Source organism: Epinephelus moara, chromosome 21 (assembly GCF_006386435.1).
Source record: "Epinephelus moara isolate mb chromosome 21, YSFRI_EMoa_1.0, whole genome shotgun sequence".
NCBI lineage: Eukaryota > Metazoa > Chordata > Actinopteri > Perciformes > Serranidae > Epinephelus > Epinephelus moara.
In genome coordinates this window covers 7548004-7692182 of record NC_065526.1, presented here as the reverse complement: position 1 = coordinate 7692182, position 144179 = coordinate 7548004, and the positions used below count along the sequence as shown (strand labels likewise).

The window sequence follows — 144179 nt, the reverse complement described above, 5'->3', positions numbered from 1 at the left end:
AGTAGTGCTGTAAAGTTTTGTCGATTCAAAACACACCTAAAACACACTTTAAACATGGCTTTATAGCGACAATTTCAAATACAAGCACACAAACAACATGCTAATGTTTTTAGCACAAACCTATGGCATTTTACACTGTATAAATTGGGAGCCAGGGACAACAGCAACATTTAACAAAGGTAATTTACAAGTTCCGGCTCCATTACAACTCACAAGGTTCACCAACAAAACAACTGTCTTATACTAAACACGTTTTCCAAACAAATTATTTATTTATTTATTTATTTATTCATAACATGCTAACATTATTAACACAAGCCTATGGCATTTTACATTGTATAAATTAGCGTAGCAATGAGCAGAGATTTCCTCTGCTCATATGAAGCCAGGATAAATCACACACAAGACTTAAAATGCTATTTTTGTGGAGGCTTTATTGTCTTCACAATTTATTGTTTCTTATCTGTGAAATTAAAGTAAATAAAAGCTTCGTTTCCACTGAGGGAAATGGTTTCAGCTTACAAAATCAGACAGGAGATCTGCGTTGCTGTGACATGCAGTTACATTTCTGGGGAGGTGCACGTCAGGCTATGGTGTAGGGTACAGGCTCTACGTCGATGCAGAGCGTACACCGTAGGTACGGGGTTAATTCAGCGGAGAAGCATAAATCCCCCTTTAGGCTGCCCAGCTCTGTGTGCTCTTCGGGGCCCTCTGCTGGCCACATGGCCCTAAGCAGCTGCATAGTTCGCTTACAAGTCAGGTGGCTGTGATCCCATGCACAAACAATGCAGCAGAGGTAAGTCATGCGAGTTTGGATAGTGAAAGCAGCATTTGTCAGCTGTAAACGAAGCCTGAAAATTGGCCCTATGTTATATGACTCTTCAAAGCGACAACCAACAGAGCTCCAAAGAGGCCAACTCAGCGGTGCCGAAATTGCAGATGCATCCAGCAGAACACACAGGAAATTAAGAGTAACAAATCTAGGAAATCACGACGATTATGCCAAACAAAGACAAACTCGTCTGACAAAGAGGAAAAGCAAATGAGATCTGCCAGACAAATGTTTTCTGTGTAGTGGTTTGTCATCATTCATCATGCAACCTAACATTGCAGCAAATATATGCTTGCAAATATGATTTAGTTTGTCAATGTTCAAGTCCTTATTCGAATGGTGTTTTCGCAGTTTTGTGAGCCAGAGCCCACATTCAATAATAAAAACATAGATGGTTTTGCAAAGTGCATTATTTACAAAAACGGCAATGTTTGGCCTTGTACCATCTAAGCGGCTCTATCTTTTTATAATACTATGACCGCTGAGCCAAAATGATGCTGCAGATTATTTGGGAGAAAATGTGCTCAATCTTAGCTCTCTCACCTGTTTACACAGACAAGGTCATGTGGACTGCACCAGCTGAGGCAAGAAAAAGCCATGGCACAGCTTCCTTTTAATTTTAAGTGTACATATCTGGTCGTTGGTTCTAATTAGTGCCACGCTCCACACACTGTACGGCTCTAATGCTGTTGATAGAAAGGATGAACTGCTTCCATCACTGGAGAAATGCATCATGGGTTAAAGGTGGCCCTTTCTAGTCATTATGTTCGAGCTGATCATACTGTAATTCCCTTCACACTCCAGGGATGTTTGTATTGATCTCATTGCAATTACGGCACCCTACACTGGTTCAACACCTATATAAAACCTTCTCAGTGCCTGGACTGAATGCACACTCACTCTCTGCTCTTAAAAAACAATAGCCTCCACATTTTATTGATGTTAGTCAGTCCTTATTATTATATATTTAAGCATAAGGGTTAGGAAGTTATGGAAATACTGCTGCAGACGTTAATCAAAGCATATTCATCAAATCAGGTCTGGTGAGGGAAAGAAGCGCACTGGGCTAGTTCTTGCTAATTAGCATGGCAATTATTGTAAGCTGTCACAGTTCTTAAGCAACGGGGTGGACTGTGTGTGCTCCAGAGCGTAATCCCTCACAAATTACAAGATAATGGAGGCAAAGAGAGGCCACTGCTTCAAAAGGAACCAGGAGATAGAATCCCCAGCAGGGACATTTTAGGGACAGGCAGGGAGAGAGACAGCGAGCGCGGGAAAGGTAGGGGAGAGAAGTTCAGCATGTATTCCCTTCACATAGAGCTGTCTGAATAGGAGAGGTTTATTTGACTGCTTACTAAAGTGATTGGCTTCAAAGGAATCAGGTTTGATAAGTTGGTCTTTTGACACATTATGCTTTTTTTTCTTTACTGGATAGTGGAGCTTTAAAACCTATTTTGAAGATAATAGCCACCAATAAATTACTTTTGATTCTACTATACTTCGCGTTGTACAGCATGAGCTCAGTGAATGTTTCGACTAATAACCACAGATCAATAGTCCTCCTTTCTCCTTGAGTCCAACATGCGCTGTGCTTACCTATGGTGCGAAACACACTATTAAAAGCTCACTCTAACTGGGATTCACCAGTCGTTATGCTTTTTCTAAAGTGTCGAGGAGTTTTTGTGAGCTGAATTCTTTTCAAGAAATAAGAATATTGTAGAGAAGGCAGGGAGCACTTTGCAGGATTACAGTCTGCTGCAGCATGTCTATACAGTAGTAATTGTGCTGCCATTATACATTCAGAATTATGGAATATACAGTTACATATTTTTAAACACTCTGTGCACCTACACAGGTGGGACAGATGGGTGTCAATTAAGCGCAGCCACTACATACCCACACCCACACAGTAGTCAAAAGTCTTGTAACCATAGGGAAACCTGTTTTGGTGCTATATGACCCATCTTTTAAAGGTGCTTTATGGCACCTTTGTCCAAATAGGGCACACAGAACCACTTCAACACATTCTCACTCTGACTTCGTTACTTATTGACATTTGGTCATGGACCTTCCACGTCCTGATACGACGTGAAAGGTACCCTGAGTGCGTTGGCTGCCTGTTACATGCATTGTCTTCTGTTTGCACAGGAAATTTACAGTTTGCATAATGTCTCTCTCAAAATAAACGCACTACGTCAGTACAACAATGCAAATTGACGTTTTGTCCTCCAACAACTCACACACGTGGTTAAGTTTAGGCAACAAAAGCACAAGGTTAGGTTAAGGAGAAAATAATTACGGAACACTGCTCTCACAAGAGAAATTCAGTGTTTGTTGGACCCATCCACCACCCCTCGTATCTGCCCTACTTAAACCACGCCTTAATTTTCATCAAGTAGCACTTTGCAGGATTACAGTCTGCTGCAGCATGTCTATACAGTAGTAATTGTGCTGCCATATGACCGGCCGCATATCATGCCGACGTTAAAGGACAGCTGTTTTTGTCAGTGTCTGATGCTGCAAGTCACTGCCCAAGTGCTGGATTTCGATGACTTCGGAGCGAGACCAGGCTCACCATTAGCTCTGGGTATCAAATATCTCTACTGTTATTAGATTTTTAAGCCGGTGGGGGGGGGGCATGAATAATGCCAGATAATACCATGGATGAGTCAATGTGCTTCTAAATGACAACTGTGCTTCAAATATGAATGATTATTAATCATTTATTAGGAAATTTTGGCTTAAAAAAATCAGAATCCTGAAAAAAGAAACACAATACATTAGCTCTTTAAACCTGTGATATTTCAGTGCACATTGGGGCGAAAAGGTCGAGAGCTGCTGCTTTAATGTGTTTTCCTCTGGAAAGGAAAGGAATGTAGGCAATTTTAATCTGGTGCTTTTATTCTTTACCAAGTGGTAGGTAAATTAAACTAAACTAAATTGAAGAAGCAGTAGAGAATCTCTAAAGAACCATACAGAGGCTTAAAATGCTCTCTACCAGTCCTTCAGTTGAGTTTTGTTCAGTTTACTGAGGGAGGAACTAGAACCTCTAAAGAACCATACAGTGGCTTAAAAAGTTCTTTGTGGATGACTTTCAAAATGAGGCATTGAAAATATTGCACCTTATAACAGAGTTATAGTCAAAACCCCCTCAATCAAGGTCAAGAGTCTCATTTGGAAGAGGTGTGCACCACTTCAAAATGCAAAAGTTGTGGTCTATTAAAACAGACTTGATAGGAGAAACTTTGACTCATGCTTACGGACATTTCGGAGACGGGAAACTGGTGACACAGATTGTGAGGTGGAAGCCATTTTAGTTTTTTTGTTCATACGTACAGTTTTAGTATGGATCCCGCACACTGCTTTATAAATGAGACCTCAAGTCATGACCAAGACTTTGAGAGGGTAAGACCTAATCAAGACCAAGATCTGACCAGCGCAAGTCCCACACTGCATGACACACTTAAATGTGGAACACACAAAGCAAAGGCGCTCCTCATATTAATCAGAGATCCACATTTCCTTACAAATACCCACAAAAAAAGGAAAAAGATTTGCATTCATTCTCCTCTTTTATTGTCACATATAGACAGTAGATATGTAAGTGTAATAAATGTCTTGATAAAATAATCAAAAGGCGTTGCAGAGATGAATTTTATGTGTTTCTGTTTATGTGTTTCCTTTGTTTTCTATGTGTAAGCAAGTACAAACAAACAACAGGAAGCTAAAATCAGCTTAATCATCTTTATTCAACTCTAACGAGATCCCTGCAGCTGTGGTATTTGGTCTTGAAGTAAAATCCTGAGTCATTTTTATCTGAGACTGACATAAGACAAAAAAAAAAGAGTCCAAATGAGACAGAGACCTTCAACAAATGATCTTGACACTGACTACTACAACACTGCCTTATACTAAAACAATGGATTCAGTCACACAAATTTGAATTCCACAAATCCACATCCCAAAACATTTTCTATGCAGACACAAAGCAATTTGCATATTCAGCATTTATAGTTGCTCAGATCAAATTACCCTTACAGAGACAGCGCTGGCACAAACCACAGGTGTACCCACTGCATTTATTCCAGATGTTTCTTTTGTGTGTAACTTTTTGCTGCAGCTGTTTTTTTAATCATAGACCACATGAAGGACTTTGCTCCTGTAACACAAGAGGGGCACTTGAACCTTCATCTTGACACAACACCATTTTTTTTTCTCCCCCCTGGTCCACCACAAAGTGGAGCACCTATCTAAAAAAAACCCCATAAGGCAGACACACTTTTCATCAGTTAGTGTGCAGAATTTAGTGGCATCTAGCGGCGAGGTTGCAGAACTGAGAACTTTGAATTGTCCGTACTGAGCTGTTGCAGAAGAAGATACACACACTCTGTTGTCATATACGCACAAGCCCGAAATACACACACACGCACAAACAGGACCTATACATATATTAAATGGAGAGACGCCAGAGTAAGCGGGCTGCCTTGGATGGGTGCTCCGAGCAGTTGGCAGTCGGTGCCTTGCCCAGGGCCACCTCCGCGGTGCCCAGAAGGCGAGCTGACACCTCTCCAGCCACCACTCCATGCTCCATACTTGGTTCACAACGGGACTTGAATCTGCGACCCTCCAGTTCCCAAGACAATCCCTATGGACTGAGCTACTGCCGCCCCCGTATAACAACATGGCGGACTCCATGAAGGAGGGCCCGCTATTTATGTCGAAATAAACGTCTCATTCAAATGTAATGAAATCCCAATCGTTATTTTCAGGCGATTACTCACTAATGAAACCAAAGTCATGAATATCATACCATATTTAAATCATTATAAATCATTGGTGATCATGAAAAACAGTTTAATAATTTTCAGATTGCCATGGGCTATTTCAAAGATGTAATCAAATATGTGATTAAGTAATCCTTATTAATGGAACTATGATACAATTACACATTCTTTCTTTAGCTCAGTCAGCAGGTAGAGCGTTTGGATCTGTACTGAGCAAAGTTAAACAATGTACCAATCTAGGATTTCATTCTTATACACAACTCTGTCATCCATGTGTGTGTCCTGTGTGTGATTAAACTTCTGGTGTTTGGGGTGCAAGAACATATAAGTTGTAACACGATGCATTATAGAGCGATTCGATCTTTCCTGGGTGTCCATAAATTTACTTCAGTTTTGGTCATTAGTGGAGATTTGGGATGCGTACCTCCAAACATCAGGCGTAAATGTCAAATGCATTTTGGCTTTGGAGCAGACTTGAGAGGATCAAAGACTCACTAAAAATATTTTTAATTGGGACACCTCCCACTGTCATCCCCAGGCTAACGAGTTGAAATCATTATTTCATTTGGACAACTTGTCATTTATTTTTCAGAACAGTTTACTTTGTGGTATTCAGGAGATCAGTAGTGAGGTGCTTCAGTCTGTTGACATATGGCACAAACCAAAACTATGAACTTATTGTCTCATAAAGAATAGCTACAGTGTGGAAATATAATCTAAACAAAAGACAAAGATCCCTGTGTGCACAGTTGCCCTCAGTAACGTTAAGCGAGATTTATACTTGTGCGTCAGCGCTATGCCGTAGCCTACGCATGTCACCTAAGACGTTGTGAGCATTTATACTTGTGCAGTGGTGTGTTTGTGTCACTCTGCAGTTACACCTCCAAAACACTAGTAGGCGGTGGAGTTTCTGTGAAGTGCTGTAAAGTTTAGTTGATTCAACACACATTAAACACACATTAAACATGGCTGAATAGCAACAATTTCAAACACAAGTACACAAATCAGCTTCACTATAACTCGCAGTATTGACAGACAAACATTTGTCTTTATCTGGACATGTTTTCCAAACAAATATAACATGCTAACGTTATTAGCACAAGTCTATGGCATTTTACATTGTAAAAAATTAGCCTTAGCGATCTTTTCCTCTTCTCATATAAAACCAGGGACAACAACAACATTTAACAAAGGTAACGGCACATAATTTGGCTCCATTACAACTCACATGGTTCACTGACCAAACAGTTGTCTTATACTTAACATGTTTTCCAAACAAATACAACATGCTAACGTTATTAGCACAAGCCTATGGCATTTTACATTGAATAAATTAGCCTAGCGACATGCAGAGATTTCCTCTACTCATATGAAGCCAGGAACAACAGGAGCATTTAACAAAGGTAATGGTACAAGTTTCGGCTCCATTACAACTCACAAGGTTCACCCACAAAACAACTGTCTTATATTAAACACGTTTTCCAAACAAATACAACATGCTAACGTTATTAGCACAAGCCTATGGCATTTTACATTGTATATATTAGCTCAGATTTCCTCTGCTCATATGAAGCCAGGATAAATCGCATGCAAGACTTAAAATGCTATTGTGTATTGCTATATGCTGTGGAGGCTTTATTGTCTTCAAAATTTATTGTTTCTAATCTGTGAAATTAAAGTAAATAAAAGCTTTGTTTCCACTGAGGGAAATGGTTTCAGCTCACAAACATATACATATAAAAAATCACGTACTTCTCGGTAAGATGACCTTTATCTGTGTTGATTTATTTTGGTTGGATGATCATGAAAAATTTGAGTTTTGTTTCAGAGGGGAAACCCTTTTTCGTGGGTGAATTTCTTTGCCAGGCCTGGGATGGAAGGCAGAGTATCCTGTTTCTGGACTGAGTAGTTGGATAACATGTACTTCTGATTGGATTGTTACTGCAATGTCATTGTAATGGTGTCTTCTAAACCCATGAGGTTTGGGCACATGTAAGTGAGCATGATGACAATCAAAAAAATCTTTCAAATGCAATCTGTGCTAATTAGAGTAACTTATTTTTTTGAAATCTGATTATATAATTATGAATACTACCCAACCCTAACACCCTTTAAGATCTACTGTATGGCACTGTAATTTGCACTTCTGAGTTCTAGGAAATAAATGATATAGTTATCCTATCTGTTCTCTTTAATATCTTATAGCTTCTTATATGAAAATTAAAGTTAACAATGCTTTAAAAAGTAACTTACACTAACTCATCACCAGACACATGCATTGTTTCTCTAAAAAGCTCTCCAGTACATTGTCTCCTTTTTGAATGAACCCCAGCGGATCATCAGGTTTAGCCATTATTCTCACAGGGGTACTGTCAATCACACTGATCGATGTTAGGATACTAAAGCATTTATATTCATGAGGAACATTATTCTAAAATAATTGCTTTATTACTGCAGGATAAATGTGACAATGCTTTGGGATAGATTACCTCGAGTTATTTGTCTGTTCACCTTTAGTGAGGAAATTGAAGTAAACAACCATTTTCAGGCAATCTTGATGCATTTTTTAACTTTTACATCACAATGACTTAAATGTATTCAAAAGCAGGTGGAAGCAGTAAATCATGCCAACAGTAAAACAACCAGTGCTTCATGCATCATGGTGAGAGCAGAAGAGATATAAAATCTATATTCTATTTGCCATTCTGTCCCTTCGCAACCACATTGCCCTCATTTTTACATTTTCATTATACACACAGCTTAACACACAGCTCTTTGCCTGAACATGGTGCATTCTAGTTAATACCTAAGTTTTCTATTTATACTTACATAATTCCGACATTAATAATTACTGCACGGTGATGTTTACAATGACAGCCGGCTAAAGCTCAAAATTCTGAAATGAGGGTCGGGTACAGCAACGCACGGATTACCCAGCTTGGAGCTTTTGAAAATGAAATGAAAAATTTAACAAGTCAAAATACTGTCACGATGAGGCACACCCCCAGCATTTCAATGAGCTTCTGTGGATCTGGAGCATAAGGTAAATGCCAGCACCCTTCATCTCGCAAGCATCTCTGCCAAACAGACTGTGAGGCTGTGAAGCCGTCCAACTATGAGTTCAGCTCTCTCATTAATGATTAGCATTTATTATGTAAACTGTGACAGCTCTGATGTGATGTGGAGACAGAGACTACCAGGGGATGTTTCTGTTATGTTCAAATGGCAATTAGCCCATGCGCAGCGTATTGATGCAGCCCTGCCAGTTCAATAGTTTGAGTATACTTTTAAAATGTTAGTGTTCCTCTCACATCATAAGTGCACTGCTCCTGTTCCTGATGGAGGCTTGGTGGCCGAAATACCAAAAGCAAAATGATCAAAATTCAAATTTAAAGGGCAGCCGTCACTCACACATCTTACAATGAAAGACAAAATTATTCAAATCAAGTACAGGAAGCTAGTTAAGCAAATATACAGTCAGTGGATCAAAGCTGTAAACCCTAACCTGCTCACTGTCATTGCTAAAGGTTGTTTTTTGCACATTTTCTGTATCTTGTTTTCCCGTCAGCCATCAGCCAAGTTAGCTCTCACTCTGAAAATTGTGAAGACTGCAATTCCTGGCTACTTTAAGGACCCCATCCCTCTGAAACACTCTCCCTCTGTCTGTCAGCAGAGTCCATAAACTGCTTCAAGAAACGTTCTTAAAATCTCTATCGACTTGCCTTCCCTGCAGGAGCTGTAATTTACTTCAGTCCTCTGTATTCATATATCCTTTTAGCTTATAGCTGCATATTTATGTTTCTTATTTTTCCGTATGTATCCTGTGAGGCACTTTGTAACTTTAAAATTGACATACACTTATTTGGTCAACCATTTCAGTTTTAAGAGAGATCGCTATAAGCATGCATTGGCTAATAACCGATCAATCTTAAAGGATAACAACCACTCAGATGAATTCCAATATGTAATTTCTATTGCCTATAGGAAAGTTCATCAAGTTCAATCAATATTTATGAACAAGAGCTACTCTCTCTAAAAGCCAGAAACCAGACAAGTAACTCTCAAACTTGTGATGTCATCAAATAGAAAGCCTGGAGCTGCTCCATAGACCAGTGGTTTTCAACCTTTTTGTGCCCAAGCACACCAAAGGGTAAGTTAAAATCTCAAGGCACACCGGTGTTTATATCTGAGCACAATAGTCTCTGTAAGGTGTGTTATCACTCTTATCACGACATAAATGTTTGTTTTTATTTACTAATATCAAATGACAATTGACAACCATTACTCATGAAACATTTAACAAAATCATTCAAGAATTCATTTTAAACTTTTTAAAATGACACCAAAGCACCAATAACACATCCATTTAAATGGGAAATAATGTAAAGTTATAACGTGTAACGTGTTGTGTCACACACTTATAATGCCTGCACGTGAACGGTGACTGATACAGTCAATTCAAAATTCATTCATAACTTTTTGAATAATGGCCCCGTTGAATATTGCAATAATAATATGTGGTTATCACAAAATCCCACACACACCTGCATCGCGCTGCACCATTTGAGAACCACTGCCAAAGACAATGAATGGGAGACTAATTTGTGGACCCACTGGCTGTTTTCATTCCCTTCCCATACACATTGACTGATGGAGGCAGCTCAGGTGTTCTGTGAAGTACAATTACTGTCTTTGTTAATGGAGTCTGGTGGCTTTCAGATAAGGGCTTCAGTTCCCGGTCAGAAATCGTTGCCTGATGGCAAGGTAAAGTAATGAAAATATCCTAAATATACACTTTAAGTGATTTTTTTTAAGGTGGCTAAAAACTAACCAGCTCAAGCAGCAGTTAGTTCAATGGTGTTCATTATGTCTTTAGTTTCTGATAATGACTTTAGTTGTTCTTTTATCTCAGCCATGTGTTAGGATGTTACATACCTTGACATGTTTTGGCGGAAACTAAACTAAAAAAATAAGACAAACAAGATCAATAAAAGAAAAGGCACAACAAGAAACCTACAAATCAGCCATAACAGATCACTGCAAAAGAGAAAACCATCTTATGGACTGGGACAAGGCCAGAGTCATACTCACCGACGACAACAAATACCGGCGCTGGATCAGGGAGGCTATTGAAATAAGGAAGCGGGGCCAAGGGACGATGAACAGGGACGAGGGGGCATACATGCTCTCCCACACCTGGAGCAGCGTCCTGGAGAGGCGGCAAACGGACAGCAGGTGGCGTGACTGTCCTGTCAGTTTTGACAGGACGGTCACGCCACCCTAATATCAGCTGATAAAGACACGTCACAACCACCACCAAGTGACACTTCTGAGGAAGGCGGAAGTTTCCACCGAAACATGTCAAGGTATGTAACATCCTAACACATGTCTGAGATAAAAGAACAACTAAAGTCATGAAGCAGCATTTGCTTAGTGCTGTTTTTTATTTTATGTACATGACGCAGTAGTTTTCTACCCTGAAATTATTGTTAACAAACATTGTGATTTTGTCTATATTCAGATTATTCTCCTGGGTGTTCTTGGTGTCATTTATCTGATCTTGACTCTATAAGTGACCCACACATTGGGTTTTACGCTGATGATGACTTCATGATCTGGATTTGTTATCTTATTTATTGACTTTTGTAGGCTACATTACTGCTTTGCTTGATTTTATGATGTCTGGATACATGGCTCCTTGTTTTTTATACCTCCACAACGGCAATAGCCATGGCTGGAGGAGGCTGTCCATCCGTCCGTCCCGTACATCCTTCCGTCCATCCGTCAGTGCCATTCTTGTGAACACGGTATCTCAAGAATGCCCACTTGGACTCATTAATGAACTGACTAATGTTTGGTGATCATAGGTCATAGGTCAAGGTCACTGTGATCTTGCATCCATCTCATTCTCAGAAATGCAACATCTAAAGAATATCAATATCCACTTTGAGTCAAGGATGAAGTGATTAGAATTTGGTGGTCATAGGTTAAAAATCAAGGTCACTCTGCCCTTGTGTGTCTCGGTGTGACCTTGCATCCATCTCATTCTTGTGAACACGGTATCTCAGGAACACCATGAAGAAATGTCTTCGAATTCGACACAAACGTCCACTTGGACGGAAGAATAAACTGATTAGAATTTGATTGTCAAAGGTTAGGGTCACTGTGTTGTGTCTGTTCTCGTGGATACGATATCTCAAGAACACCTTGATGGAATTTCTCAAAATTTGGCACAAACGTTTACTTAGACTCGATGAACTGATTAGATTTTGGTGGTCATAGGTTAAAAATCAAGGTCACTCTGACCTTGTGTGTCTCAGTGTGACCTTGCATCCATCTCATTCTCGTGAACACGGTATCCCAGGAACACCATGAAGAAATGTCTTCAAATTCGACACAAACGTCCACTTGGACGGAAGAATAAACTGATTAGAATTTGATTGTCAAAGGTCAAGGTCACTGTTACCTCATAAAACATGTTTTCAGCTATAACTCAATAATTCTTATGCTAATTATGACAAAACTTCACAGATATGTCCAACAGGATAAAATGATTAGGTGATGGTGTTTAATGTCAAAAAGATCAAAGGTCAGCTTCACTGTGACATCATAATGTTCTGCAGGAGACACTTTTCTCGCCATTACTCAACGTCATATCTCAGGAACAGAAGGGAGACAGTTGGTCAGATACTGAATTGATGACACTAATCTTGGGTGTCCACCTTGAAACTGTGGTGATTGTATTGATCTTCTGTACTGCCGGAGGGAGGATGTGTGTCAGGCATCCATGTTTTTACAGACATGGATATAAACTGTGAGAGAAACTTGACTGGTTGACCAGAGGTGTACAACCGTGGGGCAGTAATGCTAGTTTTTAACTTTGTCTTGTAAGGTGTCAGAAGTGCTTTGGAAGGCACCTCAATAAAATTCATTATCTATAACATCTTTCCCAATTCATATGGAGCAGTTCCAGACTTCATACTTGGTCACAGATTTGAGTTTTAGCACTCCAGTTTTTAGATTTGGAAGAGAGTTGTCCATGTTTGCTAACACTTTTGGACTGTCATAGACCACAGGAATGACATGTATGAATTTTGAAGTGAGCATTGTTCCCCTTTAAGCCTTTTTTGTAGGTTTGTTTTCTTGTTTTGTATGTATTTAACTTGTCATGCCTGACTTGACGATCTGTCATTTTACCCTCTTTCTCTGACAAGGACCAAAATTGTAAAAGGCTTCTAGTTTTTGTGTTTTTATTCTTGACAGTTTTATTCATATGTCAGGACTGTGTGTTTGCAGTCCTGTGGCTAGTTTTCGTATTGTCAGGTAAATCTATTTCTAAACCTCAAAACCTAATCAATAGTATATCACTGAAAGGTTAATATGTCAACCATTGATGTTTAAGCTCCAATATACTCTGCTATGAATGATGAATACGGATTTAGGTGGACTCCTATAAAGCCTCCACTGCGGTTTAAAGAGAGAATCGGGATGTGCACTGTATACTTTAACGTTTAATTTAAGCTGTGATTACTGTGAATAGGCACACCGTTACAGTGTGATAGCATCAGCACTCCAGCCCAGCATCCAAACACAAACACTTGAGTACTGGAGTAATGGAGAGCCACAGCAGGGCACAGTATAATCAGCGATACTAGAGCCTCTGTGTACCCTCTGTGGCACTGCTTTGTTTCTGAGTGCCCTCCATTTTCAGATGAGTCGCCGCACTTGTATTTCCAAATCCAGCGGCAATGCACCTGCCCCATTCATTGCTTCCCTGACACACTTTCCTTGCATTCTGTTCAATGTGTTTGCAGCAGTTTAACATATTTTACACAGGCAAAGAATTATTATATTAAAATTAATACACCTTGGCTCTGGAGATGCTGTTCCTAATATCTAGCTTCTCCATTTAAGAGCACCATGGGCACGTTTGGAGTAATGATCTGATAATAATGTTAGGCAGAGACTCCTGTATGATCTTTATATTATGACATTTATTACTGGGAACAGATTATTTCCAATCTGATAGAAGCAGATAAAAAATAAGAGCGGAATTAATGACTCTGCAGCACAACAATAGTACAGCACTGGTGTAAATCTGTATGTGCATTAGTTTCCATGACGGCACGGCGCCAGTTTCCATGACGTCTCTGTGCCTTTGTTGCACTCTTGAATAACATTTTGAATGACATTTGTCACTAATGGGTGTTCACTACCACTAGCCTTTTTATAGGTAGCCAGACGTGGCCTGAATAGTGAATTTACAGTTTGGCCTTGGTGAAATTTACAGATACAAGCAGTTACAATTCAACAGGGTTTAAGACCATTCAAATATGAAGCCATCTGTGGGTCATCTTTTTCCAGTAGTGGGAAAATAATTTGTACTGTATATGACTTGAGTACACTTTCCTCATATACAATACTTAAATGTTCACTGTGTAGGATGTAGAGGATCTATATTGGCTGAAATGGAATATGATAAGGTTTTCTTTAGTGTATAATCACCTGAAAATAAAAGTTACTATGTTTTTGTTATGATAGAATGAGCTTTATATCTACATAGGGGGTGAGTCCTTGTCCACGGAGATTGTCAAGTTGCACTGGCCCGTTAGCTCCTGTGACGAGCGTGTCGGGAAACACTGAGTGTCCGAGAAAAACACATATGTTTCGTGCCGAACAGTGTATAAGAAACACTGATTTGTAAAGTAAAACTGCTTTACTAAGTGTTTTAAGCAATTTTAATCACGTGGTCCGTTTGTTTAGGAGAGGAAGAGACCTCTACAGATAATTTGGCTCCCAATAACAACCTCCTGAACAGTGAACACTGATGAAAATCTAAGTGGGAGTGGCGTTAGTTGGTTGTAATCTGCAATTCTCACCACTAGATGTCACTAAATCCCCCTAAATCTTACATGCTGTTCCTTTAAAACAGAACATCAGTCCCCAACCTCCATTACTAAATGTGGAAATATTCGGATGTTTGCCTTTGAGAATAAAAGAAACACACATTTTCTGTATGCTGCTTTTCAATCAGCCATCATGAGGTATGAATCACAACTACAAATTCCTGCACTGTTCATTATAACACGTCTCCCACACGATGAAGCTCCCAATCATTTCTCTTTTGTCAAAACTGTCAATGCAGACTGCCAGTCACCTGATGAAGAGAATCCACAAAAGCAGTTATGGACAAATCTCTAAAGAGCTGAGCTTTTACTTTAATTGAGCTTATTGTGAGCTGGCACAGCTAAGGAGTCTGAATGGAGCTGCACTGAAACTCCTACGCTCGTCGTGCGCCTTTACCTGCACTGCTGTGGCATCTGTGACGTGACTAACTCTGAGAGATGGTGGTGGTTCCATTTGTGAGAATATAACAGTAATTCAAGCTGGGCTCCTTCAGTCACTTCTACTGTTCTGTAGTGTTTCTCATCTCTCTTGGACCACAGCTGGGGGATTGACAGGATAGTATCAGAATGCAAATAAGGCCTTCAGCTTCTTCCACTGTGCGCCACTGGGAGGTTATACATCCACAAGTATCTAAACAGGGACATGGAATATACAAATCCTTACATACTGGACTGTGAGGTGCCATGATACTAAATATTTTATTGTGGCTGGTAAAACTATAGAAATAGAATTCAGTTTATATGCACAAAAACTGTTTATCTCACAAGGTGTGTGGATGAGAGCTTCAGAAAGAGACCTCTGGTACATGTGCCTCCCACTCACTCCTGTTTGGTTTATCATGCTGTTGCTGGCTTGCACAGCTTTTCATGTCAGTCAGATTAAAGGTACTGGCTGGTGGCAGGGTTGGAGAAAAAGCAGAAAATGTGAGTTTGTTTTGGGGGAAAAAATCCTCTAACTCAATATAAAAATCATAAAACCTTCAACGTCCAAAGTGTCAGCGTTGATGAAAGAAAAGCCATCACCAGTTTGCAAAGAAAATGGAGGATGCAGAGACACATAGGTGTAAGGTCACGTGTTCTTTTTAATATTTAGGACATGCATTTGTCCCCCACAACATCAAAGAAACAGAAAAGAAAATTATGTGTTTGATGCCCCGCATTTCACATTAGTCTACCTCAATGCTGAAAAGAAAGACATGCCCTTGCACAGATATTCCAATAAGCCAAAATAAAACACACACAGAGTGATCTGCGTTTCTGGTAGTTTCATCAGTTGTTTGTAGCTGGAAGGTAATGCTCCTAATACCCTGTGCTGTGCAGTGGTCATCACTGTTTGATTGTGCCATGCTTTCCGCACACCTTGTTCATATTCATGTCTTGTGTCATATCGCCTGCACACACGTGAGGCAACAGCCAAAATTGGGAGGCTGTTTTTGTGGTGGTGTGCACAAGCAAGCCCATTCAATTGTGTGCGCTCCTGAGGGGCTGTGTGCCTGTGAATCACATATGAGGGGATGGATTTCAGCAGGGAAAATAGTCTCTGCTGATTCACGGCACGAATATCTTAAAAAAAAGCATAAATAAAAGAATAGAATAGAAATGGACTCAATGACGTCCGCCAACATATTCCAAAGTGCCAATCTTAGTTTGGGAAGTTATCTCCATTGAGCAAAGTGCACCATGTGGCTGGAGTAGCATCACATGTTTCCTCAGACATGGTCACAAACTCTTGGTAATTACGCACTAGTAAAGAGAACCAAACTTCATGGTGTTTCCACTTCGTTATATCGACGACGCGGATTGTGGGAATGTTTTAAAATCATAATCTGGCTCCTAACACAATGTGGGATGGCAATAATTGCTTGCAGAAGTAATCTCACCACAGCAAAGCTCTACCTTAACTCAAACTGACCAATGCGTAATTCACCGAGTGTCCAGGCTGCGTTTTGTGAAGGTGGTCGTGCGCTCTCTCGTGGATTTTCTTGGACACTGTGCTCAGCAGGAAAGCGACGCTTTTCAGTGGATACATACATGGGGCTGTTGGATGCAGTGTCCATCCGCCTGGCACCTGTTGCTGGCTTTTTATTTCCAACGCTGGTCTGTTGAGGATTTAACATCGTTCAGCATCACATCGGGACCATGTCGGTGGAACAAACTGACTCCAACTCCAGCCGCTACTATTTTGAGAACAGCTCAACTCGAGTCCAGAGCAGCTTCGTGTTTTCGGGACCCATGTTTGTCATTTTGATGGGGATGATGGTGACTTTGGTCGTTGTGATAGTTTTGGGTAACGCACTGGTCATTTTGGCCTTTAAAGTGGACAAGAGTTTGAGGAGACAGTGTAATTACTACTTCCTGAATTTGGCAATATCAGATTTTCTTGTAGGTAAGTCCAACTTGTCTTTTTAAAGGAACCTGGAATAGCAAATATAAGTTACAGATAAGGCTAATTTCTGTGTGCTATAATGTGCAATGATTTATGCATCCATGCTGATATATGACTGATGATATCCTTAAAATATCTTTGATGCTCCAGTTTATGACTGTCAGTCTCTCTGCACTCTAGATGTGTGCTGCTAAGTAGAGTAGTTACATTCATAAATTAAGCAGCTGCAAACTAGTTCAATGAATTGGACCACCAATATATATTTAGAGTGCATTTTCTTTATTTGGCAAGATCACTGATAAGTTCTTGTACATGTGCAATCTCTTTATGATCTCCTCTGTCACACCCGCTTATCACTATTTGCCAACTTCCTTCCTCTTTTAAAGTACAGCAAGATAAAAATAGATTTTATGTGATTTTACTTAAACCAGCCCCCCTTTTTTTTATCATTTGTGAATTTGCATCACTGGAAATGTATGTCAAATGTGTATGCTTTGGTTTCTGACCCCCTTTCCAATTACTGTTTCTGCAGGTGCATTCTGCATCCCAGTCTACATGCCTTACATCCTCACAGGCAGGTGGACGCTGGGCCGAGGGCTGTGCAAGCTGTGGCTGGTCATGGACTACCTGCTCTGCTCCGCGTCCGTCTTCAACATTGTCCTCATCAGCTACGACCGCTTCCTGTCGGTCACCAGAGCAGTGAGTGGAACATCCTGTGCCTCAAATGCACCTAGCCATTATCAAAATGAATTAAGGGTTGTGACTCATATATGGAGCACATTAGCCTGCCATGTTTAAAAATAAATAAATAAAAAAATCTCAGTTGAATGTCATGGTCAAATGAAGGTAAAGCAGAGTGTGTGGGATGTTTGGAGTTCACTCTAAACTTGCTCGGGATCATTTGCTGCTCTCAGTGTCAACGCAGACAGAAAACTTTTTTTATTTCTATAAATTTGAGTAAAACCTTTAAAAGTATAGCCATTTTTGCTTTTCTGTTGCCACGGGAACAGCTTTGGCCCCCATTGATTTCCCATCAGCTACTGCATTAACAAACATTGCAACAGGAAGCACAAAGGGGCCAATTTAAAATGTTTATGTTGTTAAGTTAGCAAAGGTTTGTAACAGTGACGCTCAATTTACAGCATGTGGGCCAAATCTGGCTCTCCATAGGATGCTGACCATTTTCTTACTTACAATGAGAACAAACGGGTTCACAATGGGATTTTCTTTGTACTGTGAATGTAAATAAGGCATCAAAGCTTGTGCACTGGCTTCTAATTGCTGAGATTTTCCACACGTAGACGCCCAGCAGAGATTCCAATACACTCTCCACACCAAACAGCAATCAGATACAAGTGATGAGTTGCATTTTTTACCGTGTTTAAAATGTCAATTGTAGCAGGTTGATTTCCATGGTCCAGTATGGCGATACCAGTGAGGATACTCCAATAATAATTACAGGTAACAAAAGAAACCTGAGACAAACAAAATGGTTAAAAAACTGTTTGCTGGCATCTTCCTGAGCTCACTAACTAATGTGACACACCTGCAACACCATCCTAATTATCCACACTCAGTAGGTGAGTCAAGGCTTCAAAATAAGAGCACTTACAAAAATCCTACGACCTGAACTTTTGTTTGGTATGCATTTTTAATTTCTCCTAGCTATTTGGGATCAGCAGGACCTGATAAAGTATAAAAACACTAAACATTGTCAACGATAATTAAGTCAGTGTCCACAAACGAGACAACAATAAAGTCCAAAGTCTTTAAACGAGAACTTCCTAATTAACAGCGTCTTAGCTTGTTACTGTTTCTAAAATTGGTCAAATTTGTTGCCATATTAAACTAAAAACATCATTAATCATACATAAACAAGTCTCAACTATAAAATGTGATCAGGTTTTGTCCACTTTTGTATCAGGATCAGCTGCAGACTGACTTAGCAGAGATGGCCGCCATCTTGCTCTTACATGGCTCAGTGTATTGTGCCCTTACTACAACTAAATGGCACAAACAAGTGTCCACAAATGAGGACAACAGGTTGAAGTTAAGCAGAATGAAGTAAAAGGTCAAGTAAACCCAAAATGTGATGGCTTTATGAGGACACAGGATATAGCCATGTAAATAAACTAACGCATAAATCAAAAACACTCTGGGCTCAGCTGCTACCTGTTAACACAAACAAAAATGACTCATACAGCTTGTTTATCAAATAAAAATTCAAGTGACTGGACTGGATGCTCCTGAACCCTCCAGCGCACATCTGACCTGCACTGCGCTGCTTCGACTGGATTTGCCTCTTGGCAAAGATGAGTGAGGACAGCAAATGTCAAAAGGTTGAAAACACAATTTATTTTATATACAGATGACTATTATTAATGTCTGTTTATTAGCTGGCCTCCTATTATTTTGCAAAAGTGGCCCTCAGGCGAAGCAATTTCTGTATCGGTGGTCTATAATGTTAAAAGCTGAAGCGCCCTTTTTTCCTTTGTAGCCATACAAATGTTCACTGCTTGTGGTCTGTGGCTTAATTTCTGACTGGTGAGTCTCCCAGGTCATTGGTAGGGGCAGTGCCACCTCATTCTCCCAAATGTGCCCATCTGCAGAGGTTAATCATTCCTGACCCATTCAGGCCCAGTGCCACCCCTAATTATAGCCCCTTCCCATGACGAAGATAAAAAAAAAGTCACATTTCGACTTTGGGACAAACTGAGCTTCAGAAAATACGCAGGATGTGAATAATTTAACATTTGATGTCTAAACTTAAATATATTTCCACATCAGCAGATTTGAGTAATTTATTCTGTGCTGATGCAACTGTGTTCCACTGCTTTGTTTTTCTGAAACACAGTTGTACAGCATCGGTAATGTCCATTTTCTATTTTCTGCCTGTCTTGGCACGTTAGCATACATTTCCAAACCTCTGCAGCTTTTAGGCCCATTGAACCTCTCGTCGGGCTTGTCTGTGCATTAGCCCACTGACTGTACCTTATACACGTGTGTTAACTCAAAGGTGGGACGAGGCTTGGCATAGTAGACAAAGGGAGTGTTCTCTTCCCTTTCACAAGCAAACACTTAACATCAGAGCAATGAATACAAATAACACCAGAGAGAAAGAGAGCCTCTTCTTTAATTAGCTAGCTTTGATCATAGAGATCCTCCTCCGTGCCATGGTCCTTCCAACCTGGAGAGATCAATCACAGCAGAAACAGGCCACCGGCTGCCAAGCAGCATTTTCCTAAAAGCTTTCTCTCTGAACATTGAAAGACAAAGGATCGTCACCAGCCACAGGACAAAGTTTGTCTTCTGAAAGAAAACATGGAGTCAGATTAGATGCATATGTTTGGCAGTTAGATGAAATGTCAGCACATTAACATTATAAGAGTGAGCTAATATTAATCCCAGAGGGACTCTAACAATATCAAAAGATATGCAACATATCAGCACTCCTGATTCCTCTCTGTTGAGTGCAACATCTCTACGTGTTGCACTCAGCCTGTAGAGATGCTTCACCACATGAAGCAGGGGCAAGAATTACTGTATGTCAATGAATTTATACAAACCTAAGTGGAACCATTTTCCATCTACTTTGAAGAAGAGCTGCAGTTTATTTTTTGTCTTTCAGAACAGGGGCATATATTCAGAGCAGCTGGAGAGGGTGTAAAGTACGCTGCCTGCTGAACAAGAACGTGGACAGGGACACAGGATTTGACACTAATTGAGACAAGTGGTCATGAGAGGTGCTCCATTGACTTAACACTCGATCACACACTTTTCTGCAGTGCATGATGTTGGAAAGTTTATGTTGTGTTTCTCCTCCAAAACGTTCTGTGATTTCACAAACATGATTATTATTGTTACCTTTCTCAGTGACAGCTTACCAGGTCCGAGCCGTAGTTGGCAACACGCTGGCTCATTAACATTAATTTTAGCTCGGCTCATTATTTGCTGATAACTAGCTTCTAGCAGTCCTGACCACTCTGCAGAGGGAAGGACGGCGAGATGTTCGCCTGCCGTTCACAACAATGGCTATATTGCAGTCTTCACCACAAAACAATAAACATGGCCCTCTCATGTTTATTATCTCACGTTTATTATCTAGACATTTATTTCTACTGCTATCATCACTATTGCATGTGTCTTCGCCATGACACCCCGAGAGAACTGCTTCCCTCCTTATACCCCATGAAGCACACGTCACACCCTCACAGGCTACCCACAAGGCCACCACCTTTAAAGGAGAAAAAGGGTGAGCCGATAACACTATGTATCTGTTGAAAGATGGTCCAGTGTTATTATGTAAAACTCACAGTTGTGGGCTCAACAGTGTCTCCAGGTTTTAAGGGATCCACTGAATGTTTTTTGTAGACATGGTGGTTTAAAGCTATGACTTCTGGTTGATGTGTAGCCTCTGTATTCATTGTACCACTGTGCTGTGATTAGTTCAAGGAGAAATTAACTCAGACGCTATACAATACTTTTACTTCACGCTACATTCCCAAATGTTGTGCTCTCAACTCTACTTACCCCATTTGACAGCTATTGGTACATCACTAGTTACTTTACAGCAGTGGTTCTCATCTAAGGGTGCTTCAGGGAGTTCCAGGGGTCCCCAGAAGAATGGGGAATAGTTTATTTTCACTATTTAATTACTGTAAAACTTCAGTTAAAAGCCTAGTCCCAATTAAACACCCAGTCCCTTTAACTAGCCTGATATGGCTACACATTATGACAAATAAAGGCCTGTCTCAATTAGAGGCCTGGTCTGGTTGCCAAGCAGCTAATTTTTTTGACAGAAGTTATTTAGATATATACAACCGGGTTGTTGGCTACCTCAAATTATATGTCCACTCCTCCATTATCCTACCCTGGAAATTCTCGCGAGAGCACAATTTGAATTTGCTCAGCGAGTCACTCTGGCAATCAGTAATGATGCTCATTACCCATGCCCTTGTAGCCGAGCTGCACCAATCACACTGGTGTATCTGATATAGGCGGGCCAGAGGCGAGCTAAAAAGATGACGACAGCGCTGCAACGACGAAGTCCGGAATCAGTCAGTAAACATTACAAGATGGCTACGGATAAACACCAGTTGTTTGAAACGGCTTTGACCGCTACAATGAACGAGTTAGACTTGGCTTTTTCTCTAAAAGAGGAACAGAAGACGGCGCTCGAATCTTTCCTTTGCAAGAAGTTTTTGCTGTTTTGCTGACCGGATACGGCAAGAGTCTAATCTACCAGTTAGCTCCGCTGGTAGCTAAGTGTATACGTCACCCTGTGTATTGTTCTGATTGGTCGTAGTGTTATCCAATTGCGTGCAGTGATATTTTCAAATGCATGCTTGGTGCCGCCCCTCGAGTTGGGCCATTTTTATTACTCATGGCCAGACCCTAAATCTTTCTAGATTTGGGTCTGGATTTCCAGGCTACCATTACCCTGTAAATTATTCATATTCCTTTAGTCCCTAAAGGTCCTCAGATCAAAAGAATCAAAGGTGTTTTTCATAAAAATTAATCCAAGTTGTGAGTATTGTTTTAACAGGATAAAGTGTTGCTGTGTCCGTAGGACGGGTGCCATAAATGATTCATAATTCATATGTTATCTGAAGCCTAATTTTAATGCAAGTGATCTTCATACTGGTTTAAATAAACAATTTGATTGTATTTCCCGATCTTTGCTGAGCAACAGTTTTGTGAAAGGACTTAAAGCCCTGTCCCAAATATAGGCCCGTTGATTTCAGTGATTTGAGCAAAGAATAACCCGGGCTATTAATTGAAGTTTTATGGTAGTTACAGAAGTGAGGGCAATATACGTAAGAGTCATAGGAGTGCTTATTCTGATCATAGGCTTCACCTCCTCTACAGTTATCTCCTCAGCTGTAATTCACAATTACAGAATTCTGGGGCCGGTTGCACAAAACACCTCAAGTTAAGATTTTCTTTATAATCCTTAAGGTTTCCTCAAAATAAAATCAGTTATACAAGTCTTCCCCTTAAGGTTTCCGTAAAATGTTCACTTAAGTATCGATGGTTTTCTCCTTGTCTTGGTCTTATACTTAAGGAATCCCTAGATTGTTGCACAAAATCTTAGCAACCAAAGCTAGGTAAAACAACAACAACAAAAAAATTACTCCATCTTAATTGCAACATGACTGAGTTTAAGGTGAAAAAAGAAAAAACTAACACACCCCAAGAAGAGTGTTCTGTGACCAGGTGAGCCTAGTAGATACGCTTTTGATTTTACACTATAAATTTGACTAAATTAATTTTAGCTGCAGTTTCTTCCTACGATCGTTTTCTGTTTTCTGGTATTTGGGGATCAAATTCCCTTTGTAGTTTGTGCTTACTATGATTGTATTCTTTCAGAAGTATAACCTTTACCTCCTCTGACCAATATGGTTTTCTTGTCTTGTTTTCTTCTGCCAATTTTTTCACTGTCTAACTATAAGGCAACTTTGTGAGATGATAACAGGCATCACAAGTGTGAGTCCAAGCAAACAAACAATCTCTAACCTTTTTTCTTAACTAAGAAAACCTTTGAAGGGCTTCTGTTCAACTGTCTAAGTCCCTCAGCTAAGGAGAAATTAAGCTTTAAGTGTCATACTTAAGGAGGAAACAAAAGGTGTTTTGTGCATTTGCTTCCTGATCTTAATCATATCTAACAACCAAAATCTTTTGAGGTGTAGGACACAAGAAAAGTCTGAGAACCACTGCTTTACAGATAATTATTTTACACACACAACACGTGATCAGCTCATGAAATATCATCCATGTTTAGAGATTAAACACATAAAAGTATGTAAAACATTTAAATTTAGCTCCATCCCGACCAGCTGCGACATTAAAATGCTGCTCACACAATAATGCATCACTAATAACAATCCAGTTTTAAAGCAAATGGTGCCTGTGTGACAACACTTTGCATATGTTTAAAACACTGAATTAATATTTCACTTAAGCAAACAATCTGAATACCTCTTCCACCACCGCCGTTGAATGTACATTGCTTACCTTTTTACGGCTAAAGACAGCATTTAGGAGAATTAATTGCTATTTTGCCCTATATGTACAGTAATGTTAGGATGCAGCAATTGCACATAAATGTGAGTGACCCCACACTGGTCGTATCACCCAGTATGTTTTGTGATTTCTGCTTATATTTACTGCAGGTAAGTTACCGTGCCAGACAGGGCATGACTCACCAAGCCATAATCAAGATGATTGCCGTCTGGGTGCTAGCCTTTGTCCTGTACGGCCCAGCTATCATATTCTGGGAGCTGGTGGTGGGCAGAAGCAGCGTGCCAAAGGATGAGTGCTTTGCGGAGTTCTATTACTCTTGGTACTTCCTGCTGAGTGCCTCCATGCTGGAGTTCTTCTCTCCTTTCATCTCTGTGGCTTTCTTCAACCTCAGCATTTACCTCAGCATACGCAGGAGGAGGCTCCACAGCAGGGAGGCCCAGCTCCACCTTCAACTGAGCGAGCCCGCCTCTGCCCAGGGGAAAGGCATCCCCCTGTCCCAAAACTGGGGGTGTGGGATGAAACTGGCTGTAAGAGGCTCTATCCACTCCCAGACCTCCTCTCCCAGTTTGGGTAAACTAGATCCCTCAACCAGCAGGGCTGCCCAGCCTAGCCGTCTGTCCAGGGATAAGAAAATTGCTAAGTCCCTGGCCATCATAGTGTGTGTGTTTGCCATCTGCTGGGCACCGTACACCCTACTGATGATCATCCGTGCTGCCTGCAGAGGGCGGTGCATCCAGCATCACTGGTACGAGGTCACCTTCTGGCTCCTGTGGCTCAACTCGGCTATTAACCCATTCCTGTACCCGCTTTGCCACAGCAGCTTCCGCAGGGCCTTCAGCAAGATTCTCTGCCCAAGGCGGCATACTACTCCCCCATCATCTGTCCTTCGTGCTGGCCAGTGACGAGCAGATACCCATGGAAGGATGGGGGAGAACAATGTGCCAAAACTATGGATGGAAATATTAAAAATTCAACACATAAATTACAGTTTCAGCAGATGAGACTAAACTGTGCACCAGAATTTGTCATATAGACCATAACTAGTTTTCAATTGTGCTTTTCCATGTTTGGATGTATAAGGTTGGTACTGTAAGGTATGATGTTATTTACAATTCACTGTCTTCACATGTAAAGTATGAATTAACATCCATCATAGGAATGAAATACTTCTCCCAACCAGGTTTCACACACTGTAACACCAAGTCTTGAATGCCATACAAGCTAGATATCATTTAACCAGTTATGTTGTCCATTTTTTTAAGTTATGCAGCTGAAATCTTGAATTTATATACATTATATTGAGGAATTATATGTAAGTGTTGCTCTCACTGTGATATCCCTGCTCCAGCTGAAGTAAAACAGATCACTATCACCCTCTGCTGTTAGAAACTTTACTGCTATTAATAATTCATATTACAGAAGCACAGTGATGAAAAAGTGCCATTAAGAATAAATGTATGTAATGTGAAATGTGTTAAGAAAGGTATTATATAGTAGATTATTACATTTCTCCACACTCTGAGCACATTGTCTGCACAGTCATCACCCCATGTTAAAACATAAATACCTTCTTTGTTGTACTGTAACAAACTAGAGAAACAGATTAAACATTTATATTTATTTTTAGTAATTTTGAACACATCCATTTATGTGAAAGAGAGAAGCAATCTGTTTACAATCAATGCCAAAACACCATCTTACTGTGACCAACAGATGCATGTTTACTTATGTGCCACTAGATGTCACCATTAGCCTTTACAGCTTCCTGTGTGTGCAGTGCTCCAGCATCAAGCTACAATTCATCACAGAGTGAAGTCAGTGTCTGAGACTAGCTTCACAGTTTCCATTAGCTGTTTTACTTTATTGTTCGTGTTTGAATTGTTGGTTAAATACATGCTTTATTTTTGCACCAGGACCCTGACTGATTGAAACTGTAATCGAGGAATGTAACCTAATAATCATCGGTCTATATGAAATTACACAGTGCTCCCTTTTTATTCACAGCGAGCCCTTTCACTGTCACATAGTGTCACTTGTAATTGCAATACTTAAACAGTTACAGTACGTCCAATGCTTTAGTAAATGTTTGATATGGTGCTTTATAAGTGCTGTTATGCTCTATATTTTTTTTGTTTGTGTAACTCAAATATAAGAGTGGTGTCCTAAATGTTGTCCTCATGGCTCAGAGGAAAGTTACAGTATACTGTGCTTATTTTAAGTGAATTATATTTATAATTTTCCAAAGTAAACACGTCTCTGTTACTGGCTGAGGATCTTTATGCACAACATAAAATAAATGAATTAAGCCCTGTGATGCATTTTAAATGTAGTTACTGTCTACCTGATGGCTAATTGGGTCAGTGCCAAGTGCAGAGTGGCTTTTGTTTGATGTGCAGATGAAATGCTGAGAGTGCAATACCATTTTTGTATTGTTCCCCAGTCTGGCTACGTTTGATTTGATAGATTAAATGAGTTCTTTCCAGATGTAGACTTATTAGACCTGTAATTACGCCATCATGTTAGATAGTGGGGTTACATTTGCAGGTGCCTGGGTCCCACAGGGGACTTACATTGCTCAAATTGTTGCTGTTGCCCATGTGCACATCTGGGCCCCTGGTCAGGTGCTGGGAATAAGGGCACAGCTGCGGGGAACAGGCCTCTGCTAACCCCCCCTCCTTGCTCCCTCTCCGCCTGTGGCGTGGTGGGGGGACAGAGGCACACTTCTGACCAGAGGGATGCAGGCACATTTCCCTCGGGACGACAGAACTGCATTTATCAGCAGAATGGCGAGCCTGGGTTTACTCCCTGTGTATCTAAATGCGACAGCGAGAGCTGTGAGGAACGCTCGTGCTGTGTGCAGTTATATTAGGAGGACTACTGCTATTGATTTTGTTGATAGATTGAAATGTCATGGCATGTGTGCCAAACCGACTGACTGAGGCTGTGTTGCAGATCATGCCAACTTAAATTGGTCTGGGAGGGGTAGCGCCATGAAAAATACAGATGAGAGATTTTAATTATGTGCATGCAGAGGTGTGTGTCTTTCTAATCCTATTCAGTGTGTGAATGTGTTTATGGGAGGTTTGGTTGTCTGTGACCCCAAGCAATGTATCTAAAAGCTGTGACCCCAAATGGAGCGCACCTGTGCCCCTTAAGTTTATAGAGTCCCATTAGCAGAGACTCAGTCAGCGATCAGAGGGGGAGAGGGCCTATATAACTTCCCCATGAGAGTCTCTGAATAGTTAAACTCTTAGAGCTTCCACTTTAGCACTTTGTTAGGATGACTTAATGCTGAATTCTCTTGTTTTCAAACTGGCTAACACCTCTGGCCTGCACAATGCACAATAAAAGGTGGCAGATGTGGAATGAAGCCACTGTAATGTCTGGCATAAGGATAAAACACATAAGACATTTCACACACTCTTTGATGACCAATACGCTTCACTAGTATTTTCAAGTGGAGCTGGAATATAAAAGTGAACCGCCAGACAAGACCGAACCACTTTAGTCTGCGGATACAGGTCAAAACTGTGACCTCTTTTGAAGTCGTAGCATCACTTAGTGTACATCTTCCCCCCGCGTAGGCTGTTCGCTTTCTCAGCTAACTAAATGTAAACCGCAGTTTAATATTTCATTAGGGACATACTCAAAAAGAAAAAACAGACTATTTTCTGCTTCATTTTTGCCTTTTCCGTTCTTCCGTTTTTCCCTCTGCTTTTTCCTGCAGTGTACTTCCTGACTAGAGATTAAATAATTCCATTGGAATCCTCTTAGGATGGGTTCCCAGCACTTGGCAATTAAACAATTACATTTAATCAGCATGGGGCGACGCTTCAAGTCACCCTCATTTCAGACGTTGATTAAAAGCAATTCTGCAGTGGTTATTGCTGTCGACTTTCGAAACTGTGGTTCACTTAGGTTTACTGCATCTGTGGGGTCAGGTTGGATAGCAATATGGCAGGTTCAGTGGTGGTCGAGAGCGGTGTCTGCCTGTGGTGGGTAAAACAGTAATGATAGAACTCATGGCGGACCTTATATTGTCCCTTAAGTCAGAGCTAGTTAGATTACTTGGAGACATTTTGACCCTACAGCAAAGAAGACTCAGCGAACAAAAGAAAGGAGAGGGACATTAAGTTATGCATGTGGGAGTCCAGATGTGTGAGTGTGTGTGTGTGGGTTTTTTTTTCACATTACATATGTGCATTTGACTGTGTCCTCACACAGCTGTTCTGTTCCTGCATCTACATTTAGGTGCATCTGCAGTGAATGAAATGCACCTTGACATATACAATTTCATCATGCCATGCAATAACATCTCCCTCTGTGATGGCAAACAAGCTGAGAGCGGGCACAGGGGGGAGGACGGCTTTTGTGCAAGCCATATTTGACATTATGCTCGAGTGAAAGAGTGCTACGTGGCGCAGCACCGGAGCGGACTATAGTCTTCCCCGTGCAACACAGATGAGTTGTGATGGATACCCGGCCCCCTCTTGTGAAACCCAGGTGCCCCTGTTTCATAAGGCACCCCACTGGCTCCCCAGCCCTCTTAATTAGCGGCTTCCGTCAGCTGGCACCCAGGCCTTCAAGCACCAGTCACTGGCCTCTGCTGCTGAAGGAATCCAGTTCACTCCAGATCTTCAGCTCCTCTAACAGATGGATACATGGGCGGGCTGAGTGAGAGGCATCAAGGTTTTTGCAAAACCTGTAAATCATCTGTGAATTTCCTGGTATCTACATCAGACGCATGGATGGAGAAGAAAATGCTGTTGAATGCTTCAGTCAGTGTGTGTTTCTTCGTTTAAATAAAGATGGGCAACTGCAGAGAATGGGCCGTGAGTTTTAGTCTGCACATACACTGTACCAAGACATTGATGATTTTTATATGATGAAGTCAAATATAGATAAAAGGTTTCACCAGGACTGGAATGCAGCCTTTTTCCCGGTGCAGTATCATAGCAGCGCTGTAACAATAGTCTCTTCTAATGACATTCCCCTAGTAACTTCTTGCCTCTACGAATCTCACGGGGGAAGCGCTACAAAAAGTGATAATTACATGAAATATACATAGAGAATAAAGGGAGCATGTTTACATAACCAGGCCCATAAATATCTGACGGAGAAGACATTGTTCTCCGACTCCTTTTAAGCTGATCTCCCAGGGATGCCATTTTAATGACATGATGGTTTAAAGAGATGCTGCTCCATCTCGTTCCATATTTAATTAACTTTTGCTTTTCTGACGCAGAGGAAAAACAGAATAAAGAACGCGTGATAGAGACAAACACACACGATAGCGAGGAGACAATAACAAATAGCTGGGAGAACAGAGAGGGAGGCAGGGGGAACATGAGCAGAGACCTTGTCATGCTTTTGTGAGCTGTTTACAATACAAGAGATGCAAAGGGAGGAGGAGGGATGGTGGAAGAGCGAGGGAGAGGAAGACTGACATAGGCGAGAGAGGATGGTCGTGAAGGATGAGGACGACAGGACAAGAACGGGATGCCTGAATTTATTTTTTTTTAAAAGAGAGGGATAGAATTAAGAAAAAGAAGAGATGAGACAGAGAGCGAGGAAGGATCTCCCAAGGGGCTCCATTATGGAGCATTTTTTAGTTCATCACCAATAAAAAGGAAATAATTGTGAAACTGACAGTGTGTGTTTAACCGACTTTACAGACTCACCAAAAATAAATGGAATAAACATTAACAAAATCAAAAACAAAGCCCTGCTTGTACTCTACTTTGGCATCCTTCTCCACACTTTGTCCAACACATACCAGTGTTTATCTGCCACGTGTTCATTAAGTAAACACATGGCAGATGTCAGCAAGCAAAGATTATTTCACATCAGTGTTAATGTGTACATTTACAGAGATTTCTGCTCATTACAAAACACGACTACAGACACTGAAAGCACTGAATCGTAGAAAAATCTGTGTTGCGTATGTGGTCACTGGCACTAATTGTGCTGAAACATTTGAACTGGTTTTATGACAAACTCATATCATTTAACCTCTGGGTCCTCAAAGTTACTGCAGATTTAATTTTACTTAAATTATTGTTTTATAGGCTAAGTTTTCTTTAAAGTTTTTTTCCCCCAATAATTAGAATTTGTCTGAAATTATACATTAACATGAATTTCTTTTAAGCAAAGACAAAATGGTCGACTATAAAATTTTAATTAGCAGCCCGGGCTATTATTTGCTTAAATCACCAAACTCAACAGGCTTATATTTGGGACAGGCCTTTAATTCCTTTTACACAAGACGGGAAATCCAATCACATTGCTGTTATTTGTATAAAGATTATGCTTTGAATAACATCAGGCAGGGAGTCACCACTTTTTTGTCATGCCAGTAAATCTAAATGAATCAGAGTCTTCTCTGGACAGAGGTAACAATAGCTATGTTTCCATCCAAAAGTGATTTGAATCATTGGGAAATGCGCATTAAAAGAAATACAAATCCTGTGTGTTTCCATTAAATGTATGGACTTTGGTGAAAACTACGAACTTGTGCGAGTTTTCCGCAGAACCGGAAACAAAACAAGTCTCGCATTCTTCTTCTTCTACGTTTTCTGGCGGTTGGCAACCAGCTTGTAAATGCATTACCGCCTTCCCGACCCGGAGTGTGGATATCACCATGGAGAGAGGTGTGATCCGTCAGACTTAATTTGAACATAACTGTTTCCATCTGCCGTTTTGCGAATCAACATTTTTTCGAATCAACCAAAACCCGGCTAAAGCGAGCATATTTTAGTTTGTGCGAATCAGGGGATCGAATTTTGGCGTTTCCATCATAATTTTCCGATGAGATATTTCTAGATGCACATCTAAACAGGCTGATGGAAACATGGCTAATGACAAAAGTTAAAACATTTATATTTGCATGTGTATTTGTATCTAAACAGCTAACTAATGTTAGCTGGATTGTGTAGTCAATAATGTGGTTTTATACATCCCAAGAACTTCTATAAAAATGATCTGCTTGGCAACCAGACCAGGCGTCTAATTGAGACAGGCCTTTATTTGTCAAAATGTGTAGCTACATCCGGCTAGTAAAAGAGACTGGGCATTTAATTGCGTCCAGGCTTTTAACTGAAGTTTTACAGTATTTATAAAAAACAAACAAAAGTCTGAAAACCCGGAAATAAGTTATTATTTTAGCACTCCTGGTTCCCCCATCTCAAAGTCAATGGGTTTTTGGTTAGATGCCTGAAATATGTCTGTGGTTAACACAAGCTTAAGAGACATGTTTTTCATGTTTTGTTCTATGACATAAAAAATGTCAGTAAATACCTATTTTATACATTTTAAAGCCTTTAACGTGTCTTTAAAAAAGATGGTTGCTAACAAGTAGCTACAGTAAATGAGATTACAGAACATCGTCATGCTGAACACGATTTTGCCTCATTGTGGTTAAGATGTTAAGTCATCTAACGATAGCATGGTTTGTTTATAGCCTAACGTTAGCTTTTTACTGCTGGCGATTCCATATTAGCTTCAAAATTCACACACTTGGTGTTCATTTGTGAGGATTATTTTGCTGAACAAAACATGTATCATAAACTTTTGTTTGCCACAGAGCTTGTGTTATTGCAATTATCCAAAATTTAATGGAAAAATACCAGTGGCTTTCTGACAAGGGCACCAGGGGGATGTTAACTTCTGTGCATTCTAATGGTAGGCTAACTGTTTGCTAGCTAGCAATCGTGTTAGCTAGCTAACGCTGGACTACTGTGTGGCACCTATCCGGAACAGCGTGGTGAACTAGTTAGCTAACAGTTGCGTGCTATTGTAAAATATTAGCCACTTAGCTCTATTATTATCAAAAGTGTATTCATGTGAGCTCTTGTAACTTTTCAAGCAAGAGGCTCTGACACACCGTCCACCTCAGATACCACCAGTGAAGGTGCAGAGGGTGAAGCTAACGCACCTAGCATGCTACCACTGACTGCTGCTGACTTAGCAGCTAGCGGCCAGCTAACACACCCAGCATGTTACTGCTACTGCCTTGGCAGCTGTAAGCGCAAGATAGAAGACCTGAAAATATTGAGAGAATTATCTGAAATGCAACTTATTCTTATACAATATAATTTTACACAATATGTAGAAGGGGGAACGTGTTCTGTCTGTCTTTGAGCCAAGGGGTCCTTGGCTTGAAAAACATTGAAGAGCCCTGATTTAACCAATAAATTTTAGGTTCTGCCACACAGATACAACATGCGACTCAGACCAGAATTGAGCATGCCCTCCTCTTCTCTCAGGCAGTGTGTTTTCCATTTTTACTGTCAGCTGTATACGGTGTTTGCTGCATTATTGATACTTTCTTTCCCTTTCCTCTCCTCTTGTTAGACTCCTACCTTGTCCTCATATCATCACACCGGCCACATTGGCTGTGGAGCCTGGAGAGTTGCAGTGAATTTGACCCCACCTGGTCTATATTTTATTGCTTGGTGTTTAATACATTTTTGAAAATCCTCCTCCCCCGTCCCATCCACGAAAAAAAAAAAAGAATCTAGTGCCTTGTCTATTTCAAGTGTTTGTCTTGGTGAGGCAAAGAGAGATGACTGGAGGGGAATACTCACCTTCAGCTCTCCCAGTTCAGGAGACAGGGGGGATCATTACGAGGGGCTACAGAGGAGGGAAGAATGTGTTTGTTGTCTATATGTGTGTTAGCTTGGCGATAGACTGACGACTGGTTCAGGGTGCGCCCTGCTTCCTGCCCAGTGTGCCCTGGGATAGGCCGAGTCCCCTGTGACCCTGAGCAGGATAAGCGGTTTAGAAAATATATGGAGGGATGAAAGATGCATCTTCCCGACTGAAATCAACCCTGAATAAAAGCTTCATTTTAAAATACATCTATTCACATTTTATAGTTTGTTAGCTTGAAATGTGGGATAAAGGTGGATATCTCTGAAGGTGATATTCACAGCTCCAGGCGCTTTTTATAATTATCACCTGAAAACTGTCTTTGCCATCCATGCATTTGCAGAAGAATAGACTGTAAAGTAAGTCTACTCTGAAGAGGACTTTTTGAGACATACAGTAGCTTTCACAACAGTTTTTTTTTTACGGTTACTCTCATTATAAAGGTCCAGTGTGTAAGATTTAGGGAGATTTAGTGGCATCTAGCAGTAAGGATTGGAGATTGCAACCAGCTGAAACTTCCCCCACTTAGAATTCCTTCACTATTTTGTTCAGGGGGTTTTTACCAGGAGCCAATTATCCGCAGAGGTCTCCTTTCCGCCTCAAATGGACCAGGTAATTTGAACCTGTAAAAAAACACTGAATAAAGCAGTTTCACCCTACAAATCAGCATATCTCCTATGCTGTTTGGCTCTTCAAAAACAGGCTGCTAGCCCAGCACCTAGTTAATATTGTGTACTCACCTGTTTTATCTGATAGCTTAAGATTTCTCCTCCTCTTCTACTGCTGCATTGTGTCCGCAGCTGCTTGTACCAAAGAGTAGCGTGACAGTCAAGAACGCTCACTTTGCAGCAAAATCTGGGGGGCAAAATGTCCCCAGAAGTACACTGCACAGTAAACTGAATAGCAAAAAACAAACAAAACAAAACAAAACAAAACAATTGCCCGACTTGAAGCAATCTCAGTCAACTGAGGGGTCACAATTTGAATATCCGACTCAAGGAGCAGCCCTACTATCACTTGGTTTGTCCGTTGTAGGCTTCTATAGAAACACCGCAGTGGAACGGGATGGACTCCATGGAAGCAAATGCTCCCTATGTGGATGACGATCTGGAAGATGTAGTTGCAGACGCTTCCAGCTTCTCTGTCAGCTCTGCCAAATTTGCGCAAAATTTTTAATCTTATTCCTATTTAGCAATGGTTGGTGGTGCCTTTTGTGGTTGTCTTTGGATGGTGGTGCCATGTGGCTGCAAGTCACTCACTGGGATGAGGAAGTGAACTCACCAGTTTGTAAACTCTCCTCTGCTATTTCGGTTACCTACCCAGGTTGAGGTTTTCAAATGTGAACATCAGTAAACATCAAGAAAAAGATGGAGAACAAATGAGCACCAGCTGAACTAGCATCCTGCTAACCATTGTGCAGGTGTTGGAAAATAAACTGGGTGACCTCTGTGCCACATCAGTTTCCAACGGGATGTCAGGAACTGTAATATCCTTTGTTTCACCGGATGTGGCTAAATCCTGGGTACCACATTAAACCAGGAAGCTCGCTACCTTAATGCTGATCTGAGCAGAGGACTGGCGAGAGAAGAAGAGGAGCTGAGTGCTTTATGGTGAATAAGGACTGGTATGACGGTGGGAATGTGAGGTGCTGTCCTGTTCCTGCTGTGGAATAGGGCTAGACCGCATTTAGAGGTGGCTGTAGTGCGGCCCTGCCCGTGTTTGGGAGAAGGGACCATGTGGCCGTCTTGTTGGGGTCCGGATGTGTGGACAGTTTAATTATTCCACATCTAGAAACCCAAACCATTCAGAAACATGGACAATTATAAAGCAGCGGCCAACAATGTAAGATATGTACAGTGGGCAAGTTAAAGGAGCTGTACCTTGTATAATTGACAAGTGACAAATATATGATTGATTGATGTGATATAAACAGCTCATTCTAAGATAACAAAAACACAATGATTCTTATTTTCAGGTGATTATACACTAAAAAACCCAACGTATTTCTTATATTCCATTTATGCCAATGTACCCCCCAAAATCCTACACACTGGACCCTGAAAGACACAGACACAGAATTTACAAAACTACACAGGATATAAACAAAAGACAATAGCAAAGGCCCTTTAGTGCTTGATCCATAAACACTGTGGCAGGGCTACATACTGAGGTTGAGGCGTCCATTTTGCTGACACAGTTCTGAAGTGAAAAGATGGCTCTCTGGATGTGGAGTGCCGGTGTGAGAGATTGGGTTACCCCAGACACTCCCAGCGGATCTCTCGGCCAAATGGATCTGGATCTCACGCTTGGGCGCACATATTGAATGCCATAAGAGGTCTCTGAGGTCTCCTTCAGTGGGAGGAATGCGCAGCCTAACAATGTGGAGTTTTCACCAAACTAAATTTTGCACCAAAGAAGAGTGATAGCAAGGACACGGGGACACAAGGGACAAACACTGAATGCATACCTACATTTGTGCAGGTTGTTCATACCGGATAAAGTGGCACATTTTCAGCCTTGTGGATAGCAACATAGCTACTGCACAGGTTCAGTAGGATCTCATAATTCTTTAATAAAGTCTTAACACAGGCTGCCACTTTTCCTCTAGGGGACTATGGGTATTAGGCTGTCAAATGAAAAGAAAAAAATAACAAAATGCCATTTCACACACATCCTGGACAAGAACAATGGCATTTCAGCTACTCCCAAACATCTGGCCCGACTGCCCGGTTTCACCAAGGACTGGCCAGGCTCTTAGCAGCATTGAGTGCCACATGCATTGAGGTTATGTTCAGGCGACGACACCGCAGAGGATCAGCCAGGCTAAGTTATCTCTGAACAAGCCATCCATTCTGCTGCTTTCTGATGGAAGAATACTTGGGGGCTGTGTAATTATATTGCTTTAAATGAACCCCTGAGAACGCCCCTGCCAAAGCGCCCACAAAGTCTCACACTTGGGCGAGTGTCAGAAACACATCGCTTGTGTATGCACTCATGTGTGTAGCTGCGTGTGTGTGTTTTGCTGCTTAGGCTGGCGTTAAAAAGGGAGGCCGCAGTGGTTCTGATACGCCTCACAAGTGAATTTAATTAAATCATAAATATGAGCTGGAGGCCGCCACCCAATTTAATGTAATGGATGATGTGGGCCAGTCCATCTCTGGCAAAGCAAAGTTCTGGACCCGTTCAAATGCCCTTGAAGCTTATTAAAAGTGCCTGGCACGGGGAGATGCTAGCAAAGTTGTTTAATGGATGCCCAGCTTGCATTCAGTATGACAGTTAATGTTGGGCCGTACCATCTCTGCCTTGGACGAGGGGTTGCGCCGCCATTGTGGAAGCCTGTCACTGCAAGAGGCCCTGTCCATTCCTCATCTGATCCTCATTATAGTAATTTAATAAAAGCTAGCAGATGACAGACAACATGCGCATTTGATGTTATGCTTTGAATAAGAAAATTGAATAAGACAAGCTTCAGAAACCCCGGTTACACATATGTATTGTAAAATACTGTGTGATCATTTTCTGTGACAAATGGGCTTTAATATTATCACCCAGAGGGGTCACATTTCTTTTTTTATATACTGCACATAATACATCACAACTGTATATATAAGAATAATACTGTGCTTCTCTTATTTATGTTTGATATGCATGCAATATATGATGTTACGCCGTATTTTATATATACAGTATATAATAAAATACAGTATCTGCTGTGTGTTTACAGCTAGAGTTCACAGTCATTTGTTCTCACAGTATAACCTAGTTACAATGAGCTGCAGCACTGAGCCTTTTCAAAACAAAACTGAAAGCTTCAACAAATGTTATGCTGCTCGCGTGTCACTGTTGATGAATCATTCGCCGGGACAGACAGATGTTGTAGCATGGGTTTTGTCCCATCCGGCAAAGGCAGAAGAATCTTTTCCTCGGTCTCCCGGAGCGCTGGAGGCTCCCTAAATAGACCTAGCGCAAGGGTGTGTAGAATGGGACCGCACAGGGTGATGGGTAATGGAGTCATTAATAACACAGACCTCCCTTAAGATGCTCAGATGTTTGTTAGTGAGCGCCACGAGGGAGTGGGGAAAAATAGGATGCAATTTGATACAATGAAAAAAAGCAGTGTAAGCTTTTGATGTTGATCGTGTTTATGCTGTCATAGGTCTTGTCGGATGGGTTAATTGTGCTCACCAACACACGGCTACACGAGTATTTTATAATGAAGGGGCAATGAAGCCATTTCCTCATACAGTTTTTAATATTTCCATCACATGTGCAACACAAAAAAACGAGCTCTGCCAAATACAGAACTCCATATTTGTACAATACATTTTAATAACATTGGAGATAACTGTCCTTTTGCTGCAGGAGATGGTGATTTCCTGTAAACTGTGTACGAACAATTCTCAATCAAAATGTCAAAACATTAAAGTTTTATACAAAAGTGCATCTCAGGTTCAATGAATGCAAAACATTTACATAACATGATGGTTGTAAAGTTTTGTATGATGCCACAGTGGCTTCCAGCTTGAGCAGAGAGCAACGGGACACTGCAAAGAAACAAGAGGGAGTACTCGGGCACTCTCCAGGAGAGCCAGGGACGGAGTTTTGGAACTACGGTACATCCCCAAAAACAGACTGAAATTATGTTCAGCCTTCATGACCCCAAATACAAATGGATTTACTCCCCCGCTGCGGAAAAATATGTATAGATAACAAAACATGAAGAGAAAAAAAATTTCCAGTAATCTCCAGGCTTCAACGAGCAGTAAACATTGACAACAGAAATGTACAGGTTGAGTCAGTGGGCTGGAGATTTCCCCATGCTCTGAGAGCCACATGGGAGCTTCACGCCTCTGTTCACGAGCCAACCAGAGGAACTAGCCTTTTCCAAATCTGTGTCACTGCGTTTGCATATATCAGCATCCTGTCCTGTTTTTCTGTTCTGTGTTGTTTTTTCTTTCTTTCTTTTTTTAAATTTTGCCTCTCGTCTGAACTCCAGCGCAGGCAGTGCAGATTAGTCGCACCGCCGTTCTCAGCTGGTCCTCTGGCAGCCATGTTACGACGGACACACAGACAAGATCTCAGCCTATGCTGGTGAATCAAGCTTTTCTACCCCGTAATGATTGACCATGTTAGGATACAGAGTGACATACTGCGCAGTAGGAGTGGTGCTGATGAAAAGAGTCCTCCTGACAACACTCTCTGGTTCCTACAGCTTCCTACGCTCTCAGTGGCACCCTGTTTCTCCTTTACACAACTGGTTGAGTCCCATCTGGTCTGATTGACAATGTCATTGATATTTTTTTTTTAACCCCCCTTCTCTTTTTTTGGACAAACATTTTGAACTGTACATTGGCAAATACTGTATAAGATTGCAATATAGCTGTAGTTAAGCAACACATGAAGAATTCTATGTACAAACAAGTTGGCTTTTTCTTTATTTTTGAAATAATGGTTAGTAAAGAACGGAGAGGGTTTTCTTTTATGTTCTTTCCCCCTCTTTCTTTTATTTTCTTTGCTTTGCTTTTCTTTTTTCTTGCTGTGGCATGGTTCCTTGCGGTGAAACTGAATCGAAAGTTCAGTGCGAGACAGTCGGTGGGAAACTGCACTGGCGGTAATTGGCGGTCAGCACATTATTCTCTGCGTCATGTGATCCTTGTTCTCGGCCGCGGCGCTGATCTTTGCCATGTTAGCTGCTGTGCTGAGTCAACGCGTGGTTCTGCAAGGACACAAAAAGAAACAGAGGAAGCATTATGATCACATACAACAAATGGACCTTTCATTTTCCTACGCTTTCATTAGAAGGACATCGGGAACATGTTTCATCTCCCATACTAAGGACACTACACGCTGAAATGTGCTTTAAATGTTATGATTGACACACACTGACTTTTGATTATCCTGACATTTCATTATCCTGACATTTCATTATCCTGATCCAATTAGCTTGCACAGGAGTCAAATCTGTGTGTGGATCAATGGTCGTTGGCTTTGGGATTAAGCATAGTTAAGTCGTGGTCTAACACAAAGGCGCCAGACCACTGACAGATAACATCCCATTCCTCAAAAATCCTGCCTCCCGATCAAAGCCTGTGTCCATGGAAACAAATCTATAACAAGGCACTGACACACCTGATGGAATATCATCCTTGGGGTCTTGTTTATCCAGCGCCTACATGTATTGAATGTGCTGCAAACGTATAGTGCAGGAAAAAAAAGGAAGTTGAGAAATGCTTAATGTGCAGGTGAGGCCGCAGACGATTTGATCCTCCACGCTGCTGTAAATATGTAACGGTGCACAATTCACTATGACAGGATAACGAGCTGACAATATCGCTCTGTTTTGCCGTGTCTCCCAAATTTATGCAGGCACACACACAGATCGTTGAGAGTGGTTGTAGTGGGGCAGCTGTGCCAGGTTCTTTAAAGGGAGTGTGGACCAGGGGGTGTGTAACTGGTGTCCCTGGTGGGCTGAATCCAGGTCATCTTTTGAAGTGACTGCTAATCCCTTTAATGCAAACTACATGCCCCACTTGCTGCGCTCTGTTTAAAACACGGCCTTGGACTCTTGAAACTGGCATGGACTAGACACACCTGTCACAGAGTCGTCAGCACGCATGCATGCATACACAAATACACTCACACCTCAGTGCACACATACATTTTGTTCTGCACATAGGCACAGGAATACGTGTAGGTGAAATGACATTTTTACCGCCTAACTAGTGTTAAAGTGAAACAGTGAGGAGGAGATCTAACATGATTACTGCAACCTCAGTGAGGAGGTTTACCAAAGCAGTCACCTTCAGTCCTGTTGGTGCAGAGTCCCTTGGGCAGCGCTGGGAGACGACTATTAGCCCCCCTTGCATTCATTCCTTCCCTCTTTACCCTTTCAGCTGCCTCCATATAAAGCATTTAAACACCTCGACAGCTTTCCTTTCAGCTAGGGCGATTACTTCCCGACAGGTGGGGTAATAAGCTGTTTGACGGGGAGCAGGAGTGTGACCCCTGTAAGGGTTAGCGTGGCTCGCCTGGGCCCTGCTCTCCCTTTTTTAAAGAGGCGGCCCCGGACAGCTCCTCTGCTTCCCTCTCTCCTCTCTTGCTGAAATAAAGCTCCTTTAAGTGAGTCTGGGAGGAGACTCCCCACGGGACGCTCTCCCTCTTTCTCTCTCACTCCCGCCCCACCTCACCTCCTCCCCCTCCTCACACTCCACCAACCCCCTACCCCCCGGTGAAGACATCCTTGGCGTTGCTGAGGAGGGACAGGAGCACGGCAACCTTATTAATGAATGCGGCCCATTACCCGTCAGCCTGGCTCCTCGGCGACTCCCAGAAGCCCCTGCAGTACGTGACTTCAAATGGCAGGATATTGACACGAGGAGAGCAAAGCGGCTAGGACTGAGTGTGTGTGCCCGTTTGTGTGTGTGCGTGTGTGTGTGTGGAAGAGAGAGAAACAGAGAGAGAAAAATTGTGCTCAACTGAGTGTGCATGCCTTTGTGTGAGTGTGCCAGTGCGTCTAGGTGTGTGTGTATGTGTGTGTGTGTGGACCCCAAAGGAACGTAGCTCCTTGGATATAATGTAGGGCTCGTAACAGCTATTAGAGGGGAAAATAACCCCTCTGGGGAATGGCTCCCCCCTCTGCATGTCCCAGCTCTGTCTGACACACACTGCATTCTACCTTTTCCTTAAACATGCCAGGAGTTTTCTCACTGAGGGCTTTCTCAAGGACGGTGTTAAACGACTTCAGTGGCTGTGGCAGCCATGCAGACTAAAGGGAAATAGAGGAAAAGAGGGGGAAAAAAAACGTTAAAAGAAAATGAAACTGATACCTTTATCTCTGTGGATACTGAACTCCGCAGAGTAGCTATAAACTGTTCTGTGTATGAGTATGGAAGGTGGAAGGGAGGGAAGAGGGAGGGGGTGAAATTCACTTTCCAATCTTCATCCTTGTCAAGTTCTTCAAGTACCTCTGCACCGGCGCTGTGTAAGTTAAATACTTACAGAACCAAACCACAAATGTCAAATTAGATGTGAAACTCATAATTCACATCTTGTGCAGGAAAATGACCAAAATGTCCACTGCCCTGGCAAGGAGGATGTCACTAATGGTGTCACACCAGAATCGCTGCAATTTAGGATTAGATGCCCTCCATTAAGCCTTTTAGCTCTCATCCTAACTCCCTCCTTCAATGCCATCCTATTCCCCCTGAAACTCTGCCATTCCTCTTATCATCCATTTCCTTCCCTTCTATCCAACCCTTAATCTCCTCCTCGATCCTTTCAACCACCTGCTGGCCACACAGGCCTGCTGCAGGGCCCAGTTACCAGCAGTGTTCAGGTAAACCATAGCAGTCAATTCTCCACTAAATTAAATTTTGCTCTGATCAATAATGCGCACCCGCTTCTCCCTTATGAAGACTGGCTGCATTGGCTCGGAGCGAGCCTCTTCCTCCTCTTCTATTCTCTCACCGGCTCTGTGCCACCGTTAAAACCACCACTTTCATCTGATTACATCACCCTGCTGCAACGCCCTCAGGGGTAGAAGAAGAGGAGGGGGGGAACATCCGGCGGGGGTCTTGTGTACCCATGCAAACAGGTGCAACATGTCTTAGGAATTTAACACTGCTGCAGAGGAGGGAGAGGGTGAGAAAAAAAAAAAAGGGGAACGATTGGGGAAGAGCAGAGAGCGAGAAAGAGCAAGTAGGCTGGGGAGTTGATTTATTAACTAATCATTCTTTATGTCGTTCCCCATTGCTCTGGTCTCCATCGATAGCACCCGGTCTCCAGTGAGGCAACAGAGGTGCATCTCTTACATCAGCTCTGCAAAGGAAGTCCAGCAGACCAGCAGACACTTTCTCTCTTTCATCTGATCCCGCTGCATTAAAGACAATCTTCACATTGTCCAACATCACAGAGAGACGATGTAAAGCTTAATCGCAACGCTAACAATGTTTGATTAGCATAATGTTAATACCTGCAGAGCACATGTTAAGCACATTGTGTCTGCTCTTGTACCTGGCGTTGTGCGGCGTGTACCATTAAACCCATTCTTTATCGAGTGGTTGGAGAGCTGAGTGAGCAGTAATGACTTTTTAAGCCATGGCCTTTTCAAGGCTTCTCTAACAAACAAAGAAGTGTGCAACTTGAAACTTGAAAAGAACAGAATCTGTCGCATTATGTTGCCCTCAAATTCTGGGTGCTGTACCTTTAATTTTCTTGACAATTATATATCTTATATGTTGCGTAGAAATGTTACAACAATTAAAATTAGTGCACAAACTAACACTTATGGTAATAAAAGCATAAATAAATGCGTTAATGTTGACAAAGCTGTTGATTAGCACAGCTGAAAATACTGCAATTACAACATTTTACAGTCTGTCAATGTCATGTAATGCAAAAACAAACAGAAAAACAATATGTCACTGATCTATAATCAATTTTCTTGATGCATACAGGGAATAAGAGGCACAAAAAGCCAACAGTGAGGCATAAAAAAACTGCAACTACAGGCCAGCTTGTTAATATTTTCTGAGAATATTGTAACTGCAAATTTCTGACAAAAGAAAACATGATACAAAGTGTAAAAAATAATTCACATTTTGCATTAGTAAATGATTATTTAAGTCATTTCTTTGTGTCTGTGGACATGCTAGTTGAACCAAGGATGTATGGGGGGGACAGAAAATGTTGAGCATCAAACACTTAATTTTCTGCACTCTGGTGAATTTCTATGCACCAAATTGTGCCTTTTCTGCATCAATTTAAGGTGTAAATATCTTTAATTTTTTCAAATAAAAGTCCTCTGCTACTTTTATGTCTTTATAGGGGGGTAACAAATGAACATGTTCTAAATATTGAGGGGTATGTGTCCCCTGCGTCCTCCCTGAAATATACTCCTATGAGTCAAACAGTAAAGTATAGCTTTGCTAGTAAGTCTTAGTTACAGTAAAAACGACTCATTAAAGAAACTATTTAATTAGAAGAGTTAAGCACCTTCATTTTAACCCCTGCAGCTAAAGTGTCTTATTCAGTTTATCTATAATCAAAAAATTTGAAGGAACAGTCAAAACTGTAAACATCCCCCTCTAAGCTCTGATTAAAAGTCTTATCAGTCTGTGCTGAGTTTCTCTCTCACCCTGCATGGCTGACATACGGCAAGCCTGCATAGCTGCATCTGGAGCACGGGGAGTGTGCACAAAACCACTGAGACCTGTGCATACCCGTAGTCATCACTCAGGAATTTAATTAACGCATAAGAGAACGTCATCAAATGATACTAAAACAAAGAACCTGTGGTCTTTTCTTTCAAACTGTGGCGCGACTTTAAGCAACGACGCGGGTATTTAAGCTCGTTTATGTTTGTGTAATGATTGAAAGACGGACAGTTATGACCCCATTGTGTAAAAGTTGTGCCACTGTGTGAAGTGTTTTCTTATCGCTCAAAACTGCTGTGGAGAAAGACCGGAGTGCTGCATTCTGCCTTGATCTTTAATGGTGTGTTGAACTCGGTCCAGTATTGACTCAGTCCTCCCTTTGTGCATTCCCTACTGTTGACCAGTCCACTGAGGGAGTAATCCTTTCCTGCTCTGACCTCAGGCCAGGCTTACTGCTGGCTAGTTTAGCCAATGAAGAACACAATCAAATAAATAAATAATACAGCAGTTGGCATTCTCCACAGTCATCACTTATCAGGCCGTAGGGAGGGTTGACCCCAAACACTGTTGTGCCACAACCGGCCTGGTCTCCTTGGTAACAGACTGTCTTGTTTGAAGTGAGGTGCCCGGGGAGTCGTGGTCATACAGTAACAGCACCAAGCCGGGGTGGAGTTGACAACGGCGATGGATTTCAATGTCTTCCATGTGTGTCATTTTGCGTCCAGTGATATTCACACTGAATGCTTGTAAAAATATATAATAAATCCATAATGTTTCTTTGATTAGATGTCTAACTACCCCGACCAAATGCTTCTGAGGTGTAACCGGAGATGACGGACCACCCTTTTTGTGGGCTAGTGCTTTGTAGCTCCAAATGATACTCATTACCCTGTCTAAGTAGACAAGTGAATGGTACTAGAAACACACTATGCAGTGATCCCGCTGTTTGACTGAGGTAGCAAAACAACTGCACAACTGCTGTGTTATTATGGGGCCTCATTAAGTGAGGAGAGAGTGGGAGACGGGGAGAGGGAGAGAGGGAAAGCAATAGAGAGAGGGCCGGCGAGAGGGAGAGAAAAAAAAAAGGAGAGAGGTAGAAAAAAGAAACACAAGAGAGCGATACAAACTGTATTCTGAGGTGATAGCAACACACAGATGCCTTTCCAGCCAAAATGAAGACTATGACTAAAGAACCCAATTAAGGGCTTTCTTAGGGGAGCCATCTTGGGAGGGGGATGGGTCTTCCTGGGACATGAGCCCTGGGCTACATCCTCTAATTAGACAGAGCGAGGGGGGAGGATCTCTGCCTGTCACTGGGAGGGAGATGGGGTCCATGGGGTTCCACATGTCAGTCCCAGAAACAAAACACAATTACTCTCACATTTAACCACTTCAGTCAGGGACAGACTTTGACTAGGGATGCTACACAGCGTCTAGCCCCCCCCTTTCCCTCCCTCTCCTGTGCTGCTAGATATGCCACTTCACAAATGCGGAGATTTTTGAGGACTAAATTTTCTCCTGCATTTCCACGCTTCTGTGGGAAGGCGAGTGTCGATGTGCACTCTCATGTTTTCCCACCGAAATGGAGGCGCGAATCAGAAAATTAGCTTTTAATTGACCGGTGTCGTTCAACGTCCTTTTCGAAAACTGAAGAGTTAAATTACTTTGGTGTTTGGCGTGTGAATATGAAATTCGAGAGGGAATAATTGTTCTAATGCTGTTTATTTTGGCCTCTGCTGCATTGTGTTAACATCAACAGCATAATAGACACTCGAAACATCAAATCACTACAGGCAGTAAATTAAGCCTGTAGTGAATTTTCCTGAGAAGCGCTTAAAATGGCATTTATCAAAGTTGTTGAAAAAGTCAACTAAGAAAAGTAAAGGAGACATGTTTGAGGGAGAGATCCGGTGATGGATTCTAGCACAGTACACCAAGCGTCTCCTCTTTGTTTGGATTTAACTTTCCCCAGTGGTGCAACACAGGAAAAAGAAAAAAAAGAACAGCTCAAAGGCTTCTGGGAGTTTTTGTCATGTCTCCCTCCAGACAATGTGTTTGCATGCACATATCACACCCTGGGAGAGACAGACTCAAAGACAAATACATACAGCACGCACACAGATGTATACACACACACACACACACACACACACACACACACACGCACTGAGAAAGAGAATATCCTCCCAGGATCATTAGGTCTGTCATGCTGTCTAATTCTGATCCACCTACAAAACTAGAACACCACTATTGTGATACATCACTCGTCATCTAAGGGTGTTTATGTCCCCGTTTACAGTGTGTGTACAGTGTTGTACATAATTATAAATAAGCTTAAATATTAATGATGGCGCCTCACAAGCAGCTGTTTTTTTTCCTACTCCTTTCTAATTCATTGTTCTTTTATTTTGTAGTGCAACTTTTTTGAAATGGTGACAGAATTCTGAGCACCTGGGGTGATGAAGAAGAAAACAAGTTGTCATATAAAAGGAAAAAAATATATATACAACTTTCAAAAGCGTGAAGAGCTGTCATACTTGGCAGATCAAGATGTTCAAGGAAAATGGGGTGTTTGAGAGCCGCTTGGGGACAAACACATGAAGCTTTGCTTTTGTGCGACACTTTTGGGACGCGGGGCAGTTGGGGCGTTTTTGGGGGCATATTTTAAAATTCATAAAAAAAAAAAGGAGAAAATATAAAACTTCTGGGGAATTAAGTCTCTGTGCTTCATGCTGAAGAGTGCCAAGAAAGAGGGGGGAAAGAAAGGCCTAAAATGTTGTTTTGAAGAGCCATCATTCATAGAATCAACTTTAGGTATTTCATGAGTTATAATATCACAAACATGCAGCTCACTGGATAAACACTTTTACATTTAACCCTTTTCATGCACTTCTTTCCTCTGCTCTCCTCCCTACTCCCTCCTCTGTCTCCAATTGTCCATCTCTCATTTTTTCTCCCTATTTTCTCTTCGACGGACGTTATGACATGCATAGCTGTTTACACCTGGTGACCGTGAAGCCTATAAATATGCTTAATTAAAACAGTGGAATTGGTCACAGCTTGGCAATAATGGCTATCACACAGGGAGAGGAGAATCTCATTTGTGTGGGGAAGTAGAACATGATGCAGATGTGCTCTTGTCACTTTCAGCACTCATTAAGGCCAGGGAGCTTTGGATTGTCTTTGAAGGAATCCTTTTAAAAGACACTCCAATTAAGGTACGTGTCCTGCGGGCGTCTGAGGAGAGGGAGAAGTCACACAGTAACCCAGTCCTTCCACTCCTCCGTCGATCGCGGCACGACTTAACACACGACTTACAATCTCGTGTCACTTCCAAGGAATGATAATGAAATTGGAGGATGGAGGGGACACAAAAAAAAATAAAAAGACAGCCCAGCTTAAAAGGACCGAGGGAATCTTGCGCAGAAAATGTCATCTTCGCTGTTGTGTAACTTCAATCTCATTGTCTCGTCTTTGGAGGAATTGGGATCATTGGGAGAGGAGCCTCTGATTGCAGCCCTCCAGTACGCCGCATCGCTGGAGGAACTGAACTTGTGTGTTTCTTCACAAATGAACTGCACTCAGAGAAATGTCAGATTTAAGCTGTGGCTAATACTGCGCATCCATCAGTTAATGAATCTGGCTAATTAATCCAGCCTAGCAGCATTGTCAGTGGCTCAGTTCTGTTCGCACTACTGTATCTGAAGCCAACGCGAAGGGAGAAGGAAGTTTATTATCAAGTTTCACATTGCAATGTGGCCTTTGCTAGAACCCAGGGACATTTTTTTCCCCTCATAAGGGAGCTGCTGCTTTTAAAATGACAGGACAGTGAGTCTTATTTGGAAGAGAGGATGCAGTGAAGCCATGTCTGCTAGTTGCTCGAGGGGTGGGCAGTAGTTGAGGGTCAGTGAGAGCACTGCACAGCCAGCCCGCTTGCCCTCCCCATAAGCACCTCATGAAATATCTAGACTTTGCTCCATATTTTAATGGGGTGAGGGAGAGGGATGCGCAGGGTGGAGGCTGTGTGAGCGTGTGTGATGGTGGAGGGGAGTCCTCTGGAGAGTTTCGAGGGGAATGGTGGTCTGTGCATCTCAGTGCTTATTTTTTTGTCTGTGAAAGAAAGAGGAAAGAGGGAGAGAGAGGGAGAGCAAGAGAGATTATTCTCCTTTGGAATCTGGATTCTGGGGCACACAGGCCCAGGAGTCAGTCAATCTGGCCAGTCTGAGGGGGGCGGCCGGGCGGGGGGTCCTAGGAGGGCTGATTAGACGGATGCTCTCCCATCATCCATCTCGACAGGCTGGCGAAAATTGGCTAGCCCCTCGCAGGGTAGAGTTCACGGGGGGAGGCGGTGGGGGAGGATGTGGAGCGGTGCACTGGATACCTGTCACAGCCTTTGGTCTGTTTCAGGATCTCAGCAGCAAATTAATAAAATATCGTTCCTGCTTCCCTTTACCTGCCGTGGCAGCTCTCCCTCTCGCCGTTCCTTCTCCCAGCTTGCACTGGCCCTTTGACCCCTCCGACTACTGCGAGAGATGAGGAGCCCAGGCAGCCTGTGAGTGGGCCAGAGTGTCAGGGAGAAATAGGGAGAAACTCCAAACTCTAGACCCGGCAAAGAGAGAGAGCTTCCACTTCTCTCGCTGCTGGAAGACAGCTCCACTTCAGACAGACTGACAAACGACTGCCCCATGTCAGTGAGACATTTTGAAGTGTGATGCATGGGAAATGGCAACTGCAAACAAACAACAACTAAAAACAAGACTCCAACCTGCACTGTTTGTTGGAGGCTTTACTGTAAGTATAGACAGTCGAAAGGCAAATCTAACATCCACCATTACTAAGTTCAGGAGTTGCATTTAAAGATGAAGAAAAAACACTTAAAGTCTCAGTGAAATGTAACTTACTGCTTCTTTAGCTTTGTCACTGTCAGGCCGTCCTAATGCACTGTTCGTATGAATATCTACAAATAGTAATGTACCACAAATCATATATAACCCTCCTAATCATGACCCACTAATTTGTGTATAACCCACATCGGAAGGGCTGTGTGTACGTGACCAATGCACTGACAGGAGTAAAATAAAGGAAGTAGTCCCTGTAAGGAGGCAGGCTGGGGTGGTGGATGGGTCACAAAACACAGGACTTTCCCCAGGAGACTGGTGTTTGGAGCCATGTGAACTTTGAGTTATTTTAAGCTATGTTGTCATCATGTTTCTTTTCCTACAGCCAGCCAAAATAACTTAACTTGCCTAAATATAACCAAAGTAACTTTGCTTTTCTTAAGCTAAAGGCATCCAACCATGTTTCTTTTCCTAAAACTACCCTTCATAACTTCACTTGGAAAGACCTAAAGATGCCCAACCATGTTTCTTTTTGTAAACCTAACCTGTAACTTTACTTGTCCGAACCTAATTAAAGTATCTTTTCTTGCTGAATCCTAACCTTCGTAACTTTACAAAGACGCCCAACAATGTTTCTAATCCTAAACCTAACCACAGTAACTTTACTTGCCTAAACCTAAAGATGCACAACCATGTTTATTTTCCTAAACCTAACTTTTGTAACTTTTACTTTCCTTAACCTAACCTGAGTAGCTTTAGTTGTCTAAACTTAACCCTCGTAACTTAACTTGCCCAAATCTAAAGACACCCAACCATGTTTCTTTTTGTGAACCTAACCTGTAACTTAACTTGTCTGAACCTAATCAAAGTAACTTTTCTTGTCGAATCCTAACCTTCATAACTTACGAAGATGCCCAACAATGTTTCTTTTCCTAAACCTAACCAAAGTAATTTCACTTTCCCTAACCTAAGTAACTTTAGTTGCCTACGCTTAACCCTTGTAACTTTACTTGCCAAAATCTACAGACGCCCAGTCATGTTTCTTTTCCTACACCTAACCTTCGTAACTTTAGTTACCTAAACCTAATCAAAATATTTTTTCTTGTCGAAACCTAACCTTTGTATCTTCACGAACACGGCCAACAATGTCTCTGTTCCTTACCCTAACCAGACTAACTTTAATTGCCTAAACCTAACTTATGATAACTGTATGTTACGTACGTAATGTAATTTGTGGAGCGCTAAGTCGTTAGATATCATACAAACTATTGTATGAGGATATGTTGGTACTGTTACAAAATTCCCAGGGATATGGAATATTTAAGTGGTGTACAGTTACAAGAGGGATTTAAATCAGACCCTTGTGTGTGGTCTTAAAGTTTCGGGTGATATGGAGCTACAATGAAGTGGACTGTTGACCCCACACACACCTCCTTCACCGTTAAATCAGGAGGACAAGGCAGAGGTGAATGAATTAGACCTCCATTGCATAGTTTTGGAAATAAAAACAAAGGTTTTGCCCATTGAAATCTACACACACACACATCTCTTTTTATATCTCTCCATACTGGTCTGTTAGCTACTACAACCCACAAATGGTGAGGTGGGGTTTTATATGACTGGTGTGGCTCGCTAGTCGCCCAAAGTCTCATTTGATTAGATCAACTTCTGTAAGTGCCCCTCAATGCAGGATGAGTCATCAAACATTTGAAACCATTTCACCTGGTTTTACAGAAAGAGCAAAGACATATTTGTTGTTAAAATACTCAGATGCTGTTTTCTTTTTTGATAAATATTTCTCAAAAGTAACAAGAGATAAGTGAGCAATTAACACGGGGACATGGGATTAAAACTGAGAAATGTATTTTTCATTTCACTGGGTCTTTAAGAAAGCTTTGGTCACAGTATAAATAAACTCTGACACTGTATTTTTATGTATGAAGGTGATAAGAAACAGCATGCATGCACACATCTATAAGAGCTACATATGTGTTTGAGAGAGTGCAAGCATGCACTCACAAGGGACTGCCTTTAGAGCATGGCACAGGTTGAGCGTAATGATCGTCTTATCCCCCAAGCTCATTGCTGCTCTCCTTTCATAACCCCCTGTTTCACAACAAAGTGCCATAGGTCTTTCATGTTCTGCTCTTGTGTTTTCACACACAGTGTAAAACAATATAATCATGCATGAAACAACACCTCCGGGAGGGGGAGATCACTTCATTCCAAAAAATGTCAAACAAAAAAAAGTAGGAAAACATCCCCAGGTTATTTGAGATTGTTTACAGGTACCTGCAACAACCTTTGCTATATAGAGAACACTCGTACCAATGAGAGATGAAAATGTGATAAACAGGAGGCCTTGGCATGAATGAAAAGACTCCACGTTGGCAGTTTGGTGGAGCACGAGGCTTGTTAAATAACCTTCTCTGTGGTGGAGTTGCGTGTAGGTGGATCAGGACTTGTTTTATTCATGGTTGCGGTGCTCAAATGACCAGCAGATAATGATCACATTCACCTTCCTCCTGGCAGACACACGCCTCTGTGTTTACAACCTGAATCTCAATATGAAAATCGTTGCCGATCAATGGGCAGCCAAGCCCTGGATACTTCCTCTGGCTACCCGCTAATACATGGTGCAGCTAATCCAAGATTCAGATAGACGTGGTCAGGAGCTTTTGGTTTCTATCTGTGCTGTAAGGCGAATTAAGAATAATTTCAGTGATTGGACTGAACACGGTTATAGACTACTCATATTTTAATGATTCAGTTTCAAAAGGTAATAGAAAAGGATCTGGATATGAGAAGTGTGCCATGTGTATGGTGGAGAATCCCCCAAACAAAACAGAGCTGCTTGAAAACACCACCACAGTGAAATAATATAATAAGGTCTGTTTCATTTTTTCAAGTTCTCCAAGGACCAGAGAAAAAGATTGCTAGAAAATGGATTATCTCTCTAACGTTGCGAGTTCATAAGTCCAACTACTAACTTTGTTGAAGGGCAGATACGAGTCTCCCAGAGGACAAAGCTCATATTTAGCCATGAGGCCTCCTCTGTGATTAGGAGGGGAGATGCAGGCATATTGACTCAACTGTGTTTTTGCCTCTGCACTGTATGTAATTACCTCTTCAAAAACGAACATTCCACTAATCCTCTAATTCCAGATATTTTAGTGCTCTGCTGGTCTAATAAGCAAATCAAATCATATCTGCACATCACAAATGAGTTTTGGAAACGGACTGAAATAATTCCTTCTGAGTCTCTCATCCCAGCCGGGATGGAGGGGATAGCCGGAGTGTGGTGAGCGGTGTTTAGTGTTTGTTAAGCTGTCATGTGTGATTAGCGGTCGCAGCTTCGGCTGGTGGCCCTTTTTTTTTTTTTTTTGCTGCGCCGGCCCGAGGCTCACCTGTAACTCTGTCTGGAAGAAGAACTTCTGCGGGCACTGCGAGCAGTCGTAGATCTTATCCTCCTGGCCGTGTGCAGAGAAGATGTGCTGCTGGAGCTTATTGGCCTGGACAAACACTGCTCACATGTAGGGAAAGGAGAGGAGAGAAGAGAACAAAGTGCACATTTTAAAGACTCTCCAAGTGTTGCACATACAAATCATCGCTGTAAGATGCTCCTACTCTTTGTAAATTAGAGTAGAGCCTGGTTGTCTGCGTTAAGGGAACAAAGGCAACATCCTAATTGCATCTGCCTGAATAAAAATTGAAGACAGGCTATGTCAAATGGCAAGGAAAATTACTTAATTACAAACAAATGAATGCACTATCAACAACAGTAAAAAAAACACATTGTTATGAGCTATATAATTGAAAAAAAAAAACAATGAACAATTTAGATGTTAACAGTGAAGCTAGAGTGGTCATATTCATGGCACTAGTGAATGCATAATGTTTTGGGAATAATGATGCTCTTTATTTAGCACTACTGTGGGGACAACAAGCCAGAAAATAAACAACCACAAAAAATTGGCATGGCTTCAAGTGCAAAACATGGCCTCCATTAGTCTACATCGCTAATTATATTGACAATATAAATATTCATGGGGTTGCACTACTTATTCATGCAGACTCAGACTACATTCGCCATCATATAAACACACAACTCGCTGGCACTTAAAACATATACCATACATTTGTGCTTTAATTAAGCCATAGTCCACGCCGGAAAGCTAAGGGGGAGGCAATTGTGTGTGTCTTGAGTGAATGTGTCTTGCATGTGTGTGTGTGTGTGTGTGTGTCTTTGCATTCTCCAAGGAGCACTTCAAACATGCCGTTTGTTATCCCAGACCCTTGTGCTTTAAGGATGGCTGTCTAATCTCAAAGGTCTGGATGCTCTGGAAAAGTTAGCATGTGGGGGCTTCATTTGAATTTCTTACAGCTCAAAATAACTTTTCTTCTAATGCATGCACCGTGGGGCCACAAGGAGAGGGAGGGGAAAAAAAAAAACACACACACAGCCACAAAAGGTGAGGTGTCTGTCGGAGATGGCTTTGGGGTCGCTGCAGCCCCGTGGCGGGGCTCTGCAACATTAACGTGTCCCAATTTGAGCTCACCTGGGAGAGCGGTTATTAATTATTGAGCTGCGTACACTTGAGACGCACTCGGCTTCATTGAATGTCACACTCCTGACCTGGGAAATAAAAGTTTAGATTCAAAGCAGACACACTGTGGCGATGCTTTCAGACTGCTAATGCCTGGGTGACAGCTGTCTGTGGAACATGGCAGCATGTTAACCAGAAATGAACAAACCTCCGCTAATGAACAAACAACAACTCCATGGTCCATTTCTGAAACTAATGACCACAACAATATGAAGACAAACATAATTGCGGATAGATGGCTGGTTTTACAGTCGGTTACAAAACATTGCCGCTCAAGGTTAAGGCCTCGGCTATTGCGCACGTTCTGTGCCTCTGCTATGCTCCAAAAACGATGACAATTTTCTTTGTGGGGAATACATGCTCTGAAAGACAAAATGCGCTGATAAACAATAGCCTTTTTCTTTAGCTGTGTTTTGTCTGCATATACTGTACAGAAGCAGGTCACAGCAGCTGCAGGAAGCCTTCATTATGTCTTTGGCTAGTGGAGGAAAAAGTCAATACAGCAAAAATAAAAATGGATTCGAGACTTGGGGGGCCTTCAAATACTGTACAATAGGGCCAAACACAACTGAGATGTCAAGTTAGCTGATGCTCGCTGTTTACATGCATATCTGGTCCGGTTCCAGTAAGAGACACATTTAATCAGCTATGCATTTATCAGTTTATAGCTCTACATTCATTCATATGCAAGCGGATAATGACAGCTGATTTAAAGTGCCAGAGCCTAAAATGCACTAATGGCACTTACAAGTCTCCTGCAAGAACAATAAATACTAAATGGACTTAGGACGTTTAGGGCAAAGATGTAAATGGAAGCTCAACAACTTTTTAGCTAATTCATATACTTCTGTTTTGACATGTTTACAGCCCTGGGTTGTATTTACGATGGCTAAAGATGATTGGGAAACACAGAGTTTGCCTGTATAAACTGTGGTAGCCATTTAATTAGTGGAGTTGAAATGAAGACTCTTTCTTTGTCTTCATTATCAAATTAGCATGGAACATGTAATAAAGGGATAAGCTGAAATGAGGGGACATTGTATTGGTATTTGGCAAATATGAAATATGCCACTGCAATGCCCATTTAGAGGAGGAACAGAGGCATGTCTTCCTAGAGGGTTAAAATGAGGACATAGAGAAACGGGAAAGAAATAATCCAAAACCACATCCAAACAGGATCAGTGGCTGGCCATTGTGTCTCTCCCTGCTGAGACTGAGAGAGAATAAGGGAGGGAGAGGGAGGGAAAGAGAGAGAGAGAACTTTGTGGAGTTTGTTGGCCGTGGAGCCAGAGCAGAGCGGAGCCGAACAGAGCGCTGAGCCGGGTTGGGCGTCAGGGGTGTCAGGGCTGAGGGGGCTGAGGGGCCAAGGTCTCCTCGCTGTGGGGGATATTAAGCCCTCTGATTAGATCTCAGGGGCCGCCCATGGCAGACGTCTCCTTTACTACAGGCCCCAGCTCATCTTTATTTTGGCAGGGTGGTGCTCTCTGCAGGCTGCACTGCACCAATACTAAGCTGTTTGTGCAGGGAGGGAAAAAAAGTTTATCCTTTTTTCCCCCTTTCTCCTTTTCATTTATTTATTCGTCTAGCCTACATGTGTTCGTTTCTGCTTAATCCAAGAGTTCACAATGCAGAGGCTGATCCAAGTGTTCTGAGGCAACACAAACAAGTCGGCTGTGTAAGTTGATTTGGCGCTATAAGCTGATAACTACTAATTTTTGAGTTGAAGCTAAGCCCATGTCGTTGTTTTTCAGGATGTAAGATGTCATAATTCTCACATCACGCACCAGCAGAACGTGGGCAGCAACTAAACAAAAAGCCAATTAAACTACTGTATTTGTCAGACTCTTGCGGATTTGCATCCTGTAGTTTTTCAAGTTTGTACTTCACGCTGTGACATAAGTAAAAAGAAAAGCGCACACACACGCGCACGCATACACACACGTACGACTTTCATCAGGCACACTTTCTTCTGTTTTGTTTGTCTTAAGCACATATTCCCAATCACAATTTCCACACCAGCCCTCACTACTGCTCCTAAGGGTGCAGGCAGACACTTCTAGCTGCAGGCTCCCCCACTTCTGAAACCTGTCAAATCTGTCCTGGGAGAGTCAGCCTCTCTCTCATCATCCAGGGGCTTATGGACCTCTCTCCATTTACCCTCCCTCCCCTACACAGTTCTCTTTTCCTCCTTCTCTTCCCCCCTTTCATCTCACATCCAAACTTGCCAGTTGCAACCTTCTCAGCTTCCTCCAAGTTTTGTCTCCTTTTCTCCTCTATTTTGTCTCCCCTCATCTGCCGTCTATACGACTTACTTTTCCCCAATCTTTCCTCCGGTCGGTTTTGTGGTATGGTTTGTCCTCTCTCTGCGTTCCCTTCGGTGCGGGTTGAGGATAATCAGGTGTGTCAAAGAATGACAATCGCTCCCTGCCTCCCACTGAGTTTTTGGGTCGCGAGGGGGTGGATCAAACTAAAACATGGGCATCGAGTGGGGATGATCTTTTGAACAAAGAGTAACCTTGTAAATCGAATGAGCTCAGTGACCCAGGCACTATTACTAGCACCACCTAGTTTGATCAAAGTTTTGCTTTTATGTTCAGACTCGTCATGTTTGTAGTAGTGATCCTTTGTGAGCTTCGAATAAACTTTTTGGAATAGTGACTCATCGACAGCATCTCGTTCACACTGACTAAACAAAATGTGAATTCTGATCCTCAAAGTGGGCTGCTTTGTGTCCAGGGACGAAAAGGAACTATTATAGTAGTACCTGCACTTTACATTACTTTCTATCTAGAATTCAGAGAGAAATATTGTACTTTATTCATAACATTTACACTCCACTACAAAATATCACTACGTGGTGAGTAATGCTGCGTAATGAGTTGTTTTATTTGTGTAATTTTTCACTCACAATACTCAGTATTTACATGTTTTCTTCAACCCTGTCTTCTAAAAAATTATGTTTATATGCTACTAATCTGTTTCACTATGTGTGGTTCGGTTTACGCAACAAAACCACTTAGGTTAGGGTTAATTAAAGATCGTGGTTTTGGATAAATGCGACTAAGCTAAACACAGTGTGCTCCAAGTCACTGTTGACTTTAACAACAGTTATCCGAGGGCATAGTCATTCCCTTACCTTAACTAAGTGCTGTGAGTGCCTAAACATAACCGTAAGAGGGTAATCATGCTTTAATTGCAGATGTGGTTGGAAAACAAATGAAATACTGTGTCGGTGAAGATTTTTCTGAAGCGCTCAGTATTATTTATGTTTACATTTCCTTCAAAACAGGTTTGCTTTTGCAAAATAGTAGTAAAAAAATGTACATTTTTAAGACAGGTAGGTATAAAATTGTGAATAAAGGTGCTAGTTTCACTTAACTAAAAGCTCTAAGTACATCGTCCACAACTGTTTGTCTTAAAACCAACAATAAAGTCAGAAACATACTGAAAATAAGCCTGCTAACACTATACAAATTTATCTAACAATATCCTCTAAGTATAGTTTATGTTAGGGTGCAAAAGTAGTCTCTTTTCTCGACTTTATGCCAGCCTCAACTTGAAGAAATATATTCAAGGACAGCTGTCAGCCAAACTCTCAGTTCCTCCTTTTCCTCCGAGTGCTCTGACTTCACTGTGCCTGTCCCCTGCATCCCCAACAGAGGGAGGCCTTTCAGTCCATACATACTCTCCTCAGCCTGCCTTCCCCACCACCATAGGCCTTCGCCCATCTGTCTGTCTGCTCTGCGACCACTGTCCTGAGGGTCTACTCTGTCTCCTTCTCCTCCCCGCTCCCTCCCAGCATCCCTCTCTCTCATGCGCCGTGATCGATATGGACGCGGAGGGAGAGGGGGGACCTGTCTGTCAAAGCCGGCGGTGGAAAATGAAGGCTCAGATGAAGGAGGCATGCTCTGTATATTAAATGCCCAGACCCCTGTGAGTGGTGGAGGGGGGTTCGGGGTGGGGATATATCAATAGGCTTCTGCTAAAAGAGAGATAAGGCCAAAACAGCAATGAGAGAAGTAGAGTGGAGGAGAGGGAGGGGAGGAGGAGGGAAAGAGAGATGTGGAAAATGAATAAGGAGCTGAGTAGCAAGGTGTATGAAGAGGTAAGAAATGTGAGAAAAAGATATTTGAGCAAAATGTGAGCTAATGATGTTAATTGGTGTAACAAGTGGAGGAGAGACAAATGAGTTTTTTAGGGAGACGAGTGGATAAGGAGGAGGGGGGTGGTGGGGTGGGGGTGCAGGAAGCGCAAAAGAGGGAAATGAGCTGAGGACCCAAAAAGTGTGAGGAAGAGTAAAGAGCTGAGAAGGGAGAAAGAGTGAAGAGCTGAAGTTAACGACTTTGCAGATTTCATTATAGAGATAGTTAACCCTGTTGACACTGAAGGAGGGCGCTATCCTCTCAGGAGGAGTCCGGTCCTTCCACCTCCACGCACAGAGACAGATGAGATCATTACAGCTATCAGCACCACTGCCATCCACAATTAGCACATCTCCTTTTCTTTCCCCACTCCTCCATCCCCCATCTCCCCTCAGCTCACACAGTCTTCCCCCCTGCTCTCTTTCTTCCCCCCCCCCTCTCACCTCGTGACACTTCTTTGGCCTTGATTTGGAGGCAATTTGACTAAATAAAAAGCCACATGCAGCAAACTGTTCTCAGCTTTAGCCAGCCTGCTTGCTTGACCTTTCCCAACTCATTTAGAACCTATTTGCCTTTTCAGCCTAAAAAAAAAAAAAAAAAAAAAAAAAAAAAACGGAAATGCAAATCTTTGCATATAAGGAATGTAAATGTCTCTAAAATCAAATCTATCGTTCTAATCTTTCTATCATTCCGCTGGGATGAAAATCCACGATACACACACTCTCATGCACACAAATGCGCTCACAATAATGCGTACCTGTAAAGCAGACCGGACACTTGAAGGTTCCTCCCATGCCCTCAAAGCTGTGCTCAATCAGGTGGCATTGAAGCTTCGCCGGTGAGTCGAATGACTGACTACAGAGCTTGCATTCATGGTTCAATCCTTCCTCTGCAGAGAAGAAACAACAACAAAAACACAGGAAATCATAAGACGCAAAATAAGCAGAGCATGAATGGCAGAGGTCTCACTCTGCTTTGTTTTATTCTTTCTTTTCTTCTTTCACATGAAATTTAAATTTAACAAAATTTGCCACAAAGACCCCTGCCTGTGATTTTCATGAGACGGGAAATAATATAAAGTGTGATCTGCTCCCATCAGGCATAAATTAGGTGACCAGCCGGGTTTCTAATCGCCCACACGAGGCCTTGCACTTTGAACATGGCAAGCGTCGTCTTTTTGATTAACTTGCATGCAAAATCATTTATTTTTAGCAAATTAAAACAGATTTTAAAAGAGTGCCGTTCACAGTCATTTGTGCTCTGGAAGGTGAATCAAAAATAAATAACAGAAGAAAGAACAGTTAAATAGTCTCATTTCAGATGTGCAGAGTGTCAATACTTTCACTGCAAATTTTTTTTTATGTCACCAAATAATCTCGTCACGTCTACAGTGTACATACACTGACTGTCAGGGCTGCCAAAACAACTCTCCTTTACAACATACTGACATGTCAACATTTTTAATACAGTGATACGACAGTTATTTCAAGAGCACGACAGATTCCCAGTTTATCTGCTTGGCATTAGAAATCCCTCCACGTCTATCTAAACATTACGCCACCTCAGCCAAGGCCACTGATAGCTTAAATAAATGTCGTTCAGACTGTGAACCTGAGCACTCATTTGCAGCACCACGATGTGCTGACTCAGGCTTCCAGAGAACTGCCCATCTCCAGTGCGTCAATAAAAGGCCCATACACTCTGCCATGGGGCCGGACTAGTGCTCTATCAAACTCCTGCCAACCCTGACATTAGGCCAGCTACTGCAAGGGGGGGTGGGGTGGATACACCGGGGACTCATCTAGGGTTTATCCCCAGGTCTCTACAGCCCAGTGCCCACCGCATGGGCCCTGGGTACCAGAAGCATGAATACACAATCCACCTAACCAGCTGTGCCCAGCTCGAGCCCTGGAGGATCCAAGTAGAGGGTTAATCGAAGGTGCTTTAGGCAAATCTGGCAAAACATGCCTGCTGAAACACAGTGCTGTACAATAAAATAGTAGCCTGCACTTCAAAATGTGTTCACCAGCAAATCTGTTTAGGGGAAGGTTTGTATATCTTTTCTTTGTTCACCATCACCTTCGTATTCTCCTGTTTTATTTTAACTTAAAGCTCACCTGATATGTGGATATATGTATATATAAAAAAAGGTAATATCTCAGTGTCTGCACCGATTGATTCTGACCAGCAGTGACAACTGCAACCCTATTTCCAGGCAGACAGGGGAATGGAAACATCTCCTGCAGTGCCAAAAGAAACAGAGTATACATATTGAACTTTTTACTGTAACATATTTCCACATGTCCTTTTACAACTTTTCTCAATAACATAAACATATGGCATTGCATATTGCATAAGGCGGTGGTGTCCGCAGCAGAAAAAAACAAACCATACAGTAAACTGTGCATCAGCACAAGCTGACAGACTGTGTTCCCTCAGCAAAAGGTAGAGGCCGATCAAAGCAGTTCACGGTGCTTTAAAAGGGACGAGTTGATGATGTGTTCTGCAATCATGCATTTGACAGATGAGATATTCTGTAGCCTACATATGCGTCTGAGTGTAGCAGCAGGCATCAGCAAAAGAGGGGGAGGGAGGGAGGGAGGGAGGGTGGCACGAGTGCATCCACGCAGCCGTGCAAGAGGATCACTGCCCTCTTTGATCACCATTCAGTTTGCTTGTCTGTGTGAGGGTGTACACTAAGGTCAAGCTTGCTGCAGGGTTCATAGATCTGTTCTCCTGCCATATGCGCAGCCCTCATTTGACCCCGGTGCACAACGCTGTCCCTTTGGAGACCTGGCCTGCTTCATTATGCAGATAACTCTGCACCTGCCTGACTGACCTTGTGTGCGTGCATGTGTGTGTTTATGTCTGTGAGCAGGTGCATCAAGGGAAAATGGCAGAGAGATATTTACACAGTGTGCTTCAAAATTCGAAGAATAAGGCCCTGGTGTTATTCTATATTTTTCTTACTGCCAAAAAATACCATTAACGGATTAAAACCAACAGTGTGTTAGTCTGTCTCTGCTCTGTCTGTGGCTCTTGGGCCCAAGCCTGCTCGTTCCCAGTGAAGAAGTACACCTTTAAAAACAAGTCACAAATATATAATTTCATTTTTTAAAGAGGCTCAGTAATTCCCTAAAACAACTGGGCATTGTAGCTTTTAAATCGTGCTTTTGCTGGGAGCCATTTTTCATGGATTAATACACATATGGCGCGCAGGCAGGATAGTGTATTTGGGATCGACTCAAAATAAACTACAGTGCCCATGTTCAGTCGTAATGTAGGAACACAGGTGTGGCTCATTGATGTGTTCTAATAGTTTCTGGACAATAATAGAGGTCTACGGCACAGAGCAGCGAGCAGTACAGTATGTATTTGGCTGCACACACAGTACTTATTAGAAGGATTAATTCACTGTTGGGTCTGGTGTTTTAATGGGATTTTGTTGAGAATTAAAGAGAGCTGTATATATGTGTTTCAGCTCCATTCTCCATGTTTATATACAATATTAATCTGGAAGGATGCTACGTAATACCCTGTATAGCTAGATACAGACAGATGGAAAGAGACAAGAGGTTGAGAGAGCAATAGATGTGTGACGGAGTCTGTTATGAGTACACAGTGCTCTGTTAGCCCCTGTAATGCAGCCTGTGTAGGGCTGGGTTTGTATTCAGCAGTGTTACAGGGGTTGAATCAAGCTGGCAGCCTGTTTCTTAGTGAGAGCCAAGGGAGGAAGTCAGCTCGATCGCCCCTATAGCTGCCTCATTGGGCTGAGGTCACTTCCTGTCGCTCCCTCAGCCCTTCTCCAGGGCTGCCCAATCAGCATGGCCCTGCGTGGGCCCCCACCCCTCGCTATGCACTGAGCAGACTCTGGATATAGTTACAGGGCCACAGGGGACTGTCAGCCCTCTCCCTCTATCCTCATCTCTGTCTCTCTCCCTCCTCCGACTCTCTGTTTCCGAGTCTCCCGAGTGTTCTCCACTGCCACCACCCTGTCCCTCTGCACTCCTAAGAAAATCCTTTAGATGAGAACTGCTCCTGTGCCTGCTCCCTCTAAGCATCCCTGACACCAGCAAAGTAAGCCCATCTGCATATCCACAGGGCCTCGCGTTCCTGTGGCTCATGGTTTATGTATTTCACAGCTCCTTAAAACACAAACGCCTAATATCTCTCCCATGTGGAGGACAGGAGAGGGAGAGGGAGAGAGGAAAAACTACTCTCAAAAAGAATGGTCTTTATTTCTCTGCGCTGTTTACTTTTTTATCCGGGCTGAAGTTCATGTGCTGTTGAAGGTTGTTTGGGACACTGGGGCTTGCAGGTCTGGCTCGCATAGTTTAGTGAACTCTTTATGTAACAACCACACAGCTGCAGCATATTGAATTCTGTACGTTTTAAGGCAGCGTAAAGAGGTGTGTGTGGATTTGATTGAGACATCTTGGTCTGAGCGTATGTCATGCACAGCCATCAGCTGACAGTGAGTAAAAGAGGGAAACTAAAGTAACTAAAGACAGTCTAACTTTCTGATAATAGTGTGTAGTTAAGTATAACGCAGGGCATTGCTTAATTAAAAACTCTCCCTCAGCTTATTCCGTTCCAGCACCACCACTCCCCCACCACCACCACCACCACCACCACCACTACTGCCCCTTCCTCTATTTAAACAATTCTGCTGAGGAGCAGTTTGAATTGGAGGGGAATTCAGGATCACTTTTAGCGTTTGGCTTTGGAAAAGAAAAATCTGATACTTAGATTTACACTCCTCTCTGGGGCATAGTGAACAGTTCTCTGAAGCTCACTCTTAGAGGGACCCATGCTGCTTGTGTCGCCAAAGCAGCACACTCTAACAAATGATATTAAGGACATCAATCAAGACACTTCTTTGCTGAAAGTAATGAGTAAACAAGTGGGAGAACAAATTGAGAATATTTAGTAGGCAGGAATGGGCTGTTGTGGAAAGGCCGGAGACGGAGCTACCATAGTGAGCAAAGTTGGGTGAGTCAGACTGATAGGTCAATGCACTACCAAATCTCCAAACTGCTAAACCATGCCATTAAGGCAGAAATAACCTGCTCGGAGCAATCTTGTTTATGAGGAATTTCACCTTTAGCAAGAGTTTGCTTTCCGTTCTACCATCTGTTTCGCAATATTCAGCCTGATGTTGGAGTTGTATGTTAATAAACCAAGAAGATTTGGTTTTCAGCGGACTCACTGCTGTATATACAACCCACTGCGGGATTGTGGATGGTAGCAGAGTAGACAGCTTCAGGCCTGTAAACAGTAGGTGGGTTTACTTCTCTCTTCTCTCCGCGGGAACTATCCATTAACAGATAATGGGGGGAAAATCAGAGTGATTAAGGCCCAGGGAATTATGGGTGAATACAAATTGACTCCACCTCCGTGTGGTGTGCTCTCTTGAGGTGGAAGCACTGCTCATAAGGAACAAACTCATTTCAGAAGTACTACAAGGCCCATTAAGGCCTGGAGAATGCTGCAGATGGGGGTAGGAAGGTGGTAGGTGGGAGCGCAAAGGGATGGACTCCCCCTGGACCAAAGCTGATTGGAGAACTGGCGCCTGGGGGGAACATTACTAATATCTATTTCCTGCCTCCGCAGTTTGAGGACAGAGCGAATCAAGTGCAAAATGTCAAAATTAAAGTACAAGATTTAATCATGGCACCTTGAAAATTCACCCCATTCTATCAAAGAGTTAATGTATTACACGAACAGTGATGGAAATGTGGTCGAGTGCTAGCTAATAAAATCAAAGAGATTGGAAAACTACCGCAGCATGAAAGGGGAAGCTTCACTCCAGTTTGCCTGTGGGGAAGTGGGCATGTAAAAGACACAGTCTGTGTCTGCAAAGAGAAAAGTGCAAAGTGAAAGATAGAGCTAAGCGAGGTACCAAAGCCCTCATGTCAGGGTCCAAAGTTCGGTGCGTGCCTAATGCTGTTTTCCAACCTCCAGCGAGAGAAGGAGGGGTGAGGTGTTGGCTGTGACATGTCAGTGGTGGTGACGCCCTCGCACAGCGAGAGCAAAGGATTCTGGGGGAACATGTCTCTGGGAGAATGTCAGCTCTGATGCATGGCAGCTCGTTGGAGGTGCTAATCAGAGCAGGGCTAGGCTCCTGCTAGGATCAGCCACTCTGCGCCTACATTAACCGCCTCACAGCTCCCCTGGCTACCGAGCCAGAGGTAGAAAACACCAAACTGACAGGTTTTTGTGTCGAGATAAACATGCGTAACGCTTGAATGGATGTTACAAAAGGTTTAGCAGACTAGAACACCTTTTGGAGTTCACAAAACATGGGGGACAAAAACATAAGGACGCTCCTTTTTCTCCCTAACATAAACGCACTGAGCAGACATTTCCACTCGAGTTATTTGCCAAGAGCCCCTGTGCGTGTGTTTAGCTTACTGAGATTTTTTACTCCGTCGCAGCAAATAAAGAAACTGAAGCCAAAAGTCATTGTTGAAGCATCAATATCAGAGACATGAGACAAAAAGGGCACAGCTTTACAATGCATTATTATTATTACATGTTAAATAATTTTATGCCAAACCTGAGGCCGGATGTACAAATGACAAAATAAATCCATGTGCCGCTTTGTACACGGAGGTATTTATAAAGAACATGCTGTGCCTTGTGTTTCTCTATGCACGGCTTACATTAAGCGTTTATAAGCTTTTATGACTCAGCTATGGCAGCATGGCAAACAGTGGCAGAATATCACAGAGGAAATAAATTTTTATCTTTCACATCAGTCACATTTCATTGAATAACATTTAGAGATTATATGTTGACATTTTTCATTCTGCAAGTGCATTTTTTTTATTGTAAGTAAGCGTACACAGTGTCACTCAAATCCTGTCGTAAAGGAGTCAGAAAAACACACGAGTCAGTCCTGCACAAGATGTCAAGATATGAGCTGTCTGAAATTTTAGAGAGCCTTGGCCAAAGGATTTTATTTATTATCACCTCAGATTTGGTGCATATATGTATTTTTAGACTTGAAACTGCACTGAATGTAAAATATCACCCTGGAGCTCGGTAAAGGGAAACGAGCTGGTAAAACCAGATGAGGTTGGTGTTTCAGCAGGACTTGGCACTGCTTTGAAGGATACTCTGCCATTTTGTATTTCGCCTGGACCACATTACCAGCTATTCTTACTGCTGAAACCCACAATGGCTAAAACTCGGTCAAATGAACAGCGTGTAGGTCACAGAGACAGAAGAAAAAGCAAAAAAAGAGAAGGGAGAAATCCACAACAACAAAGGCGAGAGCCGAATACTTGTTAACGAATGATGTGTAGGCGCTGCAGCTGCAGGCAGGTATGGAGGTCCGTTGGGGACAAACAGTGCAGGCTGCTGAGATGGATTGCATGGGAGCGCCGGACCCCCTGCAGCCACACAAACACCATTCTGCGCTGAAATGCTCTAATTTACTCTATACATGCCTATTCTAAACTGCTGGGCTTTTTTCTTGTTAGAAGGAAATAAAGGTCAAGTGACTACGCCCTGACTTTCCAAGACTCTTGTGCTCAATGGAAGTTGCTGTGCAAAGTGAGAAAAAAAAAATTAACAAACAAGCAAAGAAAAAAGTAAATTAGGCAAAGAAAAACTTTCTGGCAAGCAGAGAGGAGAGAAGAAATGAAGTGTGAATCTAACCAGAATCTCTTTCAGGTCTCAAAAGAGTGAGTGGCCTGAATGTAAAAAGTTAATTACGGGCACATGCCCGGCTTTTTTCGCAAGCCTCACTGTGGCATTGTCAGGCTGAGGTATGTGGCTCTATGGGGTCTGTGGTCCACACAAAGGAGCAGGGAAAGAGAGCGTTGCGGAGAGGCCCCTTGGCTGGGCTCACGGCATGGAACACTGTACAATTAGCCAGCCCCTGCGTTCTGCCGGCTTATAATTATCAGTGCCTGCCTTAATTGACTCCCTTAGCCTGCTGCAGAGGGACCCCCCCCCCCTTATACCCCCTTCCCCCCTGCTCGACGCAGGCCGCCGAGTGCCACGCCGGGCTCTCCAAAGTCATTTAGAAAAGCGCTCATATTTTCGACACAAAAAAGGGGGAACATTTGGTGAGAGAGAATTCATCATCAGGTGTCTAGAGGTTTTCCTTAATAGAAAAGCTGAGTCCCACTGAGTGCGCTCCGTGTAGCGGCCAGCCACGCATGCTCAGGACCAGCAAGCCGCCATTCGCAGCGGGCCACGACACATTAGCATAATTTTATATAACACAGGCACCCGCGCTGGAAATTTAATACATCTCAGCAAATACGAGACAGGCGTTTTGCATAATTTTTTTTCTCATTCTCCACCTAGCTTCCTCTCTCCCTTCTATCTTTCTGTCCTCGCTCCATGTCTCTCTCCTGTCTCGTCTTCGTCTTGCCTCGCTCCCTCTCTCTCTCTCTCACTCTCTCGTGCTGCCACTCTCCTTTGCCCCCGCCCCCCCCCCCCACCCCCCCNTGCTCTCACTAGGAGAGGGGAAGTTCATTACCTCAGCTAAATCAGAATTAGTCCCTTCATTTTGACGGGGCGAACTTCATTAGAAAGGCCCTTCCTTAATCCAGCAGGGAGAACTGATGAATCTACATGGGGGCAATAATTTGCTTCACACAGCACATTCAGCCACTTCCTCCACACTGTTTCCCCCTTCCTTTTCTCCGTCTATCTGGCTTTATGTACTTATGGTTACATTTTTATTAGATCTACAGCAAAAAAAAACCTGAGAAAGGAAAACACCTGCATATAATTAACTAATGGCAGCAGAGAGGGTGTAAAGAATGAGTTATGCTGTTTGGAATGTCCCGTCTCCCCAACAGGCTTCGGGGCCTCTGGAGCAGCCATGGCTGACTTGGCCGGCACTCAAACACAGGCTGAGTGAGCATGGCCGACAGCAGAGGTAACTATTCAAGATGATTTTACAATGCCATGATTGTGTTCAAGTGTTTCAGGATACACAAATCATTCCTGCATGAAGATAGAATTAAAAAACAGGCATCAGGTAATTTGCTGTTCTGAAAGTTAAAGTCTTGCATCTTTTTCTTTGTTAGTTTTCTTTCTCCACAACACAACACACAGTTGTGCAAGGATCTCCAAAGAGACGGAGCTTCAGCAGTTGTCCAGATCCTTAGAACAAACTAGAGAGCGAAGAGATGTGAATCAGGACAGACAGCCCCTGACTGCCATACCACAGCGCCTGGTGTCAAACAGATGTGCAGCTTGGCAGCTACGCTCCCCAGAAAACAGAGAGCCTACGGATTCCAGGGTGGCGTTGAGTCGTGCTGCCCTCCCCCTCTCCCACCGCTCCCCCGTCCCCCAACAGTCCCAACTACCCCACACTGTGCCCCTGCAGTCTCCCTCCCTCATCACCTCCACACAGGGGTCCCCTGACTGGTAATCTCGTCCCTCGAATGTGAAATCTCCGACAGCGATGCCCCGCGCTTTTACCCCCTACCTCCATGGCTGATGGGTAAATTGGAATGGCGCACCCTGCTGGCGCCGAGAGCTCTGAACAGACAGCAGTACGCACATGCTGAGGCACCCCTCGCACGCTCTGTCTAATATAGTGGACATGCACACTCTCTCAAGGCTGCAATATCCATGCACAGACACACGTCCACGCACGGATGTACACATGGGAACAAACACACGCAGTCGCACGTTCACAATAAGCTTCAGGTAAACCGCAGCCTCGTAAACACACACAGATGCAAGATAAGTGTTCCATGCATGATCTGTTCGCCCTCATCTGCATAAAGATTGAATATATGATAAATAAACAGATACTAGGAGCTGAGTCAATATATGTTCAAATTTAAATGTGCATCATCTGGAAAGGCTCAGCTTGGGTCCTTGTGCAGAAACCGCACCTGACGTCTGTTGCCATAGTTTCTATTATGTTTACAATATAAGACTAAACACACATAACAGAAAAACTGTGCAAACCGCAGAGTAAAAAAGCAGCTAGGTCCACAGCGTGTATAATAAGCACGGCCAACTTGGTGTTTTTCAATACTGTAAAACTAATAAATACAATCAGTGCAGAGGGTATCTGTTTTTTTTTTTTAAATGTGGCCAGGCATCAGGGTAGGATTTCCCAGAGGACTGGTTTAGCTGTCTGAGGCTTCCACTCCATCTATCTGTCTATTTTTCCTCCTCAGTCGATGCTCTGAAGCATGTGTGAACGGTTGAGTCCACCCTCAAATCGCAGGGACGTCCTGAAATAGTCAATGGGACCTGAAGGGGCTAAAGATCACTGCAGAAGAAGCCACAGAGGCCTTCCTGTCAAAGGCAGTGCTTTCAGGGGGCCAGGGGTGAGGGGGAGCCAGAGGGAGAGAGCCAGAGACATGACACACATTTCATTACACTTAAACCAACTGTGGGTTCAACTTAGAGCCCTGGATTTCCAATGGCGTCTCAAAGGATGGAGTAAGTGGAGGTATAAGAGAATGGTTTTTACAAAGAACACAATGGGTAGGTGGACAAAGGCAGGCAGCTGGACTAATTGCTTGGGGGCTTGTAGGAATATTTTTCTAAGTACTTCTGTTTAAAGCTCAATTTAGTGGCGTGCGTCACTCTGGTGAACATTAAATGTAAATCTCTTCACTCCAGCTGCAATTAGAAAGGATATTATGATTAAGAGTTATGTTTCACAGCGTTTGCATATATTTGTAATTTATCTTTTAATAACTAAATATGTTTTGCTCTAATTACAGCTACTGTAACACATTGCTTTAACAATTTTATAAATTCTCCCGCTCCTGTTATTCATCTTAAGGTAAGCATCAGAGGAATCTCCTCTCCTCTGTGTTCGCTGCCGCCTGTGTTTAATTTCTACCCATAAACACAACCTTAGATGGGCCTTAGACGAGAGCGGAGAAAACAGTACTTATCCCAGACATGCCCAGAGTGGTCTTTTCAGCGAGAGCTCTCCTGGCCTTGTAGAGAGACTACTTGTCCATTAAGACTGTCAGAGGATGCTCTCAGAAATGAGAGGCCGTATCTCTGGAGAGGTCTGCAGGGAGCATGCCCAGACGGGGGCTGGGGTTAAGGAAGAGTGAGCTGGATGGGCGTAGCACAGCGGGCAATTCTGCACAGGGTGAGGGGAATCTGCGCAAAGTTTCTTCACTCTCCTCGCTGTGGTGTACATTCTCTCTCAGTGTCGTACTGTAACACTTCCCGTCATCATTGCTACATTATGGAAAACATAATTTGCAGTCTAACCTACTTTGCTTTACAAAGAAACGTCTATTTAAAATTCCTTGGAGTATTATCAAAAGGGCTATAGAATTACAAAACGCTATTATTATTGCTCGCTTGGGGGGAGCCCTCGCTCATTAAGCTTCTAAGATGTCGTGGGTTTTGATTATTCTATCAGCTTCATTCTCTTATTATAGTGACAAACTCCTGCTATTTTGTTGCCAATCTCCTTCCAGCTGTCATATCCTTTGAAAGATCAACAAAAACCTTCAAACACACTTGTGATATGTCTTCAAATTCACCAGACATCGCTTGATTCCCCCATTGAATTTGTAGGATTAACTTGAGGAAGAAACGTCTCATATTTCTTAACTGGTTGCTACGTCTGACATCAGAGTGTATGAGATTCTAGCATACTGGTATTGTCCAGGGGAGGGAACCCTCACTCTAACCGTCAGCGCTCCTCCAAGTGGGACAGAGATGATTAAAACACACCATGGCTGTGACTGACAGACTCCCCACCGCTTCTAGAAGATGACATGTCTCCAAGTCACACAGAAAAGCAACTCCTCTAATTTTAACTCTGACTACAACACCGACCCCCTCTGTCAAAACCCACGAAAAAAAACAGCCATGCTGAGATTCTTAACCACAATAAAAGTGATAACAACTAAACAGAGAAATAAGTTTAAAAACAACAATGGGGAGGGTGGAGACAAAAGGGGTGAGAAGGCGCCATTTCCCTCAGGTGCACACAAACAGCAGGAACCTGTGAGCTTGTGACAACACCTTCAAACATTTCTGTTACTTTCACAGAAATATCTGATGCTGATGCTCCAATGTGATGCTTCCGCAGCAGTCTTGTCCCAGCGCACATTCGACTTGGCAAGCTCTTGGTTACCAAAAAGAAAAAACACTCTCCTAACGGACTGTGTTTGACATTTGTCATGACAGGAATACAGTGAGAGGGAAAAAAGAAAAGAGGAGCGAGAGGTGGGAGGGGAAGAGGAAAAATGGAGGAGTGGCAGAGGGGTGATCGATGTGTGAAATTGTACGTGTGAAAAAAAAATAATTCGGCATTCTTTGGGTTTGTTGCAATTTTCATTTTTCAAAGATAGGGAGGACAGAGGGGGGTTTCCTGTTATTGTGACGTTGTGTAGAGAGCTCAGGGTCGCGTACTAAATGATTCACAGAAAACGGAATCTTTTACATTGGCGTCAGCAATTCAGCCAGGCGCCCTTGTGGGGGAATTCTTTTTGTGTGTTTTTATTGAAGTCTGCACTGAGCGCGCCCAAAAGCTCTGACAGGGGGCCCCCGAGGGCGCTTGTCTTCACCTCCAAATCATAAGATGGAGAGACGAAGCTCCCTCTGTGCTCTCAATTATACCCCTCAACACCCCCCTCTCGCACACAGACTCGCAAACCTGCCCTCCCCACCCAAAAAATAAAACAGAGGCAGAGAAGAAAAGCCTTCAGTAATACAGTCCCAGCGGAGGGCTCCACGATCGCTCTGCGCTGCTGGAACAGCTGACAGGCTCGATGCGGCGGGTCCATTCCCTGCGGTCTGTCAGAGTTGGTGCTACAGCATGACGGTTAGTACTTCTCCGGGGATGTGCCTCCTTTGCTTGCCCCTACGTGCCCCTCGCATGACAGGCCCCTGCTCTGACCCATGGAAGCACCGTGGCTTTGCCCCAATTACTGCTGCAGGTAGGTGTAACTCTGGGTTACGTGCCCCCTCATGTCTCTTCACCTTTCACATTCTCCCCGGTGAATGGGAGACCCATCTGAGGCTCCTGGCACATTCAGAGGAGGTTGGGGGGGGCAGAAGGAGGCGTGGGTGTTGCAAGAGGGTTGGTGTAATTTGATCAGAGGGCACAGCTGCATAAACAGGGGTATCGAGGAATTTCTGTCTGCTTGATGGAATTGACTTTGCATGAATGGCCCCTCTTTTCCCCCCAAAATGGGCCATTTTCCACATGTCTCAATGAATATGACAACAGCTCCAGCAATATGAGCGTAATACTGGAACTGCAACGCCGGCTAGGGGTAGCTTGAGTCTTTTCTCGAGCTGTGAAATTCTCCCTCTCTGGCTGTCTTTGCTAAAGACCTCATCCAAGTCCTGCTGCCTGACCTGTCAAAAGCAGCCCCATCCTCTCTAAAATGCCCAAACAAAATAAACCAACAACCGCTGGCAGGGTCAGAGGGCAGCTGCTCTGGGTGCCTGGACTCTGGCGGGCTCTCTGATTGGTGGAAAGGGCAGTGAGTAAAAGGGAATCTTTTCAAAGTGAAATCTCCAGCTGATGGCTTAGAGCTCCACACCCCACAGTTTGTTTCTCTTGCTGCTGTCAGGAGTTTTGCCCGAGCCATTTGGAAGGATTAGAAAAAGTGGGGGAAGAAAAAACTCAACTGGGCAGATCGTGTGTACGGTTGGGTCTGAGTGATGGCTCCAGGACCCCTCGGAGAGTGATAAACCTTTGACCTTGACAGCCCCCTGTGGTGACCCCTGACCTCTGGCTTTGTGCCACAGACTCGGTGAGACAGGTGCAGGCAGGAGAGTGACCACACCCCCACTGTCCAGGCAAAAATCTCCCTCATCTGACCTACCTGTCCTGATGGTCTGGACTCTCAAACTATGTCAGGAAAAAAATCTATCACCGACCAGAGGAACAACAGCTGATGTTGCTGAGTAAACCAGCATTTGCATGGGAAGCATGCACATATTAGATTGTAACAAAAATGCTGTTTAGCAGAAAACAATCACACTGCATTTACTAAACCAGTGCAGCAAAATCTATATCAATAGATTAATATATGAAACAGCTAAAAGGGAAATGGAAGAGACAGGCAGAGACTCAGGTACTGGCTCTAAATGGAAGCTGAGGAAGGTTTTCAAATGGATTCACTTCCTTTTTAGAAAAGCACTTTGTAAAATGATACTCAATGTTACGTAAGAAATAAAAGTGTGAATATTATCAAATTTGAGGTGCGTGGTGAGTGGAGGCACGGTGACACGTCACGCGGCCTCCTTTTTCTGCTCCGCAGCGGGCACTAGCTCCAAGGTCGCGCCAGTCCGCGCCAGCCTTTCTGCAGATCCATTTCCTCTCCCTAGGCACTTCCCTCATGTTGTTGGCCCAGTGATTCAGTGCCTTGCATTAAGAGCAATTCACCTGCCTCCGGCGTCCCAGCGGCACAGGTCCCCTGGGGAAACCAGGTGGAGCATAAAAAAGTTCCACATATGGTAAAGTCAAGCTGCTCGGAGGCTGCCGAGTGTCTGCTGTGGGGATAGAGGCTCCTAAAAGGCCCAGCTGGTACTTGGAAAAGGGCTTCTGCATTACTACACCTCAGTGTCTGTTTGGGCTCCCCTTTGGAAAGTGTTGGCCGGCGCACATGACCAGCCATTTTAGATTTCTCCCTCTACCCTGCCTCATCCCTCGCTCCCTCCCGCCTTCCAACTGGTTCTGTATCCAATTGAACATTTGGTCCTCCACTGCTGGTTAATCAAATTCCTCCATCTGGCCCCCCTATCCCTGTGGAACACAAAAGGTGCAGCCTGAGCCCGGGTCCAAGTGCATATTGGGAGGGAGGAGGGGGATGGAGACAGGGACTGCCTACCTAACTTACACAGCCCAGTCAACTAGATCAGGTAGAGAGCACGAGGCCAGGCCTGATCGTTTTGGGCAAACAGGAACAGCTTGGGACTAAGTATCAGAGCCCTGCTGTTCATATAGAGCTCAGGGACGGCAGTGGGTTCATATGACAGTAGGAGGGTTTTATGAGCTAATACCTCCACATACACTGTAGAATACAGAATAGAGTGGAGCGTAAGTACTACTGGCTACAACAGAAGGGAAGCACTGCCCTGACACTCTGATGTTATTGAGTCTCCGTGGCAGTAGAGGGCACTGCTCTTAGAAAAAAACACACTGCCAAGGAACAAAGACAAAAGGGAGAGAAAAGGGAATAAAGACATTTATGTTAAAATTTGATTGTTGTCTTCCTACACTGCTTCCTTGAGTTCAAAGTGTGTCAGTAACTAAGCAATGTCTAAGCCTGTACTCTGATCAAAAAGAGCTATCTTAAGATATCACACAAAGCCAGCAGTGATCTTTTAATCCCCCAGAGAGACTGCGTAGCCTTCACAAAATATCTCCTTAACTACATATTTATTAGAAGAGACCTTTCAAAAAGCAGTCCTGCCGCACAAAGTTAAACAGGATTTTAAAGAGCAGTCACTTTCACAAAATGCTTCCCTCACAACAGTGACATATCCAGCTGATCACGTCTGCTCTCTGCTCTGATTCAGCAGGAGAACCTGAGGCGAGGTGAAGACGGGGACATGAAATGAGTCACGGATACGGAAACACATGGCATCTCAAGTGCTAGCTCTACCCGTCCGTAACATCTATTGTATGATTTCTATTCATGTCCAACCATCCTTTCCCCTGCCAGGTGGCAAAACATGTGTCAATAATTAAACTGCTTTTACATAACAGGATACAGGAACACAATGCAATTTGCTCCCCATATTTCATTGGGCCTTTATGAAAGCACATGAGAGAGTGTAATTAATCAAACCACTGGAATATGTGAACGGCAATTTCCACTTAATGGCACTTACAGGGATTGGGTCCCTTAAGCACCACGTTCTGTCTACCAAACGAGCGGGATTCATTTTCATCTTCATAGTTCAGACAATAAAACCTGGTGTGGATGTTAAACAACACCCATTTGACATTAGGAAGTCTGAAAAACAACATCAGATTGGGTCCGTGTGGCCTGGTCTCGTGCTTTTGGACACACCACAACTGCAATATGCTTAGCTCAAGTTGAAGGGATGCATTGCCAATTTTCAACCAGCTTTGTATCATGATAAGGTGGGTAGTACGTGTAAATGACCTATGGTAAACTCCCCTCCATCTTACTCACGGCCAGATCTCCCTGCTCATGTGTCAGCTCAGATTTAATCACTCAAAACGCTGGCTCTAGGGTTCTAGCTACAGATTGTACTACGTATCATTGTATGCCTGCCACCACTGACACAAAGATGATAGAGAATAGGCATTCTGAGTGGTAGCCGCCATACTTTAGGACACGCTTCTTCAACAGAGGCAAAAAATAAGAATAAACCAGTCAACGTTCCCTACAGAGAGAAGCTAAACAAGGAAGCAATTTTGCAAAATGAATTGAAATAAACAGCCTCAATCCGTACGAACACAAGAAGTGATCAGACGATCGCAACAAGCTACCAAATGTATCGTTTCTGGACGTGTTTTCCTACGCCATTTGTGGTGTGAGTGCTTACACATTAGTGGGCCTGCAGATTTTTAGATTTGTATGAATGTAGATAACCTAATCACGACTCACTACACACATCTCGCTGTGTTGCCACTTTAAAATAAAGAAAACAACATCTTTTTCCAAGGCCAACACGGCATCACATCTGGTCGTTAGAGTTCGTCCTTCACTTAGGTCACATTTTGGTTACCGTTAAGTTCGTTACTATGCGTACTTTCTAGCCAAAGTGGTGTTCATGGTGGTGTTGTTGCTGCTGCCAATGCTGCTGTTCTTTCTACACTGTTCTGGACTAGCTGTCACGATGATTAATGTTAGCTGTAAACGTTCGAGGCTATTTTAATTGTTTGCTATTTTTAACAATCATTTTATAATTATGTCAATATTATTTATGTCTTAGGTTTTGAACTATCAATGCCTTAATGAACCTGGTCATGAGAACCGTGATGGCGGTTGATAATGCAGCAAATATTGACCATTCCAATGTGTTTTCAAGCTGGATAAGATAAAAACATAACCACATTAACTGCTAGTACTCGGCCTCTACTGTAGCCTTCACGTAATAAAATCCCACAATGCTTTGCAGTTCTTAATGGGCCAAAAAACTTTACAACCCCAACCAAAGCAACCTGTGTGAGTTGAAGCCCAAACCTAGTCTGTGGGAGATCATCACATAAAATACTGAGCCCGAGCCTGACCGCACCCGACCCCACCAAAAAGCACTGGTCGGCTTCTGCTGTGCGTCTCTCGCAGGAAATGGACTAGCTCGGTGGATCACTGTCTCTCCACACAGTATTTTCTCGCTAGAGAAGCTCCCTGGTCTGGCCAGGAGAAAGGACAGAGAGCCCAGTACAGAGCCTTGCTGCATTAGATCAGCCACCAGCAAGAGCATTTATTGGCCTAGGTTGAGCAAAGCAAATGCCACACCCCTTTTCCTCTGTTCTCTCTCATCATGTAGCACTAATTTCATAAGTATTTGCATCTTCCTGCTGCATAGACAGCATAGTTTTATATACAGACCATCTTTCCAGCAGTGAAATGCTTCCTTGAGGATGAATTGATACAGTCATACGTACGACTGTCATACTTGGGCGTCAGAAATTAATATTCTTTTTAATGATCTTGCTTTGACCTCAAACCTGAGTGTATGTTCTGTATTCACTTAACCACAGGAGGCTAACCGCCTCCCAGCCAGGGACAGGAAGAGGATCATTCACTGCTTTTAGTGGCTTTCTGTGAGAAGATGGTCCTAGTCTAAATGGCACCCATGTCCCTAAAAGTGTTTCTCTCTCCCCCACATCTCTTTCTCTCTCCCTCTGCCTCTCCAAAGACTCCTCTAAGTGCAGCATCTTGTTTCAGTAATTCAGCCAGGGCAGAGACAGTGGAGAGAGGAAAGTAATCGATTTCTCTCTCATTTGGTTCCTCCTAGACTTGCTGTAAGGCCTCTTGGGGAGTTCTGGACTATTGGACAGGACAATGTTATGGGAAAGAGTGTCATTGCGTTTAAGGTCATCGTTACACCAAGGTTTCATTTTGAGTGCATTTTTATTGGTGTGCGGAACAAAGTAGACAAACAAACAATGCTGCTGCCATTTCCAGGATGGCAGACATCAAGATATGCCCTCCCTTTTCATAACGACGGCATCGCCATTCTGAATGATAGAGAGAGATATCATGCACTACAGCAATATGATCCACTGCAGGGATACACTCGGAAAACTGCTGCTGTGTACCAAGCTTTTAGTAAGGTCCATAGGTAAACCATGTGTCTATAAAAAGACACCATTACTAAATAATTTAAAGGAAATGCCTTTACTGTATGATTACTATTTCTGCTTCATGCTTCACAACATCTCTCCAAAAGAAGGAGTGAAGAAAAAGAGAGGAGGGTGGAAAGAGAAAAAGCCAAATGACATGGAAGATTGAGGGTGGAATAATATTGTGCTTTGAGTTTCACTGCAATAATAGACATCGACCATTTGAAATGAATTTCACCTATTTTTCTCCCATATTGAATACTAACATTAAGGTCCAGCACATCATACATTACTACCGAACGTGTTTGTATTACTGTAACATGGCTGCTTATAAAATCAATTATTTTCTAAGGAACAAGTGTATGTTTTTCCTAATGAAGTGCGTATAGCTTTTTTTTTAAATGAAACCTTTAAGCAGGTATATGTATAATATATTTACCATGTTATGATATTATACAATATATATATGTATAACATACTATAAACAGTGTTTGGAAATGCTGTAACTTGTTACATGTAACAGTGCTATGCAATTATATTACAAAACAAATTGTAATCCATTACAATTATTTAGAAGAATATGCATATATCAATATATCAAATTACAGCTGCCAGTCAAAACTCACAAAGGGGTTACATCTGAATACCGTGCAACTTCAATTAAAAGCCTAGTCCCAATTAAACACCCAGTCCCTATTACTAGCCCGGTGTAGCTACACATTTTGACAAATAAAGGCCTGTCTCAATCAGAGGCCTGGTCTGGTTGCCAAGCATCTCTTCGGATGTATAAAAGCCAGTTGTTGGCTACCTTAAATTATGTGTCCATTCCCCGATTACCCTGTAAGTTATTCATATTCCTTTAGTCCGTAAGAGTCCTCAGATCAAAAGAATCAAAATTATTTCAAGTTGTGCGTATTGTTTTAACAGGATTAAGTGGTGTTGTGTCTGCGTATTGTTTTAACAGGATTAAGTGGTGTTGTGTCTGTCTGTCAGAGCTACATCAAATGAATGACTCACAATTGATACATTATCTGAAGACTAATTTTTAAACAAGTGATATTCATACTGGTTTAAATAAACAATTTAATTGTATATTCTGATCTTTGCTAAGCAACGCTTGTGTGTGAAAGACATTAAAGGCTGGTCCCAAATATAGGCCCATTGATTCCAGTAATTTAAGCAAATAATAGCCCGGGCCATTAATTGAAGTTTTACGGTATATTCTTTCTAGTAAAAAGCTTATATGTACTGTAGATAGTGTTGGGAGGGTTACATGTGAAATGTAATACGTTACAGATAACTACTTACTCTGCTGAAACTGAAATCAGTAAAATAACTATTTTAATTACTTCATCAGTCTCATGTAACTGATTACATTTGACAACTTTTCTAAGAAACGTTTTAAACTGGGCGGTGCCAATAGAAGGTATTCCCACACAGCCAAAAGATTCTCCACATATAAAGTATTTACTCAAAAGAATATATTCAGATGTTACCACCAACATTTTTAATAGTAACTGTAATTTAATGACGTTTTTTTTCTCAATAACTGTAACTGATTACAATTATTCTAAAACATAATTACATGTTACATGCTTCATACCACATTCAGTTGTTTTGCATCTTTTCACCATGCAGGAATGCCTTCTTTCGGCGTATTTCTGGACAAGGTGGGTCACCACTGAGGTTGTAATGGCTTACAAGGAGCTGTCTCTACGTTTTTGATTGGTTCTCTTGTTTGACTTTGCACCTCCTCTTGTCTAAGCATTTTGTGTCTGTCCATGCCTGCAATCAGACAACCACACCAAGGTGGGTGTGTTGTCAGACCAAAACAGTGCTAAAAATTCAACAGTATTTTCCTTCTGGAATCAGAAAAGGCCTCTAAGATTACTGTATGGTTTTAAGCTTGTTTACCAGTGGTGAAAATGCTCATTGCAAAACCTTCAGCTATTGCCCAGTTTCAAACGTTTATTAGAAAAGTAATCAAAAAGTAATTAAATGTAATATATCACATTACTTTGTTGATTTTATTAAACATTACTTATTAGACAATTAACAAGGTAACTAGCAATCAGTAACCCATTACATTTTAAAAGTAAGCGTCCCCACACTGATGATATATTTATAATGTATAATATGATCTAAATAATCTGCATTGGCAGTATGGTGAGTCATTCTGTATGTACCGTGTGTCAACAGTAAACACTCCAGCTGAAAACAGCAGGGAGAACACAGCCCGTCTGCCCTGTAAGACTTCGCATTATTGGGCAGTGCCAGTCAAGCCTTTGCTCAGCTTTCCAGCCTCCCTACCTGCCTCATCAACAGGTCTGCGGTGGGTTTCGCCCCCTGTCTCCAGTTTGCATCTCCTCTGTATTTGGGCCCCTTTATGGTTTCTAATCATTCATTCTGTGTTTCAACTCGCCAACGCCAGCCTGCTAAATTCTTAATAACAGTCAGTAACTCTCAGGTTGAGCTTCCATTCATTTACATCTGATTGAGATATTCTTGCACAAACCAATTAAAAATGCAATACAACTACCTGCAGATCTTGGCATGTATTATTTTCAAAATAGAGACCAATCTCGTGTGTCATTAAGAGTGCGGCAGCTGCAATACAAACAAGACAAATCTATCTATTGTTTATTACCTCCTCAGGCTTTTTACCCAGAGGGCAGAATAAGAGAGGGAGGGGCAGAGGTCAGCGTAATTACCATTCACTCCCTCCTTGGAGTCAGACAGTGCTAAGACATGCATTGGCAAATTCCATGGCAGCATCGTATATCACATTACCATAAAGCCCCAAAGAGCTAACCTTTGTTCAATTCCATTTGATTCTAAGAGAGGAAAACAGTCTCACTGACAGCCTCATCCACCCTCCGTGTTTCATGAGTTCACTTGTTTGTCTTTTAGTCTTGTGACTGCTCTTGCTAAAGATGTGCTATTCCAAAAATAAAGCGTCAGGGGACATGGGGGATCATTGAATCATCCTGGGTAGAATATCACATCATCTGGAGAGCTTCAAGGTTCAATCTCAAACTGTGCCTGGGAAAAAAAAGACTGAAATGTCTGAAATAATACGCCATGTTTAGCTCCAAGTCACTATATATACATAGTCTGATTCAATAAATATGCATTTCTATGGTTGCTCACATTCTGATTAACAATATGCATTTCTATGGTTGCTCACATTCTGATTAACAATTGCATTGATTAATTTTTTTTTTTCTGTGACACCCTTGTAGTGTGCCCCTGGTATTACAGAATTCACCTGTGACACCCTTGTAGTGTGCCCCTGGTATTACAGAATTCACCTGGAAGCACTCTCCATTTTGGCTTCTGTTGACGAACAACAAAGCACTTGCATTTGCAGCATCAGTACACTCTAATATGCCTGTTGACTGAAAATGAGAGCACCAGTGCTGACAGAATGTGAAATACTGTTACTGAGCAGAGGAGGCTTAGTGGCGATGTCTTCAGTCAAGCTTAAAACCAATGGCTTTGGCTCTCTGTGGCAATCTTTAGGCGGCACGGAAGGACAAATGCTACTATAGAGGATGAAAGAAATGTAAAGATGAGAAGGGGCAAAATAGTAAGCAGACACATAGAGGGGAACGCGTAGACGGGAGAATTGTAGACAACATAAACGAAAGAAATAAAAAAAGGGGTGGGCAAAGAGAGCAAAAGAGAGGCAAAGTGGAACGATAGAAAAAGAAAAAGAAAGAAAGAAAAAGAGATCTGTGAATTTCCCCTTCCTCCCCTGAGACCTCCCTTGATGCCAAGCATTCATCATCCAGCCTCTAATATCAGTTATTCTGTGGCTCCTCTGCTTACAGCAGAATTAATTTCTGCTTTAATTACTCTCATCGGCGGAATGCTGATGAAGGAGAGGGACGAGGCATTCTGGGACTCGGGCCTCATTCCACCGCTTTAATTTGAATGAATTCCACCCGGAGACTCTGGCAAACAACTGGCAGCCGAGCCCCGGGAGCCACTCTGGGACTGCGCAGAAGAGCTGCAGCCATGGCCCCCACCAACCTAGCTACCTTGTGTGTGCGTGCCTGTGTGTGTTTTACTTGCTTGTGCGTATTACGTGGAGCACGTTGATTGTGCGCGAGGCTGAGCGTTGGAGTGAAAAGGTAGGGAGAGAGAACACACAAGACGAGCGAAAAGAGAAAAGGGAGAAAAAAAAATGGATTGATGGATTGAGTGATGAGTGTGTGTACAGTGTGTTTACGGTGTTTGTGTGTGGGTGTGCGTGTGCCTCAGTGCGCAGTGTTTGCATTCATATGAATGTACTCAGGGATACGGGGTGAGAAAGTAGAGCTGTAAACGATTTGGTACAGGGAGAGACAGTGAGAACAGATCCATATGGACATGAAACATATGAAATATGAACAACATCACTGACTGCAGCCCACTGTGTAACACAAGTGTTGGTTTGAGAGCAAAAATCATTAATACTTAATTTGATTATTCCAGATATGGCACATCATACTCCCCAACAAACCCCCAGTCTGTGTATCATACAAGAACGAGCAGTATAAAAAGGAAATGACTGTATGAATAGGAGAGGGCTGTACGTGTGAGATACACCATGTTTGCATAATGAAAACAACTGCAGAAACAGTATAATATCACAGCAACCCCGGCAGAGGAGCAGAGAGAGGGGCCATAATTGACTTTTCTCCAAGCCAGCTTGGTAGTTACAGAATGTAGCATATTGGATAAGGATTGTGATTGATTATGTGGGTCTGCCATACCGATTCGTTTGATTAAATGTAACCATGGGTTTCTTTTCCAAGCCCTAATGAAGCAGCAATTTGAAACTGAGAGACTGGAGGAGGCTGAGCCAGGTTGCCTTCAGCCCCACGCCGTCTATCTGTGTGTGTGTGTATATATGAGGCTTCGAAACAGGAGTCATCACACAACATCCTGCCACTGTACCTCTTTTAGAATACAAGACGGTGAAGTCGTTTTGATGAAATCAATTACGAAAACTAAACAACTTATTTACAAAAATCTGATTTAATGCCAAAAAACTCTGGTATTAGTGTTCCGCTGCCTGAAATAATAGCAAGATTGAAATTCACTGAATAATTATGTGGCACGAATCTCTGCAGGGACAACACACATTTCCCCTCACAGCAGAGTAACATAACTATAATTAATATGTATGGTGATACTGTATATGAGGACGGCGCGTACGATCTGGGGTTTAAAATATCACTCCAATTCACTCAGTGGCGCTTTTTAACTTCAACCCGCACAGCACAATTCATCTCCTCCAATTTTATGTTTCCGAGCCATCCCTCCTCCAGTTCAGCAGAGGGCAGGGAGGTAGGTGGGTGTGACCTCCACTGACCCTGAAACCTCTGGACAGGTGGGCGGTGGCCTACGTGCACTGTCCGTTTTGGCAGCAGCTCTCTTCCACTCCCCGGCAGGGAGCTCAGGCCATGATGAGCAGCTGGGTCGCAAACACTAAGCACATTAATATCTTCTTAATGATAATAATCATTATGGCATAAGCACCTTCCCCCAAAGTGGGAAGGCTCGCAGAATGTGCCAGAGTAGCATCGTCGTTAAGGTACAAAAAAACGGAGATGAAATGACTCTTTTAATGGGCAGCAACTTACAGCCACCAGTATAATGCAGACGCTAATGTAATAATGTGATAATGAGATACACCGAAGACATTAGGGAGACCAAAAACTCAATGAAACCCGTGAATGAATAAATAAAATCTGTACTTGAAACTGGGGTTGATACAATCACCACTGCAGATACACCTTATATGATATATAATGCATCTTAATATAAACTGTATTATAGATATATGTTTTAATTAGTGTCGCTAAGATTTCCTCAAGCTTAAAGTCTGGAGTTACTGGAGTACTTCACCACCTTGTGTCCCCGTGCCTTTGAATCCATGAAGTGCTACAGCATTTCCCATATACTCGCCTCATTTAATATAACTGTCAGTATTCACCTATCATAGGCCATTATCTGTCTCATCCGCGTTCATTATTGAAGCTAATGATCTGTTGTCCTCTCTGCTCCCCATTGAAGGAGGACTACATTAAAAGTCTCTTACTAACTTAATTAGTAATTATAAATGTTAAAGATTAATCAGAGAGTGAGTGGCTTAAGGTTTGCGTCTCTAGGCGGCGGTGGGACAAATGGAGAGACAAAGAGGCCATGTCGCTTCAGTGTTCACACTCCAGCGTCACGCTGGAAATGGAACGAGACACACAGAAGGGTCAAAGTGTGACCATTTTACCTCCGATGAATGTGTGTTTTAGCACTGTGAAAAGACACACATAAAAATATTACTTCAATTTTAAAAATGTCCTCTTCTTTGAGATGAAAGTCTTTCAGCCAAACATAAATTGTTTCCTTTCTATAATCTACAAGCACTACTGTAGTGGATATAATGCTGTTACAGGAAGCAGCATTTAATATGGTAACCTATGATGCATGCAGTACTCACATTATCTCTTTCTAACAAGATGGAAATAGATCCCCTTAATTAAATCCTGGGTGTACACTAATTCCTTACTAAATCTGCACCTCTCTGACAATTCCACATCAGCAGCACCGTGCACTCCAGTAAACATATAAGCACTGATATCAACATTAAACCTTAATAACTAATAAAGCTTTCATCCAGGGAGTTCCTGTGTGATTTCCATTAATGTGGGGGGAATCGCCCAGGACCATCTCCCTGTTTTCCGGAGCATGTTGACGCTTGAGCCGGGGGGAAGGTGGGCCGGTATTCTCGGTGCAGGAGGGAAAACAAGGAGGAACTTTAAGCTGTGCTGAGTTGTGGGATGGAAGAGATGCAAATTGCATTTCTGCCCGAACTTCAACCATATGTGTAAGAGAAATTTGGAGGAGATGTACAAGGCTCGAAGTAAAGAAAAGAGGACTACTACAACAACTCGTAGAGATGAGCAAAGACTTTACAGTAAACAACGATGGGTATCCATTTCGTTACTCTGCCCTCTCTCTCTCTCTCTTAGAGGAGAAATGGCGGTGCTTTGACTGTTGAGCAGGGAGTCCTATCACACAAGACACACAGAGTGGGGTGATGGCGGGGGGCTGGCCGGTGGCCCGCAGCACCTGAAACCTATTAGAGAGCTTTGGAACATTCCACAGGGTTCTTCCACTTTGGCCAGAGGGCATCGTAAAGGTCCTCGCAGAGAGGGTCGCTGCGACTCAGACACTGACAAACAGCCAGCAAGGTGAAACACTAAAACTAGAGTCTGATATGGAAGAGTGTGACATTTGAATATAAAGAGAGACAGTACATATCGTGGATGTAGATTTCGGGGGGAATGCAGGGGACACATTTCCCTCAATACTTAGAACATGTGCATCTGTCCACGATAAATACATAATACTTGACAAAATTAGAGATGTTTGCTTAAAAATCACTAGAATGCAGGATATTAGGTGTTTGCTGCTCAGATTTTTTGGCGGAGGACCCCCAAACCCCCCATTTTATGTGCCCCCGCTAATGTGGAAACAAAACCCTCACCCTTGGTATCTGTAACAGAGGTGTTCTATTGTTGTTAGGAAGAAAACGTTGCTTCCACCAGGTCCGTACCTTGCCTGTCGTCCCTGCTGAAATGAAAAATGTGCTCTAAAGTCAATGATAACATTTCCTGCACTTAGATTCATAAGGAGTTTGTCTTCATAAAGGAGCACTATGATTAAAACATTTACCGTTGGCAAGCCAAGCAAAACTTTTATCAACTTTTTATCAAATGGTTTGCCATCTGGACTTAAAACAGTAGGGGCCCAATAGTGCGCTGACACTAAAAACAAACATGCATAAACACACACAACCTGCTGCCAAATTTCTTGGAGATAGCCTTATCTTCTCCGCTATGTGTGTGAGTGTGTGTGTGTGTGTATATATGTGTTTTAGTGGTACCAAGGCCCATCTCTTTGGCTGGATCTGTGTCCATGCCTCAGTGTTATGCTCACTGGGTTTAGCTCTATGGGTGTCTGTGGCCTCTCCTCTGGCCGCCCGTGTCCATTTGCTCTGCGGGTATGGCAGGCCTGAGCTGACAGATGGCCGCCCCTCTCCATTCCGCTCCAGAGTAACACAGTAACTGGTTTTTCCTCCGCCGTTGACCTTGCCACAGCCAGCCAGCAATCCAGGCTGGCACTCGGCCTGTCGAACAGGAGGGTAATGAAGTCCAGCGCTGCTCACATGATTATTAAGGCTTTGACGCTGGGGGGCCTTTCAGAACCCTATCCCCCTCCCCTCTCCTCCCCTGTCTGCCATTCACACAGCCAAAGTTCGATGAGGATAGTAATTCGTTACATGGTACTTTGTAAAACCACCATTGTGCGTCATAAAGAGAGCTAAAACTTTTTTGGGGTACTCTTTTGGAGTCTGTTTGTATTCTAAAACAAACCTCTCTCCACCTATGAAGCGTACTTAACAACAATTTGGAGAACAACATTGAGGCTCTGTCCTATTCAGTAGCATATGATAGCTACTGGCGTCCCAGCGTGCATGTCATTCCAAAAACACACCAAGTAAGAGCCACTACACAAAGTTAGATCAAATCTGTCACACTCCTATTGGTGCTGACAACCGCTAAAAGCAATGCAGTTCAGCAGTAGCGCACCACTTCACTCTCACTGCCATTCTCCCTTACCACAAGCATCTCTAGGCACGCTTGGAACCCCGGTCCCATCAGGGCCAGGCTGGGATTTGAGAGGTGTAGGTTGCAGCTCTGACCTTTACTAAGGCAGGACTGTCTGTTTGCACTTCTCCCATAAGCCCCCCTCCAGTCAGACTGCTAAGCAACCCCATCAGACCAGGGGTGCGCATGCACCTACGGCCTTGGTGACATCTCAGAGACCATGGGGAGGTGGAGTAATGCAGAGGTTAATTCTGATCATCCAGTATTTATGGGCTTCACTTCAGAACAAGGGTTGGCATTAACACTCTAAAGGAGACATCCCTCCTGTATATCAATAAAACATAGCCAGAAGCACAGGAAGAGCCTACCTTTATTCAGTCCCTGACTAGACTTACATAGGCGGTTTCTAAAAGCACACCAGTGATTCCTTCATTAGTCGATGTCTTTAAATTCACAGAAAAATATGTAGGATTCATACAAATCTGCATGACTGTATCTATTTGCGCTTTAGAGTGATTAACTCAACAAATGAGCACAGTTCGGCCAATCACTGCTGTGAATTTGCCCCCAAATCACCATGGTGACATCAACCTACCAATTGCAATGCAGTAAGGGGCAGCAAGTGTTCGCTCGGAGTTTGTACAAACAGGCTGTATGAACTGAGAGCATCAGATATTTTCTCACATGTTGGCCTAGTCTGTGAAGTGTGGGGAAATGTCAGGAAAATCAATAGATAAGGACCACATCAGCCTGAGCTTGTCTGGCCTAGCAACAGAGCATCCCCATGGTGATGTCAATTACCTCTGCTTTACAACAAAAACACCAGGAAGAGCAAAACAGTCTCTGCAATGCTGTAAAACTTTTAATGCAGTCTCCTGGTTACATTGAGGAATTTGTAAGAAACTTCTTCTTTTTTTTTTTTTTTCCATCCAGACAGGTAGGTAACACGGCGAATGTGAGAATCTTATTGATAGCTTTTTTCTTGCAGCTCACTCTGTTTTCTATTCTCCTCATGGACGCCACATTAGTCAGGGAGAGGTATAATGTAACGAGCAGTAAGGTGCGCATAATTGCATATTAGCAGCAACACACTTGGCTGCACGGGAGGTGACTGCGCTAACGAACAGAGAGGCGTTATTAATCACCAATTAATAAAAGCAGGCAGATATCACACTCAGTATATGGCACGCATGGTTTCCTTTGTTTCCACTGGCTGGTCCAAGCCTGTTCTCTTATTTATTTCATAAGATTGATCCTGTTCCTGTGCCGTGTTGTCTATTGAGTTCTGACTCTGATCCAGCCCCCTAGGAGTCAAATGAGGAGTGTTTGGCCATGTTTGTTAGCAGATTACATGTGTGTGTGCTCTATGAATGAGTCCCAGAAACTGAGGGAACACCAACAGACATGCCTAATCAAAGAGGATTATAGGAAAAGAAACAAAGAATGGAAATACAAAATTCTGTTTATGCACCGGGAGGAAAAAGAAGCACTTAATGGAGTAGTAAATGTGTTGCCACCAGGGCAGAGACAGTGATGGAGACCATGTAATCAACATACACTGGCCAAGTTGCTCCAGGGGCTCAAGACAAGAGGATATGTGTCAAGGATAATTTGCGGCCCTTAGCAAGAAACAAAACAAGCCTTCCAGCTTCAAATACTGTTACAGTGTGCCTCCTGTCTGTTCCCCCACTGACAGCCAACGCAGTATGTTTTGCCAGGTTGGAGCATGGTTTATATGAAAATGTGAGTGCTAGATAGTGAGACAGAGGAAAATGGAGAGATAGTGGACTGAGAGAGGGGGGGAAGGAGAAAGAGAGAACAGAGAGGAGGAGGAGAAGCTAGAGGAGAGCTAAAGGCCTCTCACTCGCTCTCCTCTCCAGCTCTGTAACGGCCCACAGTGCCTGCTTCACACAGAGCGGCCAGCTGTACAGCAAATGTGCCTTTCCCTCTCCGCCCCCGAACCTTTCCACCCCTCCAGTGCCCCCCTCTGCCTGGGCCGACCAGGCCACCGGCTCCTCTCTGTGAGAGAAGGCTCCTCCCTGACTTGGCTTTGAGCTCAGTGCTGTCACCGACCCAAAAAATCCGTAGAGGTGACCCCAAAAAACACTTTTCTGGGATGTGGTTTGGTTTGTTTGTTTACAATTGTCCTTCTGAGCGCTGCCACCTTGGCAGTAGCTGCTTGGAATGGACAGGAGTGAGATGAGAATTGGATTGAGAGCAGATATAACAGGAAAGCAAAAACCCTTTTCACCTTTAAAACCCTTTAAGACAGAGCCCGTGCTTCAAAACATGTCAGGGCTCTGAAAATCCACACAGGGACATTTGAAACAGTGCGATAAATGGGCCAAACGTGCCCCCCATGAGGCTCCAAATGTCATAGTTTACAGTGGGGTCAAAGTGAAGCAATGGGGTGGCATGATGGCATGCTGATAAAACCAAACAGGCTTTTGTGTCAATGAAAGACCTTCAAAGGTCCTCTTAAAAAAAAGCAAACGACTTTGTGAGAGCACTGTGATGTTAAATATTTTTTTTTACATTGCAATTACTTCAGATCAAGATGGCAAATTAAAATGCACGACAGATTTGTTTTCTAATCTCAAAGAAAAATAGAAATAAAAGGTTTGATAGTGACTGCAGCAGCTGAAAGCTGTATAAATCTGTGTGTCTCTAGAGAAAAATCGGACACCCTCAATTCTGTAAGTGAGCCATGCCAAAAAAACTCTAAACTAAAGAGTGGCCAGCTGTCTTCTGGCCTGCTATTAAATTGCTCCTTGGATGGTGGCGATATCATTTTTTTCTCCATAGGAGTATCACACCAGGTCCCCAAACAGAGCGACCAGCTGTACAGCAAATGTGTACTGATCCATCTGGGCCCTAGCAGGCTGCGGCCTCCATCTTAAAACACGTGGGGCCGTTCACAGGCTTGGCTGGGGCTGGTCTGCAACACACCCCTCTGCACCCATGGCCACCTCCTTCCCTTTCATTTACCTCTATTATCATAGTAAATGTTGAGTAGCTGGGCACCAGAGCTGCGCTTTATGTCTGAAGCAGGACCGTCATCGTCTGAGTGTAATATCCATGCATCAAAATGTGCTGGCAGGCGTACAGAAGAGGCAGCCACGAGCACTTTGGACCGATGGGAGGAGGTGAGGGTGGAGGCTGAGTGGTTCGGGGAGACGATTGTATTACAAAGGCAGCTAATATGGACTTGTCTGGGTGAGACAGGCTCAGGTTTTGTTGTTCCATACACTTAGCACTATGGTTATGTCACGGCACATCACTATATATAGAGTTATCAGTGTGAACTGACACCATGGAGCGGGGCATGGATGAAAACAACACCCCTATGAATCCAGCGTCTGCTCCATTACCTACGCTAATAACGCTGACAGCTGAGCGGAGATGACCCCAGCCCCCTGTTTCCCCTCTCCTGTGCAGATGGCCATTAAAAGGAGAAAGTGTCCCCTTTTCAGTAGAGAAGGTATTTAGAGCTTTTCCAAATGAGTATTTTTTTTCCTGTGTTTTTGGCCCAAATTGGCTTTGCAGTGATTACAGCCTGGTTTGAATTTAACCCCATTCTACATAAAAAGGTAGATGATATATAAAACCAAGAGATCAACATTATGTTGTTACACAACTAACCTGATGCATAAGTTTCTCTGTATACCTCTTTGGTCAAATATATTTTCCTTTATTTGATTCCTTTTTGTTTGTTTGTTTGTTTTACAAAAATGCAGTCCCTTCTCGACGACTTCATCTTTCTACCAATTTTCATTACAATGAGTTTTGTTTTCTCCATATTTTAGAGATCACAAAGCAAATACATCTAACAGAAACCCTTTTGAGGAGTCTGATGAAACCCGTGATCATGTTGAATACAAAGCAACGGCATATCAGAGAAGTAAGACATCAGACAATAACCCAATCACCTATCCTCCTGTTATCTTAAGCTGTCTGAATTCCACTATTATGGGGGAACTGTGTGCTTGTGCGGCTGACAGACATAAAATAACCAGTAGGGGGGTTTGTTTTCTACCCTCCCAGTGTGCTCCGTGCCTGCCTTTGCGAGAGAAAGGACTAATGCTGGCATGGTACTGTATTAGGCACCCCCAGTAGAATAGTGGGTGAGCAGATCGCAAAGATGAATACAAAATACACACCTACACACTCTCAGCTCGTCTCTCTCCTTTGCAAATACACCGAAGCATCAAAATCACAAATCACATGCTTCTGATTGTTTATGCACAAACAGTGGGTCCCTGATAGAATTGCCTACCGGTCCTGATAGAATTGCCCACCGTGTTTAAATTCACCTGCGCCTAGAAGCGTGTCCCAAACAGAGAGGCGGTTTGGTTCCAGATCAATGAGTCTCTCTCCCACTGAAGACAACAGATAATGCAGTGTAATGAAAGAGCCGCCAAACGAGCTGAATAAATGAATGAATAAAGGAACGTGAGACCGGAATTCAGACGCCTACTTACTGCAGGCAAGAAAACCTGTTTTCCAATTGTCTGTTCTCTACAAATTATTCTGCCTGCATACAAATGACTACCAAAAGTAAAGACATTTTGAAAATGTGGAGGGTTAGTCTTACACCAGCACTCTTTGTTTAGGAATCTTGTGAAGAGCAAAGGAGAAATTTGGAATAATTTTGTGATGCACAATGTAATAAAATCAAATATCCATTTTTTCAGTTGATTTGACGTCATTAAATGCAGAGAGCATGACAGTATTTTACCAAATGTTGTATTCAGATCTCAGTCATCTGAACAGACTACTTAAGTGAGAGGCACAATAAACAAACAAACAAATTAATGTACAGCAGCAATGTGGAGATTTTTTCAAATACTGTGGAATAATATTTGGAATTTTTTTTTAAGAGTTTGAATAAAATCTGTTTTGGTATTTAATATTTCAATCATCTGTATATTTCCACTACTTCAAACGACCTCCATAAAGTACAGAGTGGTTTGAAGTGGAGAGATTCTGCTCCACAGGCATGCACACGTACTATATTATACCATTCACATGCATGGGGGAATGAGGATGATGGGTTTATAAATGCACAACACTGGGGATGCAGTTGATGGTCAAAATATTAAAATAATTCCACCTATTTGGTGATGTGATCCAGATACTTGTGAGCCTGAATGAGACAGGGTCAAATATTTTATTACATATATCACATCAGTCCTGAGTATGTGATTCACCTTTTAAAAAACTATGAAAAGACTGTCTGAAATCTATTTAAAAAGATCAAATACTTGTGAAATTTGGTGAATTTTTCTAAATGATTCGTATATTGCATCGATGGCGGTCACACAAAATCATTCCCTCTAACATTTAAATCGCCCACCTTAAAGCCACATTGATTAAATTTATGCTACATCGTAGAAAACATATTTACATAGATATTACACAAGCACTGTTTTTATGACTTTGTTCCAGGAGTGCAACAGAGACCATAATGAATGAAATAAAAAGAGTTATCTCCTACCCAGCATGTGGTTGGCCACATGGACTTGGATGTCCCATTCGCTGTAGAACACCATCTGACATTTGATGCACTGGTATGTCTTCTTCTGAAAATCAGACAAAGAGATTAAGAATTATTCTGATCAACTTAAATTAAAAATGATCCTGAATACTAGAAATCACTTTGGTTTTAACACTTTAACATACCAACACCGAACAATGTGAATTATTCAAGCTCATTGGTGTGTGACAATACCTCTTCAGTTTGTGAGGGACTGGCTCTGGGCATGGGGGACACCTGTGGAGTCTTGAGCTGCCCGCCGTTGCTGTCCCCAGCCTGCTCCCGGTGCACTGTCTGGATGTGGTTTTGCAGTTCTGCTTCAGACTCAAACTTCACATTACAGCTGGAGCATCGTGTCTTGGCAGCGGATAATGAGGATGTGGAAGAGGATGAAGATGATGAAGAGACGGCTTTGCCTTTCCCGTCTCCAGGGCTGAGACTCTCCCCTTGGATCCACGTGACTGTAGTTGTTGCTGGAGTGGTGGCTCCACCGTGCTGCTGCTGTTGCCTTCCTCCGTTCACTGTTGGACTGGAGCTCTTGGAGCCAGCTGCTGTCACGCAGGATGCACAGAGTCCGTAAGGCAGCCCGTTGATGTCCAGCTTCACCAGATCTTGTTTGGACCGGAAATCTTTCAGGCAAGAGGCGCACTTAAAAGGTTTTTGGGTGTGGTGTTGCTGCTGGTTGTGAGAGATGATATTGCTGCGGCCAATGGGTTGGTGGTTGCCAGACATCGTGCCTGTCTTTTGCATGTGGAAGGTACCATGGATCTTGAGCTCCAATGTGGAGGTGACTGTCTGCATGCACACCACACAGCGGAAACCTGTCAGGGAGTTCCTCAGGTCAGGGTGCATCTGGCAATGTTCCAGGAAGTCCTCCTCACTTTGCAGTGGCATCTTACAAATGCGGCAGCTGCCTGTGTCCAGACTCTTGCTATGGGTGACCTTGTGCTCAGTCAGGGTGAGCAAGGAAGGGAAGCGCTCCCCACAGATAGGGCACATATAGTGTTTGACAGGCCCAAGGTGGGTCTGCATATGTTCCCTCAGCCCAGCCTCAGAGAAGAAGGTGCGAGAGCAGACATTGCACTTGTGGTTGCCCTTGATCATCTCAGCTTTCCTTTTCATCATGGCACTCTCACCTGGGCGTATATTGTGGTCCCTCAGCTGATGGTTAGTGAGGAGTGACTCCATGGTGTAGGATGCTCCACAGATGTCACACCCATACATGGGCTCTGCAGTGTCCACCTCCTCCTCACTTCCATCATGGCTATTCTGGGACTCCACCACAGATCCTACTGCTGTCCCTGGACCATGGCTGTTAGTCAGGAGACCATGTAGCTCGGCATCTTCTTTAGGCTGGCCATCCCCGCCACCTACAGTAGAGCCATTAGCACCACAGTTCTGTGCCTTTCCCTCAAACACACAGTGTTTCTCCCTCAAATGCTTCTCCAGAAGGACAATAGCATGAAAGGCCTTACTGCAGAAGCGACAGTTATACTTCTTGCTGTGGGTAGTGATGTGGCACTGCAGCTCCACCTCCGTGCCGAAGGACTCCCCACAAAAAATGCAGCGGTGGGCACGGCCCTGGTTTTCCAGGTGGCTGTGTTTGACATGTAGCTGTAGGTCAGTCTCATGCCTGAAGTCCCAGTTGCAGGAGGTGCAGCGATACACCTTTTTCTCATTGCTGTGCTTGACAGCCAGGTGGAGCTGGGTAGACACCTTTGAGTCAAACACCTCCTGACACAGAGTGCAGCGAAAGAATACAAAGGTATGCATGTCGAGAAGGTGCTTCTGCAGGTCATCCACCGAAGTGAACTGCTTGTCACAGCTCTCACAGATGTAATAAGTGGAGGTAATCGTAAAGTGAATTGTCACGTGCTTCAACAGGGACTCCTGGTTGGGGAACTCTTTGTTACACTGCGGGCAGGTGAGTTGAGGCTGCAGGCCATCCAGATGAGTTTTTAGGTGAGTCTGGAAAAGGTCTAGACTTGTATACTTGGCTCCACACTGGTTACATATGAACTCACTGGTAGTGCGTGAGGCTGAGCTGCCTTGTTTCAACATGGTCTGTTCCACAGAAATTGGAGACGAGGGGCTGAGAGTGCGCAGGGATTTCTTTCCATTGTTGATGTAGTTCAGTGCCAGTGGAATGTTCTTGTGATTCTCCTTGATGTGCTTGTTGAGCTTCAGAACACTGTTGAATATGGGGGAATTGGTGCAGTACGAGCAGGAGTACACCTCTACTATAGACTCCTTGGGGGTTACAGCCAAGGGGGAGTCAAAGCGCAGGCTTCCCCCATCACAGTGAGTCTGACGAACATGCTCCTCCAGGGTCGCCTCTGTCAGGAACCCCATGAAGCACTGGGGGCAGAAGAAGGCATTGCTCTCCTTTGCCACAGGGCTGGGAAAGCCGTGGGAGCAGCGAATGTGTTCCTGGAGGGCGTTGAGGTCACTCAATACCTCAGGGCAGAAGTTACATTGAAGGAGGGCATCAGGCAAGCTGGCTAACAGGGCAGCATGGTCTTCTGCATTGTGGACCTGCTTAAGATGTTCATTGAGATTTAGTAAAGAGGGCAGAACCTCCAAACAAAATTGGCATGTGTGAGCCTGCTCTGGTTTATCCAGATGCATTGTTCGCAGGTGGATCTGAAGCACAGCCAAACTGGAGAATACTTGCTTGTTGCAGTAGATGCAACTGTAGGAGACTTTAGGCTGTTTAGAGGAACGTCCTCCGATGTCTGATGTGTTCTGAGCAGCCCTCTTTCTCCGCCCCCTTGTCTTGGGCACAGGCGGTGCTGTCTCCACCATTGTGGAGCTGTCGACAGAGAGGTTTGAGTCAGGAGTGGTGCTGGAGACAGAAGTGTAACCCACAGTTAGCAAAGAAGGGCTGTTGCTATGGTTACTAGATTCGGGGAGCTGGTGGATGTCCATGTGAGCATAGAGGTCCTCGACAGACAGAAAGTGCTCGGAGCAGATAGCACAGGTGTGGCCCTTCCTGTCTCGGCTGTGGGCCTGGTCAATGTGGGTCAGCAGGGTGCCCTCATCACTGAAGGGCTCATGGCAGTAAATGCACTGCAGGGTAGCACCCAGGCCTCCATCCTCTGAAGGAGAGCACTCAGGGTGGCACTCGGCGATGTGCCTCTGAAGCTCCTCTGGGACATCAAAGCCCTCCTCACAACGGCTGCACTTGCGAGTTTCTTTCAGTTTCCACTCATCAGCTCGAGAAAGGCTTGAGCTGCTGCCATCTTTGCCCCTTTCGTGTACTTGCATGTGGCCGTGGAGAGAGCTGGAGGAAAGGAAGCCTCGACGGCACACAGGGCACTTGTGGGGTTTGTTAGAGGCGTGAGTTTTCATGTGGATTTTGAGGTGATCGCTGCGGGAAAAGGCAGAGTCACACTCTCCACAGTGGTACTTCTTGTCACCGGTGTGTAGCTTCACGTGTCGATCTCGACTGCGCTTGTGCTTAAACAAGCGGCTGCAGAAGGTGCAGCTGAAAGGGAGTTTATCGCCGTGGCTCTGTTCGTGGCGCTTGAGGAAGCTTAAGCGGCTGAAGGACTTGTCACAGAACTGGCATGGGTACGGCAGGCCGGGGCCCCCTTCATCCTCCCCAAAATCATAGTCCTCGCAGTGTCCTGGAGAGGTCTGATCCTTACTGGAGGGAGATGATGCCGGCCAAGAACATGATGGGTCATCCTCAAGATCAGCACCGTCTGGAGAAGGAGACAGAGAGAAGGAAAAAGAGAAAAGAGGGTATGTGGGGTAAGTCAGAGGAAAAAAGATGGAGAGAGGAGGAGAGTGTGAGTCAGGGAGGTGTTTTATAAGACTGTATTAGCAACTCATTCGTCTCACTCTTTCGAATACAAAAGGTGGGCCACCGTGGTGTTATTTGTCATAGTAATTATAAGGTTGTGGTGTATGAATTTAGAATTCTTTGCAACTTAGACCATTTTTTTTTCTTTCACAGGAAACAATACCTCTCCTTAGGTGTTATCTAAAAAGTTACACTTAAATATGCAATTTAAAGTATAATTAGAGAAGAGAATAAGTGGAAATACTTTTACCACAATTAACCTTGTATGTGGCCATGTAATGGCTTAGCCCACTGTGACTCAAAACACAATCTCTCTGACATTTAAAGCCAACACAAGACAATGGGTGTACTTTAGGATGTAAGCCCGGCATGAGGTAAATTAGAACATTTCTATTATTCCTGAACAATTACTAGAATATTTTTGAAAAACAAGAGCCCTTGAAATGACCTTAAGACAAGAGAGAGGAGAAAAAAACAGAGAAAAGCAGTTCTCAAGAGTGAAAGAGAAGATTAAATGTGCAATTTAGACCGCAGCTATGCATAGCCTTTAGGAAGCCTCCACTGCAAAACAGATGATTTTCATGAAACATAGGCCTTTCAGAACATCAGTCAATAGATATCAGATTATAGAATATGCATTATTATCATATTCGTCTGCTTGATCTGCGCTTAGCCGTGAGGCAACTGATACAGGATGGATGAATGTACCATGTGCTGATGCAGAGGGGGGGTAAGGAGGGGACTGGGAAACGGATAGGGGAAGACAACCGAATGGCTAACTCTTTCACTCAAGGACAAGCAGGTGCAGAGAGTGACCAGGGAACACCAGTCAACTGACAATGCAGCCCCCATTTGTTTTGCAATTACTTTAATGTGTCCCTTTTCAGATCGCTTCTTTGCCGACATTCCATTCCCCTGGTTCACTGTACAGTGATATGAATGGAAAACACAGAGCACCACTTTCCACAAGTTCAAAAGGTTACAGACCACTTCTTCCCGCTGCCGAATTCTAAGTGCTGTGAACTTCCTTACCTAAATAAAACAACGTAATCCCAACCCCTTCAGAAAAAAAAAACTGTGTCAAAAGGCCAAAACTTGGAATGGGAAAAACAAGAGGAAACTGCAAAGATTTATGAGAGGGATGAAGGAAAAGCATGAGCTCTTTCCAGGATCCAACCTCTGTACTCTCCTTCAGCTGACAAATCTAAGTCTCCCTCTCTCTCTCCCTCTCCCCCTTTCTGTTGTTTTTGCTGGGAGATCTGCCCTTTGTCAGGATATCATGCCCTCTCTGAGCACTTACCCCCATCAGGGCCTATCTTCAGGAAACAGATGGGGTCGGAGGCCATTCCCTTGCCCCTCCAAACTGCTGAAAGCGGCACATTGAGAGCCCACCTCCACACCGTGGCCCTCCCGGAAACCTCCCACCCCTGGCAAGGCGCCCACTCTGCACACACATCTCACTCAAGGAGCAAACCTTGCCTGATTTACTTGCTTTATCTCTCATACACGTCTCAATGTTTTTTCTCTCTCTCTCTCTCTCTCTCTCTCTGGTTTGAGGGAGGATGGGTGACTCAGTGCTATGCCCTCCTCCACAGAGGGGGCGGATCTGCCCTCACTCATACTGCCTCCCAGGGTATAGGAGAAGAAGACAGTGCAAGAAGAATGACCCCAGCCAATGCCTTACAGTCAAACATATTGGCTTGGAGACAATAGTATAAAACAAACAAATAAATGGGCCTGTATACAAGGCTAAATTGAATTCTACTGTCTTAAATGAGCATGTGTTTGCCTTGAGACATTACGATGCTGTCAGGACAACCTCATTCCATTTTTTTCTTTTTGGTTTGTTTACTTAATGTATATTATTTATTTAGTACCTTAGCTCCAATAACACACATACATGACGCCGTATCTGTGGGGACACGTGGGAGACGCAAACATTGCTTTAGTCCTACTAGCAGCTAACATGTTTAGATGGGCAAATTGCTATGTTAATATTAGGTTTGGGGAATATTAAAGAAGCTGCTGTACACTTAAACAATACTATACAGATTAATAATCTTGTTAATTTGCCTCTGTGTTGCACCTATTGTATTACTAAAATGATTATTGTACTGGTGTCATTTTAATATGCTGCATGTGTGTCACGAGTTTCTGAATTCAGCCATAGGTGGAGATTTTAGGGAGAGAAGCAGTGGACATGTCCCCATCAATATTGGTTTGGTAAAAGCATGAACGTAGCAAAAGACTTTAATTTTGACAAAATTAAAGATATTTACACATAAATTGATGCAGGAAAGGCACAAATTGGTGCATGAAATTCACCAGAGTACAGGAAATCAACTAGTTGATGCTAGGAATTTCCTTGCAGGCGACCCCCATCCTCTCATTTCATGTGTCACCCCAACATTAAAATGAAACCTATCAATGCTTTCAGCAGTCCTTTGTCTCAGTATGTTGACCATCAAAATGCCTGATTAAAAAGAAGAAGATTGCATTTGTTTCGAAGACATTCAGAGCTGAAACTGTCCATTTCGGGCACAACTGTCCTCCGTAGCGAGACTTACTATAGTTTTACTTTCTCACACACACACTCAGTAATATACACACAAGAGAGCACCAGTGCACACACTGCACACACACTGGCAGTAACAAACATATAGATGTGCAGACATACATGTACACATAGAAGACACAAATACAAGCGCAATGGCCGAAACAAGTGTGTGAACAACTGTAGATGAAAGAGCAATCTTCCTCAGGAGACCTCAAGAGGAAACAGAGAGAGAGACTTGTTTTTTTCCTTCTTCACCCAGACAAGAAATGCCCAGGCCTCAGCAGCAGCCTGAGTAAATAAAAGAGCGGGCCTTACTTCCCTGTCTCTCGGGCCGGGGGCCTGTGCACGCCAGCACTCTCTGTGCTGCTGCCAAAGGGGATGCTGGGGCCTGAAAAACTACACCCTGCAGCTGAAGGGCTGTCTTTGTTGGTCTGCCAAGGCCTTCCTGAGCATCCTCCAGCCAACAGCCTGTCACGTCCTGGGAGGAAGACCTCCATCTTAAGGCCTGTCCCTCTCTGGGAGTTCTGTCCCTACCCCCCCTCCCTCTTTCTCTTTTAAATGTCTCCTATATGGAACAAAACAACCTCATTTGGAGAGCTCCTATAGGGGATGGCATAAAATGTGCCATAGCCATATTTACTACTAACATATAAAATCTGCCTCGGACTGCAGCACATGAAAACTTTTTTGGGAATTTAAAGAAAAAAAAAAGTGTAGCCTGTTAAGCTCAAGGAATCCATTTGGTTAATAAAGACATTTTTAACACCTTCATACAAATTAGTGTTTCTTTTCTTTCTTTTACTGCAAAAGCAACCTCTAAAAATCCCCCTTCACACGCAAGTCTCAGTTTCCTCTAAGCCAGTCTGAACTGCTCTTTGTGCACCACTTCCTCTATGTTCATTTATAGCACCCTTTCCCAGAGTAAATACTCCTGTTCAAATAAAATCCTTAATGCTGGGAACAGGTAGGTTTGCCATTTCTGCACACAGCGGCAGCAGCTTTCAAAACCCCCGAAGAATGTTTTGATTTATGCAATTAATGTATTTGAGAATTAGCAAGATATATGAATATATTTCTAAGAGAGTAAGTCATTAATTTTCCTGATGACATTGTTTCCCTTTGGACTACAATACATATGGTGGAAAATATTGTCTCCAAATTTTAAATGCTAAATAATATGCATAATTTGAAAAGAATTAGTGTAATTTTATTCGTGGCGGACAGATAACACTCTGTCATAGTGTGAGCCGTGTGCAAGATTAGAGGGAATATGATTTTAGTGCTAATTCTTCACACTTGTTGCAAATGTGTGCAACACAAATGCATCTGAGAGTTTGGTTTGTGGAGCAATTTCTTTAGTAATGGAATTAGAGAAAACCTTAATACCTACTTTTCTCTGATTTCGTGCCACAAATGAAAAAGACAGACAAAAGAGGTGGAATTAATTCTCCTCTTGAATGTAATGGGGATGTGGTGGAGGAAATACAAAGCTTAAAACAGAAATGGTCTTTTGCCAAAATACCATATTTGCACAGTGAAGGACGTAGGTTTTGTTTCAGGGTTGACCACCAGAATATTTTGAGCATCAAACACTTAATTTCCTGCATTCAGGTGAATTTCTATGCACCAATTTGGACCTTTTCTGCATCAGTTTATGATGTAAATGCCTTTAATTCTGTCAAAATAAAAGTTTTACTAGGGGGGACAAATGCACAGGTTCTAAATTTGAGGTTGACGAAATCTACTCCGGTGTGTTCAGTGCTTAGCAGGGGTATTTTGTAAATTTCTAACTCAGACACAGCTCTATCTTGCCATTTTAAAATGTTGTAAAATGTCTTTACAACCACCAGCTCTACACACTGATATCCTCAAACCAAAATAAAAGAATTTCCATTGCAGTATAAATTTTAGATTCTTAAGATGTTCTGTGAAGTTTTTATTTCAACCGGACTGCCTTGGCTTTTTATTTTTTTTTAATTGTAAGGAAACACTTACATAAATAAATAAAGTTTTATTTTCATCATTATTTACTTACTTACTTTATTTCTTATCAGATATTTTGACATTTGTTAGCAGGTTTTGCCCTGAGCTCACTCAAACACACACAGTGCCTCCTAAACAGACATTTGTTAGTCTATTGTTTTTTATTTAGTAATACACCCTCCTGAAACCTTTCAGGGACCATGGTTTGGGAATTACTCACTGCTGGTGCCCAGACCTTTCGTGTCTGAGGTCCTGGAAGCAGTTCAAGATGGCTTATCACTGCCTGACAGCAACAGAGTACACCTCTTCTATTTAGGAAGCCAAACTCTTATCCAGGTCCAGGACCTTATCTTATCAGAAAAGTGTTTTTGCTATCACTCATCTGCCACTTCTATAGCAGAGCTAGACTTTGTTCAAAAGCCATTCTAGTGAAGCAAAGCATGGCTGCGCTTTCAGCCGCCAAACCTTATCTTCCAGTGTGTTGTACCAGAGATCTGTACGTAGTGGTTGTCATAAGAGATGTGTTTGTGTGAGTGTATTTGTGGCACATTGGGGATTGGGGATTCAATGAATAAACAAAAAGCTGACAACTTGTCTGATGTAACACCGTGACCCCACTTCATATTCAGAGAGGGGATCTTTTTACAGTTACTGGGAAAAGTAGTGAGCCTCTCCCATGAGACAATGCATGTGTCATCTCAACGCTTTTCCTGTTCTGATGCCCAAATAGCAATGTGTGTCTGAACAACACACTATCATGTACGGCCCTGTTTGTGACACAACCACTTAAGATCTAATAGAGGAGGTGGTGAGAGAATTTTTTACATTAGCTAAGCCTCCAATCTCTCTGACTGAGAGAGAGAGAGGGAGAGAGAAAGAGAGAGAGAGGGGTGGTCGATGTTTTGGGACTAATTCCAGTCAGATGAACGAATCACTCAGTTGATTCAGGACCGAGAGCTCAGAGGACGCAGAGCTGTTGGAAGAGGCCCAGGGCTGGGCTTTACTCACAGTAGTCCTGCTACATCCCTGTTTTAAGACATCAAATCCAGTCAAAATGAAACACTGATAATTCCCAGTAGCTGTCAACAAAAGTGCCAGGTGGCTAGACGTGGCTTTTTGCACCGTGCAGCTGATTAACACACACAAATACGCACAAGTAGAGGTATTTAAAGGAGCAGCTATTTGCCGCTCAACCTCAGACATAGTGTTGTCTGTGCGTGTGTGGGTGTGTGCGTTGTGTGTATACTAAGCCTGTCTCCCTCTTTTCCTCTTTTTTTTCTTAGCAAACACAATATATTTTTTACACATCACTGAGAAATGTCAGGTCCCCCCACCCCCCCTTGCTACAGATCAATCAAATCCACTATGCTACAGGATGAGAAGGAGGGGTTGTGACTGTGAGGAGCAACGAACAAGGATGCTATCTTTTACCGAACAAGGTAGCAAAACAGTAGATGAAATAAGGATTCACTTCCCGGGGTTTCATCAGTGCCGTAGCATCGAGTTACTCTGGCCTAACATCATGTACACAACGCATTTCCACACACACGCTCTTGAAGGAGAAATGCACACACCCCCAAAACTGCAGTCAATGGGGATTTTTTTCACACAGGGCCTGACACAAAGAGCTGGAACATCAAGCGCTGTCCTGACTCTGTGGTCTGGGTGTCCATTATTCTGGCCCTCATGGCTCTGTCTCTCAACCATGGGGAAGCGGCAAACTGTCAACTACTTTGTCCACATTACCCACGTCCCCCAGCTCAGACAGGAGCACTTGGTCACTGTCCCAGAAATCACAGTGCCCCAGTGGCGTCCCAGGAAAGTTAGACAAATGGGAGGCCAGAGGAGGAAAAGTAGGGCGGCCAGTCATCCTTTACTAGGCTTTTTCTTTCCATGATAGTGAGACACAATGAAAAGTGGAATTCCATTACTTATCGCAGAGATGTGTCCCTGCTACACCAATGTCTTTCCACCAACACGGACAAACTGAAATCAATACTAATGATGACAATCAATAATAATGTTTCTTGAGATAATGCCGTGCCTCTAAAATGACGGAGGATGTTTGTGCTTTGGGCAGGGTCTGCCTCTTTTTTTCCTCCTGTGAAAATCTGCATCATGTAACAATCCATAACCGCAGTGTTTGAACTCTGAGAGCATGACTTACTGCCGATTAACAGATTTCTCATCCTCCATAACAACTGCATACTATTACAACATATGAATGCCACACAGTGGATGACCAGACCTTTAACGATGCTGTTAATCAAATATTTGACTGTTTTAGAAATATCAACATTTCATTTGAACAAAGGCATCAAAAATGGTGGATTGTACAACTTGTATGGAGGTTGTCTTGTGTCATTACACTTGGCAGTGGTCAGTTTTCACTGCCTGCATGCCTTAAGGTAAGAATCTCTTACAGTAGCGTACTGATAACCATAATTGGCTTATATAATGATAAGTCAAGCTTTGGACTGTTAATTAGCCTGATAAGGTTGAGTTGTTTTGATTTAGCGACTGCTAGTCATCACTATTTGGAGATAACGTTTGGTGTTAACAAGACAATCTCACTCCCAGCTCGTCAAATACTGATACTGATACTTGATCAGTGACCCTACATGTCAAACTATGACGTTCGAGCTACCCCTCCTGCGTCAGTTTTGGATGCTCAGGGATGGGGTGTTGATTTACGGTTGTAACGCGCATTGTGTCTTTTTAAAATTCGAAACAAAATTAACGTAAGTAATTTCTTAGGTATTTACCTTTGAGCAACAAATGCATGGGGTTAGGTTAAGACAAGACATCATGGTTTGCCTTAAAATAAGTATTTTTGTTGCATATGTGACATACGTCTTATTATGTCTGGTGAAGTACCTCACTAGCGTAGCACATATTGAATAACTCGATTGACTCTTGGTTTCAATCAGGAAACAAACAGCAGTTTTAGAGGTGAAAGTCCAGACCCATCCTCCACATGTGTGGACTTTCTCGCTGTTTATTCTATGCTAGTTGCTCAGGGGGTCAAAATATGCCGCCACCTGGTTTATCTCATACCACTGCTAAAGGGTGCCTCAGTGCGCCTGTATCAGTATTTGACGTGTTGGGAGTGAGACCAGGTTTTGTTAACATTCTTTCCATGGCGCCTGATGTTCGCTAGCGTACCTGTTATTTCAAATTCCTCTTGTATAACATTACTGATGTTAGCACTCTGGGACTATTTGATTAACGTGACTAATGCTAGCATTTGTCCGACGATAACAAAAGTTGAGCTTCTCATCCAAAGTGCCAGCTAACACATTGTCATGTTAGCCCCTGTTGGTTTCAGTGTCTGTATGCTAAAGTAATAAAAGCAAAGCTAATACTGTCATAACCACAGTGTGATTAAACAATTTGCTTATGGATTTGTTTAAGTACATGAGACTAATTCTTCAGACAACAGTGTATTCATTTAGCTAAACTAGACCTACGTTACTTATGATGAAGCTTAACAGAAAGCTTGTCACAGTAGCCTTATTGAAAGGGGGGAATGCCAAGCTCAGTTAAAACAACAAAGGCTGAACTGAAATTACTCTTTTCTTTTAGTTGTAGTGGTTGTAAAATCAATTTATAGACATCACACAAGCATCATTTAATTGGACAAACAGCAGTTCCAACAGCTGCAAAGAGCAAAAACCACATTATTCTTTATCACCTTTTCACCCCTGTTGCTGTTTGTTGTGTATTTCTCTTGTAGGAGAAACAAGTGTTAAGTCAGGGCCGGGCAAAGTCACCGAGGCAGGGTTAACAAGAAATTAAATTGTCAAGAGTGCTTCATTTTGCTGCTTTCAAAATTAAATCTTTTTTCCTCAAAAGAGAAAAAAAAGCAAGACAAGAGAAGGGAGACATTTAATTACACCATTATTCAAGAAAGGTGACTTTGGGGTTCATAATAGGTTACTACTCAGAGTGCAGTGGGTGGGCTCCTGGGCTAATGTTGAAGTCTTATTGTTTCGGTTGAATTTGACTTGATTTGAAGTGTTTGAAATATTAAAAGTGAATCATACTGGAACCAAAATACACTTCACAGCGTGCATTTCATTACCTCTGTGATGCTGGATATAGTGTTTTTACATTACAAATAAATGTATGTTAATTGGATTCTGACTATCACTGCAGCAAAACTACAGTTCAAACAAGCAGAATAATTTAAATGGTCAGTATGTCATACAGTATTTATTCATAAGTTTAAAACAGGCAGATAAATTGGCGATGAGCAGTAAGACCTAAAGGCGCTGCAATGCAAGATGGTGAGAGGATGTGTTTAGGATGTAGGTGGAGCAGTTTGTGTGTGGGAGAGCGGTGGTGGTTATGGTGTCATCTCCTGTAGAAGCGAGCTGCAGGTGGTGTGGAGAGGAAGGACAGTTGACCACTTCAGGTAGGGCTAGAGCACAAACAGGAAGGAGACTGTTCCCCAGGTCTTGGCTGGACCTGCAGCCACAGTGAGCCTCCCAGGGGGAGAAAGGAGGATGACAATCTGTCCCCCAGCATGCCCCTTCACCGCCTGCCTCACTGCACTGGCTCTAAGGGAGTGCTGGGCCAGGCGGGACTGGGCTGGGCTGGGCTTCAATCGGCAGGGGAGCCTCTGTGTGTGTGTGTGTGTATGTGTGCTGCTCCCTCAACACTGCGGCAGACCAGGCGCAGGACCCAGCGGACAGTCAGCTAGCCAGTCAGTCAGTCAGCCACTGTGAGAGATGCTGCAGCACTGTGCTGTACTATGCTACGACTCTATTAATATTTCCTCACTGCGCAAGAGTTTACTTGGATGCTCTTTTATTTGCCTCCGCTCTTAGTTACTCACAGAAATTTGATTTATGTGATCAGCTTGGAGAAGAAAAAAATTGTTGTGCGCACAGAAATATGCTGAGTTACTGTATGGTTGCTTCATTAAAATAGGGTTTGCTCTGCAAGTTTCAAGAGGCGCTATCCATTACTTAAAACCACGCACAGCACACACTGAATTCGGAAAATAGGGTCTAATTCTTTTTAATCAAACCACCTCATTGTGACCCATAAAACTTGGGCTGGACTTCAACTAACAATTATTTCACTTCTTAAGGATAACTTCAGACACTTGGATCTATGTTTCAGTGCACTTGGAATATTTTTAAAAGGGGGCAGTTAGTCTGCCAAATGTCCATAAAAAAGTCTTATATCAACACCTCTTTTTTATTTCGACAGAGGATGAGGAGAACGGCATGCATATGGACAAACAACCCCAGATGCATGTGTTAGCTTAGCATTAGCATTTATCAGAAAAGCCTAACCCTGCCTCCTGACCCATGACCTTTGGTTCCCCTGTTTAATACACTGTGGCTCTATTTGATATCTCCTCAACGCCATCCCAGCTTGTCAGTGGTAAAACAACTGGAGACAGCCCAGGAGGGAGAAGAAAACATGCATCTTGGAGAGGAGAGCGGGAGGGGGAAGAAAAAAAAAACAAGCATCAACTCAAGCAAGACGATGTATTTTCATGCATCCCTGTCTTAAATGTCAAGATTTCTTAACCCTCAGTGACTGCAGCGCTGACACCTCTCCAAGGTTCAACAGAAACCGCATTCATTAATAATTAGCTCAGCTGCGAGAACAGGGAGTGAGACCGAGAATGAAAAGAGCAAGCAAGACGGCTAAAATTTAAACTTCTTGTCCTTTCCCGAGAGACTCAAATTTCACTACAAGTTTTTTTTCCCTCATTCTTCTTCATTTCTTGTTTTCCTGGTGTGTTGGCCAGAATCCCGCAGGCGGCCCATGAACGAGCGATGCAGACGTCGCATCAGCCTCGCTACTCCCTCCTCTCCTTAATCATGGCTCTAATACCCTCCAGATGAATAAACATCTTCATCCCCTCTCCGTTAAAGCCAGAAGGCTCCTCCACTCTCGAATCCAAGAAAGGCAGAAAGAAAGAGAGAAAGAAATGGAGAGTTGAAGAAGGAGCACAGGAAAAGGATGACAGATGGAAGGGTGGATCAATGTCGAAATGAACCAACAGCAAAGTAACAAAGCCACGGCAAGATTTTCTGGTTCTTCCCATAATTCGTCTGATCTATTTCCCCCTTGACACAATTATCACAGTCCTCCTAATTATTTTTTCCCCTCTTTTAACAGATTTCTAATGTCAGGCTGTGTTTTTTATGATCATGTTTGTAAAGTGGAGGTTTTTGCGAGCTGTTGTGCAACCTTGTCGCCTCAGACTGTGTCCACAGACTTGCACAGGAAGGGGGAAGGGGGCGGAGAGGGAGGAGGCGGGTGGGGGGGGTTGTCTCTGGAGAATGGGCCAGGCCCCAGACCAGCACTTCCCTGGCCCAGTTACTGTGCCAGAATACTCATGACATGTGTGTACAGTATGTGAGCGCAAATGGCAGACAGATTTAGGGGTTTGCTTTGTTTCCCCTTCTATTGTTTTCTGCCGGTATCCAGGCAGCTCATCATCATATCTTAATACTACTAAGCATTATGAAAACACGCGCACGCAAACATGCACACCCCTCACAGAATGAGGCAGTTCCTCCGCTGCCCTCGCCCTCATCTTCATTTGCAGAACAGGGCTGGAATATGAGGCCTGAATACAACCAGACAAATGACTACAGGGCATTTTACTTATTCATTCATCACTTCACATTGATTTATTCCTGTTTATCTATTTATCAGCTGAAAAAAAAAAACTTTTCCCCTGGATTGTTTTGCTTAAAGTTTGCATGCTGAGGTACTTAGTGGAAAACTTTCAGGGTCACTGTAGAAAAATCCCTAAAAGAGATTACTGAGGTTCATCTTACCCTTGAATACCCTCCTCTCACTCTAACACCTCAATGGATACTTCTCCTCTCCCTATTTACACCCAGCCCAGCACTCCTTGGCTTAGTAACCATTTACTTAGTTACACACCACCACCTGGGAGGCTATTTATGTCTCTCTCAGGAGAGGAACTCGGTCTGACTGCCAACCAACACCACCATATGAATTATCATCCATTCAACACAAGTAAACTTGAGGAAAGACGTCAGACGTCATTATGATTTTGGAATCTGCTTATACAATATTAAGTGAATAAATCAAATATTAGAAGTGATAATAAAAAGACTGCAGTATGTTAAATCTTTTAGGGTTTTTTTGTGGATGACTTTTTCTTATATGCAACTCTCCCGCAGTAACAAGGAGTTTTCCCTCTTATATGCGGTAATCTCACGTCTATCTGCATATGCAGCTCACTGTGATGAACCCATTTCAAGGATCATCATTCCAGAGAGTGAATGTAATAGTCCCCCAATATCAGTTATCACTGACAGCAACATCCATATCAGCTAATTACTTTTCATTGGGCTTGTAGACGAGAGGACATCAGCCTTTATCTGTATATGAAAGGAGAAGACATTGCTATTATGCTATTACGATGAAAGAGCTGGTGTTACCGTACCGCTAATATAGAAACGGCATACAATGAGGTTGTAATAAAAACCTGTGTCACTCCTTCTGTGGCTATCTAACATGGCTACTTTAAATATCAAGAGAATATAACCAATAAGGTGACCTTTAATTACATTTGGCATGCAAATAAGTTGACGAGTCAGGGAGAGAGTGTGAGAAATACATGTTCTAAGATTACCATTGGAGGACTGATGACACACACATAACACATAGAGCCCTACTCGCCTGGTAACAGGATCCATGCAGCTTTTTTTTTTTTTTTCTATAACCAGCATATATCCAGCACAAACAGAGGAAGCCGATAGGTCAGAGCAGTGCTTTCTCCCTTGCTTAATTTGTATTTTCCTTAGCGTTCTTTGGGTTAGTGAGGTGACTGTCATCTTCCGCGGCGGTTCATTGTCTGAGGGAGGAGTTGGAGTTGGGGAATATAATCCCACGCACTATGCATACAGCAGGGAGGAAATATGGGCACAGAGGTGGCGCACGACCCCCTGGGTAATTTGTAAAACATGAGCCATGGCACCCGAGCGCCATGCTGATGCTAGGGTCAGGTGACTCAGTCACAGGTGCACCATGGGAGGATCTCTTGTGAGGAGGCACACCTCCCACAACAGAGCATGGTGGGCAACACAATGTTTTCTAAACATGGAACTCTCTAGGAAGTTGCCTCGGTCTTTATTTTTAGGAGTGTACAGAACACTGAGAATGTAGCAGAGGTGGTAGCAAGATTGTTTTTCATATTTTTGTTTTCTAGAGCTACTTAGCCGCGTGATCAGCTCGCATCTACAACCGAAGGTGTTACATCAATAGATCCGTGAGACACTCAGATTTAGGGAACATAATAGCACAAGCACACAGCACATATTATACATGCCTGAGCCCACACATGTCGCTTTAATAAGAAGTCTTGATTAAGATTCGGCAGACATAACATCCTGCATGCACGGTCTCTGCTTTGCTAGGCCTCAGATAACCTTTATCCTATAGGGTTTAATTAATGTCAGCCAGTCTACTCTGCCTTTCAGAAGGAAACGACTTATTCCTCTGCCCTCATGAAGCTCAAATCCCTCTGTTTCACTGGTGAGGCCGGCTGCCTTGTTTATCCCAACTACAGGTACTGCTCCCTATTAAGGCCAGCACTTGTTACAGGGAAAAGGTTGAATTATTTACCAACAGTAGACGGGTAGGAAGAGACGGAGAAAGAAGCAGAGAGAGAAGCATTTCATACATGGGATGAGATTTTTATGTTGTCTATTTTTTTTTTTTTTTTTTTTTTTTGAGGTTATGAACAAGGCGAGATTAATGATCCATGGACATTAGATACAGGTGCTGATTACTAAGGAATAAGGGCAACCTCGCATACAGTAAGTAGAAGATACAGCCATACAGGGATGGGTAATTACCCCCAAAACATTAGGCATCAAATCTCTTAGATTAAAAACACCTCACAGCTCGTGCTTAAAAAGCAGGTTGTTTTATATATTTGGTCATGTGTAAATAGATGAATGTGTTTTGTTAAATAGATACCAAGGGTGCCTGTGCGCACTCTTCACCCAGGGCAAACTGTCTGCATTCTATCTGCATCTCAGCCTCTCCGCACAATACAACAAAACATACAGAAAACAAAAGGGAGCACAGAGGGGGAGAACGAAGAGACAGACCAAACAATAAACTCAACCACAAGAGACAGAGTTTGACTTTGTGTGTATGTGTGTGTGCGCGTGTGTATCGAGGAGGGAGACAGAAAGGGAGTGGAGAGGACGAGGGAGATGAAGACAAATGCAAAAAGGGAGAGAGACAGAGGGCGGCAGAGAAAACGAAAGACAGAGGGAGAAATCAAATTTGCAAGAACATAACAAAAAGCTGTATCTCCGACAAAAGAGAACACACAAGGGTATTTGTCTAGCTGTCTGCACCAGCAGGATCCTCTGAAAGTTTATTAAACTAGAACCCTTCAAGAGAAGGCAGAGAGTAGTAAACTATACTACTGGGGAGGAAAAGAGAGAGGGAGAGGGAACGGGAGCGAGGGGGGGTTGAAAAAGAAAAAAGCTTGCTTTTCAGCCTCTGTCTCAGAAATTCTTTTATTTCAGCCATGCATTAAGTAACCTCCCCACTGAGTTCTGCTCCCCTTCCTGGTGTGGATAAAGCCGTCCCTCGGGGGAGCCGCTGGTAATTTCCAGCTTCGCCAGAAACTCAGGTATTAGAAAAGACCGCTTGGGGACCTGCCACAATATACCTTCACAATTTCATACGCTCTGAAAAAGAGGGAGCCCCTCCCTCCCAGCCCACCCCCACCCTCCCAGTAAACCCCCTCGAGGGTCCCCAGTTCAAATTTCTGAAGTGCAGACAACGGGTGTATGTATGGGGGAGGGGAGGGTGGTGGTGGGGGGCCCGTGGGACTGAGCACCAGCAATAGAAAATCCACTGCATAGAGGAGAAAAAAGCATTTCCTCTCTGGTCTGGCAGGAGTGCCTTTTTTCCCCTGGCTCCCACCAGAGGCTTTTTACAAAACATGTGTTGCTGACATGTTGACAGATTGCTCAGTGAAGTGTTAGGCGCATGCACACGGCTGGCCATTTAGGGGGACATGGCTTCCTACCCAACATCCTCTACCTGAGGCACCATGTTTTATACATCATCCCCCAAAGAAAAAAAGGAAACAATAAAAGGTAAGGGAGTTGCTTCCTTTGTGAGGAAAGCAGAATATCAGAGAGCAGAGAGAGACTGCGTATAATGCTGCCTTAGCTGAACTGCGGCGATGGGGAGGAGCGACGGAAGTGAGAATAAGGGAGGGAAATGGTTTCAGGCAGGAAAGGAGATAAAGCAGAGAGGTGGGAAAAGGCGCTTGAGGATGCATGGTATGCTTATGTGCAGCAGGTGAGCCTGTCAAATCAATAAGGAGCCAAAAAGACCCCCTCTTTGTCTTCCTGTGCTGAAGCCACCAATAGCAGGCGGGAGGATGGAATCTGATCAAAGGCCAGCTTCCAGATCCAACTTTTGCTCCTATCAGGGTATCGACAGCACACGTCTTAATCGCCCTGCGGCTCCAAAAGTGCTGCCGTGGCAACAGGATGGAAATGGGGATCATAATGTATTCATGGTGCCGGCGACCTGGGGGCTGCGGAGCGCGCTCTCTGGGGACCGCACTTTACCCAGAGCCAGACGTGTCTGGGCAAAATCACTCCACACAAGACAGCAGCAGAATACTGAGGAGCCATGACAGGATGGAGGGAGGGAGGGAGGGAGAAAGAGAAAGAGGGGAGGCAGCAGAGAGAGGGAGCTATGGATAGAAATGGAAGATGATAATAGAAAACAAAGACAGAGGGGTTAGGACGTTAGAGGTAAACAACGGCCTCTGAGTTTACAGTAAAGGAAGGAGGAAAGGTTGTATTACTCCAGGACTGAATAGAAACTTCAAAACACAAAAGATCTGAGGCTTGAGGAGGAAAAAAACAGGATGTGGTTGGTGGAAAGGGGCTTGCTGGGATGAGTGGCTCTACCTTGAGAAGCCTGATGCTGCTTGACCATGTGGGTGGTTGGCTGGGAAATAAATTGCAGGGGAAATTGGTCCAGATTATCAGGGCCACGAAGAGACATGGCCCTTTGGCCACGGGCAAGGATGGATAAATGGCTGGATGAGTAAATGAACAGAGCGATAGAGAGGGGGGAAGATTGATGGCTGAGCAGATGGATGGTTCAGTTGGATTGAGAGTCCAGATCCCCACCACCCCCCATGACCACCCATCCTATCTGCTCCTGAAAAAATAAATGCTTACATTGGAGATTCATCTTGCTTTTTTTTTCCAGGCTGAATGTAATGCGCTCGCTGACCCTCTCCACCCTAATGATCTCCCCCTTCTCCTCACACACACACACACACACACACAAACACACACACACACACATACATGCACAAACGCATACGTGTTCCCAAGCTCACACACACCCACAAAAAAGCTCACACGCACAAACAAACAAACAAACACAAAGCTATAGCCTGACCTGCTTTTCCTCAACAGGAGGGCAGCTACAACAGGCACCATGCCAGGTAAACATCCTCAAGCCTTGTGCACTCACTGCAGAGGGTAAAGCTCAATGCTGGAAACACACTCTAAAATACGAGGAATAGTCAATTATGTTTAGGACTGGGAAGACATTCTTAGAATATATATTCCTCTTACATGGCCCTCCTGCTGTATTTAGAAATAAAAATATATATATATATCTTAAAAAAAGACACAACTTTTGCTGCATTTTATATCAAGGTTCCTTGTGTAACAGAAAGTCATAACACTCCCCCCTAGAGGTGATGATTCAAATGTATTAAGTCTCCAAAAATGAGAGGATTCACCTGCAGACTGCGGTGCGTCCTACTGCACTAACTATCCTCCACACGTAGTACACCCTCAGGCATTCAACCTAGGGCCACAGACAGCTCCCCTGTCTGTCTTTCCTCCTTTCCTTTAGCTGACAGGTTCTTCTGACTGCTAAGCTCCAACACGGACCTCTGTGTTTGAGATGACTGTGCAGAACAATCAAGGGAGAGACAGAGAGAAAAGAAAGCCGGAGAAGGCATGATGAAGAGTCGGCGAGAGAGAGGAGTGCGGGCGGAGAAGAGGTAGAGAGAAACAAGGACGTCAACAACTTGTTCTCACAGAGAGATGACCCCTGGCCATCCCGAGGCATCTGGTTTATCTAGCTGTCTGGGTAAGCCACGCACACACCTAATGACTCCAGCCTGGTCCATGTCCCATAGGTTTTTTTATCCCGGATTACGGATGGGGAATGACAATGGGCTGGTAAACTACTGTGCCTCACGTCTAGGAGCTCATATCAGACAAGGAGTTCTCCATGATGAAAAGACCGGGGTGAGTTGAGAGGAAGGTTCAAAGTTACCGAGAAGTTATGGCATTAGTTTCTGAATTCTGTTTACAATATAATGTAAGATTAATGTCTCCTGATGACACACCAAGCTGTCGGATGGCCGTCGGTGAGAGTCCATCACCATAATTTTCGCAGTGTGTCCTGCGCCGTTGGCACTAGTTGGCCTTTGACTGCTGTTTTTTGGCCGATTCAGCATGTTGAATCAGTGTCGGAGCCAACAGACCCAAACGGTGAGAGAAATCCCTTCGATTGGAAGTTCAGCTCAGTGCACAAAGACAGAAACGGAATTGAGGAATGCAAACAAACGGCTGCAGTCAAGAGGGCGTGAGATCGAAATAAACTTGTTATATAAGGTAAGTTTAATTTTTTTAGCCTTTGAGCGCCTTCCTAGCAAAAGTTTGAAATCGTAATTCTATATAAAACACACGGTAACAATTCTTTGTTCTTTCAAAATCGGGTTGTGTTGTTCTTCCAGTTTCTCTTCTTGAATGACGAATACAGACTACAGACACCTAGCATGGAGAGTTATTTCCTCTCAAATAGGCGCAGAAATATGCTAGTTGGCCATTGGTTGTAGTCTTCACAGTGTGTTCAAGTGCAACTTTATGTCCAAGACGCATGCGATGTAAGGCAACGTAACAGTCGGCCTTCATTGCCACTAGTTCTTTGATGTTGGTTTGGTGTGTCTGGGCCTTTAGGTTTACGACAACTATATTTTTAATGGTGTAATATTGCTGATTTGTATGCATCATAAATAGTGTATGACATCTCAAACTGAAGGTCAAATATACCCATAACTCTGAGCATAATGTCTGGAGCCAATATGGAGATGTAGTTTGGACTCTAACCTCCCTCTTTTTTTTCCCCTCATGTTGCATGGCGCTGCTCAACAGACCTCAATCTACTTCTGTGGTGGAGATTAGTAATCATCTAGGGTCTTCATATTGATGGCCAGGCTCAGCTTGTTTGCATATTTACTGGCCTCAGAGCCCAGTCGCCTGAGGTGAGAAGCAAATTACATTTCTGCTTACCCCCACGCTCACAACTCTCTCACACTCTTTCGATTTCAATCCCTCGTTTTCGCCTCGTTTTTTTCCCCCTTTCCCAACCTCGTTTCTCTTAACATGCTGATCAGTCATCTTGCAGTAAGCATCCTTGCCTGCCCTGGTTGCATCCGAATAGCGGTCTCATTTGGCTAACATCATCACAGCGTAATCTTGTTGGAGAGAGCAATCAGTTTACTTTGGAATTAGGTATTCCGTTGGCGGGCCCGGAGAGAGGGAAGGCTCACAGGGTTTAAAGGATGCAAACGAAAGCATGCTCTCCAGAATACAGTCTTGAGCCTGATTGGGTGATAACAACCCACACAGGCTCCATGTGAGAGTAATGAATGGCCAATGGGAGGCCTGAATAATAATGCAATTGGATTAAAATCCAATCACACGATGGTTTTGTCTGTTGACTTTGTTTGTGGGGTATGTTCTACAAACCAAGTTCATGATGAGAAAGATGCATCATGCTTTGACTGGGGGCACATAATGTCCTAATATACAGATTACCACTCTGTTTACTACGGCCCAATCTCTCTTGGCTGTCAGTCAGTCCTGGAGGATTCTGTTGATCTGATTTGTGTGTGCATGCGTTGCATATAGAATGAGCTTGATAACACGATGAAGTGATAGTAACAGTTGCATGTTCTTTGCCGTCTTAAATCAGTAGCTTACTTAGAGAATGGCTACCACAGGTGGCGAGTTACTATTCAATCAGGGATTTTAATGTCTCGGTTTATCGCAGAGACATGTACCAAGCTGGCACACTCTGCAGCCTTGCGCAGAATCCCAGCCACTCGTTGGGAGGCCATCTCTTAGGAGAGGCTCTCTGATCAAATCGATTGACTCCTCCAGGATGATCGATCAGCCAGGCAGGTTGGAGGTGGAATAGATTAGATGACCTTTACATTCTCAGCGGTGATGGGACCCCCCACTGTCCACTGCTCTTAACATTAAGAGGACATCTCTGTGTTACCTGACAGCATGGCTTTACTGTCAAACCATTACATTCTGTACCGACACACAATGTTCCCTCTGCCAAAGCATAGTCCAGCTGGTGGCCTTGGAGACCTTAAACGACACCCATCCTGCCCATAAAACTAAATTTATGAACCCACCTTCCAGTCCGAAAATGGCAATTAGCACTAAGGAACAAATGTGTTACTTCACATGATATTTGAGAATCCCTGTCCTTGTGGGTGGCTGAACTCCCCATATCCTGAAATATAGGAGTGGCTGTTCCACGGAGCCCTATAGCAGCCCCCACCCAAACACTACCCCCTGGCCAACAAAAACAACCCCTGGGAGGGGTAGAGAAGAGGGGGGAAATGTTGAGTCGGTGATAGTGTAGCCCCAAAGTTCCTAAACCACAGTGGCTAGCAGGATGCCGTCACAGCTGGCTCCGCTCCTTCCTGTGGGCCTGCTCCATGGAGCTCAGCCTGCTGGGAGACATAAACCTGTCGGACTGGTCACTCTTTCCACCGCCCTCCATCTCCCTCCTTCCTCTCCTCCCATTACTGGCGAGTTTGGCAAAAGCCATCTAAGGAAAAAGCCCTTTGGGGATCAATGTGCAGAACATTTCCACGCAGACATAAGCTAAATCCTATGACCTTTTCATTAGGGAGTATTGACATGATTCAAAAAGCCCATGGATGTTTCTTTAATGCGTCTGAGAACGAGGTACGTTTTGGTTGGTGAACTTTTCTTTGTCTCTGAGCCATGTTACATCCTGTCAACTGGTGTAAATTATCGCAGGGAAACATGCCACTGAAAACCTCTTTGGCATTTCATATGCTAATACTGAGTGTTAATTACAAACACTCCCGTTTGTTCACGTTAGACACTTCACACGATTGTTTATAAAGTCAAACCAGAGAAAGGTAACACTCATTTGCCACATAACACACCAGACACCTGTTAAGCTGCCATTTGATCAAAGGATATTGGATTACTGCAAACTAAAGTGTAAAAAAAACTTAGTATAACAGTGTATTTTACTACTTAAAAGGTACAAATAAACCAAACCTTGCACACCAGATTGTACCTTGCAGATTCAGAGAAAAGACAGAAAAAAAAAATAAAAAAAAAATCAACATTTCACTAGGCATTTGTTAGAAAACCGAGCCCAGAATGTCCACAAAGTTTTTAAAATACATTTTTGCCTTTTCTTTGTGCCTAGTTATGTTTCTCTGTATCTGCTTCATCATTATTCTGGTGAGCAGTCCCACGTTTGAAAGAGAAAAAAGAAAATCATTTGAATTCTGGGGACCCAGAGGAGAGTGAGCAAAACCCAGAGGTAAGATCCAAGCTCGCTCTCCGTGCCCTTCCGTTGGCTGCCTACCTGGTAAACATCTCCACAAGCTCCTTGCTTTCAAAACACGTCAACCGGTGCCTATGTACTTTAGACTGGCCGGCCAAGCAGGAATTGAGACTTTATTTGTTTTTTACTTTTTCCTGTCTCTCTTCCGAGCCACCGCACATAACCTGTCTGGCATTAATGATGTTGTTAATAAAATGCGGCTGGTCTGTGGGTGGATTTGCCTGGCAGGCCTGGTGCCTGTCCTTCTCAGAGATAAGCCCACTGCTGGCCTTATCTACCTCCCACAGCCCCACCCAGCAGTGCCGTGCACTGGACACACAACCAGTCAACTCATCACTGGCTAATTACCACCTCTGACTGCCTTACAAAGCAGGCCTGGACTCACATCGCTGCTGCTGCTGCTGCTGCTGCTAAGATTGGCTCTCTCCTACCTTGACTGTGTCTCTCTCCACTTCTTTGTCTTTTACCCATCCCCCTTTCTATCTCTGTCCTTCCCATGTCTCAATAAATTTCACTTGTCTCTCCTGGCTAGTTTTGTCCTCTTCTACTCTTATGTATTTGTCTCAGCCAACAGACTATTAGAGTATAAGCGCCGAGTCTTTTGGCAGTATTTTCCAACTGTCACTGAGAATGGAATATGCAACAGCTACATTGTGGGTGGTCAGGTAAATCCTGTGTCTACCTTCCAGTGTATGTCTTTGCATTTTCAAAAGGACTAATGCCATTTATGTTACAGTTTCTCAGTATGGGCTTACGCCATTTGTGAGCCGGAGTCAGTTCAGTCTCATAGCTTCAGCAGGGCAGCCGAAGTCACTTGTGTTACAGAGGGAGGGAGCGGTTTCTTTTATTCAATTGTTTTCCACTTCCACGAGCGTGTGCCAAGGGGGAGGAAAGCGCCGGCTTAACACGCTCTGCAATTCAACACGGCCAGACGCAGTCCTATTAAGATTTAATGTGCCATTCTTCTGCTTGTGCCGCTGAAAAAGACTTGCAGGCTGAGGAAGAGAGTGAACAAAGAGCAGGCAGAGCCAGGGCCAGGGAGAGATGAAGAGAGCAAGAGAAACCGAGACAACCGCTCCATGGCCAGGTCTTTGTCACACGACTGAAGTCAGTAGTTTCAAAGGGATGCTACATAGTGGAGGGGGAAATAACAACACTGTCGTTGATATAGTGTTTTCACTCAGTGCGTGTACTTCTAGGTGAGTACATGAGATTATCTCTGTTATGTCCACATGTCACCCCTGCTATTGTGGCTACCTACTTAAGAAGGAGGTCAACTGGATGAAGTTACAGCATGTGTTTACCCTCTTGGGCGATGAATTATGTGTCGTCTAAAATGCAAAGTGCAAGCACGCAGGTGCTGTGAGGGAGCGTGTGTGTGAGCGTGTGCGCGATAATACTCGTGTGCGTTTGCATGCCTGAGTGGATGACTGATTGAACAAGCAAGTACATGAGAGACGGTGTGTTTTGGATAGAGGGGGATGTGAATATGAGGGAGGCAAGGAGTTTCAGTGCTGGCCATCGTCATCTCTGCCATGAACACACAAACACAGGCATAAAGCGCAGGCTCCTCTCGTCTTATTTTGATTGTTTTTCTGCAGAAAATGCAGTCCTCGTCTGACAAAGACCAATAAATACTTTATACAGTGCATAATGTGTGCGGTGTGAAGCACTGGGGAGAGAGAAAGAGGGCGTCCTCACGAGGGCATATGCTTTGAATTCCTAATGACACTCCTGTTAACGTTACTGGCACTGTCGCACAGAGAGGAAACGCACAGGGATGCTACGCCGTGGAGTCAAACATCTACTTTAATACTCCCTTTCTTTCTCAGCCTCTCTTTCTCTCCTTACCTATTTCTCTTCCTCCCATAGACACTCACATAGAAAATGCCCCCCACACAAACACACAGGAAAGACTCAAGCCCAATTCTGAGAGCTCACTCTAGCATGAGGTCTCTTTTCAGTGGCTGCGTTGTGCCAGAAGTAGCTATTCTCCCCTGACCGCCTCTCCTCCTTTCAAAGCCTTGTAATCAGTGTGCTGCTCTTTGTACCAGGATGTCGCAAGACGCCCCGGCAAAAACACAGCAGAATTTCTGATGAACGGCAGCGGCTCAGAGTTCGGCTAATCAGGTCTTGCTCATGTCCCTTTTCTCTTATGTGAGCCCTTTTGAAGCAAATAAAGTCTTTGCAGTTTGGCACATTCTTCTTGGCAGCCACAAAGCAGCTGTTGGATCAATACACAAAGTTAGTTGAGAAAAAAAAAACACAGCGCAACCAATAGGAGCCTGTTGGAAACAGTTAGTATAAAACGTGGACTGCCAGGAGCCTGTTCATAGTTGAGGGTATTACTGAATGTTTCCATGCTGCTGACCCAACGACTTGATGTAAATGAATTCAAACACTTCAAACAAACATGTCGAGGTTGGGAACGGGAAGAGGAAAACATATATCAGTGGGTTTAAAAAATTTGTCTGGCTCCCCGTCGCAAACAGAGACCTCATATTAGAAATTTGTCTAAACTATCATATTGCCATCCTCTTCATTGTGGGGGGATCTTATTGTGTTTCACACAGTATTAATATTTCATTTGTATTTTTCTCATAAATCTGAAATGTATTTTATTGAAGCTGAGTGCATTTTGCAATGTCTACAGGGAAGAAGAAAGGGGAAATCTACATAATATAAATCCATATATGGCCCAGTTATCTCTCCCTCTCTCTCTTTCTCTGTTGCACCCTCTCTGATTGATTCCTTTATCTGAGGGAAGCAGAAGACATGCTCTGTTTGCTCGCACAGTGGCCGGCAGGAAAACAGAGAAAGACACTTATTAAAAAGGTCATCTCACAGAGGGTTAAAATAGCAGGGCACAGATCTCTCTGGGGGGAGCAGCCATGCCCCTCCTCTAGTGAAGGACACAAGAAAAGGTGTTGCTCAAGGGAGCTGGACCCGTAATGAAAGAATGGCCACCAGGCTGACAGCCCATGTGTGCACTGGGCTATTCAAATACCTTCAGAGACATGGAATCGGAGAACTGACAGTGAAAGGCTTTGTGAAAGTGCAATCTTTTGAATTAAACTCGGAGCTGGATGTGTTATTTTTATTTACAGAGTGGGCTAGCTAGTAAACACAAGTTGAAATGAGCTAAGGAGCAAGGTATTTCTTTGGCGAGTGGGTCTGAGGGCATGTTTCCTTGCCTACCAGTGCAATCTCATATCTAGCAGATGAACATGTCTTGTGCCAACTGAGAACAAAAGTCAAACTGTAGACGCTGTTTCTCTTTCTCCGTGAAGGATCGGTAACAATACAAGGGTGCACAGACAATACAGTGAGACAGTGAGACAAAGCATTTGTGAAGTGTTTTTGGAAAGGCCTATGGAATAGCAGTGCCTCCAGCCTCCTGTCTCCTCCCCAGGGCAGCCTAAAGCCCTGTCGGCAGGATGCTGATCCCCACACGGAAACCTGATCCGCAGCCATCCTGGAGCCGGAGGGGGGACGGGGGAGCGCTCTCCCCCCGCGGAGCCCCTCCACTTCTGCTCCAGAGTTAAAGGGGTGCTCTGGGGGAACATTCCTCTAGCCCTGCCCCAGCCAGCCTCCACTCTCAACTCTCTAGAGGAGCATTCTTCCAGCCCTGCCCTAGCCTTCACTGGGATCTCCTGGGGAGCATTCCTGAAGCCCTGCCCCAGCCCAAGACGGGCTCCCTGGGGACGCATTCCTGCAGCACTCTCTCTCCTTCTCTCTCCCCATCTCCCTCCTTCTCCCTCGCTCCCTTTCTCAGACTCTCGCCTTCCTCCGCAGTCCAGCATTAGCGCGATCAATAGCACCGATCGCATCAGGGACACGAGGCAATCCATACCCATGCGCTCCCTTAGCGCACTGCAGTGGTCACGGCTTAAGTGCATGGAAAGGTGTTATACCTCTGCCAGACGGGGGGAGACAATGGCCGCCATTGATCGCAGTGACATGTAACATCTTTCTCTTTTCTCTCTGTCCATCGGGCGTGGTCCACATGCAGCTCGAATCTGTTTAGACTTTATTTTAGTCCGTTTTGTCTCACTCCTGGGGTGAAACTTGTGTTTTACTTTATAGACGCAACGTATAATGAGGCCCGGAATAAACATGTGAGTCGGTGGGTTTATATGGGCATGTCTGGTTCTGGTAATACACTGTATACGCTTATGGGATATCAGCTGGGGGGGAAAGAGTTCTGTCAGGGAACAGCAAGCAAATCTCCATATGTGGATTGGTTCCAGTCAAGCACTGCAATTTGTTTACCAAAAATAAAACATTTGAAATTGTAAAAAATGGAGGGTTTAGCAGGTGCTGGTGGTTGATTAGAAAATGGTTCTAATAAAGGATCCATCTGTGAGTAGAGACTTGATGTAAGGCAGATTAATTGGTCATGGATGTCTACATAATGCCACATAGGAAATCTCCTCCCATATTCCAGAGAATACACACACACACACACACACACACACACACACACACACACACACACACACACACACACACACACACACACATTCAAAGTACTTAGTATGCCATCTAGAAGTTTCTTTTCTCCCACTGTGTTTGAATACTAATAGAGTGTTTCTGCGCAATCACAATACCCTAATGGCAATTAGATTCTTTTGTTTGGTTTCCACGGGGGCTCTTATCCAAACTGTGTTTTTTTTCATCATTGAGCAATTAAGAGTTATTTGTCCGTAAGATTGACATTTATAAAAGCCAGGCTTAATTATTGAAAAAATATGGCTGAGTCAGTCATGACCACATTACAGCAGGGCTGAACATAAAAGGCCTGCCCCCGAATCAAACACACCACTCTTATTGCATTACTGACTATCTCCATAATAGTACACCACCAAATAAGAATGTCTAAAGAGAATTTTAATTCAAGCAGTGTTGGAGCACGTTCCCCTATGACTTCCATAATACCCTTTGTGTTTTAATTTTCTAGGTTTCTCAAACAGACTGTCCACAAATCTGTGCTGGCTTCATGGATTTAGGTGTTACTTTGGGAAAAAAAGGGTGACAGGAGGTTCTGCACTTAGTTTCCCTCAAACCAATGAGTGCCTTTGTTGGATGACAGTAATGTGAAAGTGAACAGTGCATTGATTTTCACACCTTTCGTCGACTGAGCGTCACTTTGGATTTGCACACACATGAGCGCACCCGAGGTGCACGTGCATGTAAACTAGCAGGCTTGCACACACAAAGCCACTCTTACAATGAACATGCATGCATTTCTGCCTCAATTAACACCGATGTGTGTGTGCTGGGGGGGGCATGAAAGAATGCACACGCTTATATACACACATACACACACACACCAACAAATGTTCGTGAGACTGTCTTACAGTTAATGGAAAATCTTTGTAAAACTCGTGGGATATCTACCCTATAATTTGTGGCTTGCTGATTGTGGGTTGCAAAATATGAAATCAAACTGTGCTTGAATGTAAACAGAGAAGAGACTTCACTAGCTTTCTCATGAGCACTGCTTTGAGTTCGCTTTGAAACGATAAACGGTAGCTTCTGTGCAACATCAGAAACAGTAACGTTACATTTTAGCATGTTCTGTTTCTGAGCCACATAGTAAAAGACATTGTGTATGCCCAAACATTGGGAAATGTGTGTCAGGTGGCGTTTCTCAGCGCGGGCCCATCAGGACGTGTAAAGGAGGACAGCAAGTCCAGGAGAAGCACATGGAAACCTTCAGTTCACATCATTAGTTCTGTCTGCCACCTTGTCAGGGTATTTATAGCGCTATTCATCCATCAACAGGTCAATGACACAGTCTGCCAATGGCATCCTTCTCTTTCAGTCCCACTACTACTGCGGCTAGCTAGCACTGGGACCAGCTGAGGGACTTTCCTGGAGCAAGGATCTGTTTCCAGTTGGTGGTCTGGTTACTGTGGGACCTCGTAGCTGCATGTTATACTCTAGTGAAATGTTAGAATCAGTATAACGCTGCATAAAATGTTACACTGAAACAGGCAAGGACACAATGCACATACTATAAATACACATACTGTAGCCTTCAGTGATCTATTATAAGGACACATGGAGGCCTATTTGTATGTCACGCCTGTAGATATTGATGTACAGCACATATAAAAAATGTGCTATGTGTGTGAGGCCTGTGTGTGTGTCTGTGTTGTTGGATATCTACCAAGGAAGCTGGTAGTCTGGTGTTGTGCTCCCCTTGGCGCAGTGTACTAACACACATAGTGTGGCATATTCTCTGGTGAAGGCATAGAGCGAGAGTGGGAGTGGGAGAAGAGCTGAGTGGCAGAGTGGAGGGGAGGCTCGGTGGGCTGAACGTTGTTTACCTGTCAGCTGGCATTGATTAATCTTGTGTTCGGTGAGATCGCTCAGCGACTCGAACACCTGCCGGCAGCTGTCGCAGCTGTGCAGCGCAGGCTCCTCGTCCTCCTCCTCTCCCTCCTCTCCTTCCTCTGGAGAGAGCAGCCTCTTCCTCAGACGCCCGGTCTCACCATCCTCCGCCACCCTCTCGAGGGCGCACTCTGGATCTGCCGAGCCACAGGAAATGACAGCACCACATAGTCAGAGGGGTGACCCACACAGTGAGGTACTACAGCTTCCTCTGGGTGACAATAAAATGGATTTCTAGACTCTGGATTTAATAAAAACAATAATAAAAGCTGTAATAAAAATGCAGGTTCAATTTGGGCCTCTGTAACTCAACCACTCATGCCATAACAGAACTGTTGGGCAGGTGAGGGTGAGAGATATACAGGCACACACAGACAAGGTGGCACAGTGCTCGCACACACACAAATCTAATACACACATGCACACACACACACCTCTGTTATTAGAAATGGTTTTACGTTGTGTTTGCCCTGCTTCACCCAAGCAAAACTTCAGTATATGAAACTAGACTGATGGGAATATGTGTAGTTAATAAATCCTGGATTGCAGTTTTGGCTCGACCAAAGAAATATGAAATTCCGCCAGTGAGTGCTGAATTGCATCAGTCAGCATCTATCAAAGGAGACAGACCTTGCCATATTATCCAGACATCTAGGCCAGAACTGTGGATGTATGGAGAGTAGCACAGTAAGACACACAAAACCGAGATTGGTGTGTGTTAGGCTGTCGTCACGACACACTTCCCTAAATTATTCAGCCTTGCTCGCAGGCAGCCGCGGGTCGCACACATCAATATTCTCCAATCCATCTGCAGTTTTGTCTCTTGTTGGCTTTGTGCTGCAGCAGTGCCAGGGGTGGGCGACTGACTGAACCAGGACTACGAATCATCTTTCAAGATGCCGGCCTAATCTTAAGTTCTTCACGTGACGCTAAAATATTCGGACAACAAATCAAACCTCGCATTGTTCACTCACAGCGCACCATAAACATCTTCACTCGGAAGCATAGTAAATCTGGCTTGCAACAGCATCTTATAAATAGGCAGCATGGCCTGCAGCCCTCTTTCTCCCCTGCTGTGACCATTACACTTCACAATAAGACTGATTAAAAAGCCATACTCACAATCAAACAATCATGTCACCCTGGTTAGGGCTTTGTGGGAGGAGAAGAGCCCTTGCACTTCACTGGCAGCCATTTTAAGCCCTACTGATGCAAGTGTTCCTCAGCTTGTCCTGAAACTCCGGAGGGGAACGTTAGGAGGAAGCCTGTTTTTTTCGACTAGCACACAGTTAACAGTGCCCGAGGACAAAGGCGTGTGTGGCATCGATGCGTGCAGGTGTGGGTGCACATGTACCTGGTGTCTGTACACATAGGCAGCCATTTTAAGTCATCCTTGTGTAGGGTGCTCTTAAACTGTGAAAATTCCTTGAGGAAAGGCGTTCCAGAACTCATCAAGGCCACCCAGGATTTTTCCTTTCCCCCACTTGCGCCAAGTATTGATGTAACATCACACCCTCCATTGTCCTTCCCTCTTGGCGACTGAGGCTCTCGGAACATGCCCTCTAAAAATATCAGCACTGTGGTCCCCGGTGGGACCATGCAGAACAGAACAGAAGGTGTTTCAAGAAAATGAAAATCCCAACCCAATCCTCACAGATGCAGGCCTTTCTTGCTCTGGGGGGAAACACTTCTGACTGAGGCCAAAAGCCACACAATATAGACTAATGATTCATCCACAGACACAGACACAGAATTCACAATATGCACCGCAATGTGAACACTTCACGTCTTTTTTTACAGGGTGCCTGTGGAGGAGGTAAAGACTTTGATATTTTTCTTCCAGCGGCCTTTATTAATCATTAACTCCCCTAATATTACAGCTCAGTCCTGTCAGAGAAAACAACTGATGGCTACATTTAAGCCTCTTATCGTTTATCGGCAATAATAATGCATCTCTAAGTGCAGAATGCAGATGCATTTTATTCTATCCATATTAAGATGATATTCTCGTGTGGTTTCAAGGGTAACAGATCTACGATAATGACCAAAGGAAAAAGGGAAAGAGAAACTGTGAAGTTAAGGAGAGATTTAAGGAAATACTTCAACCACAAAATGATGATTTGTAATCTATTAGAGATGCTGTGTCACCTTAAACTCATCACAATAACTTCCTCTCGCATGACTCCAAGCAAAATGGCAAATATATTGATTTAATGATTGATTGGGGATCGTGTATTACAACAGCAAAACTACATATCTAAATATCCATTTACAAACTTGCGCAGTGCAATCCAAGTCTCTTTTATCCAGTCGTATGCTCACTACTTTCCAAAAGCTAAAAAAAATCTCAGTATGTGGAGTCTGGCTTTGACGAGAGCAGCTCAGTTCCTATTATTAAGGTTTTAGTTAAAATGCATGTGTTGGGAAGTACTGAGCATACGACTTGGATTACACTGCACGAGTTGTGTGAGTCTGTAACAATAAATAAATATGGTTGCCATTTCCGTGGAGGCATGCAAGAGAAACATCAAATTCAAGGCAACATGGCATCACGTATTGATATACAAATGGTCATTCTGTGGATGACGTATTCCTTTAAACCCAAAGAGCTTTATGCACGTCTGAGTTTGATTTGCACTCGCTTGTTTTCGAGTGACAAGTTTCAGCTCCAACTTCCAGTGAATCCAAGCAGGGTCAGCGCTCTCAGTCGAGCTGAGTGACCTCCGGTGCACCACTGTGATGCGGCGCTGGAAGTGTAAACTACTACACGTTTGGGGGTGGCGGTTGAGGGAGAAAGGGGGGGGGGGGGGGGGGGGCTTGACACGGCAAGGTCACGTCCAACCCTGGGATTAAAGAGCCACGTCAATACTGAGGTTTCTGTGCCTCTGGGCCTCATACAGTAATCCATCAGATCAGGACATCCTCCTCTACCAGTCTCTACAGGCTGGACAGCAGATCAATACCAGCATGCTTGGAATGGCTGACAATCACATGTGGAATATGGGGGAGAAGATGTGTGGCATATTGAGAATTTTTCATCATGCCTTGTTAATATTGTTAATCAGCTTGACAATGCTGGTGCGGCAGGTAAGGACAAGAGGGAAGCTACATCGACTGTTGATCCATATCCCGATAAGGTCAGCTCAAAGCAAGACGATCGTAGCTCGGACTGAGAAGCTATTCATAAGGGGAACATGACGACTGAAAGATTTTTAAAGATGTATTTTAAATCTTTATGGTACTAAAAGTAGTTTTGTGCTGATAAAATGAGGATATCTGAATGATGATTGACATCGTTACAGCCATGTATTATCTGCCTGAGTCCAAGTCCATCCATCACACACACTCATGTCTCTTATGGTGCCCTGTGACATTTATCATGCCACAACTTTCATCTTGTGAGTTGAAGAGTCCCCTGGACCCCCCACCCTTATATTATTGAATATTTCTGCTCTTAAATATTTATAACCTTTTAATTGATATTCTCTTCTCTGCTCCATCGGCCCCACCAGGGACCTGTGGTCCCTAGCAGGGAGGCCTACACTTATCCCCCCACTGTCTGGCCCACACACTGAGGTAGGTGGAGACACTGACCATGGGGAGAGGAGGAAGGGCATGAGTGTACAGGAGGACTCGAAGAAAGAAAAAAATAAATGGAGCGGTAAAGTCAGGCCAAGCTGCAAAGCCTGAACTTTACAGCATTCAGATCTGAAAAGTTAACTCTCACCATGAACCCTGCCGTTAACCTAACTGGAGATCTTATGTCTAACCTTAAGCTTAAAGATTAAGTACGGAAAAGAGGCAGGGAAAAGTTGTTGTTGGGTACTGAGCCATTTTTGAAATGCAACATGTGATGGATGTCAGTGTTTTAAAACTGCAATGCATTCAAATCAAGCCCCAAATCACTGAGCGCAAAAAGCGTGAAATCACTGAGGGCTATGTTTTTACTTGCCTGTAGATACAGTATGTCTAGCTCCATCAGGGTTTAGCCTGAGTCTTTCTTTGTGCAATGAAAGACCTTGGTGTCGAAAACATCATTACCAGCTCACCCATCTCCTCATTTCCCCATCATTTCCCAGAGATCCTGATCCTATGATGCCCCCTCCCCGGCAAACCCACCCTACAACCACCCACCCCCAAGTTCGAATTAAGAATTTATTTTAACCAGCGAGCAGCTTCTGTCGACACATGTCGGCGGGCCTGATCAAAGGTGAGTGCGCTCCTTTATCAGAGTGAGGGAGGCTGTCAGAAATAGGAGGACATTAAGATTGAATAACCTTCACACGGTTGCCGGCACCTCATTATTTAAAAATCTAAAACTTTTGCCGAGCACCCGCCATATATAGGTCACACTACATTCTAATGCCACGTGTGCCTCCGAGTGTATCCTCCTCTGTGTGGATGGGATTTGGGGGCTCTCCACTTAGACCGTCACATCCACTGATCCCCCATCATTAAAGAATGTCATGATCCGACGACGAGGCTGTGCGCTTGACACTTGCCAGATTGTTAACGATCCTCAAGAATTTGCATGGGGGGGGGGGGGGGGGGGGGGTTGCTGTGTTCATATGGTCGGTGCACGCAATTTGAGCTATCTGCTTCAAGTCCCCCAGATTCATATTAGGGACTAATTGCTGTTTAATATTTTGGTACACTTGAAATTTTAAAGTAAATTAGCAGAGGTGTTTGTCAGAAGCGATTTCTCTTAAAAAGCTAAACTCACAACAAGCTCAAAGTTGACAGACAAATGCTTCCCACCTTATTATAAGTTGCCAAAAAAAAAACATGCAGTACATTTATGAAAATTTTATGATGCATGCTGAGATAAAGATAAGAGCAGCACAGATCGAGAAGAGGTGCTAAACAATTACAGGAGGAGCAGGAACAAACAATGACGACAACACATAGAGCACTACATGAAGGAAGCGGCGCATATAATCACAGGTGTACAGACGGCATCAGCCACCATTAAAATCTCTTCACCCAAAAAAAAAGACGTGAGCACACAAAGAAGAATGGAAATCAAAGCGGTTGAATGAGAAACAACATTTGAACGCACCAAATGCTCCATTTCTCTCTCCCTCGCCCTGTCTCACTTGCTCTCTCACAGGGAGTGATAATATTGAACGGAGCGCCTTGCTATGCCATTAGTGCAGTAAAACATCAAAGGAAATGAATAATAGAGAATATGATTTTCTGAAGTGGTGGAGTGAAAGAGTCCTTTCCTCTTCCTGCTGTAGTGAGCCCTGCAGTACATTGATCTGTGGGCAGCCTCAACCTCAGCCAGAGCCCGAGTCTCAGACGCCGCACCACTACGCTACACTACTCCGCGCTACGGCACCTTGCCACCCAGACACCCCTTCAGATCTCTAGAACACTTCTATTTGCCTCAGTCCACTCCGCTTTGACAGAGCTGACACCCTCTTCCAAAAAAACCGCCTCAATCTGACATAGCCGAGAGCGAAAAAGAAAGAAAGAGGAAAAAAAGAAAGGGATGTATATATAAGAGAGAAGAAAAAGCACGGAGCATGTGGTTATAATTACACACAGGCAGCGCAGTGGTAAAGCCAAGCTGCAGATCTTAAGCCTGCTCGACACTCTCTGGGTAAAAAAGCGCACTGCCTCATTAAATCTCAGATATCACACTGTTCCTGCCCCTCTATACTATGCATAATACTGTCTATCTTTTAGAGGGCCTCTTTTGTTAGCATTTCTCCTTTGCCTTTGCTACATATCAAACATGAATGAGAAACAGGATGCAGGGCCTGCAGAACGCTTGCAGAGTCACAGAAGAGCACAACTGGGGGTCTACTTATGAGGCAGATCTTGACACCATGTCTGATAAAGCCCTTTGCTTGTCAGGAGTCTAATGGCTATTGTGGCCGTGTCCGTCAAAGTGGCAAATGCATGAAAAGCAGGTAAGCTTTTCCACTGCTTTTCAATTTGACGTTAAAAAGGGCTTGTTTGGGCAGCGGTTTAACCATAAGGATGAATTACTGCTGCTACGATAAAGACACACGAGCGCTGCCGCAAACATTTTAAAAGTTGGAGGAGACAAATTGGCAAATAGCAAGAGAAATCACCCGGCATCTTGGAAGTTTACCGTCGCAAACAACACTTTTCTCATTGACCATTCGTCAAGCTGCATCCTGAGAGGGGGTTAAAAAATAAATCAGTCAGACGAAGTCAAATGAGGAAAGTGAGAAATTAATTTGTGCGCCCTCCTGATTTCTCCACAGGCAGACATCGATCATGTGGCGGCTGTCTCCCCTCACTCTGGAGATAGAGGTGGTGGAGGGATGGGGAGAGGGGAGATTCGTGTGTCTGAGGGGGTCGTTGTAATCAGGCACACTCATTAGCTCTACTTTGGCTCTGGATGACAGGAGGTCTCCGAGGCAAGTCTGCCTTTTATGCCCAGTCCTTCATCCCTTGAGCTGGGGTTAGAGGGGCTAAGGAGGCAGTTTCTCTCCACAGAACCACCCACCAATAACCTATCGATACACATTAACTCAGCGGCAGATCTGCTTTTTCCGGAGATGAACAAAAATGTTACAAAAATGTTTACTGGCATATCTGATCGAGTACACTCTGAGGAGTCGATCGGAATCATGTGAGAGGAATGAGGATGACGCCAAAGGTTAAAAACTGCTGTGTTCACATGGAATCAGACGATAGATGGAAGATGGACAACATCTTCTGGGCGGCGCAGGAATAACAAACAGTGCGATGGGGTGGCAGGACAGTAAAACCAAACACGCAGGATGATATGTAGCCATGGTGACACTAATGTTTATATTAATATATTTAATACAATTATTTTGTGTTCATTATTTCATGTAATTGTCCAGATCGCCTGTGTTTTCTCTCAAAATCCAGTTTTTTAGTTTTCCATATTTTATCTGTAAACTGCAATGCCATCTACTGTGACGCTGCCGGTTTTCTTTGCCGGCCTCATCTAATTTCATCGTCCTGCTCTCCTTGCTAAAATGATGTCCAGTATGTTGTCTACTGTCTGCATGATTCCATGTGAATGCAGCATGAGGCCTGCATCTGTTAAAATGTGCTACAATTGAAGAAACCCACATCTACTTGTAGATATCTGCGAGACATTAAAGCGGAGAGGGATTATGAGCACTAAAACAATAATACTGTAGTCATAAGCAAGGGCGTAGCTTTTGTAATGCAGGGTTTGGGTGTCCTCCACCAGAAACTTTTGAGCATCAAACTCTTAATTCCCTGCATTCTGGTGCATGTTGTATTCACCAATTTGTGCAATTGGTAAAATTCTTTAATCCTGTCAAGTTAAAAGCAGTTTGCTATTTTTATGTTTTCAATAGGGGGTGGACAAATGCACGTACTAAATATTGAGGGAGATGTGTCCCCTGCACCCCCGCTGAAATCCACACCTATGGTCATGAGCAGCTGAGAAAAGCTCGGACCTATTATGTGGTGCATGCTCCTGTATTTTACACAGGAGCACTCAGAAAGCTATGGGTAAATGCTGGACTAATGTGGCAGCCTAGGAGTACCCAGGGTCCCCAGCCTGCTGGGCAAAACCATCCATATCGGGTTTAAAATAACCACGCCTGAGACTTAACCTTTACCAGAGACAAATGAAATGAAAATATACAGTGTGGCGCATCAGGAGCAGGCTTCATTCATAGGGGGCTTTCTGCTAGCCTGACCTGAATTACCGCTCTGTTCCTGGAGGGCCACTGTGAATGGCACGCGTGGAGACAGGACACATTCATCTGGGTAGCTCTATTCTACATCATACAGAGGGTTGGGAAACAAAGAGTGTTACAAAAAAAAAAAAGCGGCAGGAACACACAGAAACACAAGGACAGCTATAAGCACACCTGCATGTATGCATGCACACAAACACACAAACAAACACCGCTCTGCCCTTCTCACATATACAATCATGCAGCCATGCAGTTTAGAGTACGAGCCTCAAAAACAGGAAATACATACTTTATATCACTCTGAACCCAACAAAGATTTTACAGACACACACACGCACAGACACATGATCCACTTTCCAGCCGAAAATGATGAAATATGAAATGGAGCATTACCGCTTGGAATGGCAGTCTGCCCAGGACTGTGCTGGTCCTCTGTCACATTGTCTTCTACTGCCAGAAAAAGAGAAGGGGGGGAGAAAAAGAGGGAAAGAAACAGTTAACAGTGAAAAACAAGTTAGACACATTGAGATTTCCTTCTTTTTTATTATTTACTATTGAGATTTTCTGTATGGAAACTCCAGGAGATTTCAACAGCTTTCGACAGCTCAACCTGTGGTTTGGGAATCCACACAAGCCTTTCATATGTATGAGGTTTGGCAACAAGGCAAACAGCCACCCACGTAAATAACATATTGGACTGGGTAATGACGTGATGAATTATGAACGTCTCCCATGAAACGTCCTCCCAACATCAACAGTGACCAAGTAAAAAACACCTTGATGACTGCATTAGTAAGAGGCTTGTACAGTGCCTTGGTTAGCTAAATTAGACGGGTATCAAAAGGAAGATTTGTAGATTCCAGCGTAAATATGGACCTGAGATCCAAACTTAAACGCAAAGAAAACATACATTTATAAAATATACATTCACATTACGTGTCCTAACAACCAAAGCAGCAGCAAAAAGTGCTTTTGCTCTTGAACAGGACGGCTGACAAAACAGTGACAGCTTGATCGGCACTGAAATCCGCTCATTAGGCGCATGGCAACTAAACCGCTTTTGACTTTTTGACAACAGCATGGCCTTGAAAAACACGACTTCTGTTTAGTAAAAGGTAGGAACCTTTTACACTGGAGCCTTTTTGGAACTGGTGAGAGTTCCTTGTGGCATGTCAAGTACAAGAAATGAAATGGATTTTAACAGCAGGAAGAGAACAAAAGAGTCTCCCACCTGTTCCATGTAAAATGAGGGTCTCACTGAGGACTTCTTACGCCTCTGCGTTCCACCCCTGCAGTTGAAATGCATTCTCCATTATGTCTTTTCTTTCTAGCCTTTCATTTTCCTGGGCAAAGAGGAAGGGGGAGTCTGACAGGACCTCCCAGTAGGGGAGTGTGGCAGTGACTGCCAAAGCAGAAACTGGCGCACTTTTAAAATCGCACAAAATATCCTGTACTTTGCATAATTAAGGCAGGATCCTATGGTGGCAGAAGCCTTTCCCTCAGGGGAGCAAGAGTCAGTGTCAAGCAGGGTGTCAAACCTCAGTGAAAAATGAAGAGGAAAGTGTCGAGCTGTTTCTTATGAAGATGGCAAACGACGGAGCAACTATGTTTCGCTGTCAGGCCTTGTCCAGCCAAAATTGAATTCCAAAGAAATTCCTATGAGAAGCTTTTATTCAAAATAACCGTTGTAAAAAAAAAAAAAAGAAACACTATTCACTCAATACATAAGAATGTCTCTGATCGGAAATATTTCCCTTAGTAACAATTATAATTGATGTACACAGAAAAAATATGCTAAACAAATGGGCCTGGCAATTAATTAGCAAAATCAATTAAAAGTGATGGAATAGACATAGTTGGACACCATGGAGGTATGTCCCACGGAGCCGCCAAAGAGGACTGTATCAGCCAACACAGAAACCTTGTCCTGTTAAAGGAGGCCTTAGTGACTGACGCCCTGAGAGTTTAATGAGTTTCTCCAGCACTGTTGAGCGCCTTGCATCTAGGATCATTTAAATGGGCTGGGGATGGGGGTCCTAATAAATCCCCCATGGTTCTATCAGAGATTGGTGGTGGGAGCTGGAGTTTTTGTTTTGATTACCGTCCCTGTTGGTGAGATGAGGGAGTTCAGGCAGAAAATTCTATTTCACAATGCCATAAGAACTTAAACATTACGGCAGTTTGCGATGATTTGTCACCACTGTGAACTTATTAAAAGTTTTGTCATTTAAAGTAAACAAACCTCCATCACGGTGCAAATTCTTTTCTCATTTGCACCTGTCTTCTAGATAATTAATAGCTAGCCAGGAGCGATCATAGAGGGCGAGCTGTCAAGTAAGGGCAGGCTCCTGTGATGTTTCATACAGGCTGGACATTTGATCAACAATCCTAACGCAGCGCAAATCCAAATAGCTGGACAGTTTTAATTAAAGCTTGTGATCACTTCATAATGACAATAACTGCAGCTGAATAAAACTCCAGTCCACGTTGTTGTTAATGCATCACCGCTATCAGTTAATTAATGTTTGACAAGGTACAGTGTATCACTCAGTCAGTGACAAACTGTAATCATGCTGCTAGGTTTTGTTGATACAATACCAAACACACATGGGACCATTTCAGCGCTGCTCCTTTGATTTTCAAAACGCGGAGCAGGAAAAGACATAATCCCACAACAAGTGGCACAGCATTAAAGGCCACTAATTAACACACTGGCCACACACAAAAATGAACGCCGAGTAACTGTCATTATATTGAGAGTGACAATCCCCAGGACAGGACATTTCCTTTTTAGGGATGAATTAATTTTCCACAGCAAAACAAGAAGCAAAAAAAAAAAAAGAAGGTAAAAAATACGAAATTTAAAAAAACAAACAGATTGATCACCACATGCACGGCCCGTGATACACCACACCTGCATACAACTAATGATTTAATAGACATGAATAAGCAAAACATGACAAACTCTCAGCAGCTTGGACCTTTCCTAATCCATCAAATGAATTCCTGCTGTGTAAGAGAATAGAGTGAAGAGCGCGTACATGCACACCAACACGTGTGTATAATTACTGTACATTTTTCTGCTTTTATTTGCCACGTATTTGTGTGTGTGTGCTTGTGTGTGTGGGGGTATCTCTCAAGCACTTCTCAGACATAAAAAAAGAGCCCTGAGTGTGTTCCTGGATATGCGTGACTCATCTGCTTGGTTACAGCCAGCTTGGACGATACAGTGCCGAACACAATGGCTGTGTAATCCGCCCTGACTGACCGGGAAGGAGACGCTCGCCACAGGGACTACAACTCAATTTAGCTCGGGTCAAGAGGTCAACCCTCCTCAATTAGGGCTGGGAAGGGAGGGAGGAGGACACACACTGCACATGAATAACTTTCTTAATGAGCATTATTTGAACTGGTGATTAGTGTCATAAATAATTTGCAATAGAGGAGCATGTTAATCACGTTGCATAATATTTGTAATCCTTTATATATTGCCATGTACTGTAAGCAAATCATGAGAGCAAAAAAAAAAAAAAAAAGAACTCCACTGGTAGCAGCAATAAAAAAACGTCATGAATCAATAATCCCTTTATGCAATTATTTCAAATTTAGCTTCTGAGAAAAAAAAATATTAATGCTATTCAAACAGGGAAACGAGACAGATGCAAATAAGCTCAGCAACGTATCATTTCATTTGCAGCAGCGGTGGAAATCAATCATTGTCTCTGAATCAGAACTCTTTCTCCATGTGGCAGACAACCCATGACAACAGGAGAGACACATGCCATGGAATAAGAAGAGATATCGGCCAGCTCCCGCGACACCCAGTCCAACACACTGAGCCGCATGTCAAGAGCACTGACAGCCGTGCTAATGGGATTTTTCCACGGCTCCATCATAATTTCCTTAATGATAATACTAACCATATTTTTGTGTCACATTAGAAAAGTGTTAATGGGTGTTATGCCACAGATCATTAATTGTGAACAGACTGGAATACTGCAGCTTCCTATAAACTAAGAATGACGTAACTGTTAATAGACATTTTAACATGGGGGGAAAAAACAAAACGGGATATTGTGCGTTTTTAATTGATCTCATTAAGAGGAGGCCTTCATTACATTTAACATTAAACACACTGAATACAGTGTGTATTTAAAATATTCACATGAGCGTTTGAGTAGTTCTGATAAAAACACTTGTGCCATCACACGTTTTAGTTCCACAGGCCTGTGCTCATAAGGAGTGAAAGGGGGAGTGGTTATGCATCTCATAACGGACACGGTCAAGTTTCTTTTCTTAAAAAAGAAAATGACAATTGCGGGTTAAAAAAAACATCTATTTCAGTTTTGCTTGACGGGTCAAATTTCAATTTTATTCACTGTTGGAAAATAAACTTCAGCTCTCATCTCCTTATGTATGAGAAGATGATTTTTACTTAAGACACCATGTTAACTTTCTTTTTAAAAGGTCCTTCACTGATTTCAAAAACTGTTCTGTGCAGTTTACATTTAAAGTATAAAATAATATTTCCTTTCGTGTGTAGCCAAGCAAAACTCCCGAATTCACTCGTGTGGCGACAAATTTCAGCTCCTCAAAATACATCAAATATTTAAGGTGTACATGACACGGCGCTGATTTCATGACAACCTCTCTACTTAAAGTAAATGGTGCAGAAAATATATTTATATATGCGGATGACAGACCTGGAAACTTCCCCCCTCAGCCAATAAACACATCAGGCTTGAGACTGTCATTTGTGCTCCAAATGAAAATATCAAGCCAGCCTCACATTATTCAGGAAGTGCTGTAGGACAGGCAACGTGGCAGTCATCACACGCTACATGCAGGATTTGGAGTGAGATCCTCCTTCCTCGCTGCTCACCACTGACTGAGGCAATGTGCTGACCCAAAGCCTCTGCACATCAAAACAAAATTACAATGTGCCTACAGTTGAGAAATGTAGAAGGCTCAGGATTGAGTAAATGTCAGTGGCTGGGGTGAAGTGTTTGCATATAAGCGAATGATGTATGGTCTTGTCCTGTGCCATTTATTCCCCCAAGCAATAACGTAGCCGGATCTGTCTCTCAGACTTAATTGAAACGGGACTTGTAATGTTGCCCTTTTCCTCGATGGGACCAAAAACATAACCTCTGACTCCCACAAGCAGCCAATACTGAGGAAGTGGGTGTGTTGGGGTGCACAGGGGAAAAAGAGTGGCAACTGTCACAGCATTATTTTCTCATCTCCTCTATGTACTCTCCATGTCCATGCTATCCATAACAGTCCCTAAAACACCGCACATGATGCCCGTTCTCTGCCTCCATGTTCCACCGGCACCTCTGTTTGTTTTCCCTTCTGCAGAACAAAGTGTTCTTTCTGCGCAAAAAAAGCACCGTCCACATTGACCACTGCCTCAAGTCGGCAGAAGACAACCTATAAAAAGTGAAACCTGAACTCTGCAAACGCTTGCTTTTGGTGAACACGTACAGTCCGTGCAGACGCTGGCTCACACACGTGCATGCACATGAGCACACGTACGAAAACATGGTGCCACTTTGGCGTTGACAAAATAAATTCTAAAAAGTCTATGAATAAAAAGACAATTCCTCTCTCCTGCAAACAATAATGGAGAATTCAGTGTCAAGCAACTATTTTAAAAAATGACAAGCAAAGTTATTGTGGACATCTGTATAAGTGTATCTCTGTCCCCGAGGAAAGAGATAGACAAAGAACAATAAATAACATCTGCCTGGCCTTCCTTGGGTCTGATCCAAAACAGGGAAATATCTATGACGTATCTGCATTTCTGCTCCGCTTCAGCAGTCGGTATGAGGACATAAAAGTCGGGGATGTTTTGTGCACCACATTTTTCCAATTTAAATTTTACTGACAATAACAAAACAAACAATGTCATCACTCTGACTTCATTTGCATAGTGATTTGCTCACTCTCTATCCCTCTCTCTCGCACACATAGACGTACACAAATCTTGACAGATGTTCCTCTGAATTCACACACTCACACACACACACACGCACACTTGTAGCATGTAGACATGCTTGCAAGAGACGATTATATATAAGTGATGTGCCTTTTGAGAATAGCAATTGTCACACCAACTAACAACAGAAAAAAAAAAAGTCAATGCCAATCTGGTCTGAGAAAATAGGGAATCTATGTATAGAGCTGTTTACTGTGAAAAGAGCAGTGCAAGTCTGGAAACAGAATGTGACAATTTTAAGATGTGCATGCACTCAGATTTCCCCCCTCTCCTGGGTATTGATTTAAAATGGTGGCTGCATGAATGTACTACCGCAGACCATGTAATCTTCCTTTGAGATGAAGACTTCCGAGAACGAAAGGGGAGAGAGAAAGGGGTCCACAGACCACAAGCTGGGAATGTGAAATTGTGGACAATTATTTGCTGAGCAAAATACAATGCCTGCCAGATGAACTGGAGCTCAACCTCCAAAAACCCAGCAGCTCCCCCACCAAAATGCTACAGAGAAAAGTAGTGTGAATATGTGTGTGCATGTGTGTGTGTTCATGCATGTTGCTCTGTCTCTATTTCTCCCTCCCCCCCTCTTCGCTCACCCTCTTACACACATGTACACTCAGACACAAATGCACGGTCGAATTACCACCAGTCCGAATGCCTCAAAAACGACAAAAAAAGTGTTTTTAAAAAAAGGAAAAACAACAAAAATCACACACATGGTCTGCTGTGTATCTAAACATGCTGTGCTGGTTTCATGTGGCATTAAAAAATCATAAAAGTTGTGTTGTTTTGCAGCTTTGGCTGATAAATCCAGATGTTTACAACTTTTTAACGTCCAATTAGCACTCAACACCACCTCTAATTTCTCCTTTGTACATACACATGCACACACATACACATCACAGCCCTCCCTTTCCCCCCCAACATATAAAATGTTTCCTCCTTAGTTTCTCAGACAGGGGGAGGGTCACGTGACTCTGCACCCCATTCCATCAGACGGCTTAAGTTCCGACCAGGAGCGTCTTTAACACATCCAGATGTTTTGCCAGCGTCGCGCTGCGCTGTTGCTCTCCAAATCATCCATGCCCTGCCCTTGCACTTTAACTATCATTACAATACAGTCTGAACTGTAGCCGATCAGCTTTTCCCCGATGCCAAGTGCGTAAATGCAGTCGATATCATGCGCAACATAACAGGAAGAACACTTCGAAAATGCGTAAAAAAAAAAAAAAAAGGAAAGAAAAGAAAGAGAGGTGGGAGACAGTTACATTACAGTGAGCGATAAGTTCAGTTCATGCTCGTCTAGACTTGTCATCACCTTAAAATAAAGAAATCATCTGAGAGCCAGCAAACATAGGCTTATCACTTACCTTTCAGTGATCTTGGTTTAGCTTGCTTGCGGCGCGACATCCTACAGAAAAACGCTGAAGTTGCTCAGTTTCTGTCTGATAATTTGTGCAAGACGGGATAGTCTAAAGGTCTAGTCTCTCTAAATTTCACTGGCCAGAATCGCGGCTGCCTTTTTAGCATTACAGAAAGATGCAACTTAGCCCCAAGCCGCGCGGTCGCAACACGAGTTTGCTGTTATTTTGTGATGAGTAGGTGGATGTTATAAAATCCAATTTACCCCGATCGGTACAGGCGACTCTATTTAGTTGAGCTGGGTATCGGGAAAAGTGTGAGAATATAGTAATCCCCGTCACGCGCTTCCATTCTCCGGGAAAACACACACGCGTGCAGGCATGATGTTCGTTTAGAAATAAAAGCGGAATATTTGCTTTTCGCATCTCATCTCAAATGCATCCGCGTGAGAAAGACATCAGCAAAACGCCTCCTGTGAGAGTGCAAAAAAAAAGATGCAACAAAACCAAAAAAAAAAAAGGAGGAAAAAATGATAATTACACTTTTCACTTCATATCCACCTAACAGCATCAAAACTATTATAGACTCTTCCTTTTCTCACTCCAGTCAGCTAATCATGAATTAGGTTCGGAATCTGATCTAAGTCTACGTCTAAATTGCTCTTAAAAGAGGATGAAGAAGCAGAGAGAAGATGGAAGCTCCCTCCTCATCACAAACCTGCAAGGTCTTGGACTGCGCTGTCGCTCCGGTAGTCCACATAATAATGGAAAATGGAAGCAAGGCCCCCAAAGCCATCAGGATGGCTCCAGAGGGGGCCCCTACCCCGCAGGGACTCGCTCTGTACGTAATCACTGAGGAAATCATTGTCAGCCTGCCTGCACTCACACACAGACAGAGAGGCATGATTAAAATCCTAGGGATCATGGCAAGATGCGGAATGCTGGATCTGCTGGTCCCCGGATCCGGAGTCGAACTCTAAACCCAAAGTCGGCTTGCTCACCCTGGCGTCTCCTCTGCCTCAGCTCGCCGTCGGCCACTCTCCGTCTACGGCAGACGGACTGGTCCCCCTTCTGGTAGAAATGGTTAAGCAGAAATACATTTTCTGTGTGACTGTTGACATATATGACATGTAATGGCATGCGTAAAATTTGGGGATGATGTGTTTATTTGCACATGGAGTTGTTTTCATCATTTTGCTCCCTGAGTTAGATTAAATAGTGCCATCTTAATTATTTGAAAACTATTTATACAGAAATATGTTCTCAGATTTATTTGTGGTTGAGTCAATGTTACGCCCTCTCCTTTTAATATATAATAGGATTTGTTTTTCTTTATTTTCTTCTCATTTCTAATCATCAGTAAAATACACTTTAAGGTCATTTAATTAAAGGCCTATTGTTGTGTTAGAAAACATCACACAGCCTCTTTCTCTCACACAATAGTGCACTGGAATACACCCTCACCTGCACGAGGATATCCAGGCCCCATGCTACCCCTGCTATGTGAAAATGAGATCCAGAGAGGAGTCCTGCAGTGGGCTTCTCACTCTGCACTCTGCCCCTCTGCAGCCTGGAGGTAGCCTCTGCCAGGGGCCCCATCTAAAAATCACAGTCACGCTACTGCTTTTCCCACTTCCAATGCATTTCCACTCTGGCTGATTTCGCAGAGGCAAATGCACGAGGAGACGGAGGGTCTTTTCGCCGCACACCTATAGGGAAGGAGAGAAACAGTCGATAGGGCAACTCCCAAACACGAGCTGGTGTGGAGGAAGAAAATTAACAACAACCTTTGATAGCCTTTACCGAGGCGGAATTTAACTTTGTTAAAGAAAATTCCCCATAAAAGTTAACCAAAACTATAAAAGTTAATGATGTGAGTACATAATAAGGCTGCTCTTATTCTATAGGGTATTCCCACCTTTTACTTTGGAGTTCATAATGAGGCCATATACTGTTATAGACATCTGAGGTAATCACCTACAGTGGCACAAAGTAATAAATGTAAGAGAAAATTCAGAGCTTCAGAGGAGACGCATCTATTAGCTGACAGTCATTATTAGCCTCTTATTTTAAAGAGGCCTTGTTATTTCGCCTCTTTTTGTCCCTGATCAGAGGCAGACGTGAGACTTAAACATAATAAATGGGGACTTATGACCTACATATGATCTCCAGGCTTTCATTCTGTTTGCTCAATTTGGAATCTTGTAATTTCATCTGCACCCTTTGCTTCTCAAATAATTTCCCCCACCCACATGCTGCCATAAAATGTGTGCAAAAGATCAATAAGACAAAGTATGACACAGATTGACGTGATGTGCTTTGGTAAATTCAAAGCCCCTGCAAACTACAGTAAAGTTGGTAAACACGCACATATGAAACATCTATTTGTAGGTGCTTGGAATCTGTCAGGAGGTCTCAGCTGCCTTAAAACTTCAATCTTAACAATGCTCCAAAGTTCTCCCTCTCTGTCTCAGCGCTCTGTCAGGCGGCTCTCCCAAAGTTTTACCACCTTGCCTCCCCCCCGTACCTCTCGAATGCTCTCTCAAACACAAACAAACAGTGCTCTTCAGTCCTCCAGGGCTCTTTGCTACTTTCATTAGTGACAAAGTAACTGGGAAAAGGCTTGACTTGACTCAGTGCTTGCACTTCAGTCTCTAAGTTACAGTACACTCCTGCTCAGAAGTTGTTTTTTTTACCTCTTCAAGTGGAAGAAACCTCATGTGAGGAATGTTGCTCATGATGCTCCAAAAACTGTCTGACACGACTTGTCCCTCAGGGATAACTTTATAAATATGGAGAGGAGAATCAAATATAAATTTTTGGGAGCAAATAGGCACAATGAAAATCAACAAAAATGTTTTTGTTTCAAGTCTCACCTCTGAGCATGAGGGAAAAGGGAATCAAACAAAGATAAATAAAAAAAATGTGACATGTTTGTCATAAAAACGATGCCAGCCAGGAATTTTCTATTCAGCATGTAGCTATATGATACTGCAAAATTAAGCAACTGATTTATTTGTGTGGGCAAACACGCTGCATCTTAATACTCAGTCGTTTAAAAAATTAATTAATCCACTCTGTAATTGTCTTGTCCTTCAGAAACGCTACACGCAGACTGCAAGCTTTTGATATTCTCTCAAACGCACAAAGGCGCAGTCTGTTTTCAGATCACCTCAGCTCCTTACCACAGCATTTGTAGTAAAACTGAGCAGTTATGTGGAGATTTTTTTCACCACCCATAGCTTTTAGTTAGACATCGAGACGCCACGGCAAGTGTGTGTGCCACAGCATCAGAGATTTCACTCTGCCTCTCAGCAGGATGATATGTTCCCCTGTGGAATCTGTGGCCCTCGGGTGGCGGGACCCTTCAGCAGTTCTTCCTGACCTGTGGCCTGCTCACCCTCTGTCCATTTGGCTCCGACTGCACATTGTCCAAAAAAAACCAAAAAAAAACAAAACAAGTAGTAACTAAACTTTAAAACTCAGAGAAAGTTTTAATCCCAATGAAGTGTCTCCTGTAGAAATAATAATCACTGAAGGCTATTTAGTAGAATACTCTTGCAAATGGTGAAAAACGGCGGCTTAAAAGCACAGTCGGTCAATTACGCTCGTTAGAACAGGGCAGATACACAGACATGCATGTACACCAACCACACACGCATACACACACTCTTGACTTGCCTCATTAAAACCCATCCAGCTACTAGAACTCAGAGATGTGAATGTTTCCCTTGAGGAGTGGGGCACGTTCATTTTGAGAAAGGCAGAAGATTCAACTTTTTTCTTACTTGCTTATAATTACAGAGATTGCTGGAATGCATGACCCTGAGAATAAGGCTGAGTCCTGGGAGAGTCCACCAGAAGCATCACCATCTTCAGTCTTGCTCTCCATTGTGTAACTCCCTAGTTGGATGCCACCCACACCAGGCATGAGTGAGGTCGAGGCAGTGCCCCCATCACCAGAGGAGTGCTCCCCGGGGACTTTAACTCTGCTCCAAAAAGCCAAACTCCTGAGGCTGAGGAGAGAAAAAAAAAGAAAAAAAATCAAGACAGCGAGTGACTGAAAACATTGCCCTCTCTGAGCCTAGCACTGAGACATACTTCCACAGTAAACTGATTAAAAAAAGAACAAAAACAACACGGAGAGCTAACAATCAGATGGCTTCAGAGTTGGCAAGCAAGGGTGAGTGATGCTTTCCAACTTCACTGTTATCCAAATTGCTGGGCAATTAAACACTGGAGCAAAAACGTATCATATGTATGCAGTTCACGAAAACATTGTGTCTTTCTCTACAAATAACTGGTGCATATAATCACAAAAACAATGTGGAAATCACGAGAATAGTCCTTCCACTCGGTGAACAGCCACGCCTGTTTCAAGGAAAGGTCAGAGACGGCCTCCGTGTCTCAGCATCCTTGCAAACTGAAGGATGTCAACAAAGTAGAGAGAATGTTGAGTGAGTGGTCCTCGTCAACAGTGACCTTCCAGCTGGATATCCACAACTTCCATCTTCCCAAGCCAAGGAGCCCCGTGGAGCAACTCCCAAACCGGGTCATTAGCGCAGTGGTGTCACCAGACAGCAGATCACGGGCCAGAGAGGGAGCAAGAGGGGGACTCCTGGCACTGCAGCGGCTGCTGTGCGGTTTGACATTCAGGGCTGGCTGATCTATGGGGCTGGGGAGACAGTGCCCTTGCTCTGGGTCTTCATGAGGAGAAGGTCCTGGCAGTTTTCCCCCTTACTTACTCCATCATAAAACTGAGGTCACAAGATGGTAGATGTAGCCTTGACTTGTAACATCACGACCCGAGCTTGGGGTGTTATCACGGCGTTAGTGACAATATTATCACCAGGATCCAGCACTGAAAGTCATTTCACATCATCAGCTAGCTGAGTGGTGGCATGATCAAATTCCAAGACGAACTAAAACATCTAAAATTAACTCACATTACTATAACGTCCAGAATATACACCTTTAGGCTGTGGATTTATTCTCTTAATTTAAATTGTCGTGACAATAACCTCCACAAAAGATGTGTTACTGGCATGAGGAATACAATTTAACCACAATGGGGCAGTTTCATAGTGTGATCAAAAATCATTCTAGGGGTTTTATGTCCTTTTCAAATGGCTTTGACCTCCACAGCCCGTCTCCAGCAAATGGTGACCACTATGGCCATGCCAAGAAAGAGGATCCCCTGGGGGCATTACCATGAGCCAAGACGAACATAAAAATCTCCCGGTGAAAGATGGACATTTTCCACTTGGCACCGCAACACAAGATGAAAGGAAAAGATAGCGAACCTTTCAACACTTTTTTTTTTAAACTGAAATGAGAGTGATTTTTTTCTTGCTCATTACCACTCTCTCATTAGGAGATCTTCACTGTAAGATGAGATCAAGCCTACTCACCCTTCTATATTCTGGTAGTTAACTAAGCTGCAGCATGTAAGTGTGCTACAGAGCCCCTTATCATACAGAACATTTTACACAATCAGCCAGGCTCACCTCAGAGTGCTACCAATGTCTGATTACCAGGTTCAGTGAATCTCACACTGAATTAAATAATGTATTCAAGCTATTAAATATATATCATGGCTATAGAACGTGACTAAAGCTTAGTAGCTGTGGTTTTTAGCTATATTAATGATGAAAATCGAATATGTGGGCTTTGTAACCTGGAGAACACAAAACTTGTACTGCTCTTAACTTAACCCAGTGAATTAGGCCTTTGTGAGTTTTTTTTTTACAAATGTGAACAATTGCGTAGTCAATGACTAGAGCTCAGGTGAAAGCTTTTTGACTCTCTTGCAGAGTAATGAGCTGTAGTGCAAATTAAGAGCAGCCATCTTCTCATCAGCATGTCCAATTTACTTCGGGATCGTCCCTGGAAAATAGGCAGCTGTGTGGAATGACTGGTGTGTTGTAGTTGTGTGAAGGCATGTGGATAAAAAAGGCTCTGAAGGATTAGAAGAACCCTCACTCCCAGGCCATGCACGCATTATTCATCCCACCTCCTCCTCCTCCTCACCCCTCTCACCTTCATCACTCCCACCCGCCCACCACCTCTCTTGCTCCCTGATGACTCTCCCACTTCCCTGACAGTTGCATAAGCCCCGAGAACCTCTCTCCGGACCACGGTGGCGGGAGTTGGGAGTTGGGACGGTGTTAATTAAAAGAAAAGGTTAACACACACGGGGCTGGCAGAAGGCGCATTCAGGAGGCTCCCTTGGTAGAGCAGCTGCTCACTGTTTCCTCCCTTGGAGGCCCCCAGGAAGGGACCAGCAACCAGGGATGGAAGCCAGGTGATTGGGGACACCAGGATGAAGGAGTGACTGGGCCATAAAGGATGGAGCTGATTTGACCCTCACGCTAAGGAGCAGCCAGGGGGGTGTAGCGAGTGGTTCCACTCACCTGTCCAGTGCCTCCCTGCTCGGGCCTTGGTTCGGAGCTGATTAGTGTGTCCCAGAGAAGGTCTCACCTCCCTAAACACCGCCCACACACACATACCTTCGTTAGACAGTGGGATGCATGCCAGGCCCATTTAGAGGAGTATGTCACAGAGGTAAGGAGAAACAGACAAAGTGTGGGATGAAAGGAGACAAGGAGAGGTGCTGAAAAGGCTTTTCAAGTAGAAAAAGTCAGGCTGGACATCAGCGAAGGGGGTCAAAGGGTTATGTGGGACTGAAGACGCGGAGAAGTTGAGTCTCAGAGAATTAGCCCATCAAGATCCTGCACAGCTGTTGTCGCTGACTGCACCATGTGTGATGTACTGTCTGTGGGAGATCATTAAATAATGATAAATTATCACTTCATATTGCTCAAATATGCTGCATTATTTTCGAAAAAAAGAATATTCATTCGGGAAAATAGTTGGCCTAGTTTAGGAGAGCTAACATTGAGATAGGTGTTTTGCATCAATTGGGAATAAATGATAAATGATCACACTTAGCAGCAATATTATAAAGATTAATTCATTAAAGTAAATTAAGAACACTAAATCTGTTTAATATTCCTTAAATAAGACTAAATGTTCTAGTACCACAGTTTAATCTTTGCATTTTGGGCCTTTGTTTTCACTGTGAGCACGACAACGCACAATTACCCCCCCTTTGTAAATTCTCTCACAAATGGTTCACAATGTTCTTTATCTTAGGTCAATACATTGTGACAGTCAAACACAGCACACTGATTGCCACTTAAATTAATTCCTATAAATACTCATGAGCTTTTAAGGCAAACAAGAGGGAGTGAAACAGTTTTTCCTTCCTTTCCCCCCCAAACAAGCAGAGATAATTAAACATCTATCCTCAGAGAAGAAGCGTTCCCACTGGAAGGTTGTTTGGTTTAAGGATTTGCTCAGTGGTTTGACTCGCCAGGGACTCTCCATTTGAGTCTCAAGGTTTTATATCTCTAACAAGGCTTTAATTGCCAAGGTAACAGACCACCTGATTAAGCCTGACAATAAGTCTGCTTTATCTGTGGGGTAGGAGTGAGCAGAATAGACTGCGGGGATGAGGAGGAATATTCAAATTCAGCTATCAGCGAGTCATGTATTCATGCCCAGTAAGGCTGTTATTTTAATATAGCCTACAAGCACAGAAACATATTGTATGGTCATGCACCTCGGCGGTGTGAACTTGCCTCAAAAATTCTATTTACTGCATGTCAACTTTGGAAATGCACAGTACTTGCAGGAAAGATCCTTAGTCTACTGAGAGTGTGGAGGAGGCGGCACTCAAAGCCTCAGGTCCCATGCCATGTGCCCTCCTTATTGTAACGAGTGCATTTCTCTCCTCAAACTCTGACTGGTGAGCGCGTCGAGGAGGAGGGGTATTCTTCAGAGGAGACGGCGAGCGTCTGGTGGTGAAAAACTCTGTGTTAAAGTCCCATCTCTCCTGTCAGAGGGCTGACACGGGGCATCCAGGGACGCGGGGCCTTTGGTGCTCTGAGTCTGGACACTGGCCTAGTTTCCCCCCTCTACTCCCCCCGACAAACCCACCACCACCACCTCCCTCCTCCTGCAACATCCCACCTACAAAACACTCCTCAGCCGCCCCATCTCATCTGTTCTTTACTGTCAACCTGACCTCAATGAACTGCCCTCCTCCTCCCCCAACACCTCCTCTCTATCCTTTCACTTTGCCCTGTCTTGCTTTCTTTCTCGCTTCCTCTTTTTCCTGGCAATCCTGTTGATATTTGAAATTTTAAAAGTCATCTTGAAAATAGAAATAAGCTGAGGTGCTGTTTCCACTGGGGATTCTTTTCAATATCCCGTTTGTGTCACCCCGACACTTTCAAAAAAGCTTAATACACTACTGTTCGTCCGACTGTCTGATTCTTGCTGAGAATGTGAATTGAGCTGCTGATTCTCCTCTGATATACTACAAATAATGCCACAAAGGAGTTTCATATTTTTCACATTTAGTGGTCTTCTGGCAGAATTAAGCATTATGACCAACTTAATTATTTTTCAGATTTTGTTTTGGTTACAGCAGTCCCTAAATGCACACTGAAATGCAGGATTCAAATTTATTTTTTCTGGGGCCTCCTAGACCCTGTTTTATTGTGTCCCCTTCAAATTTATTTTTTCTGGGGCCTCCTAGACCCTGTTTTATTGTGTCCCCTCCCCTACTTCTCAAACCAAACATACGCCCTTGGAAATACGTATTTTGTACTGTAAAAATAACAACAAACTTGGAAATACGTATTTTGTACTGTAAAAATAACAACAAATTTGTGTCTAGCTTCATCCCAAGTCCATACCATCTAATATAATAGAGAGTCTAATATAATACTCAAGTAAAATCTGAATCCGAATCCGAAATACGTTCTTGATACCCAGGGGGAAATTGTGAATAATGAACAGGAGCAACTGCAACAGACTAAATTACTGACACTTTAAAGGGACATTGTGTAACATTTTCAGTTGTTTATTGACAAAAATGGATGTCTGCATTCATAAATATGTCATAATTGGTGTATTATTACCTCCACCAATAATCTGACTTATTCTCGTAAAAGGAGAATTTTGGATTTGTTTGTACATTGTGCGGGTAAGTCGTTTGGGGGGTTCCATAACGTTTTGCCATCTTGAGAATACATCCGCCAGCAAGGGCCAAACAGCCCAACTTTTTTTTGGCGTTTTCGTTGAGAGCCAGGCCAGTGCTGCGTGACTGAAAAGCCGAAGGAGAAGAGCAGAGGCGCTTCGCTACTACCCTGGCACTACTGCAGCGTAACAAAGTCCCACTCTCTGAGCATAATGCAGGATCATGCATATGCAGCATCACAGGAGACGGAATCCTCGTTGCCAAGAAAGCGCAAAAGGGAATAAAAAAGGCAACGTCACCAGCGAATTCAAAAAACAAGGGTCAACATCGAGGTAGACTTTCCCAGGTGGAGAGAGCTGCTGAAGGAGAAAAGTAATGCAATCAGAGGCCAGCGCTGCGCCGCTAACAGTGATGTAGCAGTGATACAAGGAGAGGGATGAGGTGTATGAAGTTGAGCCACTTGTCAGTGGTCAAAAGACAAGATGTGACTGGTTTATTTTGATTTACACCCTCCCCAACAGTCCAACGTTGTAAACACAGCCAGCATGGTGAGGAGGGGGTTTGTCAACTCGTGTCGCGTGTGTCTGTGTAGCAGCCTGAATGAATACTCCCTGAAGTATCGGATGACATGGTTTCATCAGTGTTATCATAGCTTTTTGGTACACAGCGGCTACCGTTGTTGCAATACGCGTTTGAAACAGTGAGGCGCTAGAGTGCGCTATCCGTTTTAATGCAATATATGATTTCAACGTTAGATGGGAGAAATTCCTACACACTGTGGATTTAAAGACATTTTATTTTACTTGAGTAAAAGTAAAAACATGTGTAAACAATTATGCTTAAATAAAAGTGAAGAGT

At 43.3% G+C, this 144179-nt stretch overlaps 2 protein-coding genes across 11 annotated transcripts; one reads left to right on the top strand and one right to left on the bottom strand.

The window, feature by feature from the left end:
- Positions 1 to 16748: 16748 nt before the first annotated feature.
- On the top strand, positions 16749 to 24833 carry LOC126383168 (histamine H3 receptor-like). Its single transcript, XM_050033632.1, has 3 exons — positions 16749 to 16908; positions 17441 to 17607; positions 24081 to 24833. Exons 1-3 carry the CDS (start codon positions 16755 to 16757, stop codon positions 24831 to 24833), a joined length of 1074 nt encoding a protein of 357 aa, XP_049889589.1. The 5' UTR covers positions 16749 to 16754.
- Positions 24834 to 37894: 13061 nt separating this feature from the next.
- LOC126383162 (zinc finger protein 521-like) lies at positions 37895 to 135121 on the bottom strand. 10 transcript variants are annotated; one of them, XM_050033619.1, is made up of 9 exons: positions 134991 to 135121; positions 127307 to 127360; positions 119165 to 119365; positions 88963 to 92474; positions 88729 to 88813; positions 88345 to 88377; positions 57079 to 57210; positions 50980 to 51095; positions 37895 to 38296 (listed from the first exon to the last, which is right to left on the bottom strand). In XM_050033619.1, exons 4-9 carry the CDS (start codon positions 92116 to 92118, stop codon positions 38267 to 38269), a joined length of 3552 nt encoding a protein of 1183 aa, XP_049889576.1. In that variant the 5' UTR covers positions 92119 to 92474; positions 119165 to 119365; positions 127307 to 127360; positions 134991 to 135121; the 3' UTR covers positions 37895 to 38266. The 10 variants fall into 10 exon arrangements, with proteins under 10 accessions (XP_049889576.1, XP_049889575.1, XP_049889570.1 ...); XM_050033618.1 differs by having other exon boundaries at positions 127307 to 127363; positions 134991 to 135118; XM_050033613.1 differs by having other exon boundaries at positions 88729 to 88810; positions 127307 to 127363; positions 134282 to 134992.
- Between the last annotated feature and the right edge of the window lie 9058 nt (positions 135122 to 144179).

Excerpts from the sequence above, each read along its gene's own strand:
- LOC126383168 (XM_050033632.1), top strand. The coding sequence starts at position 16,755 with ATGTTTGTCATTTTGATGGGGATGATGGTGACTTTGGTCGTTGTGATA. Across the intron at positions 16,909-17,440 it reads AATATCAGATTTTCTTGTAG|GTGCATTCTGCATCCCAGTC; the intron begins GTAAGTCCAACT and ends CTGTTTCTGCAG. Across the intron at positions 17,608-24,080 it reads TCCTGTCGGTCACCAGAGCA|GTAAGTTACCGTGCCAGACA; the intron begins GTGAGTGGAACA and ends TATTTACTGCAG.
- LOC126383162 (XM_050033611.1), bottom strand. The coding sequence starts at position 134,321 with ATGTCGCGCCGCAAGCAAGCTAAACCAAGATCACTGAAAG. Across the intron at positions 119,366-127,306 it reads GCAGACTGCCATTCCAAGCG|ATCCAGAGTGCGCCCTCGAG; the intron begins GTAATGCTCCAT and ends GTGGCTCGGCAG. Across the intron at positions 92,475-119,164 it reads TAATCAATGCCAGCTGACAG|ACGGTGCTGATCTTGAGGAT; the intron begins GTAAACAACGTT and ends CTCCTTCTCCAG.